Source organism: Euprymna scolopes, chromosome 18, assembly GCF_053919585.1.
Source record: "Euprymna scolopes isolate OS-2025 chromosome 18, ASM5391958v1, whole genome shotgun sequence".
NCBI lineage: Eukaryota > Metazoa > Mollusca > Cephalopoda > Sepiida > Sepiolidae > Euprymna > Euprymna scolopes.
The window spans coordinates 29,785,840-29,930,018 of NC_136499.1; the positions used below are offsets into that span (position 1 = coordinate 29,785,840).

At 33.5% G+C, this 144,179-nt stretch overlaps 2 protein-coding genes across 6 annotated transcripts; one reads left to right on the plus strand and one right to left on the minus strand.

The window, feature by feature from the left end:
* Positions 1-5,435: 5,435 nt before the first annotated feature.
* On the plus strand, positions 5,436-61,885 carry LOC145297551 (putative ATP-dependent RNA helicase Pl10). 4 transcript variants are annotated; one of them, XM_080143519.1, is made up of 17 exons: positions 5,436-6,067; positions 14,786-14,882; positions 18,839-18,976; positions 21,123-21,209; positions 30,456-30,588; positions 32,529-32,810; positions 38,246-38,345; positions 38,510-38,645; positions 38,772-38,854; positions 39,373-39,468; positions 39,660-39,820; positions 41,893-42,037; positions 42,344-42,488; positions 42,622-42,803; positions 52,926-53,043; positions 56,877-57,030; positions 60,409-61,885. In XM_080143519.1, the coding sequence occupies exons 1-17, from the start codon at positions 6,023-6,025 to the stop codon at positions 60,602-60,604; spliced, it is 2,298 nt and encodes a 765-aa protein (XP_079999645.1). In that variant the 5' UTR covers positions 5,436-6,022; the 3' UTR covers positions 60,605-61,885. The 4 variants fall into 4 exon arrangements, with proteins under 4 accessions (XP_079999645.1, XP_079999646.1, XP_079999647.1 ...); XM_080143520.1 differs by lacking the exon at positions 21,123-21,209; XM_080143521.1 differs by lacking the exon at positions 18,839-18,976 and having other exon boundaries at positions 5,470-6,067.
* A 25,778-nt stretch (positions 61,886-87,663) lies between these two features.
* On the minus strand, positions 87,664-121,591 carry LOC145297552 (alpha-ketoglutarate dehydrogenase component 4-like). 2 transcript variants are annotated; one of them, XM_080143523.1, is made up of 5 exons: positions 121,492-121,591; positions 105,453-105,504; positions 95,131-95,309; positions 90,618-90,800; positions 87,664-87,719 (listed from the first exon to the last, which is right to left on the minus strand). In XM_080143523.1, the coding sequence occupies exons 1-5, from the start codon at positions 121,519-121,521 to the stop codon at positions 87,702-87,704; spliced, it is 462 nt and encodes a 153-aa protein (XP_079999649.1). In that variant the 5' UTR covers positions 121,522-121,591; the 3' UTR covers positions 87,664-87,701. The 2 variants fall into 2 exon arrangements, with proteins under 2 accessions (XP_079999649.1, XP_079999650.1); XM_080143524.1 differs by lacking the exon at positions 90,618-90,800.
* Positions 121,592-144,179: the final 22,588 nt, after the last annotated feature.

The window sequence follows — 144,179 nt, forward strand, 5'->3', positions numbered from 1 at the left end:
TACCTAAACTATATTTTAGGGGGAAAAAAACAAAAATTATATTTTAGATGGCAATTAATTTATTATGATTATTAAATAAATAAAAGAATTAAATAATGAGGTAGAGAGAGTATGCCAAAGTAAGACACAGAGTCGATTTTATGAAGTGTAAATGAAGATTGTGGGGACATGATGAGAATTGGCAGCCAACCGGATGTTAACGCATCCACCATGAGAGACAAAATAAAAAATCGTCGTTTGCACATGGCTCCACGCATCGCTTCCACTTAGGAATAAAAAAAAATAAGATAACCACAAAATAATTATCAACCAATGGCAGAGCTCCACGCCTAAAAATTAACACCTCAAATATCACAGTCACTGGGAGCCAGTTTGCCACTATAAAAACGAGGTATTTGAGGGAACCGAAAGGAGGGAACAGGAGATTTTCACCCAGCTGCGTCAGTGAACACACGGACATTCTCCCACCCGACCTAAAGAATTGAAGAAGAAAAAGAAATAAGGCACCAGTGAACTGAAGCCGACTACGCTCTCATGTTATGGGCCAAACGCCTTCAACTCTAAACAATGCCTAATTTACACAAACCAAAGAAGAGAGAGGAGGAGAAAGATGACGAAGACGCCGGGCTGCTAGCGCTGATGAAAGAAGTCACTCGCTTTCCAGTTACAAGCTAGGACACGCATCACCGACAGCGGGATGACTGGCAGACCCTAACCCTCTCCATCGTCCAATAGATACGTTACATTTTACGAACATTCACTCCTTGTCAATTCATACATACCTACAAAATAGTTTACGAACATTCATTCCTTGTCAATTCATACATACCTACAAACATTTTACGAACATTCATCTCCTTTGTTAAATCCCTTTTTCATAAAAAATCGACGCCATAAATGGTGAACCCGCCGACCACGATGAAATCGCACATTCCAAAAATAAATAAATAATAATAATAAAAGGACAGACGTATTATTGCTGAAATTAAGAGAACCCATTTTTTTTTTTTTTTGCTCAAATAATTTACGTGACTAAAATAAGAATTGGCGAACAATTATACAAACACCAACCTACCTCAGTTGATTGAAACGAGGAAAGAACAGATACTGAATTTTTAATTATTCATTCAAAAATAAAATTAAAATTCTTTTTGCCATGATAGATACTGCACTTGAAATTATTTATTAACACATAAAACATATTTTATTTACAAATATTTTTTTAATGATTTCTTGAAAATTTCAAACTCAAAGAAATGGAGTTTCTTTATTTTTCACATATATCGTTATAGTTTGGTTCATCAAATTAGAATTTATTTTTTTAACTGAAAATAATTTAAAAATAGAAAAAGAAATTTTGGTTATAATCCTTTCATCACATCTCATTTTATCCAAAATCAGTTTGGAAATACCACAAAACATGTTTCATGTATGGATTTTTATGCGTACCATTTTATGATCAAATATAATTCTTTCAATCATTTTCACAGAAGTCAAACTCTCTTCCATCAGTTTGCAGTTGATAGGTTTGCAAAAGTTGAAGCAAAAAAACTTTTATATATGAAAACTCATTAAAACAAGCTAAGGATAGATACCTACATACATCTCAAAGGTCATATAAATAACTATATAGCTCAGATATGCATATTACCTTCTAGCTTCACAGGTAGTTCACAATATATGCATGAAAGGAACCAAGATGCAATAAGATGTAAGAAATTATTCCATGTTTTGACAAGCTTCTGGGTTTGACCTTTACTCCTGATCTGAAATGGAACACGTACATCAAATCTGTTGCCAGGGACGTTGGGAAAATGGTGGCATCCTTCTACCGCTCCAGAATATATCTCACTACTGATGCAATTCTTAATCTGTATAAAAGCCAAGTACATCCAAGGATGGAGTACTGCTGCCACATCTGGGCAAGAGCTGTTAAAAACAGCCTATCCTGCCTTGACAGAGTACAAAATAGACTTTGTGGTTTGGTGGGGGATGCCCTTTTCTCTTCCCTGCAACCTCTCTCCCACAGAAGAGACGTTGCGAGCCTGTCTTTGTTTTATCGTTATTTCCATGGCAAGTGCTCGTCTGAGCTGCAATCTCTCATCCCCCCTCGCCAATCTTTCATGAGAAACACCCGTCTGGCTAAAACTACTGTCAATAGTTTTCCCCACTCTTTATCTGTGCCTAAATCCAAACGTAGATTCCATGAGCAGAGCTTCTTTCTCAGAAGTGCATGACTGTGGAACTCTCTTCCATTTGCCTGTTTCCCACCTGACTACAACTTGGATGTCTTCAAATCCAACATAAACAAATTCCTGATAAACCGCCACCTTAAGTAAGACACTCTATCAAATCTCCAATACTAATGATTACTACAATACTATCTCATTGATTACCGTACACGCAATAACCCTTATCCCTGAGTGGCCTCCAGGCCTTGATAAGTGGTGACCCCCATGTAAAAAAAAAAAAAAAAAAAAAAAAAAAAATTATGGAAGACTAGACCTGTTTATCATAATTACTTCAAATCCAAAGTGGAAGGAAATTCAAGATGAAGTTTTCCCTGGACAAACATACATTAATGTACAAGATCTATTGGCCAGAGTGTTTCACCTGAAGATAATCAAAGTGATGAATCTGATAAACAAATCAGAAATCTTTGGCCTACTATGATGCTACATGTACACAATTCAGTGGCAAAAAAGAGGCTTGCCTCACGCGCATATATTATTGTGGCTTACCAGAAAAATCAACTCCAATTAAATTGATTACATTATATCAGCTGATATACAAACTGATCCAACCTTATTTGATATAGTAAAGAGTCACATAATGAATGGACCTTGTGGTAATATCTATAGAAATTCACCTTGCATAGTTGATGGCTTATGTACAAAAAGATATCCTAAAAACTATCCACTTGAAACTCAGTTTAGTGAGGATTGTTATCCATCTTATAAGAGAAGATCGCCTGAAGATGGTGGCTTTAAAACTATGGTTGGCAATAGGTGGAGTGTACCTTACTCTTCCTTACTTTCAAAGACATGCAATGCTCACATAGATGTTGAAATTTTGTGATTCTGTGAAATATATCAAATATGTTTGCAAATACATAAATAAGGGATCTGGTGCAGCCATGTTTTCCTTACAAAAAAATGTTAGTGATGAACTTGGTAGATATATCGGTACTAATGAAGCATTTTAGCGCATTGTAAGGTTTCCTATTCATGAAAGGCATTCTCCAATCCAACAACTTGCAGTTCATCTTGAAAAGTGTCAGAGGGTTTATTTCACAAACAAAAATGCTTGCCAAGTTGCCCTAAGCCCAAAAGATACAACTCTTACTGCATTTTTAAATTGTGTGAATAAGACAATATTACACATGGAGTAACAATATTACACATGGAGTAACAACACATGCAAGGAAGAAAACGAGGAGCTAATGCTGAGGGTTATCAAGGTGTAAAATTTGACACTACAATTGGAAGAGTTTACTCTTGTTATATCGCATATCCTCCATATTTACATGAATAAACAGAAACCAGCAGGAGCAGCGACAGTGATAATAATGGCGACGCTAAGACAAAGCCTGTTCGTTGATACAACGCAAATAAACACACTAAACACATACAACAAAGTAGACACTTTAAATATCCACACTAACGTCTGTACTTACAATAACCCTTATCCCTGAGTGGCTTCATGGCCTTGATAAGTGGTGACCTTGTGAAAAAAAACAAAAAAAACCCAACTTCAAATCCCATTTTTGTTATGTACACACATCAATAGAATTACTTGCACCTCACTTCAACAAAGAAAACCGCCAGAGGAAGCCACACATCAAAAGAAAATTCAAAATACAAAACACAAACATCACAGCAGATGCATCTCCGGCAACATATAAACACAAATAATTATTTCAAGAAACACTGCAGCAGTACAACACCTACTAGAATACATTCACAACTTTCTTAGCTTTAAATCGATATAACACATGTATACAAAGAGCAAACAGATGACTCCCTACAATACATTAAAACACAAAAAACAAACACAAATAAAAAGCGAAACGATGACCAGCGATAAAAGCCGCCTTTTGCCTACTACTACGTCTGCATCACAAGTATAAAAATGTCAGCTTTTTCGACAAGCAACTAGATCGGCCCACATCGGCCCCTATGTGGCAAGCTGTGAATCTCGCTCCGTCAGCAGCCGTTAACCCCTCACCAGCGACACTAGCTACTGAAATTACTGCGCCACAGCCGCACTGCCGCCATCTCACTCGTGATACTGGACAACAAGCCTTGAAGACTACTTCTCTTCTGCCACCGGCACCGCCACATCACCACAGCTCACCAGCTAACAGCTGTTAACCCCTTGCCAGCGACACCAACTATTGAGGATCGCTGCACCCGTATCCCAGACACCAGAACTCTAAGCCACGTTTCTGCATTCGCACCCCCCCACACCTCAGCCTGACGATAACTTAGGTCATCGCCAAGTTTATATCAACACCTGACCAGCAGTCTTACCGACGCCCCACTGCCATCATCATCAAATTATCCTGACACACCAGACAGTTCGTTTCATGACCGTTTAAACTTTAAATACAACGTTTAAACTCAACCCTTTCGTTTGTTATTTTCTTGCTTTCCATACGCTCAGTTTTGTAATATAACACTCTGTGCACCCACGTCACCATGAGTGTTTCTTTTTTGAGACTCCTTTGTCGTGAAATAAGAGGACGACTTCATTTTCATTTCTAAGAACTATTGATGGACAAAGTGCTGGCAAATACTATACTGTTTTATATGGTTTTACATTCTCTTTGCAATTGAGAAATTGAAATAGGTCAATGTGTGCAGGTAATAGATTTTCTGTTTTATTCTGCTTTTCCAAAATCATGTATTTTGTTGCTCACTCTTAGCTACGACGAACAACAAAGTTGATATAAAAATATATATTTCTGCAAAATTTTACTTTTCTTTTCATCATATTTTGCTTTGGTTTTGATACCCCAAAATTTGAAATTATTTTTTCACACGCACACCCTCTTTTCATAACCTTTCATACTATCATACATCAGGGTCCATTTTTTTAAGGCTCTTTCTGAACCCAGTCAACTGTTCGCAGTTTTTGAACCCAGGGTACTTCTACTCTATGAAAAAGGACGACATCACAAAATAAGCCTTATTTTTTGGAAAGTTGCAAAAAAACTATGATTCATCCTTTATGACGTCATTCATTTCAAATAAACACACACACACACACACACACACAGAAAACGAATAAAGAAAAGTGATTAACTTTTATACTTTTCGTATTCTTTTTATATACATCATATATATATATATATATATATATATATATATATATATATATATATATATTCTATTTTTTATTCGCTCTTCCATCCTGCTCTCGTACCCCCTCCCGCTTGTGTCTTAATCATTGAACTCGTTCGTCTCTGTCCACTCCTTCGTCCTTTATCACTGGCTTTCTGTGACATCATCCAGTGTGTACGGTGACAAAATAACATAACCAGCTACATAACAAACAAGCTCCATAGAGTGTTAGCACAATTAATATCCAGTTAGTCTGAAGATAAAAAGTCACTTCCAAAAGAGTACAACTAAGTCTCCCTATCTCTGGTATAAGTTTGCGAATTGGAAAATAAGATTGAAGACTATGAGAGGTAGAGGATAAGTGGTGGAGGGGTGACTAAGTGGAGAACGGAAGTTGCCACAGCTAATCACGTGATCGAGAGGAGCGGGGCAAGGCGTGTCACGTGACCCACATCTATAAATACCAGTCGTCTTTTTGTTGCTTTTGCCTAAACCGATAGTGTCTGACGGGGGCGGTAAGTCAGCATTTAAGTAATAGAACAAAAAAAAAACTAAAAAAACAAACCAAAAAAAATAAAAACAACAAAAAGCAAACCGAACCTAAAAATAAAAACACTACTTTTTTTTCTCTTGTTTCGAGGTGGCACTTCTTATTTCCCCAAAACACGTAGAGTAATATGCCTAATGTTTCCAACCAAAATGGAAAGGGTCTAGAACAGCAGGTAAGTGTGTTTTTAAACAAAAAAAAAAAAAAAAAACAAAAGAAAAAAAGTTATTTTATTAATTCTGTGTTCATAAATAATTGTGTATATAGATATGTATGTAATCTTTCATAATTAATTTCAGTCCAATTTATTCAATTTTAAAATCTGTGTTGTAATGTAACCATTTCCCTTTTAATTAAATATCGTATTTTCTAATCAAATGTGGTTTAAATATATATTTTTGTTTACTTAAATTTGTCTAAATTTGATAAAATTTCCTCCCTCCTCGACTTGAAATATTTATTTGCCGTCTACGGTTCTCAACCACTCTACAAAAGAGCACTTCTGCCATGCTTTTTTTTCGAAAGTCCCTTCTCAGCCTAAAAAAAAATTTAAAATATGAACTACATAAACAGCTTGGATGTTAAAGTTTAACAAAATAGAAACTTGGGTAAATATACTAACAATGAAAGTAATTGTTCGTGTTTCACACACACACATATATATATATATATATATATATATATATATATATATATATTATATGACAAGCGAAAAGTGTATGACGTACAATAAAGAAAAATGGGGGACAAAGATGCAATTTTTTTTTTTTTTTATAGCTTGAATATTAATACTGTAAATATCCTAAATTAAATCTTGTGTAAATATCTACTCAACTTCTATATCTATATAAAAAGTATATACAGTAGAGAAGTTTAAAAACAAACCAAAACGGTAGAACTCTCGAGTCCTATAACGAACTCTTATCTTTCAACTCTTTTTTTTTTTTCTTTTTTTGTTATATAATTTTTAATCTAGCATTTTTATAAGTTAAATATTATGTTTTTGTTTGTTTTTATTCTGTTTATCTGAACTTTTTTTTTTTATCTGTGTTGTATAGCCATTTTCCTCCTTGCAGGTTATGACTTGCTTTCCGAAGATGGCGATCCTCTCATTTTCTACACGATGGCTTTCTTGCTTAAAAAAAAAAAAAAAAAAATCCTACCGATATAAACCTCGAACGGCGATAATTTTACCTTTTATTTTACTTACTTGACCTGATTTTTAATCTAAATACCTCTCCGTTTTAACTAGATGTAAAATTATAAAAGTAAAATATACTTTTAAAAATCCCCCCCCCTCATTTACTTTTTTTTTTTTTTTAAGAACCCTTTCATGCACGTGTTCAGAATAGAGCAAAGAATTATTTAAATTTAAAAAAAAATGGAGTGATTTCTTTTTTAGATTATGGAAATATTTAAAATTGAATTTCTCAAAGGAGAAAAATAAAGTTTAATTGTCAAGGTCGTTTATTTCCTTGTCTGATTTTAAATGCACGAAAAATGCATGATTATAATTTTTTTTATTTCGCGATTTTTAAATATAAAAATGCTGACACAATTAAAAAAAAAACATTGGTTTTTAATTTCAAACGTTTTTGAATATAAACTTCATTTTTATGAATGAATCTTACTAGAGAGTAAACGTAAATATTTAAGAATTTTCGTGAGAATTATATTTTTCTATTAAATGTTTTTCCAGTTTACCAGATTTTTAACAATTTAAGATGTAACTTTTTGCAGCAAGTATTTATTGAAAAATAAAGAAATGTAAATTTAACTTTTAATCTAATTTTAAGTGACCGGATTTTAATTTTACGGCTCTGAATTTTTACATACTTTTAAAAGTAATAACTTTTAAATTCAACTTTACTCGTTTAGCGACTCCATTATTTCTCTTTCCGTAAATGTCAAAATATTAAATTTTTCTACGTTCACTTAGAATATATTAAAATATTTACTGAGAACATATTAAATATTTCGTATTTGAAATCTAATGTATAAAAAACTTCAAATGCAGATTTCCAATTAAAAATTGGGGTGCAAGTTCAAATTGGCACTTATGCCGATAAATAAAAAATGAAAACTTATCGTGTACACGGTACACCTCTTACAGAACTCATATTCAAAAAATTACGTAAATTAAGTATTAATAAAAATCAAAATTAGTGTATAGTATTTTAAAGTTCAATTAAATTTTTACGATACCTTTTAAATTGTTAGGTGAAAGTACAGAATAGTTACGGAACACCTCATTTAAAGAATGGCTTTCTAAATAACTTTATTTCAGCATGATTCAATAAGTACACATAAATCTCAAAATTTAAGGTTTGTAGCGATTTTATTACTAAACCGCATTTAATTGAACCTGAGGCTTATTGTTCACCCTCGACATTTCAATTTGAGTTGTCTCCCTTAATTTATTTAATCGGATTCAGTACTGGACCACGAAAACACGACTCGTTTAAGCACCGATCTGAACTTACGTCGAAGCTAATGCATAAACAGAAATTACCGTGTTTTTTAAATATTTTCAAGCTTTACGGTATCTTAAATTGTTAGGTGAAAGTACAGATTAGTTAGAAAAAACTCTCCCCCTTCCCATTTAAGAATGGTGTTCTAAATGTTATTGCAGCAGTGCAGCACGGTCTCTGCACAAGTACCAAAAATGTAATGACAACATATTAGCAAATTAAACAGTTTTTAACTAATCTCTGAATCTATTTAAAGTAAAAATGAATATACATTTTGGTGCTAATGCACTTTCTGATCAACGCTATTTTTTAAATCGTATTTCCAAGTTTAAAGTTTTGATGTGTTTTTTTTTTTTTTTTGTATTCAATTGTAAGGTTAAAGTACAGAATAGGTACAAAACACCCTCCCCTCCCATGTTAAGAATGGCTTTTTAAATAACATTATTTCAGCACGGATCAATAAGTGCATGAGTTCCACGTTAACAAATGTAAAATGCGACGATATTCGAATTAAAACATTCGAGTAGTTGTCAGAATTTTTAATTTCAGTAAAATAGTTACTCAGAACAATGAGTTAAGTTTCCGAATTGCCCATTTATGATTAAAATCTAAAAATAAAGAATTTTTAATACTTTCTACGAAAATTAGAATATTTTCTATACGATTTTCTCATTTCCTTACTGGTTATTTTCTACTTTAAAATCCACTTATCTCTTAGGACTTGACTTGTTGCTACGTACTGGTATAGTTACTTTGGGTATTTCCTCACTTAAGTATTAAAAAAAACGGTAAATTTATACAAACACCGTGACAGCGAATTAACCCTAACCCTAACGCTGTCACGGTGTTTGTATAATACCAAAAAAACGGTACTACTGCAGAGAGTGATCCGGACGTAAATAATAACGTTATTTAAAAAGCCATTAACATGGGGAGGGTGAGGGTGTTTTGTACCTATTCTATACTTCAACCTTACAATTGAATAAAAAATATATCAAAACTTTAATTAAACTTGAAGATACGATTTAAAAAATAGCGCGGATCACTCTCTGCACTAGCACCAAAAATACTGCTAATTATAAGTCCAGAACATTTACGCAATGGCATCAGACGAAAATTTAAACGTATTTTTCAAAAATTGAGTCACGATATTCGTTTCAATTTTATGGCGTCCCTTTGTTTTTATTTTTTTATTAGGATTTTATTTTAGAGATGAAAAAGTATTTGACTTTTAAAATGTGAATTACATTATGTAATTCACTTTAAAAATGCCGACTTAAACTAGAATATTTTTCCTTTTCATTGTCGTGTCGCTTTCGTCTCGAATTTCAACAAAGGGACTTAATCCATGTTTGTTTCCTAATGTATGGTCGCTTATTTCTACAGAAGTTTCATTATCCCCAAAACCACTTGAAAAAAAAAAATGGTTTACTTAAAACTAATATTTATGTATATTATTACATGCTAAAATTAATTTATAACTGGTTTAATCCGCTTCGTAAACAAAACGAGTTGACCAAGAAAAACGAGACCAATATATGAATTAACTTTCAGTCGTTTTATTGCATTTTCTTGACTTGACATGCCATGCCATCCTTTCGAAATCAAATCAGTTATTTGGCAATTCGGAAGCTTGTTCTAAGCGAACTGTTTTACTATACAGATTCGAAAAAGTTGTCACATATATAATAAAAAGAGGTTATCAGCGGCAAGATAGGTTACTTTTTTTTTTTTTTTACCTAACTGGATAAGTTAGTATTTTTAATGCAAAATGTCTATTCGGTTCGAAAAACGAGTTTGTTGAACGCTGCCGAAGAACAAGAAAAGATGGCCGCGATGTCTTTGAAGACTTGATAATCACTTCAAAATAAGAAATAGACAAAATGGTGGTAAAAACCCACCCAATGTCACAGTAACATTTATTGGGTGGTTTTCTACCACCATTTGGTTTCATATATTTTTAAATGATTATCAAGTTTTAACAAACATTGCGGCCATCTTTTTTTCTTCGGCAGCGTTTCAACATTACTCGTTTTTCGAACCGAATGAACATTTTTACATTAAATAAAATACTAAACTTTACCAGTTGGGTAGAAAAGTAACGGTCAATTTATATGCCCCAGCGTATTATAAACACCCCCAACCTCATGTTAAGAACGGTTTTCGGAATAAGCGCCCCCCCTCATGGTAAGAACGGCTTTCGAGGTTGGGTGTTTATTCTGAAAACCGTTCTTAACATGGGGAGGTTTGGTGCTTATAAATACGCTGACACGTCGTAAATATTGACTAAACTTGTCATTGAGAACATTAGGCACGGGCAAAAATGGAGTAAAGATAAGGTGGACAGTTTTGAAAGCCGAATTATTTTTTTCTGTAAGTTTTCGTCTACTTTTTATTGGGTGCTTCTGCACTTCATTGCAGAAATTAGAGACGCCATTTTATTTCACGCACTTGCAGTCCAAATCCAGGGGAGACATATCAAACTATGACCGAAGCAAAGCATGAAATAAATAACCCAAAAATTAAACTTCCGGGAAGAACTATGAAAAAAGTAAATAAGTGAAAGAACATATATCCGTAATTGTTTAATTTGAAATGTTTCGATTTAATTAATGAGAATCGGAAATTTTTTCATGGGACATTTTTTTTATTAAAAACAGAAAATGACATGTTCACGATTGTTAAAACTGGGTGAGCGCCATTTGAAAACCGAAACATTTATTGTATAAAAATTTATCAAAATATAATCGGAAAAACATTTATTGAAAAGTTTGCGTAAAAAATAATTTTAAAACAATTTTGTAATGAAAGCAACATTGGATTTTTATAATCCAGTTCTATTTATTTTTTTGGTACTAGTGCAGTGGAGTGCACTAGTAGTGCACTGTGCAGAGAATGATCCGGACGTAGGTAATGTTATTTAAAAACCCATTCTTAACATGGGGAGGGGAGGGTGTTTTGTACCTATTCTATACTTCAACCTTACAATTGAATAAAAAAAAATATAAAACTTAAACTTGAAAACACGATTTAAAAAATAGCGCTGATCACTTTGCACTAGCACCTTTTTTTTTTTTTTAACAAATAATTTTAAACGTTTTTTTAATTAAAGCAACTTTGAAAGATCAACCAAATTAATTTAAATTGTTTTTTCTTTAACGGAAGTGGGTTGGTTTTATTTTTCCCTTTGCGGAAGCAATACAATGATGTCTCCCCTGGATTTGAACAGCAAGTGCGTGAAATAAAATGGCGTCTCCAATTTCGACAATAAAGTGTAGAAGCACCTTTTATTGTATTTAAAAAATTAAAGACAAGTGGATTTTCAGAAGAAAAAATGGTGCTTGTGCACTTTTGCTACCGTGCTGAAATGTTATTTTGAAAGTCATTGTTAACATGGAGAGGGTGTTTTATAACTATTGTGCTTCCTAACAATTTAAAATATCGTGAAACTTGAATTTAACCTGAAAAAAAAAAAACTATTTGAAAATAGCGCGGTGGCAAGTGCACAAGCACGAAAAATTTGTACACGTGAAAACAAGTTATGAAAAATGTTTTCACGGCGAGTCAATTCAACTACGTTCTTAAATTCAATAAATTCATCGTAAAAATCCTTTGAAAGATAAATATTAGTTTTTTTTATCTATTTCAAAGATGATTAGTAAAGTCCGAAAATATTGAATTAAAAAAGGCACTAGGTGTATCAGAATTTTTGTAGGAATTTTTAACACCCCCTAACACGAAACTGCGAACAAAATATAAAAAAACTCGTAATTTCTCTTGTAAAGGTGGGTTGTTGTTTTTTTTATGGATTATACTTCCAAATTAAACTATTAAAGTTCTATAAAACGTAATAGAAATATTTTTATTTTTTAAAACAGTAATGAAATTAATTGAATTTTACAAGCTCAGTATTTTTCAATTTTTAAACGTTAAAAATCTATCAATTTTTCTCTTGATTCAATTTTTACGATATTTTCAGGGTCAATGTGAAATTTTATGCTCTTTCCAATAAACTGAATATAATATTTTAGAAAAACGTTTTTAAATTCACGCCCCCTCATTTTCAAATGTCTATTGAAAAGTAAATTTACTTACCAAAGTTTTATATCATAAATTGAAAAGATCAAATATATTCAAATTTAAAGCAAAAAAAGTTTTTTAGAAATTTACCTGTAAAGTCCGAAGTTTAAAACCTTTTTTAAACCACGTTTAAAAGAGAAAAAAAATTTTTTTTAATGAAACCTTGGTCCTTTTAACTGAAAATTAGGGCTTGAATTACATTTTTCGAGTAGTTATAAGCTTGGAAAGACAGGTGGTCGAATTAATTCACGCCTCCCATTTTAAAATGTGTTAAAAAGTAAATTAATTTACTCAGGAAAGTGTTATATATGACAAATTGAAAATAAAAGATCAATAAATCTAATTTAAAACAAAAGTAATGTTTTTTTTTAGAAATTTACCTGTAAAGTCCGAAGTTTAAAACCTTTTTTTAAAAGAAAACTTTCTTTTTTTTGTTTTTTTTATGAAACCTTGGTCCTTGCTCCTTTTAATTGAAAAAAAATTAGGGCTTGAATTACATTTTTCGAGAAGTTATAAGCTTAGAAAGACGGGTGGAATTCAATATTTTTCACAAAATTTCTGACACGCCTAAAAAGGCCCCTTGTTTGTACAAAAAATAGCTTAATTCTCTCCCAGAAGCCAGATTCTTGTTTTGCAGAATACCAACTGAAGTCTCTAAAGATTGATTATACAGAATCACAAAATCTGACAGCCGAAAGGCTCTGAAAATGACTTCAGGTAGTTAAAGGAAGATAGAAGTGAGTTTTTTCTAGCCGTGCATCCGTACATTCCTATCACAAGCGTTTGTATGATTTTTACCATTTTAAATTTATTTTTCTGTTACTGCTTTTAATTTTTTTTCATAGCTATAAAAAACTTTACGGCAAGTTTTACATTCATGCAAGTAAGGTTTTTGACCCCTCCCTTTGCTTAAAAATTAACCAAAAATCAGGAAATTAACCAATTTTAATGAAATTTTCACTATTTATCAAAATGATCATGGAATCTAATAAACTAATTTTTATTTAAATCTTAGTGGAAATGTATTTTGTTTAAACAAAAAAATATTATGTTATGGTTTCAGTAGTAAATAAAAACGTAAGAATTTATTGCTTTTTTTATAAATAAAGCATCGTAATTTGTAACAAATTTTCACAGGAACATTAGGAAAAAAGGCTCAAAAGTCTGTATTAATGAATTAGATATAACTAGAAGAAAAAATTTCTCAACTACCGATATTACCATTGGATTAAGCATTGTTTAATATTTTTACACAAAAAAAATAATAGCAAAAATATTTCTATTTTTTTTTAAATTACAGATTTCGCATAACTTTTATACGCAAGATTTTAATTTCCTTGCTCGCAAGAATGTAAAACTTTCAGCGTAACATAATTTTTATATAATCTCGAACAATAATTTAAAAAAAAATTTAAAAACAGGAACATAAAAAATAATTAAATTAAATAAAAATTGATACGAACATTCAGAATTGGAATGTATGGATGCACATGGGGGGGGGGGAGAAATGACACCCCTACCTCTTTACTATCATGACTTCATTTTAAAATGGCGTTTCGATTGGTTGAAATTTTGGGCCTCCTTATAATCGTGTTTACAAATCTTTTTGTTGCATTTTTAGCAAACGGTAAATTATTTGCTTTTTAATGGCTAATGAAGTTATTTTTGTGCAAACAAGGTTTTTTGTTTTTTTTATTTTTTATTCAATTCAATATCTTAGGACTTTACTAATTATCTTTGAAAACTAAAAAACAAAACTAATATTTATCTTTTAAGGGATTTTTACAATATATTTAACTTCAAAATTTAGCTGAATTGGGTAGCTTGCCGTGAAAACATTTTTCATAACTTTTTTTTTCACATGTACAAATATTTTTTTCCTTTAGGAAATTAACTTTAGTCTCTAATCTTCCAAATACAATCAAAAAGTAGTTGGAAACCTACAAAAAAATTATAAATCGGTTTTCAAAAATAGGCCCCCCCCCCCTATTTTATTTACATACTTGACCCTTACTTTGGGGTCAATTAATAGTAATTTTCAAATATGTACTTAAAAATAAACTTTCAAAAATTCAATCTTTCAATTTGATAGTGAATATAAAGATATTTTTAAATACGCCAGTTCTATACACCAGCTACTTGATTTTGATAAATGAATGATATAAGGCCAGTTTGAATTCACTTTTTGAAAGCATTTCTCTAGAAGTGCATTTTATCTTATGTTTTAATTATATATGTGGAAAAGTTATAAAAATAACACTTGTTTATCAATCTATTTTATTGAAATTTTCTTGATTACTTGATTAAATATTAATCTTTGAGATTTGTATTATACTTTCCAGCTTGCTGGGCTAGACTTGAACAGTACTTCACCCCCAAGACCTGCTAGAGGTGGCAAGAGTGATTACTTCCCCAGTCAATCAAGACCGATTTCCAATAGTGAGTCTATCTTTTTATTTTATGACATTGTTGACTTGGTTATGTTTTGGTATTTGTGCATTATTTTGGGCAATTCTTTTGGTTTCAACTAAAAGTTTAGGAAGAACTTTGATACTTCTGGATAGTGTTTTATTGAATGCTTCCCCTTTCAATAATTAAAATGAAAGCAAAATAATTGTCCAAAATAACACTAATGCGCAAGTGCTCACGTTTATGAGGGGAAAGTATGGTTTTATATGTAAATCAACTCTGATAATTTTAAAGTGTTTGATTTGGTACTAGTGCATCCTTTGAACTAGACGTAAATCAGCATTTGCTCAGCTTTCCCTGGAACATGACATCAACAGTTCTGGTTTAGCTGCTGTCTGATGTAACATGGCGATTAGCCAATCACAACGCTGCTCGGTTAGTTTCAACACAACGCGCGTGCGCACAAGTGCTACTCCCAAGCAACAGACAAGAAATTGGATAAATATTGGAAGAGGGGAAAAAGGCACCATTTCTTACATGAGTCTGGAAGGGAAGAGCAAAACATGAATTTGACTCTTGGCTCAATAGCTAGACACCGGATGCTGTAATTGACTTGTCAACTGCGAAAACGACTGACAAAAACAATACAATGTGCAACATGCAGCCACAGGTGCAGCCTAGCAAAAAAGGGAGCATTACCGACTGCTATGGCTGGAGACGTTTTCTTGGAATTAGAAAAATCTTTCAGCTACTCCCAGTCAATTGGCAAAAAAAAAAAAACCCTAATCCATCCTCTTAACTTTAACAAAAAAATACTTGAAAAAGATCATACCTCAAATAAATGCTTCTAAAAAGTGGAACTTTAAAAAACGTTTGTTCCAATTTTCCTTCATAAATAATAAAAAAAATTACTTGAAAGAAAAGTTCTTTTCCAATTTTTTTTTTTTTTTTTCAATTTTCCTTAATCACTTTTAAACAAACTTGCTCCAAAAGATTTTTTAACCTTTTCTTGTAAACATTTGCTTGAAATTATCTGATAAATGTTGAAAAAATTCATTGGAAAATTACCTCTTTACTATTTGCTTTTGATATAACCTTTGCTTCACAGTTACTAAAATTACGGTAGGTTTTTCTGTTTTTTTGTTTTTTTTCTACATTTAACATTTTGCTATTTTCTTTTATGTAGCGTTGATTTCATCGGTGACACTCGGCATAATCTGGCTGATGCTTTCTAGGGAAAGTCGAGCAAACGCTGAGTTATGTCTGGTTCAAAGGCTGCACTATTGTTTCATTTGTAAATCGACTCATAATTTTAAAGTGTTATATTAGATTGAATTGGATGCTTTTATCAATTCTTTAAGTTAAACCGATTTTTAATCTTTAATTTCAATAAAAAATGATTGTAACTTATTTTGAATTTAGTATAATTAGATTGAAAAATGTGAATACATTTAAAGATATTTCTTTGCTATGAAAACATCTGATCTGTCTTGTTTGTACATTCAAAGATTTTGTTTGAATTAAGCCATATTAAGTATAAACTACTTGGTCATAGTTTTGTGCTTAGGTTAGGCAGCTTTTGTGGGAAATTCAAATTTGACATTTTATGCTTCTCAGCCCCTTTGCTTAATGTTTATCTGCATCCCAGGAAATTAAGTAAATTTTGCTTAAAGCAATTTACTCTAAATATTGTTTTTGCAGATAAATTTCTTTACTGCTTTGAAATAAATTTTGAACCTATTGCAATAATTTTCTGCTTTAGAAAATATTTATAATATCCCTATTTTCTGTATGTATTAAAGGAAATCATGACCGTCAGATTTTGAAGAAATTTGATTCAAGAAAAATGATTCTGAACTCTTCAGGTTACAAAAGTTCCATTTTTAGAAAATGACATCCTGCATTATGTGAAAAGCATACAATTTTATTAAAGCTTTAGTAGTTTTATTTCTGATTTTCCGAGTTGATAAATATGCTTAGTATATTTCAATTCATACAGATTTTGTATCTATTACAGTCAATTCTCTATTGAATACTGTTTTGTGCCTAATATATAGTAGTGATTTCAAAAAAATCCTTGGTTGCCATCAGTTAGAATTGAAACTAAAACATTTAGCGCTCATTAGGTAAGAAAGATCAATTAATAAAATTTGGGCATCAATAGAAAGTAAATTTCGGCAAATTGAAATGGTTTATTTTTACTTGCTGCTATGTCTGTATGCATTATTCATTCATCCAAACAATGATTTTACTTGTTATAAACCATTCTTGATATATGGTTAGTATTTCCTGTTAATTTCAGTCAGTTATGACCAGTAGTTGAGTTTATCGGTTAAATATTTTCACATGCACACATCTACTTATGTATATAGAATACTTATAAATGTATTTACTTTATGCTTTGGAATATTTAGAAATGTGTAGTGATCAGATTTTATCCGAAACAGTCCTTTCTTTTAGAAAGTACTAGCAAGGCTACCCTGCATTGCCTGAGTGTTTGGAGATGTGTTGAGCACGAAAAATGTTTGTAGGCAGACAGGCTTGACCTGTAACCATGTTGCTCGGGTATTTCAAAAGTGTTAGTAGGCAGGCAGACAGGCTCAAACCAGTGACGTGAAGGCGAATAAGTGAAAGAAAATGTGAAAGCTTATCGCTACGCTACGAGGTCATAGGATTTGAAAAGCATTCAAATTTAACGATGTCAATCAAAAAGCTGACTTGCTAAGTGAATACGCAGGTGCAGAAATGAAGGTTGGCTGAAGGCCAGTTCAACTTTCTGCTGTTTCATTTGTTCCCCCCACGATGTTGAGGAAACCAAGCTCCCACGAAAAAGGGGGAGCTCTCAAAATGAATAGCAATTGTCTGGTATGAAGGGTATTCCCCACATTGATCCAAGCTGATTGCCTTCAAGATGTGCCACGAAGGGCAGCGAGCTGATTGTATTGGATTCAGTTTCGCTTTATTTATTTATACGAGAAAAAAACACTGTAAGCCAGTTTTTTTTAAAAAATTTTTTTAAACTCGCTCCAAATAAATGTAAACAACAATCCTTCGTAAATCGTAGATATTACAATCTAGGGAGTATATAAAAAGTTCTCAAATATAGTGAACCCCCGCGAAAAAAACCTTCGCTGGACATACAAAAATGCGCATGACCATCTTTGTCTTATATATGTATATATATGGATCATTTCCCTTTATTCTCTCAAAAGTAGGTGCTTAGAATTACACTATATTATAAAAAATACAGAAAAATCTGATGTACTTGTCATGGAATGGAGATGTATTACAAAAGTTACGTAAATTGATAAAATATTTTTAAGAAAATCCAAAATTATTTTTAGCAATTAATTTTGTCAGCCCATGAATCTCGATAATTGAATTGTCCCCCCTTGAAAAAGAGGAAGTTTCCAGCTCTTTGGTCTAATCATAAAAATTGATTCTCATATTTAAAAAAATAAAATCAATTTGTGATTTTTTTTTTTTCTTTGACAAGTACATGCATCAAAGATTTTTTTTTTTTTTTTTTTTTTTAGTCTAATTCAAAAAAAAAAAAAAAGGACCAGGAGGTTTTTTTTTTTTTTTTAAATCTTGCATCACCTTAATTTTTCAATTTATAATTTACCATCTGCTCTTTATTTTGGCTAGTTTATATTTGGTATGGCTTAATGATTACAATTTTTTAAACTTTAATGAAAAAGATGTTTAAATATTAATTGGTTTTCATATTAATGACCAGAAAAATAGATGACTTTTGCTTTAGCTTAATTATAAAGACTTTGGGGTTTTATCAATTTGATTTAATAAAATCCTGTTGATAATACTTGGTTGATGACACGTTCTGTTCAGTTAATCATAATTGTAAACACTTTGATGTCCTTCAATCAAAGGAATTAAAAGTAAATTTGTGATATAATTTTGAAACATCACTTAAAGACTTTTTTCCTTCATCCAAAATTTCTCAAAGTCTTCCTTTATTTATATAGGTCCTCCTCCTCCTCCTGCCAAACAGCCTGAGCGCTATGTGCCACCACACATGCGTGGCGATGGGAGCAGTCAAATCTCCCGTGGCAATAGTCTTGGAAGAGATTTTGGTGGCCCAGAAGATGACAGGCGACCTAGAGGTGGGTGGTGAATTTTTTAGTTACATTTTCAATTAGAATTAACTAATATATATATATATATATATATATATATATATAAAATGTTTGTACAAACTAGACGTTTTCATTTTGTATCGCTTCTAGCAATATCTTTTTTCAAAACATCAATTGTTTAATGCATTAATGTTACTTCAGTTCAGGTTTTCCACGAAGGTGATGTATAATTTTTTTATTATTCAATGACCATTGTTTTAAATCATTTATTCATTCAAATTTGAAATACTGGGAAAACATTCAGCTCAAATTATTTTGATTGTTCAAATGCAAATTTTTTTCATAAACTTTAATCTGCAGTTTAAAATTAAAAACTGTGCACCATCTCCATTTTAAATAGCTTTTGGTTGCTAATATCTTCATATATACAAAATTTCCTTTCTCTATTTCCCTATTATACATCTCTCTTGAGTTTGCCTGCAATGGTGCTGCTTTAAAAATTTCAAACCTTTCTAAAATTGCTTTGAATCTAAAAAAGCTATATTTTGGTATTTTCATATTTTCCTGTTGTGGTGCCAAATTTGCTTAGAAACTTGAAATGTTGCTGCTTTTTTAAGATAACATTTTTCTTTCAATGGCTTGGCTTAGTTCACTTAATGATAAATTTCTAAATATTCTGGAATTTTTGCACTTTTTGTCATGCCGCCACATTCATATTAAAGATCCCAGTTTAAAGCAAATCTTTAATACATACACCTCGACTCTTTTAACTAAAGTTATGTAACATTTATTGCTATTTAATTTAAAATAGCCTCAAATATATTTGTCCATCCACTGACATCTACTTTTAGAGCCAGCTTTTAATATTAAAGTCTAAACATGTGAAAATCAGTAAAACCTGAATATTGATTTTCAAGAAAATAACCATCTTGGATGAAAAAGACCAATTTCAAAACTCTATTAGATTAGAAATAGCTTTTCAGAAAATCCTTAAAGAGCTTATAGTATTCAGATTGCAATCCTACTTTTAATCACTGTTCACAGCAAACACTGATTGTGGTGACATTCATTTCATTAAAAATGAGACCTATTTAGAAAAGATCCATGTAGACAAACCTCATACCCACATGAAATTTTTTTCTAAAATTGATAACAAATTTGAACTATTCTCATCTGGAGTGTTTTAAAATGCTCAAGTTAAGAACAATAATCTCAGTCAGAAACATAAATTGTTAACATTAATTTACCTCAATACTTTGTACATTTAAGACATGAAATTAGTCCTCAGATGACCCACGTTGTGTCCATAAACACAAAAATATTAAGTTATTTAATGATTTGACTTTGTTTGCAAGAGTTTAGTTACCAACTATTATAAAGTGTTTGTTTGGGCTATAAATATAGCTAAGCAGTTATTTAAAATTTCTAGGATTGATGCTTTTTGAGTGAAGCAGTATTGAAATTGTCTTTCTATTTTTAAGTTGATTAGGTTAGTATAATTAGTCTGTAATTTTCTAGAACAACTTACCAAAACCATGTTTCGTTTGATTTCAAATTTCTATAACAAGTTATGAAAATATTCTTTGGTATTAGCTAATTTTTAATTTTTGAATGTCATTTTTCTCTTGGTTTCTTTTTATATCTTATAAAGTATCTAAAATGTTTCTACAAGGATTATTTAATGTTCTTGAATTAAAATATTTACTTTCATGTTCTTACATGCTTCTCAAAGTAGACTATCTTGGTTTAGTTTTGTCATAAAAAATCAAATACCTATGTGTGAAAGGTAAAAGTTTAGGAAATAGTTTCTTGTTTTTTACAGTTAAAATTTTTTAAAATTTGCATTTGAGCTGTAGCTTTTTTTTTTTTTTTTTTTTTTTTTTTATGTAAACATTTTGACTTCAAATGAATTCCCATGTGCATAAAATTATTTGGACATTTGCTTGGTTGTGAAATTCCAACTTGAGGCTTTGCAATGTTTATTTGTAATAATGAAAAATTTTATAAAGCACATGGTTTGCTCATATTGAGCCGTCTCAAATCTATTCCATATTTCCATGAATGAATGACTTGTTGCCTTTCTGTATTTAACTTGAATTGCAGAGAGGCTGTTTCAATGAGGATGCTACTGAAATGGAAAAAAAATAATGTATTATTGTTTCCCCCGCTTTAGATAACTTCATGGTACCGTATGCCTCTGTTCAGCGAGGTGCTTACATTGGGGTTGGGGCCTTGCCACCCCAAGGACTTGCCCAACCAAGTACGTTATTTAAGTATGCAACCTGGGTATGCTTCAGCTGATCTCTTTCTCTTTAGTATCATTTTTAGTAATGCATGCTGTTTCCTTTTAAATATCTTCTACTCGTATTTAACTGAGCTCATCACCTGTGGGTTTTCCTCTGCACTTGTAATGCCATTTATGGCTTTCTGTGGGTATTATTGGCCATCCTCCATGGTAGCCCCCCCCCCTCTCTCCTCTATTATACTACTATTGCTGCTGCTGTATTCTGCACTTTCTCAATGACTACAGAAGAAACTTTCTTCTGTCCTCTTCTTGGTTGATGGGTTCTCCAAACAAATGTCTTTTCATGTAAACTTTCCACGCTATCTTGTCATTATCTTCCTACTTTTTATTTTTGTCTTTTCCATAATTTTTGTGCAAATTGTTTTCGGCCTTTGCTTAGTGAATCTAGAATTCACTTGATTTTCCAAAGTAAAGCAGGAATACAAAGTTTTCAAAGGGACATGTTAAAATTTTATATGCAGTTATGTCATAAGAGTTAAATGAAAATATTTTAAATCTCCAAAATGTTCCTGAAGCTATTTTCGCGTGAATTTCGAAGAAATATTGACTTGAATACTCATCTTCAATAGGGCAGGTTGATTTGCAGCTTTTTTTTTTTTTTCTTCAGAAAATCAACATGGCACTGGTGATAATAGCTGGGATTTGATAAGAATACCAAAAATTAGATTCCTATCTTGAACAGAAAATTGAGCATTTTTAAAAATCGTGTAGAAAAATGCTGAGAAATCCTCCATTTTCATAGCATTTTACACAACACTGACTTTGAAATTTCACTTTTTATAAAAAATCCAATTAAAATTGATATATTTATATGAAATACATTGAAAGAAAAATAAATACATGAATTATAATTTTAATTATGAATCACAACTAGCAAAATATCTTAACTTTTATTGCATTCATTAAACAAATTGTAAAAAAAAAAAACAAAAGCTAATTAACAACTAAGTCTTTTAAACTCCACAACTAAAAGATATGTTGATGTATTACACAATGACAACTTTTATTTTAATTTTTTTTATTAAATGCAATAATATAAACTGTTATAATAGAACTAAATTGTTCTGTATAATTTCCTTTTGAGGAAAATGATCTAATTTGCTAGCACGATGGCTTTGTAATAATGTATCTATCTTGCTTCCTGTCCATATACAACTTTTTGAGAAAAATCAAATTTGATGAATGTGTAGCTGCAAAATTGATAGCAATCTTTTTCAGTCTTTTATTTTAAGTTTCTCACTATTTCTGGAAAAAAAAACAATTTGAAAACACCTTTTTTTTATATTTTGGATTTAATATGAATAAAACTGACTGTTTGGGTAAATTGAGAAAACTAAAATTTAATGGATCTCGCTTGAATTCCCTCATCTCTCACATCCAATTCATCTGAGTTTATTACGGATATTATATTTTCCGGAAGTAGTACAAAAGCATTATTTTTTTACTGTTTAAAACAGTAATTTGGATTTCGGTTAACTTTTGTTCTCTGAATAATTAAAATATACTATTGTTGGTTAAAAAAAAATTGTCTGTTTGGATCTCAAACCATCTGCACTCTTGGATGGTAAATTTGACCAGAATGTTTAATTTATCATAGTGTTTGAGAATAAACACCTCCATAGACACACCATAAACACATTAACCTTGTGGCTTATGTTAGCCATCTTGCTTGATTCAAGGGCCAAATTTTCTAAGCTTCATATCTTAGGTTAACTTCTCGAAATGTCAACAGCATACTCAAAAAGTAACCTCTGGTCTTCACACTTAAATTGTTTCTTCTGCTGTCAGATAATGATCGGGAGAGACTAATTTTTTTAGAATTCTATTTGAGGCAAATCTTGATAATTATTGATACAGTTTCCCCCAAAGGACCAGTAAATGTTGTTAGGCTTTTTGTTGTTCCATCAATTAATTTAAAAATTGCTGTAAATGGCAGTTCTTCTAGTGGAACCTGACAATTGCAAAATTTGCATATTTAATAATAGAGCCAGATTACATAATAAATACCAATATATTTTATTTTCCACAAAAAAGAACATAATTGCAGTTGAATCTATAGAATTAATTTTACCTCCTTGTTAGGACAAGTGCAGACTGCCTTTTTGACAATTTTCTGTCTTGCACTTTACTGCAAAGTCATCACATCTCAAGACAGGAAATTTACAGCTACAAGAAAATATATCAAACAATCTGTCTAGCAGTTCCTTCATTCTTTTCACTTTGAATGCTGCAAGAGATTTCCTGTCAATCTGTTTGGCCCTATTATAGCCTTAACAAGGGAAATTGTGGATTAACTACTTGCCAAATACTAATTCCTTAGCAATTAACTTAGAAATCTCACTATTTTTTAAGTAGGGATAACTGTTTTCAAGGAAATAACTAAACTGGATGACTTATGAAGTGAGGGTGCTGATCATCCAAACGACAAAGTGGACCAGCAAATTTTGTGAACCACTTGTTAAAACTGAACGTTTTTTTCTTAATATAAAACTGGAGTATTACCATATTTTAATAAAAATTTTAAATGGAATGGATGTGAAATATTAGGTTGGTGCAAAAATGTTTTTGACGTTCATTTGAACGTCAAAAAATGGCATTATTTTTGCACCAACCTAATAGAAAAACAAATTAAAAAAGATAAAACCTGTTTAAATTCACTGCAGACACTTGAAATATATATTTTAAACAAGTCTTTTTTGTTTTTCTTTCGAAATAAGCCTAAATCGTAATGTTTTCAAATTAAATAATAAACAAATGTTAATTTTCAATATCAATAATGAGCGTGTTTTGCAACTGAAATCTAAAATGTTTCCGCCCAAAAAAAGTTCCTGAAATGAAAAAGCGAACTTTGTTCGTTATTATTTAAAAAAAACATAATTTTGCCTTTACACTTAATATTTATTTTAATTCATTATCCTCACTCGTTTTATTCAAAAATGTAGTTTAAAACATTCTAAATAATTCCATTTTAACATTACGGTTTGTTTTGATGACTGGACGTTCTTGACAATTCACCGAAAAACTTCTAATAGCTTTAATTTTTCAACTTTTAAAGTCATTTCCTCAAGCAAAGAATGATTTTGAAAAAAATATTTCGTGTAGGCCTCTTCTATGTCAAACCCCAACTATCACCATTGCCTCACCGGGATTCCAAAATCAACCTGCCCTAATGTTCAATTCCTCTGCACATTATCAGCATATGCATTTTATGAAAAGATGGAGAAATCGCCTCTTCACCTAATTTGTATCTAATCTACATTAGAAAGTTTTGTTCACATTTGGTTAAAATAAAAACGCAAAATAGAACTATTTGGTAAAGCTATTCTGGTTACACAAGCTTTAAACTGTTTAATTTTTCCTACTTTTTAAATTTACTTTTTTGAGAAATATATTTCTAATTTATAAAAATGTTTCAACTCTAATGTATCCTCATAAAGGCTTTTTAAAATCTAGAATTTAATTCTAAATACTTTATATCTATAATTCCTTTTTGCATTTTAATTATTGGTTTTAATCTTCAATATTGCTCTTTACTATATCAATCATAAAATTTTTTTTTTTTACCCTCCCCTTTGCCACTTAAGTTTTAATAGAAAATCAACCAAACAAATCTTTGTCTCGGCACTTACAGCGTGTTTCACAAAATTGTACATTTCATCCCCATCTCAAAATGACAATATTAACAAAAATGCCTCAAATACATATTCTCACAAAAATGGTAGTGAACACTTTCACTCTTCATCCATTAAATCCTCTCACTCTCCCCACATCACTTGGTGGGTATAATAATTTCTACGATTTTTTTAAGCATATAAAAACAATAACTGCAGAGCTTCAGGGAGAAGGGGCCTACATTCATTGAAGATTCCTTTCATTTCCCTTTTAAAACAATTGCCTTACATTTAATTTACAGTTCAATATCAATTGCAACTGCCGTAATAAAAAGTACATTTAAGTTGTATTTATCTTATGGGACCAAAATTGAATCTCTTTACATTATGTTCAACATAATTTTATAAGTAATATTGCAGAAAGCTTCTTGCTCTCACCTGGGTTAGTTTTTAGCATCCCAAATTTTATCTGAAACAAATTCATGAGCCGGAAGATTTCCAGTTTTGGTTAGAAGTAAATCAAATACGTGTTAAAATCAGGAAAAGTTTATATTTTATATAATTTATTTTGCGTATTCACTCGGGTTGATTGATTTTAAGATTAGCCATGAAATCTCTTGACTTAATCTTTCCTAAGCAAGACTACCACATGAGCAGTTAGTGTATTATAATTTGATATTTGCTGTGCATTTGTTCTAGTAATTCTTTAAAATATTTTCTCTAAAGACTAACTGAAGTTGATCAATTTAGAGCAAATTTGCATATGGGTTTATTAGACCAAACTTGAAAGCTTTTGATTCTTAATTTTCAATCTTGATGTAAAAGATTTGTAGAAAGTTTTAAGATGGCATTTGCTTTTAGAGGGCAAATATGAATGTAGGAATTAAATAACTCTATGCATTATGAGAACCAACTTGGTGTTTAAATTTTTTTTTTCATTTAAACAAAACCTTTATAAATGGCAGAAGATGCTCTCACCGAATCCATATTTTAATGTCACAGGACTAAAATCTTTAATTTAGCAACTCCAGATCAATTAATTTGCAGCAACACATATCCGGAGCTATTGCAACAATCAACTCCTCAATTTTCATTAAACTTGACTAGCTTTTGCTTTAGTGAAGAAAACTAAAACATAACTAAGAAAAAATTTTCTAGAAATGCAAGAACCCATTCTTAATTACAAGGAAAACATCCATATATATTCCTTAATGATACGTCATGGGAGCTATTTAGACGCTAGTGTTGCATGTGATATTTGTCCAGGCTATATTTAAAAAAAAATTCATTTACTTATGACTAAAAGTTTAGTTGTCCACAGCAGGCAAAAAATATGAATTTGATAAATAAAATGGCTCTACAGAAAAAAAAATAATTCTGGAATTTACACTAGACAAACTAGTAATTTCCGAGTCAAAGAAAATGTAATTTAAATCTCTGAAACCTTCCTGGTATTTAGTTTGAAAAGCTTGTCAATGTTTACTAATTTTTCTTGCTTTTGATACCAAAACTTTTTTTTTTTTTTTTTTTTTTTTTTTTTTTGCATGATTAGTATTTAGTTCTGTTGTAATATTTTGGAACCAATCCATTCTAAAGTGATTTGTGTCTAATCCTATGCATGTTTGTCTTTTGTAGTGACATTGTGTGAAATAACTGTTTTTATACAATTTGTATTTTGAACTGGTTTTCAGATTTATTTAGAAAATTCCATGATTCTGTGATCTGCATTTTAAAAACGAGCAAAAAAAAAAAAAAAAAATACTATTAATATACATGAGCGAGCTGTGATTATGAAGTCTTTGAATGAGAACCAGTGATGCAGATATTTTTACTTGGTTAGTTTAGTTTTTTTGTTTTTTGCATGACTGATTTTGTTGAACAAAATCAGTCATGCCAAAAACAAATTAAAATGCTAAAAAGTATTAAAAATAAGGTATCACATAGTAAAACAGAATATACAGGTCACACTTAAGATATTACTATGGATGTACTTGTGCCATACACTAATCTTTGATAACTTATATAAATTTGCAAGAGCAAAGTAATTAATTTAACAAATCACCTTCAGAAAAACAATCTAACCTACCAAAAGAACACATTGCCCTCGCCATACACAATTCTCTGACTGTAGTAATGACTATGCTTTCATTTGGACTCTGAGTTGCACGAGCACAAGAATCCTGACTAACGCGAGAGTAAGCAAAGGTACATCATGGTCAATTTCCAAACCCCAGAACTAACATTGTTTACATTTACACAACTGAATTACAAGACACCACTGTTGTAATTGTGTGCTTGTTTTGTATTATGAAATTCAGGTTAACAGAAAATCAACACCACTTTTCCTTGAAGCACTTGGATTTGGAATTCCCTTCCTGTTTCTCCAATCTTACTGAAATGCACAGATTTAAATCATGTGAACATCTTGGTAACCAGCTCTTCACCCAGATTGCCCTGTTGCCCTTAAATCTGGCACCTATCCTTTTTTTTTTTTTTTTTTTTCCTCATTAATCATATGCTTTTGGGTGAAATAAGAGGTGCTAAAAATGATCACACAATGGAAAATGCAGAAGTTTTGCAGATTCATCTAATTGAGAGTAAACTTGCACAGTGAAATATTGGAATGGTGTTGCTCACTAGCAGTTGTGGCCGACATTTGTGAAAGAAGCAAATAAACTGGCAGTACAAAAAATAAGACTATACAATAACTGAAAATAACATTGGGGAAACAATGTTCCCAAATAACATAAATGCTACCCAATCAGATGAGATAGTATTAAGCAGTTTAAATTGGGCATAAACATCTAATGGACTCAAAGTTGCACTTGTGCCTCTTCAGTAATCAATTAAAAATTTTCTCAGAATATAGAAAAACATAGCAAGCAATATTATGTAAAATCTTATCATGCTGTTCAGAAACTTTCAAATCATATACTATCTAAAAAAATATAGTTTCCATCTAATACAAATGAATGACTTCAGGATTTAAATTTTATAGAGTAGAATTATGGATTATATACATGTATAGTATATATTGTTTTTAATGCTAATATGTAGTTAAAGCAAAAATTGTTTAGGACTTAAAATTTTTAATACTGTTGATGTTTACTCATTTATGCTTATGCTTAAATTTATCCTTTGAAACCTGACTCCTATCATAAACTTGACATCAAAGCTATAATTGTTTTAAGATAATACCTTCAGTTTTATACATAATAAAGTTAAAATAGGTCAGTTGGTAGAACGTCAGGCTGAAAAAATTTTTTTTTTGTCATTGCATCTGCTCTATTTGTTGGGAATTATTTGACTATTAATACAATATTTTCCATTTCTAAAATTAGATAAGATCTCTATTTAAAAACGAGAAATTTCATAATGTATTAAAAAAAAGTTTATAAACACTCCTTATATAATATAGTGTATGGCACAAAATGACTGGATTGGTGTGCTCTGAAATAAAATTTCTATAAACAAATAAATTTTGAAGTAACTTTATATCAAAATTGCACTCAACCAGTTAAGAAAATTGATGCACGCACGCACATAGTTTATTGCCTTCTTTTAAAATCCCCCCCCCCCACCTCTCTGAGATCAACAGAATTAATAAAATTCACAATCAAATATTTCAATCTATGCCTTGTCCTCAGCTTCAATTTTGAATTGTGAAACATTGTTTTAGTCATTTAATAAGCATTATTCAAAATGTGCAAAATTGTCAACTCTTGGCACTTTTTTTTTTTTTTTTTTTTTTTTTTTTTTTTTTTGTGATGCTCTGCTTTAGTTCAAAAATAGTTTAAAGGTGGTTTTGGTAGATATCTTTTAAAATCACTTCAGATAAGTCTGGGGGCTTAATATTCAGTGCATGTGAGACCAATTTAGTCTCACATGCACTGAATAGATCAACATATCCCTGACAATAACTGGCAATAAAATACTTTTTTTTTTTTACTAGGGAAAAACTGAAGATTTGTGACATCCTGTTAAAAATTTTCTAGTTCCAGAACTTCGGTTTTCTAAGGAATTACTTAGAAAATTTAATGTTAATGCTTTTAATTTTATATTATGAAACTTGGAAGATATGTTTTTTTTTTAACGAAATGTTTATTTCACTAAAATGCCTGGCGTGCATGGTTGTAAATAAAATTTGAAAACGCTTTTCCATATAAACCCATTCAAAATTGAGGTGAAAGTGCAGGGGGGGGAGCACCTGAAGATTTACCTTTTAAGAAGTGGATTTCTTTTTTTTATATATTCAACTGTTTACAGGTGTAATCGGGTCTGCTGCAAACAAATATCAGTTTCGTCACTGACAAGAATTATTTACAAACATAACACATTCACTAGTCCGTGGTTACTGGTATAGTTATGTCTGGCCACCATTTTTTTTTAAAAAACTTTCATGTATGATGAAGTGGGTATTCATTCGCAGAAGACTGCAGTTATTGTAGCAGCCCCCCCACCACCACTAACCTCCCCATGTTAAGAATGGCTTCTGGAACACCACTCCCCAACCTCCCCATGTTAAGAACGGCAAGTTTTTCCAAAAGAAATCCTTTTTTTCCTTGTTAAAAAAAAGATGGCAGCCATTGCACAAACGCTATCATAGAAAGTATTGGATTTTTACGGTGTTACTAATGTACGTTATTCTTGTCAGAGAATTTAAACTGATATCAACTTAAGGATAAATCTTCGGGTGGTCCCCCAGTGCACTTTCATCTTAATTGAAGTTTATATACTAAATGATACATGCTAAAATTTTAATACATATTTTACTTAAAAAAAAATAAATAAAAAATCAAAAAATAATCACAATTAGTGTTTGGGATAATAAAAGTTAATTGTATACAAAAATGACATGTTTGAAAATAGTACTGATTTTAATTTTTAACTGATTTGTGGAAGATCTTGTGTATTGGGGTTTCTCATGAAATATTGACCAGTTGGTAAGATTCCTGAATGTCAGAAATTACAATTGGATAGTTTAGGGTTTTTTTTGTTTTTTTTTGTCAATGGAAGGTTTGGAGTTAACTTAACAAAACACAAGATGTTTGGATTTTGTCAACATATTTGATCAAAATCAACTCATTTAAATGCATGTAAATTTTTGACATTCAATCAAAACTAATAGGAAAATTAAAAATAATCAACAGGTTTCTTAATGACTCTCAAAGGTCTTAGGACCAACAGAACTATTAAAGATGTCTGCTTTGTGTAAAATATTTAGTCCATACCATCAAGTAATTTTCAATGTTAGACCTTTAAAATCAATGGAATGGGCTGAAGAAAGTGATATTGTTCTGGTTATCTTTGCTCAAACCTCTTGCATCTCTGCAACCTATTTGATGTCTTCGAACAAATTGTCAAAAAGACATTACAGAATAAATTCTTAACATGTAGAATAACTTGACAAACACGTGATTAAATATATGAACCATAATTTGATAGTTCTCCAGTTTTTAGATCAATTTAAAATTAGTTTTCTGCAGCATTGGATGTTAAATAGTTGATTTTATATTTTGTACTTTTATTTTTTTTTTAAATTTCATATTGTGATTTTATTTTAAAACCAAATTATACCATTTCATTTTAGATTATGACAGAGGCTACCAATCTTCTGGTCGCCCCCTTTACAACAACAGCTATAACTCTGGATCAAGAGGAGGCAGTAGCTATAACAGCTATGATAGACGTGGGGGATCTACTTATCAGCGTTACAATGGCCGGTAAGTTATGTTTGTGAAGGGAATGTTATGAAACCTAAAATCTTCAAATTTCTGTAGATCTTAAATTTTTGTAGTTAATTTTAAGTCTTATAGTTTGTTTTTCAGCTACTTTTTAAACAAGTTAGTACGGAAGCTAGACCTTGAATGTTTGAGACTTAGTGTACATTTTTTCATGTTAAACTAGGAAAAATTCATTTTATAGTAAAATTATTTCTCCTTTACACTATAACCAACATTTCAATTTTTCTTCTAATGCTAAAATTTGGCCTTTTAATACCTTTAGATTACAAAATTAGTTTTTTCTGAAATTTTGCCACAAATTGTATTTCATTAAATAGATGTGCACAGTAAAAAAATTTTTTTTGCAAAAATTTCCATTATGTCCCCAGGGGCTCAAGAGGTCAAAAATGGCAAAAAATGACACATTTGCCCCATAACTTTTGATCCACCCATTAGATTTTTCTGAAATTTGGCCAAAGTGTGGAGCCCATTGTTAATATAAATCCAGTATGGGTGACCCTGATAAAATTCTGGTTCGTGCTCCCAGGGACTTTTAGTGCTAAAAAATGCCCCTTTCTGTGGCACTTTTTTTCATGTCTCAACAAAAACTTTGTCTGACCATGTAGTGGTTTTACACGGTGGTCAACTCAAATATGTTTTAAGGCCTGAAACTGCATCATTATCCACTTACACTAGGATTCGGCATCCCCAGAGGCTCAAGAGGTCAAGGACACATTTTGCCCCATAGCGTTTAATCTATCCATTAGATTTTCCTGAAACTTGGCCAAAATGTGGAGGCCATTGTTCTTAATATAAATTCAGTATGTGTGACCCTGGCAAAATTCTGATTTGCATCCCTTTGGGACTTTTAGGGCTTTAAAATAAATGCCTTTTTGAGCTTTTTTTAAGTTACTCAAAAACTTGATATGCATGTCTATATAGTGATTTTCCATGGTACTGAATTCAAATATACGTCTTAAAGTGTGAAACTGCACTGTTTGTCCATTTTTACTTGGATTTGGCATTCCGAGGAGCTCAAAAGGGGTCACAAGAAAAGTTTACATCACAGAATTGAAGAAACGGGTGTTTCCAATGTTGATGATTCTTGCAAGGGAAAGTGTGTTGCTTGGGACGATTGAATTGCAATCATGCAAAGTGGTTGAAGTACCCAAAAGCATTGTAATTTCTTGGACGCTCAGGCACCATGATTGTGCCAAAAAAGAGCGAAAAAATGTGATAAGTTCAAATCAAATTACTCAATTTTTAACTGACAGAAGTAATTTGTTTTTTGGATTAACTTGACCTTCACATTAATCTTTTTTTTTTTTTTTTTACGTAAAAGTATATTTTATTTCGTAAAACATACCTCAATATCTCAAAAGTATCCAGATTTATGCATTGTTAGCACTATAGCTACTTAGTTTTATTTAAACAGGACTAACCAAAATATATAGAATGTCAAACGAGTATGAAAACCCATTTAGATCAATTGTGGTGACCTTGGTGTCACCAAGTAATCTTTAACAAAATAAACATGGAAGATAAATTTATAAAGCTTGTACACATCCCCATCCTACCCAATTGAAATTATGCTCAAAATGTTGGATCTATACATAACTACAAATTCTCTTGTATCAGATCATTCACAATGGTTTAACTGTATACATTAAATGACTGATAAGTAGGGCTAGGACAACAGCATATTTTCATTGTTTTGACTCAAGTTTATATCCGTTGCCATCTTATATGCTTTTATATAGCGATGTGGTTCTTGGTTGATTAACTGTCGGATATATACTGGAGTCAAAACAATGAAAAGAATATACTGTTATAGCCCTACTGATGAGTCATTAAACCAAAAGATTAGAATTTAATTCAAGCAAATATTTTTGTTTAAATGCTATTTTTTTTAGTATATTTTGAAAATTTCTTTTATTCAGTGTTGGCAGTAATCAACCTAGTGATGGCCGTTGGAACAGGCCAGAGAGACAGAGCAGCTTGCCACCTCAACAGAGACCGTTTCCCAGTCGGTGGGACAACTTAGATGATGATAGAACAGCACCCCCACAGAGTGGTGGTGGTGGTGGTGGTAGTGGTGGTTCAACATGGGGCTCTAACAATCGCTGGGATAATAATCGCCAAGACTCGCGGTGGCGAAATGAAGATTATAATAAAAGAGAGGATTGGTCGGTACCTCTGCAAAGAAATGAAAGAATGGAGGTGTAAGTGTCTTTTTTTTTTCTTCCCCCCCCCCATCTTCACTTTCGGCTTATGGAGTTAGCTCCCTATAAATCTATCAAGATGAAAAGTGTTGGGATTCTTCCAGGCAGTAGAAAATGTCCATGGACAAATCAGTCTTGTAGAAGGAAGGATACTGTTTTGGAAGGAATAGCTCATTATGCCACATTAACTCTAATAAAAGTTCATTTCAAATTATAAGAATCACATTACATCAATTAATAGCTCAACGAATAAGGGTTGAAATTAATTTTGATTTGCATTTTTTTTTTTTGTCTGCACATTAAACTTGTACAAAAATAAAATTTTATTTGGAAGTGTTAGGACTGTATAACCACGGCCACTTGAAATATAGAAGGCCTGTTAACTGAAAAATGCCTACAAGTGATGTAGGTAAGATTTGTCAAACAATCACTGTCGATACTATATGAGGCCATTTTTAAAGATTTAAAACGTGTTAAAGAAAATAAAAGGAACCCAATTCGATTAATAATGAAACTGAACTTTATTCAATATAAAATATAAATATTATCTATGTGAAATTACGTAATTTTAAAGCAATATAAAATCTAATAAAACTGAATTATCAATTTAGGGAACAAACATATTAAACACAAGCATTTCTTGGCCCGAAGGCCAAGATCAAAGTGTAGTATCTGTTCCGGCAGATACTGCAATCAAAGACCATATGTGGGGTTGCTCCCACATATAAGACCTTGGTCAATGTAGGGGCAACCCTTCATACCAATTGTCACTAGCCAGCTCTCCTTTCCCACCCATCAGGAGCTGGTCCCCTTTTCCCTCCCCCCTCCCTCTCTACATTTAAAAAATGGCCTTGTGCCTAATTTGCTCAGTGGGGAAGCAAATAGTCTGTTCTGATGCTACACTTGACCTTTTCTGTCCTCAGTCAGTGAAGAAATCTTTCATAACTGAGATTATTTTTGTTCCTATCCAGAGTGCCCTTTATTGGGAAGCTGGATTTTGCCCACAAGATTATGCTGGAATATTTAAGTAGCTATTACTTTAAATACAAAAATTATATTAAAAATTTTGGTTTTCTGTTCTATATCCATTTCTCTCTCCCCCGCCCCCTGTTTTTTATCAATGTGTAGCGTATTTTCATCAGTTACATGGTTAGGAATCCTGTACTCCGCTATAGTCTTCATTTTCATATCCATGCAGAATACTTGAATAGGAAAATGAAGTTAACATAACTACTAAAAGACAATCATAATGTGAACATTGGTTAAAAACTAAGAAAATATATTAAACATCTACGTTATTAGATCAGGGTGATAATGAATTTGGGAAGGGACATTATTTCACTCAATGAGAGTTGTCTCACAGGCCATCATCAGTGAATGAATGCTCACTGGCAGTAACCTGTGGTGTTCCCTGGAAACCAAGTGACAAGTCTCCCCAGATTTCCAGTGTTCTCCACCTCTTCACTTGTGCAGATGATTGAATGTTATAGCAACAGCCGGTGTCATTGATTTCTTGTTGGCATCAGCCATTGGTGTTTCCTGGGGTTTTGGGCGACAAAATGCCTCCCCAAGGTACCAGATTTAAACTGCACACTTCCAGTGGAGATCTGGTTAGTACTCTCCCACCTTGGTCTTTCCATCCTCTCTAACCCTTCATGACTAGTTGGTGTGGCACCATTCGATGTCATCTATACCAGTTTTTCTTTGTTTGTTTTTTTTATAAGGGTGCTTGTGTAGTGTATGCACATGTATTTTAAATAGTATTTCCAAGTTAAATTCAGTTTTTATGCTATCTTTTTTAGGTTTGTTTTACTATACACTCAAAAAAGTTGTCAAAAAACAAATATTTAACAAATGTGATCAAAGGCAAGATAAATGACTTTTCTACGTAACCGAATAAGTTTTTAGTGTTTTTATTTGATGTAAAATGTTTATCGATATATTTGAAAAGGACAAATGGCGGCGAGCTCGCTGTTGAATCCTTTAATTTTGGGGAAATGAGTTCAAACTTAAACTATACAAAATGGTAGGCTGACATATATTGAGTATTTTTCTATGTCATGGTAATCTACATTGAGTGAGTTTCTAACAGTATTTTGTGTAGTTTTTTAGTTGGAACTTATTTTCCCAAACTTAACATATTCAACAACTAGCTTGCTGCCATTTGTCTTTAAATATATCGATAAACACTGATTTTCGAACCTAATAAACCGTTTATATTAAATAAAAATGCTAAAAACATTCAGTTAGATAGAAAAGTAATTTATCTTGCCTTTGATAACATTTTTTCTTTTTTTTTTTTTTTTTTCCATTAAATTGTTAAGTGAAAGTGCAGAATAGTTACAAAAAGTTAGTATATTATGTTGGATTCAAATTATCCCCATTTTCAGTTATAATAATTATCCAAATGGAGAATTTTTCTTTCTAAGAAAATACATGGACGTTTACCACAGCCATATTTTTTATGCCTATTAGCATGACCACTTGGTTGAACACAGGAAACTTTAGGTACCCTTTACCTGCACGTCAATTTGGTAATGACGTCACACTGTCATGTTCACTGGCCTCCTCCCTCAGTAGCCATGATATAACCACGGCCACCGAGAGTAAGAAGGCCTGTTAACTGAAAAATGTCTGCAGGCAATGTAGGTAAGATTTGTCAGACTGTCAGTACTATATGAGGGCCATTTGAAAAAGAGCAATAAAACATTTTTTAAAAGAAAAAGGAACACAGTTCGATTAATACTTAAACTGAACTTTATTCAATATAAAATATAAATATTATCTATGTAAAATTGAGTAATTTTAAAGCAATATACAATTTAATACTGATAAAACTGAATTATGAATTTAGGGAACAAACAATTAAAGAAACATTAAACAAATATTTTTTGGCCTTCGGAACAAGATCAGTGTATCTGTTTTGATGCTACACTTTACCTTTTCTGTCTTTGGTCGGTGGAGAAATCTTTCATGACTGAGATTATTTTTGTTCCTATCCAGAGTGCCCCTTATTGGGAAGCTGGATTTTCTCCAAGATTATATCTTGAAATATTTAAATACAGAAACTAAAAGTTTTGGTTTTCTCTTCTGTCCATTTTTTCCCCACGTTTTTCATCAAAATGTGTAGCGTATTAGTTGTCTCACAAACCATCAGTGATTGCTCACTGGCAGTAACCTGTGGTGTTCCCTGGAGACCAAGTGACAACAAGTCTCCTCAGATTTCCAGTGTTCTCCACCTTTTGACCACTTGTGCAGATGATTGAATGTTATCGCAACAACCGTTGTCACTGATTTCTCGTTGGCATCGGCCATTTGGGTCACAAAATGCCTCCCCAAGGTACCAGATTTGAACTGCACACTTCCAGTGGAGATTTGGTCAGTACTCTCTCACCTCGGTCTTTCCATCCTCCCTGACCCTTCACAACTAGTTGGTGTGGTGTGGCGCCAGTCGATGTCATCTACAGCAGTTTTTTTTTTATTATTATTACTATTATGATAATAATAAGGGTGCTTGTGCAGTGTATGCACATATTTTAAATATTTTCAAGTTAAATTAAATTTTAGGTTTGTATTGCTGTATACATAGATTCGAAAAAGTTGTCAAAACAAATCACAAATGTTATCAAAGGCAAGATAAGTTATTCTTCTACCTATCTGGGAAGGTTTTTAGTGGTTTTACTCACTTTAAAACGTGTAATCGCTTCGAAAATCATACAATGTTTATCGATATATTTTTTAAAAAAATGTCGGCATGTTTGTAACTTATTTTGCCTTTGATAACATTTATTTGTTATATATATATTTTTTTTTTTGACAACTTTTTCGAATCTGTGTACAGTAAAACAAACTCGTTATGTAAATTATTTACAGTTAAAATGTTATAAAAAACAAAAGTTTTAAATGTTTCAAAGAAATGAATTACGCCCCGTGGTAAAATATTGATAATTCACCAATCGTTAAAAAAAAAAAAAAAAAAAAAAAAAAACTGAAAAATGCTTACTTTAAAATATTTGTAAATACTCAGTGAAAAGTTAAAAGAACGGACTGAAAAATATACAAATTGGGGTTTATAGATTCGAAAAAGTTGTCAAAAAACAAATATATAACAAATAAATGTTATCAAAGGCAAGATAAGTTACTTTTCTACCTAACTGGATATGTTTTCAGGGTTTTTATTTAATGTAACATGTTTATTCAGCTCGAAAAACATACTGTGTTTACCGATGTATTGGAAAATTATAAATGGCGCCCAACTCTCTTTAACACGGTAAGTTTGGAAAAAGGTGCTATAAATATAAAATTAGACAAAATACTGTTAGAAACTTGCTCAATATATATTACAGTGACATAGGTTGACATATTCTGTGTTTTTTTTTTTAATAGTATTTTGTCTAGTTTATTATTTATAACACCTTTTCCCAAACTTACCGCGTTAAAGAGTCGGGCGCCATTTTGAATTTTCCAATACATCGGTAAACAATGTATGTTTTTCGAGCTGAATAAACGTGTTACATTGAATAAAAACAAAAAATATATCCAGTTTGGTAGGAAAGTAACTTATCTTGCCTTTGATAACATTTATTTGTTATATATTTGTTTTTTGACAACTTTTTCGAATCTGTGTACAGTAATACAAACCCAAAAATTGCTTGTTTTGCAGTGAAAAAAAAAATAAATAAATAAAATGAAATATTCGACTTTCTCCAATAAAAAGTTCAAACACGAATTCACTTACGATATTTTGATTAAAATTATCCCAAATGTGCAATTATAATTATTTTCCGAATGGAGAATTGTTCTGTCTTTAGAACATACATGGACCATCGGTAACACATATTGGTAGCCATATTTTTTTATGCCTGTTAGCATGACCACATGGTTGAATACCGGAAGCTGTCTATACCTACAACTTAATTAGGAAATGACGTTACGCTGTCATATGCATCGGCCTTTCTCGGTAGCCACGGTATAACGCTATCAAAGGGAACTAACTCCTTTTCTGTAAAAGGCAGTTACACCACACACACCCACTTTAACTTGGGCATGGTAATTCTCGTGCGGCATTTTTTTTATAGCGCCCACAGACTGGATAAAATTGGACCACATGAAAACCTATAGAACTAAAGTTGGATTATAAACAATAGGTTTGGAAGAATCACTTTTCAGTTTTAGAATTGAAAAGGACATTCATAACAGTACCATAGACAACTATTATATTCAATCTAAAATTTCAATTTTTAGAGCCAGACTCATAGTATGAAGTTTAAAAATTGCTATTCAGTTTGATTTGTTAGCTTAAATGTTACATAAGTTTTTGAAATTATAATTTTGTATGTTCGATAATTCTTTATAGAAAAGGTTGGATTTTCAATGATGACTTTTCTTAAATTTGAGCTATTTAAAAACAATTCTTAAATCGTGGTTTCTTTCAGAGAGTTATTTGGTAGCTGCAATACAGGAATTAACTTTGACAAGTATGAAGACATTCCTGTGGAAGCAACTGGGGAAGATTTACCTAAATGCTCTGAATCTGTAAGTTGAAGTTTGTAATTTAAACTTGGAAATAAAACTAATTCCTCAAATTTGTTTCCTCTTTCAAATTAAGTTTTTTCATTTTTGTCTATAATTGAACATAGTATACAATCTTTTTTAGCAATATATTTTTTTAAATAAATAGAACATTTTTCAATTTTCAGTTTAATGATGCTAATCTGGGAGAAATTTTAAGGAACAATTTGATACTATGCAATTATACGAAACCGACTCCTGTTCAGAAGTGGGCTATTCCTATTGTGATGAACAACCGAGACTTGATGGCTTGTGCACAAACAGGTAAGAACTTTATATTTAGGTTCCTATAACTTTTTATATTTGTTCAAAACCATATTCAATTTTCAATTGAATGTACTTGATCATTCTATTGGAATATTTGTATAATTTTGGCTATTTTCTCTGTAGGGTCTGGAAAAACAGCTGCTTTTTTGGTTCCAATTCTGAATGCTCTCTATGAAAATGGTCCATTTGAAACACCTCTTCCACCAGTAAGTTGCTTAACTTTTTTTTTTTTTTTTTTTTTTGAATGCTTTTCTTTTGGGTATGTGGATTTATTTACAGTGCCAGAACTTAAGTGAAAGGTTTCTTATTGATGTAATATGGCATACTTCTAAACAGCAAATTACATTTTTCTTCAAATAAAATAGTTCATTACATTATGTATTTAGTAAATATTTAAATTTACTAATCCTGAATGGCCTTTTATCTATACTTAAGACAATTTTGAAAAATATTTTCTATTATGACCTGTGCATATATATATATATATATATATATATATATATAATTTTTTTTATTATTACTAGTGCATTAATTTTGTTACAATAACTTGAATGTTCCAGTGTGTCCCTTTTCAATATGGAAATATTTTGGTATATCAGGATTAGGAGTTATAACAGCGCAAAAACTATCCCTACACACAGTGTATTTGTTTTTTGTATTATCTTTAACCTTTGCAATTAAACTTATTCCTATTATAATAAATCTATAATTTCCCTTTTTCTAGGGACGAGCCTATGGCAGACGGAAGCAATATCCGCTTGCTTTGGTTTTAGCGCCAACTCGTGAATTGGCCTCCCAAATCTATGATGAAGCAAGAAAAGTAAGTTGAATTTGTAATTTTTCAGTCCAATTATTAAACCAGTTAATTTCTTGAATGTGGAATTTAATCTGAATAGACTTGGTAAGAAGTACTTGTTTTAATATATAAATTTCAGTCATTAGAAATTTAATGTTTAACTTTGACTAAATTGTATCTTTATTGTTACTGATTATGTATTTTTCTTTCCCTAGTTCTCTTATCGTTCACATGTGCGTCCATGTGTTGTGTATGGAGGTGCTGACATCAGTAATCAAATAAGAGATCTTGACAGAGGCTGTCATTTATTGGTTGCAACTCCTGGTCGATTAGTGGACATGATGGAAAGAGGGCGGATTGGCTTAGATTATTGCACGTAAGTACATTACTCAAATTCTGCATTTTGTTTCCTCGTCTGGCAAAATTCACATTCGTCAAACCAGCCCATTTAGTATAATGGTAAGTTTTCACTAATCAGCAGAAATCAGGATTGTATACATCTTGTATGTTTAAAAAAAATTTACTTGGGCATAAAAATTAGTTGAGGGGGGGGGGTATTAAAAAATATAATTTGTACCTATCAAATAAAATTACTTCTATTGTAGTTACAGTACCAACAAAATCTGGAAAACAAACAAAACCATTTCTTCAGCATTAAATAACTTAAAAGGGTTGATATGCTGGTAAAATAAGCCAAATGAAATAAACCTTAGTTTAACCTTATTGACTTGAGGGTTTTAAGAAACGAGTTTATAAATTTAAATGGGGTATTGAATTCACAAATGGTAACTGACCTGAACAAGACGAGGGACGTCAAATGAATATAATAGAAATAGCAAACAAGTATACATTACTAAAATTATACCAAACACTAGTACGCTCCAAACTGGACTATGGGGCCTTCATTTATGGATCAGTCTGACTGATACTGGGAGTTTTCCAAAAGTTATATATATATATATATATAGATTTAAGCACAAGAATATAAGTGTTACAGCTGAACATGAGAACCAAATTATCCAACATCTCCCTAAAGAAACCTCTGGTGCAGAATCATGCCATAGATGTAGTACTCAATATAATTTTGAAAAGTAAAAATAAATTGTTTTTCTTAGACTCCTTATCAGTAGTAACATTGGAAAATAGAAAATTTGAATAACCCAATTATTTTAGATTTAGTGAAAATCTGAGGAAATAGTCTACCTAGCAGCCAAAACTGTAAAAGCTTTTCAACAACAGATTTAAGATGCATGTAAGAGAAGCAGTCATTTCATTAGAGAAATAACACCCATAATGTTACTGACAATACATTCCGGTCTGGGTGGAGCTTGGAACTTTTTATATACTCCCTAGATTATAATATCTCCGATTTACAAACAGGTAGTCCCTATCTTTTATTTGAGTGACTTTTATACACTGTTTTCACACTATTTCTTACTCTCGCCTGTTTGTTTCACTTTTCTGTATACGAGTGAAACTGAAAGCGAAGTGTGTTCTCGGCACGTTCAGAAGCAATGAGCTTTGATCAATGCGGGGGGGGGGGCATTCATATCAGACAATTGCTACTCATTTGGACATTTCCTTTTGTGGGGAGCTGGTTTTCCCAAACATCTTGGGGAAACAAATACACAGAAAACGTAAAGCTTAACTGGCTCTGCATGATTTAATTTCTTTATGGCATGATGTTTGACTTACAAAAGCAGATGTTTTTTAAGCATTTAATTTCAACGATTCTCGCTTCCTCTGCCCTCTTAGCGTAGTGGTAATGTGGCAGGCATTTTTTTTTTTTTTTTTTTTTTTCCTGACTTCACCTCAAGGCTTCGGGTTTGAGCTTACCAAAACTTTTTTCCTACACACACACACACCGACAAACACACGGGCAATGCCAAGCACCCCCTGCTAGTCTAATATATAAAAGGCAAAATGTGTATGTTTGTCAAAAACTTTTGACACCACGAACACTGATAAAATTGGTATTGTTAGAAATATGTAAAAATTGGCCAAAAAGATTGTGCTGGTCAACTGAGTTGCTTTTTGCAAAGAGGGCTCAGTTTTTGTGTCAATATTTTTACATGTCTTTCCACCTAGCGATCTCAACATACGTTTAAAACACCTTATTACAAAAGCAGTATAACATCACAAGTGTGCCATGGGAGACGACTAACGCGCTTGCTTTTTTCACCTCCTTTACCTTTTTTGCGTTGCATGTTTAAGCCATTTTTTTGCGCTCGCACAGGTACTTGCTATTTTGATTGAAGAAAAGTTGGAGGGGGGGGGGCTAACACCTCCACACCTGGGCAACATCAGGTGCTCATGCTAGTTTGAAATTATCTGAATAGTAAAATTAAAGTTTTAAATGTTTCTCAATCTTTGTTAGTTTCCTTAATGCAATAAAATGTTTGATATAAAAAAAAAAATTATGAAATTGATTTTTATATTTTCTTCCAGATTCTTGGTATTAGATGAAGCCGATCGTATGTTGGACATGGGTTTTGAACCCCAAATCAGAAGAATTGTCCAAAAAGATACCATGCCTCCAGCTGGAAAACGTGAGACTCTTATGTTTAGTGCAACATTTCCTAGGGAAATTCAGGTTAGAAACTTTTTTAATTTTAAAAAATTAAAATTTTGAATAGGAGCTTGGTCACATCTAAAGCATTTTGTAAGGTTAATCTGAAAATTTTAGAAAACCAAATGTTTTATGCCATGAATAAAAAACATTTTAGTTGGAAATGAATATCTTAACTGAAAAATCTCATTTTTTTTTTCTTTAAATTTAAGTTTCAGAAAAACATTTATTTTTGAATATTTTACAGCTAAAATTTTTCATTTTTATATTACTAACTTGAATAAAATTCTATTTAATGTCAAAAAAAAAAAAACATGTTTAAAATTTCAGATACTGGCTAAGGATTTCCTCCACAATTACATCTTTCTTGCTGTCGGTCGTGTTGGCAGCACCAGTGAGAATATCACACAGAAAGTTGTTTGGGTAGAAGAATGTGAGAAGAGATCTTATCTTTTGGATCTTATTAATGCAACTGGTAAACTGCTTTCAATTTTAATGGACATTCCAATTTTGTTTCCGTAAATGCGATACAATTTTTCATTTTTTAAATTTAATCAGTTTTCAAATATTGATAAGCAGATAAACATAACCTAATTTTTGTTCCGCAGGTCCAGATTCCTTAACCCTTGTCTTTGTAGAGACAAAAAAGGGGGCTGATGCATTAGAAGAGTTCCTAGTTGTGGAAGGTTTTCCTGCTACCAGCATCCATGGTGATAAGTCTCAGAGAGAGCGTGAAGACGCTCTTAGAGCTTTTCGCAATGGAGATAAGCCCATTCTGGTGGCCACTGCTGTAAGTTTTGCTTTTATTACAAGACTACCAAATACTAAAGAAAATGTTGTAAACTGCTACTTTATAAAAATAAAGTGTACAAATTTCAAATATTTTTACATTAATTTTTAATTTGAAACAGAATATACTTGTCTTATTGGATCAGAATTTTTAAAACATCAATTTAATAACTTTTATTTTAATAGTTATTAAGGTCAAGATTATTGTGAAGATGTATATAAAAGATCTTTAAAATAACTTATTTCCTGACATGTTAAAATCAATCTTAATATGCTAACATGTCCAATAAATACCAAACTCCTCAGATTAGATATTAAACAAAACTTGTTCAAAATATATTGAAAGTGTGTTTCAATATTAATGTACAGGGTGTCCAAAAAGTCACTCAAGGGTTTTGAACTTAGATTCTTTTTGATATATTTCTGTGATTATAACACAATCTGACTAAGACACTGGGAAATTTAAAAAAAAAAAAAAAAAAAAAAAAAAAAAAATGCAAAATTCAATCTTTATTTATGAAAAATGTCTTAAATGTTGTCCATTTTCAGCTTCACATATTTGTGCTCTTTTCAAAACATTCACGACAGAATGCAGAATCTCTGGATTGCGACTTAACTCCCTTAGTAAATTGAAGGAAAACATCTGGAATGAATTCCTGATGTTTTCCTTCAATTCTTGCAAGGTTTTGGGTTTAATGCTTTCTTTAACATATCCCCACAAAAAGTTGGGGCTAGTCAAGTCTGGAGAATGTGGGGGCCATTTGATATTGCCATAGCAAGAAATAATGTTGTTGCCAAAGCATCGCCCGAGAAGCTCCATGGTGTCTCTCGGCAGATGTGCCCTTGCTCTATCTTGTTCAATGCTATACTTATCCATTATATTATCTGTAAAATATCTGAATAGAAAAAAATCATTAATGGTAAAATGACATTTTCAACACTTCAGTGACTTTTGGACACTGTATTTGTCCAGAAATGTTATAAAATATTTTATTATAATGGAGACAATCTTTTTGGTTCCTGCCCCCAACAAAGGAGGGATTTGACCTAGTAATTCACTCCCGTTTAGTTTGCACTTTTCTCAAAAACCATGCCCTTAGATTTTTGGAATTTTGCATAAGCATTAATCACTGGAAGTAAATTTTTTGCCAGAATGGATTTTCCAAGATAACTTATACCCCCCCCCCCCCCCCCTGCCTGCAGAGGGGCATTATAGAGGTAAAATTGCTCCCATATCATTTATTTGCACTTTTCTCAACCATGCCTTGGATTTTTTTAGTTTTGCAAACCTCATGAAATTAAATTTTTCACTCGTGACGAGACTTAGCATGCTCAACTTGTCTTATATAAGTTGCAAAATTAAACATTTACTTTTTCTTTAATAGAAACTAGCGGGACCTGTGGAAATTCCACAGTATTACATTTCATATGTAATATATATATTCATACTAGCATTCTGTGAATATTCATTGTAAATGGAAACGCCCAGATATTATTGTAGCTCTTTTGTTAAAACTGCAAAAGTATTTATCTAAACTAGCAGGGATGCCCGGTTGTAAAATATGCTTAAATATCTTATTTATGCAGATTTCGTAAATATTATGCAGTTAATTTTCTATTTATTTTTATTAAAAAGTTGTGATTTCTAAAAATCTAAAAATATATTCATATAGGTTGGGTGCATCAGCTTGAACTGAAATCAAAACTTATAAAGAATATGTATAAATGTAACTTGAGTTCCTTCAGCTATAATCGAAACCAAAATTATTTATTACAAGGAATGGAGTCATAACAATTAAACGACAGTTAGTTACTAAGAAGAAAAAAATATGTAAGCGTGACAAAAGAATGCACGCTATCATATTAATATATAGATAGTGAAAATGGACAAAGATAAATTGTCATGGAAATTTAATCCAACAGTGCACAAAGATTGCATTAAATAACTTCATTCTTATAGGAGAAACCAGATATATGAAATAACTTGACACTTATCAAAGGACTATTTTCTAAGTATATTCAACATTAGAATTTTTATCTTTTGTCAATCTTTTTATGTCATTTCTAAAAGTAAAAGAATTCAATGCTACCTCTTTCAATATAGAGGTTGGTTTGAAAGTTTTGTTCCTCAAATCTTATTACTTCACAGGGTTAACAATTAAAAAATAAAGCTGTACAAAACGGTTCTGGATTCAGTTTACTTTTAGAACAACGGAATGAGTATAGAACAATACAGCAATAGTCTCTTAACGGGGTCCAAAAGTCTCCCATCTATTGGGGGGACCCAACTGTCCACTAAGCGTTAACCCCTTTCCCATCGCAGTACTGGTGCCACCAGATCAGGCTGTCTTTTGGCTTCCTGAGACAAAATGCACCTACATTAAGTTTCCGTTTTTGTTTTCTATCCTCTTTTGTAAAACTTAAATATGTTCTACAAAAAACCCCTCCCTTCCCCCCACATTCTTTTATTTTTCTCATTCCACCCCTACTTCCCTACTGATTCCCTAACTTAAAAATACCAACCAAAATAATAAAAACAAACTAAATAAATATTTAAAAAAACAAATGGAAAAAAAACAAATGGAAATAAAAAATTTTTCAAATTGATCAAGATTCCACTAGACCCTGTCGGCAGGGCATCAGAATATGCTGACTGCCCCCCTGCAGAGAATAGAAGTCCCTCAATGGGGCTACCTGTTAGCTGTGGGTAGCGACCCGTAATGCCATTAGGACGGGATCCTGGTGGTTGAGACTTGGACGTCAGATTTTAGTACCCCCACTTCCCAACACACCACTTTGGCCCTTACTGGGCTAGACGGGCGGTCGGATGGGCCCGATCCGATCAATCGGCTGGTCACGTCTAGCACACCACTTATACACATAACCTACACAAAACCTAAATACTACACGACATTCTCCCATCAACACAGATCCATAAATAAGTGAAAGCGGTGGCTAAGGGTCAATTGTATATAATGAATAAAAACTAAACATGGCTTTTTTCCTCTAATATTTCTGATTTTCTACTTGGATGAGAAAAATTAAGAAACACAAATGCTCGAAGTCTACATTATATGCAAGTATACCATTCCTGTAACCCTGTTGTAGCCAGGGCAAATGATTTTCCCCCCTGTACGCATCCCAAATAGGGCTCCGGGGTGGGTGGGGAGCAGGAATGATGAACCCACAAACAATCCTAATGAGTTACAAAACACCAAATAAAAAAAGACTGCTAGACACTTCGGATAGCGACTCGACTGAGGAACAAGATATATATCCAAATTTTATAATAATGGAATCCACTGAAGAAACACCATTAACCAAACTTTCCCCCTTTAAGATAGAGAAAATATTATCTAAAAACATAAAACCCAAAATGGTTAAAAAATTAAGAAATGGCACTCTGCTAATAGAAATCCTCACAAAACAGCAAGCGGATGAACTCCTAAAATGGAAACATTTCGATACTATAAAAATAAAAACATACCCCCACAAAACACTAAACACATGCAAAGGAGTGGTAAAAAGCTATGAACTTTCACTTTGTCCCATTGACGAAATACGTTCATATCTGAAAGAACAGAACGTAACGGACATTAGACGAATTCAAATAAAAAAAAAATGGAGAAATGATAGACACACACACATACATACTAACCTTTTACCAACAAAAAATCCCACCAGCTATAAAAATAGCCTATGAGAAACTGAAAGTCGAAACTTACATCCCCAACCCACTGCGTTGCTTCAAATGTCAAAAATTTGGCCACCATCAGAATCAATGCACACGCCACCCAGTGTGTGGAAGGTGCGGAGAAAATGACAACCACACCAACTGTAAAGAAAATCAGTGCCTACTCCAAAAATTGTGAAATTTGGAAAGAAAAAGAAATTACCAGAATCAAACACACGCTAAACATCACCTACCCAGAAGCAAGGAAAAAAGTTGAAACAATCAAATATTCAGAAATAACAAAAAAGAATATTCCTATTATTAATAAGCATGACAATTATCACACAACAAACTTAGACATTAAAGACCAAATCAAAATATTAATAACCACAATTGAAGAAATGAAAGAAATAAATATAAACAAAACCTCACTGGAACCAAAAACCCAAACATCACACTCAATAGAAACAACCCCTTTAGCCGAAAAAGCAAACACCAAAAAACATACCAGAGGAAAAAAGAAACAAAATAGCAGGAAAAAAAAAATTCAACGGACAGGTCACGTTCACTCTCCAGGCCAAAAGACACTTCCCTGAGTGTTCAGAAAGAGGTAGACATGCCAAAGGATCCCCCAGAAAGAAGGGGCTGGCGGAACAGCAAAACAACCTCTGCGGCGCATGAACCTAAACTCCCCAACACGCCACAACCACACTCCCAATCCAAAAATAGAGATAAACAAAAAAAAAAAACACTATGCCTCTAGGACTCGAAAACCAAGAAGTCATGGAGACTGAGGAATCAAAAGATATCCCTCTTACCCCATGAACCTATAAATAAGGAAAAATAAAAACAATACCCATGCAAAACCTTACAAATCATAAAACATTCCTACAATGGAACTGCAGAGGACTAAAACCTAATCACAAAGAAATACTAGAAATCATCAAACATAATCCAGCAGCAATATGTCTACAAGAAACACTACTCACAGAAAACCACAACTACAAATTCAAAGAATATAACATGTACGACAACTCATATCAACAACAAATAGAGCAATCGGAGGAGTGTCCATATTAATCAATAACACTATACATCACACAATCCTCCAATTAACACTGAACTACAAGCAATAGCACTAACGACTAACCTACACCGCAAAATCACAATCTGCTCCATATACATTCCACCAAATCAGCCAATAAAAAAAAAAGAAATAGACATGCTAATTAACCAACTCCTACCCCCCATTTATAATGGAGATTTTAATGCGCACAGCAACCATTGGGGAAGTAATCAAAACAACAAAGGCAATATAATAAATGAAATCCTAAATACAATAAACCTATGTATACTAAACAATGGTAAAAATACCTACATACACCCAGCCAATGGATCCATGTCTGCAATAGACTTAACAATATGGACTTCCATTGGGATGTACTAGATCAACACGGAAGTGATCACTATCCCATCATACTTAAAAGTAATCTAAAAATATCGGAAGAAAAAGTCCCAAAATGGAAATTACATAAAGCCAACTGGGAAACATTTACCAATCTATGCAGAACAGAATTAGACACGAACATTCTAAATAAAGAAGAACCACTAAAACATTTCACACAAACCTTAAACAATATTGCCACCAAAACAATACCCAAAACTTCAACAGACCCCACAAAAAAATCAAACCTTGGTTTAATAAAACCTGCAAAAAAGCTGTCAAAGAAAGAAAAAAACACTTAAATTCAAACAAAACCCTACAAAAATTAATTTACAAAAATATAGATGCGTGCCAAAGCACGATACACCATAAAACAAAGCAAAAAAAAAAAACATCCTCGAAAAACTGTATTTCACAGCTAAACAACCGAACACCAACTAAAGAAACATGGAATATAATAAAGAAAATAGCTGGAAAAGAAACACAAAATACCATAAATCATTTAATTAAAACTGATGGAACAAAATGCATAAACAAAAAAGAAATAACTAATTTACTAGCTGAAGAATTCTACAAAAATTCATCAAACAAACAGTACTCAACAGCATTCCAAATTCATAAAGAAACAGCAGAAAGAAAAACTTTTACAACTAATAACAAAGAAACATACAACATACCATTCAACATAAAAGAACTAAAAAGAGCAATAAATAAAAGCAGAAATACGACTCCAGGTCCAGACGATATACATTATCAATTCCTAAAACAACTACCAGAGTCATCTTTGAAACTGTTGCTTAACATATATAACAAAATATAGAACACAGGAGAAATACCAAAATCCTGGTTTGAATCGACCATCATACCAATTGCCAAACCAAATAAAAATGCAAGTAACCAAACCATAGCCCTAACCAGCTGCCTCTCCAAAACTATGGAAAGGATGATAAATAAATACTTAATGTGGTACCTGGAAAAAAACCTTATCAAAATATCAGAGTGGATATAGACAAAAACAAAGCACAAACGACCGAATAGTATGACTAGAATCATTTATTAGACAGTTTCATACGCGGACGCCACGTGGTGGCAGTCTTTTTCGACATCCAAAAAGCCTACGATACAACCTGGAAATATGGAATTCAAAGAGACATACACAATATGGGAATAAGAGGAAATATGGCAATATTTATACAAAACTTCCTGTCTCAAAGATACTACAAAGTACGACAAGGAAACACACTATCAGATCAATACGAGCAAGAAGGGGGAGTGCCACAAGGTAGCATATTATCCACCTTATTCTTAATTAAAATGAATGAAATCACACAAATTGTCGACGCATAATTTGAAATATCATTATTTGTAGATAACTTTTCAATTGCATATTCTGCATTAAATATAACAATTGAAAGAAAGATGCAGCAATGCTTAAACAAAATAGAAAACTGGATCGGTAAAAATGGATTCAAGTTGGCACAAAACAAAACTATCTGTATTCATTTTTGCAGAAAACAAATATCATCTGGACTCACAAATACAAGGAAACTCAATCCCAATAGCACAACACATGAAATTTCTAGGTATCACACTGGACAATAAACTTAATTTCAATATGCAGATCACTAACTTAAATCAAAAATGCCAAAAAGCAATGAAAATTTTAAAAGTAATATCAAAAACAGACTGGGGAGCTGACCAAGACACAATGTTAAAAATATACCAGGCACACATAAGATCAAAATTAGATTACGGATACATCACATAGCTCCACCCGTAAATCCTATCTCCAAAAATTATTAACCATACAAAACCAAGGATTAAGACTTAGTCTGGGAGCATATCAAACATCACCCATGGAAAGCCTATACATAGAAGCCAATGAACCCCCTCTACATTTAAGATGGCAGAAATTAATAACACAATATGCAATAAAACTACAAAGTGATCCAAACAACCCAACACACAAAAAAAGCCTTCAACCTACAATATACAAACTTTTATACCAGCAAACCCAAAAACATACCTTCTTTCGAATATCGCATCAAAGAAATATTAACTCAAATTAACGAAAACCCTAATAACATAGTCACACACACACAGTAAGCAACAAACCACCATGAACTTTGAAAGATCCAAGCACTGATCTGACTCTTACTAAATACCAAAAAAACAATACCAATAACTTAATAAATAAAAGCCACTTCGGCGAACTCAGAGAAAAGAACCTACAACACAAAGAAATATACACTGATGGAGCCAAAACAAAAAAACAGAACCATCTCCAAATAAGACTTCCCATCGACGCATCAATATACACAGCAGAACTACAAGCAATCAAAATGGCACTTGAATTAAGAACGACAATAAGAAAAAATTCATTATATATACCGATTCTTTGTCATGCATCTTAGCTCTAAGATGAGAAGAACTAGAGCATCCTTATATATTAGATATAATGAACAAATACAATGAAATTATTAAAAAAAGGAATAATCTTAGCCTGGATACCAAGTCATGTTGGTATTCCAAGCAATGAAGAAGTTGACAAATTAGCCAAAGAAGCCATTAGCAAAAATATACCAAACATCAAAATACCATACACATATTTCAGCAGAAAAATAAGGGAATATAACAAAAATAAATGGCAAACAGAATGGGACACATATACCCAAACCAAACTACATGAGCACCAACCCATAATAAAACACAAAAACAAAACAAAAGGACGAAGAGAAAATATCGTTCTAATGAGAATCAGACACACCAAATTAACACAATCGTATCTAATCGAAGCAACAGAAAAACCAAAATGCACTTTCTGCGACAGATTACAATAAAACCTATATTAACAGAATACAGTAAATGAAATCAAAGAATTGTTTCACAAGGTAACACCACACCAAATCATCAAATACAAAAAAAAAAAAAATACAACTCTTCAAATCACTTTAAACCGTAAAAATTCGAAAAATTTTAAAATATATAACTCTGAAAAACAAAAAAAACAAAAACTATCTCAACTAAATACATAGCTTGGCATTAAATGACCAACAGTGGTTAATATGCCGTGAAGCCCCAATAAACCAACCAACCAACCATCGCAGTAATGCATCTTTTCAAATATTTTAATGAAATGTGTTCTGAACTCCTCGCGTTTGTACCTCCTGAACATTACCTCACCCCGACCCGACCAACCTATTTAGCAACAAAATCTCACCCTTTAGCTGTAAAGATCCATAGGTGCCAGAAAGTCTTCTACTCTAACAGCATCTTCCCTCAGATTACTAAATTTGGGAATTCCTTCTGTTACCTGCTTTACTGACATGCAGACGTTTAAATATAATGTAAACCGACGTCTTGCTCATCTCCTTACATGTTCTATGAACATGGCCCTCTTACATCTAAATGGCAATATGCCTTGTTTGGATTAAAAATGTAATTTATCCACTTTCATTGATGTCATACATTGAGGTTTGTACAATCATTTCTTCCTACAATTACTTTTTAGTATGCATGACAAGATTTTTATACAACCTTGTAGAATATCACATACAAAATATGAAATTATTTTCAATAATTTACTAGGGTATGGTTTCAGAATTAAGACTTTTGGAAACTATAAGCTAAAATTTAGTTGCACTGATATCAAAGTTTACTCTTAGTTATAAAGTTTGGAGCAAGAATTTTTATTAACTTATAAAATGAAAATCAAGCAGTGTTCACCATAATACTATCAAACCTATTTATAGTATTTCCTAAGTATTTACTGATAGGAAGGGTTGATATTGCAATAAAGATATGGAATTGCAACTAAATTATCTAGTTTTAAAAACTAGCAGGGAGGCTTGATGTTGCTCGTGATTGAATGATCAACGAATATTTGACACCCTTATATTTTTGTCATTGAAATCCGTGTAATCGCTCGGGAAGAAGCTTTACATGCCTCCATGCAGTAGCAGTCTAAAATGTTATTCTACATTTCACTCAAGAGCACTTACTGTTTCTTCTATAAAATTATTTTATAAACTTCTTTCCAGTTAACAAAAAATATTAGGAAATTTATGTGTGGGGTTTGAATACAGACCACGTCATGCAAAAAAAAAAAAACACGCCATCAACTTACCCATAGAATGTTCACAGCCTGTTGCTAAGCGACATGGGAAAAAAATGGCTTTACCGATGAAAGATAAACGAAAATAACGGTTTCGATTGTTGGTAATTATCAGGGATATTCTGAGACAAAATTGAAAAGATCACTCCCAGACACTAAAGTTTTTTAAATTTTAAAGAAAATCTGTTCAGCCGTTTCAGAGTCTAAGGAACAAACTCGCGCGCATGCACACACACAGTTGCATTTATATAATTGAAATTTGACTTAAAAATACAGAAATGGACAAATCTTTATGTAGGTATCCATTATGGACAAAGATGTTATTCCAAAAATTAATTGATCAAGGTAGTTTTGTAAAGAAAATAAATTGGGAGGAATAACCAGGAACTGCCATATTTTGTATTAAAATTCACGAAACTCAATTTGACTACCAAGATTGTTTGCATTAAAAAATTGTATATTTTGATTTTTCATAGTTAGTTAAAAATTCTCAGAATTTTTTAAATCTCTTCATTCTATCAAAGATTTTGTTAACCCCCACCCCCAAACCAGGTTAAATCAACTTAATATTTCAGTGGATCTAAGAATCAACTTAATCTTAAATTTCATTAAAATATAAACTCGGATCAGTCATTTTGAAGTTGAATGCATTTTTTCTTTTTGTAGTTTTTAGTAAATTGTTTTGAAATTCTTTTTTGTGACATTGTTGCCAAGATGAATTCCCGAGACTAATGTAAACCAATAGCAATTAAAAAAAACTTGCATGAAAGGTTTTTGTATCTTCAGTTTTAAAAGATGAAAATGAAAACCTGTCTCATACTTGTTACATATGTGATTGTTTCAAATAATAAAAAAGTAGTTAACAAAATCTTAAATGTGTTTTCTTTTTCAGGTTGCTGCTCGAGGTCTTGATATACCTAATGTACGTCATGTGATTAACTTTGATTTACCCAGTGATATTGAAGAATATGTGCACCGTATTGGGCGTACAGGCCGTGTAGGCAATTTAGGTAAGCATCTACTGGCAAGATTTATAAGCAAATTTTGTTGTCCTAAATGATACTAATATTAATTATATTGGAAAATGGAGATAAGTTAACTTGCTCTTTTGCCTGCTAGTGAAAATTTATTGAAGAGACCTGCATCGTTTAAACCATATCAAATAACAGGCATGACGCGCTATTAACATGTAGACTTTTACCACTGCATTGAATTTGAGACAAATAGATGTAAGCATATGGAAAATTTCCCTCCTTTCTCATCCTATCGAATTACCATTTTTACTATAAATCAAAGAAAATTATTACTTCACCTTTTGGTTTTTATGTTGAAAAATTGTACAGTAAATTACAACAATGTGCGAACCAAAAATAAATTTTCTTCAGTCATACTCTTGTTCCTCATTTTCAGACTCTTGTTACCATTACATATGTATTATTTTTCTGGTTTAGATAATGTATATTTTGAGAAATTGATAATTAGATATCATAATTTAAATACACAAGAAATTGACTAAATATTAGCCTTCAACCATTGTGGCAACCAGTTTCTGCTGGAAGTATTTTGATGTCAATCCCAATACAATAAGAATACAGCTGCTTATAAGTTATGTCAAACCATCACATCAAAGGGTGGCAAATCAGCCAAAACTTTCACAAAGGTAGAAAGCTTCATTCAAAAGCAAAAGTTGCAAATAAAAGCCAGCACAATGAATATTCAGGGACATTCTCGGAACAAGTGGCAGCAACTATGAGCCTCCAGTGAAACACCAAAACCATATTTTGTAACATCTGACATTGGATTTAATAGGCTTGTTGCAAAACTTTGTTCAAATTACAGCATTCTATCAAAAACGTACTTAACTGCGAAATAATTTTCGCTATATTTACAAAAGTAAAACAAATTCAACTGTTTCTTGCTGAAATTAGCATTTCATGAACTACAGACATTTGGACAGCTACAACAGATAATGTTCCCTTTGAGTTTGACAGGTCATTTGTTTTCAAATAACTTTAACCAGTGCAGAGTTGTGCTTAGTGGGTCCATTTTCTAGTGCACACAGGTGCAATAAGTGAAGAACTGCACAATGTTCTGGATGAGTATAAAATCTTCAATAAAATTTTCTTTGTCTTGCAGGATTGAGAAACAAATATATAGATGTCAGAATGTGATTTAGAACTATTATACATTGTAATTCGAGCTGAAAAGACAACCATTACAGCTAACAGGAATGTAGTTTCTCACTTTAGTTGCTTTCTATTAGCAATTAGTAAATTAACTCAAATACAGGATCAGCTTAATTTGGAAAAAAACAAACTCAAGATGTGATCACATGGTGGAATTCAACATATACTGAAAATAAAGAACAACGAAAAGCTCTTGCATTATGTGTTAACATTCCTACCATAACAGCTTACCAATGGAATGTTTGAAAAAATATCCACTTCCTGAGTCCAGTTACTGAATATTAGCCATTTCAATAAGATCTTCAAATTTCGCTTTACGGTTATTTCTGTCAAAAGCTATCCAATCTAATTCTAGTATTTCTGGCTTTAGTGGAATCCTTACCATTGTTGCACAATTAAGGTTATCAATCAAAACAAGATTTTCATCCTATCTAAATCTAACTTGCGTATGCCTACTTTCCTGGACCCATCTTTCAAATATTTTGAAAGATTGACGTAGAAAACATTTAGAATTGGATACTATATCTACTTTTCACTGATCGGCAGTATACACTACCCTGCTGATAGTGAAGAATCACGAACATGTGTAAATGACAACATGGCCACTTTGAAACCAACTGACAAAGTAAAAATGTCACAAGATACTTTCATCACACCTAATATAAGACAGTTGGAAGTAAAACTACAATTATAATTCAATTTTGGCGTTCAATTTTGAGGTGTAAGATGTAAACATTGCATCATTTATAATAGCAAACTTCCACTAATGGACAATTTTCAACGTATCAAATAAAACAAATGGCAATTAATATGAACATTCAATATAATTCTAGACATAATGATTGTCTATTTTTCAAACAATTCCAGCTGCAACTTCATTATAAAGATTTGGAATTTTGCAGCTCTTTACACCATGTACTTAAAATTATTTTCTTGAGGGTACTATTTGTGGTATTTTTCACTTTGTTTATGGCGATGTAATTAAGTAAGCGTACATGTTGAACATAAATTTCATTTTAATAAAAGAACTGCGTGTTTATCAATGATAGTTCTTTACAAAATTGGTATGTCTTTGCGATTTTGAATTCTTCACTTGACACTGATCACATTCTATCCATTTGAGGTGGTTTCCTCAACCCCTTCCTCAGTCACACATGTAGAAAAAACTTCAGTTGTCCTTCACTGCTTGTCGCACAAATCACTTGTTTTGCATTAAATTGTTAGGTGAAAGTAGACTTGTTAGAAAAACACCCTTTCCTTCACTTTAAGATATGTGTTTCCAAAATGTTCTCTGCATAAGTACTATTTTAATATTATTTTTTTTTTTTTTTGTATTGGCTTTGTTCAAGTTAATGCTGTGATTTATTTTCGGTTTGTGTGGATCATTCTGCCTTGTGTTGAAAGTCCAGAAAAGGTCCCTTCTGATTAATGTTTACCAGTTTTAAAATAAGGAAACAAACTTGGCTGTTTTTCAGATTGACGGAATATTTTTTTATCTGGTAAACATTAATCAGAAAGGACTTTATTTGTGAAGCACAGACCAGAATTTTTTTTCATGAGAATTTGAGACGCTATAAAATTCCTACCGTAACTTGCTATTGGGATTTGTTAAAAAAAATTGTCTAGTTACTGAATCCATTTGAAGAAATCACCAAAACAGTCAGAAAACTTAAGCTATATCGATAATACCTACATTAGCTTTGAGGTTTTCTTTCAAAAGATGTCTGATCTAATTCTGACATTTCTGACTTAACCACTGAACAATTCAATGAATCAATGGAAACAAGATTTTCATCCGATCTAAATGATAAAAACTTGTTTACTTTCCTAGATTCAAGGTCTATATTTAAATTTCAAAAGAATGACATGGAAAACACTAAGAATTGGATTCTACATATTTCTACTGATCATAATGAAGCAGAATCGTCAGGATTACATTTCAAACTCTGCGAGTCAAGATCACAGTAAAAGTAAAACTGTATCTTTCAAACCTGTTAGATGAATTAGCTTCAAATAAACCTACAGTAACAAATGAAAAGTTAAAGCAAGTAGAAGTTGAGTTAAATCTGGAAACTGCAACAGAAATACAAGAATCACAATCTAAACTTAATCATAAGCGATTTACTCCTTTTAAATGCTCTAAAAAAAACTTCACCATTACGTAGCTTTACAACTACTTGCAAGAGGTGAGGATTCATTTCAGTGGTGGAAGTAGACGCAGGAGACTTTATCACTGCTGAGTAAACTGGCTTCAAGTGATTATAAAGAGTTGAAAGTGGACCTTTTTAGCACCCTTGTAACTCTCGTTTCCCTTATTTGATTCTTTAATCATCACATTCCATGAGTGATATTTCTAACGATGGGAAGGGTTTTCTGGGTTGGAATTTAACATTGTCATTTTTTTTTTAACCTTAAAATTATTTTCACAAAAAACTATCATTTTAGTTGTCAAAACCTAACAAATCGCAGGGTGCCATGCTGAATTCGAAACTCAAAACACTGTTTCCATTAATCTGAGTTAAAATATTTCGGCTTTAAGCATTTTAGAGATGCTTGAGCAAAATCTAAAACTAAACATTTGATAGGCACTTAACCCATCTGCCCATCGTGTTTTTCTTTTTCGCACTTAATGAAAAATATTTTTTCTTTCCAAACAGGTCTTGCCACCAGCTTTTTTAATGAGAAAAATAAAAATGTTATCCGTGATCTTTTGGATCTTCTTGTGGAATCAAAACAGGAGGTGCCAACTTGGTTGGAATCCATGGCTTATGATTCAAGACCACCAGGTGGTATTAGGCGTGGAGCTAGGCGGTAAGTAACAAACTCGTAAATTCTTATGTTCTGTGATTCTTAGGATAGTTCGTCCTACATCGTTTGGTTTGGAATGTCAAAATAGGAACTCTAAGGTTTCTTGTTTGTAACTTTTTTTTTTTTACAGTGATCACCACTTATCAAGGCCCGGAAGCCACTCAGGGATAAGGGTTATTGCAAGTACATTACGTTAGTGTGGAGATTTGATGAAGTGTTTACTTAAGGGGGCGGTTCATTAGGAATTTGTTAACATTGGACTTGAAGACATCCAAGTTGTAGTCCGGTGGGAAGCAGGCAGACGGAACAGTTCCACAGGCGTGCAGTTCTAAGAAAGCTTTGTTCATGAAATCCGCGTTTTGATTTAGGCACAGATATAGAGTGGGGGAAATTTTTCACAGTGGATTCAGCTAGACTGGTGTTTTTCGTGAAAGATTGGCGAGGGGGGGGGGATCTGAGATTGGAGCTCAGACAAGCACCTGCCATGGAAATAACGATAAAACAAGGATAGGCTCGCAACGTCTCTTCTGTGGGAGAGAGGTTGCAGGGTAGAGAAAAGGGCATCCCCCACGAAGTCTATTTTGGACTCTGTCAAGGCAGGATAGGCTGTTTTTAACAGCTCCTGCCCAGATATGGCAACAGTATTCCATCCTTGGGCGTACTTGGCTTTTATATAGATAGAGAATTGCATCAGTAGTGAGATCTTCTGGAGCGGTAGAAGGATCCCACCATCTTTCCAGCGACCTTGGCAACAGGCTTGATGTAAGTGTTCCATTTCAGATCAGGAGTAAAGGTCAAACCCAGAAGCTTGTCAAAACACGGGGCCTCACCCAGATGAGAGCCATCCATCACAATTGATGCCAGATGGGGATCAGAGCGTTGATGATGTAAGGATAGGAGTTTGGTTTTGGATGCATTAAAGGTAACCAGCCACATCTTCCCCCACTGAACCACGCGCTTGAGATCAGAGGAGAGAGAATCAGAGAGAACTTTGTCATTTACAGCCTTTGATGTGTTGCCGTAGATGGTCATCATCAGCATAGATGTCAACGAATGATCAATGCTCCTACATTGGCAGCTGAATTGATGGCTGTTGCTATATATCCAGAACTTAGCCCACCCATGGGTCCAATTCCCTTAATGGCAGGCATGCAGAAGGTGTGTGCATTACTTGACTACTGTGAATTGAACGATTTTGTGGATGCTTTCATTGCTAATACAGGCATGTGAATGTAGAAATCGGGTGGCGGTGACAAGGAGTCAATGTGTCACTTCTGGATCTGTGAAAGGCATATCTTCAAATCTGTCGACAAGGCACTATGGTCGTTTCAAACAGTAATTTCTAGGTGTCAGCGCTTTTGTCCTACATAGTTGGAATTTGGACTGAATGTGGCACCACTTAATAAGTTTTATAGACCCTATCATATCTGAAGACCATACGATCAAAGGTGCCATATCGGCATATGTTGATGACATTCTTGTTGATAAAAGCATAGTTTCTGCATTGCATGCAACATTTTTTAGACTCTGGGTTGGTTTCCAAGGATCCAGTTTGACTGAGGCAGAGTTTTTGGTTTATAGATCTGTGATAAGGATGGCATTTGTTGATGGAAATGAAGTCCAATTCCCAAAAATCCCTGCTGGATTAACCTATTGGCATCTATTTACTCTCTAGCAAACTTGCGGATGGCTCAGGGTGGCAATTGGATTTATCAAATGCCTGGCAACTGCTATAACAAATGGTTGGGATGATAGGATGGAAAACCCTTCTCTCTGTCACATATTAGCAGAGTACAAGAAGCAGATTCTATTGAAGAAAACGGGTGTATGGACAGTAAAGAAATTATAATCTGGCTGGATGCAAGCTGCATAGGTATGGAAGTGGTATTGGAAGAAAATAGGACACTCATTGCGGATGTATGTTGGCTATGTCCAACTAATGATGCTTAACACATAGATCTAGTCGAGTTCAGCGCGGCACTCATAGCAGTTAATTTGGCCCTTTAGTGCGAGGCAGTAGCGTTACTTGGTCATTGATTCGGAATGTGTGCACAGGTCGATTTCCAACAATTTAACTGTAAAGGCACATGTGAATAAGAGTGCAGCAAGCAAGATGCTAGTAAGGCGATGGTTAGGAACCTTGCGATCGCTGGCGGAAGGAAATGGATTGGCTATGGGGGTGAAGCTAAGTGCTATCAGAACCATGCAGATGGTCTCTCCAGAGTGCCATGCAGATGTATGGTTCTGCTCAAAGAAAAAGAACTGGTGCTCAAGTTGTGCAATGGGAGGAATGTTTAAAATGCAAAGATCAAGTATCATGGTTCAATTGTGCTCTGAAACATTTATTTCAAACACTTCCCAGTCATATCAAAGAACATAGTGTTGATTTTTATATGCTGGACCAATCTGCTCGTTTGGTAATAAAACTTCTCAAATGCACTTGTGATGTTAGGCTGTATAAGGTGTTAACTTGAGTCCAAATCGCCTGTTCCTCTTTTCATAGAACTTTTTTTGATTATTAGTACTTATAAAAGTCAATCTGATACAAAATCTAAGAACACTGCCAGATACATGAAGTATATTTGTGTAAAATTTCATAAAAATTCTACCCAGCCATTGTGGCATCTGTAGGGAACAAACTAACACATACACTAAGTTTTTTATATATATATATATATATATATATATATATATATATATATATATATATATATGCATGCAGAAGTTAATGTGGAGGGCACTAAAAAGGATAAAGTACTTTCAGCTATCAGTATCATGAAAAAAAAAGATGAACTTTGTTTAAAATACAATATAATTTCTATCAGTTGGTAGAACACTAGTTGCCAGCTGCTTGGGTTCTGGTTTCAAATCTCTAAACCTAGTCAGTCATAGATGAAATGTCTGGATAAATATTTTATTTATATACACATCAAAAAAACTTTGCTTGTCACTTTACATGCTTCACCTGTACATGAATGTTGTAGATAAGAGGAAAGGTGAATTTAAAGAATTGGGGATAGGAATGAATTGATGCAAATAATTAAGAGGGAGAAAATGTTTATCGAATCGCCATGTATTTGAACTGTGAAATCCCTCGACTTTGACATAGTAATCCTTGCCAAAACATCACAAACTGAAGTTAAATATTTTAGTACTGATTGAATAGTTATTTGTGGTTTACTAATCATTAATAGATGAATTAAGTTAATATTCCAAATGAGGTATTAATGTCTTGTTTTTTTTTTTTTTTTTAAGCTACGGAATTGCATAATTATGCACTACCTAAGGAATTGTAGAACACTAATGTAAAGCTTATTAGATAAATTAATCTTTGATTTTCATTGAAGATAAATTAATCTTGTCATTTTCTTATTTTTGCAGATACACTACAGCTTTTGGTGGACGTGATTACCGTACACCAACCAACAATAACCAAACTAAACCCAAGCCACCTGGCACCGTCAACAATTACACAACCCCGGCATTCAATCCCTACAATTGCATGCAGTTTAATGGCTATGGTGGTTCCTACGGTGGGACCTATGCTCAACCAGTTCAAGATTGGTGGGGCAGCTAAGCCAGCAACATATTAAAGCAACCGAGCAATCAACCACATTAAGTAGCGTGATTTCATTACAGGGTAACACCAATGTAGAACCAGTGACTGGACTATTCAGCAGAAGGAAGAACATGTTACCAACGTATAAGATTGTTACAAGGGGGGGAGGGAAGAAAAAAAAAAAAGCAGTTTTCAAGTTTAAAAACAAACCAAAACCAAAAAGATGAAAATTTATTTAACAAAAACCCCAAAAAAATTGAAAATCAATCGAAAATAACCCTTCAAAAAAAAAAAAAAAAAAAAAAAGGCCACTTCTGAGCTTTTGTGTTTGTAGATATTTTAGAATTTTGTGTTGACATTGTTTTCTGAAGATGGTACTGTGACGACAAGCAGTCATTTCCTCAACCCTATTCGGTTGAGTTATTGCAATTGTGGTTAGCCATGAGAGAAAAAGAAAACGGAAGGTTAACAGTATTTTCTCCTCCACTCCCACCCTTTGCCTTTCACATCTTGCTCTCCTTTTTTCACCTATTGGTAGATAAGATCTTTGCTTCAGGAACCCAGTCTCCTGCTGGCGTCACTAAAAAAAAAAAAAATGACGTTGCCTCCTTCTCTTCTGTCCATGTAATAACACCTTGCTTCATAATATAGCTATACACGCTCTCCCTTTAGCACACACTCCCTTCCCTTCTATCTTATATGAACAGATACTGCACATGTGTCTGTATCATTCCTTATGTATTTGTAATTTGTGTATTCAGCACACCTTTATCCCCCCCACATATCTCCTTTCTGCTCTCTTCCGTCTGCTGCATTAATGTGATAATTCATTCTATTCTGACTTTTCTATTCATTTCTATTCTGCCTTGTGGCACAACTTGTTTATTCGTTGTATTTTATTCCATTTTTTTTTTTATTTTATTTTAATTTTTTTTTTTTTTTAAGTCTTGTCAGTTGGACAAAGCTTTCTACAAAATATGGTATAAAAAAAAAATGCAAAGGAAAAAAGAATCTAAAAAAAAAATTTTTTTTCTTTAGAATTTGTAGATAAAATAATAGTTGCTGCTGGTTCTACACCTTGTTCCCCCAGAGAGGTTAGCCAGACTACAATGGTTTACAAAAAAAAAAAAAAAAATGAAATTAAGTAAATGAAACTAAAAAAATTAATAAAAAAAATTAAAAAAAAAAACAAAAACAAAGGTATATATGCCGTCCTGTCATACTGCAAATCACGTTCTGTTGAAGTGCGGTTTTAACAAGAACTAATTCTTGAGTTTCCGCTAAGAAAAAAAAACAAAACAAACACGCAAACATTTCTTCTATCAAGGCTTTTCCCCTTTTATTTTATTTATTTTTTTAAAATCCTTCATTTAATGATGTTAAATGGAGAGCATGGATTGTTGAGATGTTGGTGTGTCAGTGTAGCATTGTTACAGGTAGCTAGCTCATTTCTTGGACGTCCTGAGATAATATAAAGTTTTATTAAAATATAGCAGCCAGCCCCTCTCTACCTGGCTGCCATCTTCAAAAGATTCTTTATAATATGCTGAATTTGTATGCTTGTTGGAAACAGGCAATATAAGAATTCTTACAACACTTCAAAAATGTGATTAATTCCTGCCCCCCCCCCTTTTTTTTTTCCTAATTTTCTGCCCTTCCCATTGTCAAGTTTTTTACACGCTGCCAATTTACTGTATCGAACAGCATGTGCCTCTTGAAGACCTGTTGGGAGACTTCTTTCCAACTGGCGTTACAGATCTCTGGTCCAACTCTGCACGGTTGGCCCTATTAAGATTTAAAAAAAAAAAAAAATTTAATTTAACCCTTCCCCAATTGCATTTATTAAAAAAAATAGTTAATTTCTTAAAAAGGGTTTTGGAAGAAACTGCTTCTCGAACCTATTTGGTTGATTTATTTGATTATGTCCCCTTCCTTTCTGCAATAAAATTTGGGAGCTTTAATCTGCCACTTCCCCCCTCATCCCACCACTGACTGATAGACATCGACTAAAAACAAAGCATATCATTAATTTTTTTAATTTTTATTTTACTCCCTCTGTTAATGGCGCTGTTTGCCGTGAAGAAGAAACATTGTAGGATATTGTCATAGCTGTTGGATGACAAGCTACGAGGACATCAGCTAGTTTGTGTTGATATCAATGTGTACCGCCACCACCGCCCCCTCTTCAGCCTGTCACCAGTTATTTTACTGCTGCTGTTGTCATGGCAGTAGTGTCACAAGCTGGCCATTATTGTAAGCGTGCTAACACCCAGATGGCCCAACGGATGTTGCTTCCCCCATCCCTCTTTTGCATCACTCCGTCCACCTATTTGGTCTGTTGGCACGCACGGCTGCTTCTAATACCACCATCGCTATTACTACTACTACTACTGTTTGTTACATGGAACTGGTGTGAACTAACAAAGAAAAAAAAAAAGATAACTGTTTTGTGTCCCATTTGTGATGCTGCAGAGAGGCCCTAATATGAGTTGTGGAGCTGTCTGAATGCACCTAAGGTGATTATAACTTAATGAAAAAAAAAAATGACAGTTAATTGAATTTTCTAAAACAAAAAAAAAACAAATTTAAAAAAAATACATTCCATTATTTTTCCTCTTTTTTTTTTTTTTATATAAATTTTTTTTTTATATAAATTTTTTTATCCCCTTTCCCTCAAAATTTTCTTTCTCCTTTACTTATTGACCAGTCATTGTAAGTATCTTTACATGCATACCATCCTGGCGCATACATGTATGTAAACTGCGTAGACCTCCGTTTTTCCCTTAAAACTACTAGTTGCTGTTCTCTCCCTACCTGTCCCTTTCATTAAAGAACAAATTTACATATATCCATGAAAGTTATTAAAAAAAAAAGTGTCAATATATCAGGTTTAATTTGAAAAAAAAAATTATGGTAATTGATCATGGTCCACTTGTGTTTGTGGTGTGTCTGTGAGTGAGGAAGAAAGTTGTCTAAGATTTGAGTGTGTGTTAAGCTAATGTTTTCATGAATATTTATATAATTTTATATATATACATGTATATGTATATATAATTAAAAAAAATAAATAAAATAACTACATTAAAATACTGTGTCTTTCATTTAGTTGTGGGATTTATTATGGAGTGAAAGATTGAAACAATTCATTGACTTCCAAATCCATAAATGCTTGAGGCATTTTTCATTATTTCATGTATCATCTGAGACCAGAGAGATTACTGATTTGGTAGCTACTGCTGTTACCGGCCTCTGGTTTTATGTAAATATGAATGAAGAAAATTTTATATGTAAAGTACTGAAAAAATATAAAAAATAAAATAAGAAATACACTCTAAAATACAATGTCAGTTAAATTCAAATAATTGTTTATTTAACAAGAAAAAGAAAAACAAACCAAAAATACTCTGAAAGTTGCTCAGAGGAACTTAGTAATTTTTGAAAGTGCATCTCGCACAAGTGGGCCCGCAGTTAACTGGTGAGCAAAATAATACTAGCCAATTTGAATGCTCTTGCTACTACCCACAATGGGTAACAATCTAATAAAACGTGTATATAAGAATGTATATATAATTAACCATAAGTATATGTATATATATATATACATATCCACACTTCCTCTTTCCAAATCAGATTTTTTAAAGATATTTTCTCCCTTGTATTTTTATGCCCTTAAAGACCAAGCATTTTTCTTTTTCCTCCCAAATAGCCCACTAAAATTAAGGACAAACTAGTCATACTATCCCTATTTCGGGGATAACCGTTATTTCTTGCAGTCCAGATCTCGAGAATCAGGGATTCTCTGCACTAAAGGAATGGGATTCATTCACTCATTTATTTATTTCCATTGTTGCAATACTGTATTTTTTTGTTCATGTGATATTTTACAAATAGTTAATTTTCAAACTATCACATAATTGGAAGTTTTTCAGTTTTTTTTTGTTTTTTTTTTTTATGTAAAGAGCAACCATGATTTTTACTAATTTTTTTTTCATTTTAATTTTTTTTTATATTTGTATTTTTTTTTTTTTTTAATATGAAAATTAGATAATTATTTTTAATTTTTTAATATAGGACGGCATGTAAATTTTGAATATCATTGAGAATACTATCAGCAAAGTCTGGCTGCAATTAACATACTGTGATGTAGTAAGCTGGTTAGTTGGGATCGTTATTACTGCGGGTTCCCAACTACCAACATTATGACGTCATAGTTCATTTTATGAGAGACAATGAACATGTGGTTGTACTGAATAAACAAAAACGAAATATAAAAATATTATTTTGCTTTACTTATTTTTGTTAAAGAAATGCAGCATGTTTGATCTTATATCTTGACTTTTTTTTTTTGCAAATACATACTACTTGAAAATATGTAATCAAATTTGTATTAACAGCCAACATTTTATTTTTTACTATATGTACCTCCAAGGTATATTTTTCATGTGGAAATCGTTTAAACATTACAAGTGTTAGTGCCTGTACTTCATAAATAACTTATGATCATTTGACATAATCCTTGAGCTGGGGATATTAATACTACTAACCTCTTGGTTAAGACATTTTTGATTAATGTAACCGAACCCTTAAAATTTTAGGTTCATTTTTTAATTTTGTGATTCTCAACAGGATAAAGTATTAATTCAAGTTTCAGAAAGCTGTACTTTTAAGGTTTCCAACCAAGAGATCTTAACATCCTAACCGTCCCTTTCAGTGCAATTGTTTGAATCTCTTGCATTTGATTCACTTGGTATATTTGCCAGGTAGTTTTTGAAATTCCTTTACACGAGTCAAATCTTATAATTACTGGAATGGAGATCTTCCTAAGATTCTAGTTACTTTTTGATGTTGTGCATATAGGACCTTGGTACTTTATCTTTACCTCGCCTCTGTTTAACCCAGTATTAGGGACACTAAATTCTAAGGTTTCTTTCTCCATATCCCATCAATACAGCATGATCATTGATACACCAGTTCTCATTAGGTCATTGAAGTTAAGCAATGTTGAACATGGTCAGTACCAAATTTATGAACAATTTGGGAATACCAAGCTCTGTATGTATGGGTACATAGACACCTCTTTGCAAGAGTTGCAAAAACCTAACATCATTACGGGGATATACATACAACTGGAGATTGAATTTCATATTCGCATGGAACTTTCTCCTTTTGAAGGAAGTTGGCTAACATTACCTTAGGGTTAGTGCCAGTTTCAGTTCATTATTTATTTTCATATTCCTGTTAGGTTTAATAGTTCTGTTAAGTTTTGTGACAGTCTAAAACAATACCCTGTTATACTTTTTCTATCCTCAGTTACCCCAATCTGAAAATCCTAAATTTAGAGGATATGTAGACTATTTAAGTATTAAAGATTGTTTCTCGGTTCCTTTTAAGTAACGAAGGAATTGTTTTGCACAATTAAGGTCCTTAATTGTCGGTTTCGATAAGTTTTGAGATAGCTTTGTTACAGTGTAACATGTCAGGCCTTGTTGCGGTCCTCAAGTAGATGAGGCTCCGTACCATTTTCCTATATATTCAATTATCTATGGATTTTGTTTCGGTCCCTATATTTTTATTTATGTCCATTTCGACAGGAGTTGAACGCAGTTTGCAATCTTGCATTCCGAACTTGAGCAGAATTTTTTCAATGTATCGTGATTGGTTCGTAGTTAGTTTCATTTTCACAGGTAAATTTTATACCAAGGAACCACGAGTCATCCATTTAAAAATTTTTCTTTAATTTATTAACATCTTTTAAAGTGTTGTCAGTTTGAGGCAAGTAATATATCGTCAACCCAAACCCAAATCAATTTATTATCTATATTTTTGGTATACAGGAATGCGTCTACAGGACATTGCTTGAATTCCTGTTCTATTAAATAATTATGGAGTTAAATTCCAATTGTGTGCACTTTTAGTCCATATAACGATTTATGCAATTTCCATACGCAATTTTTATTTTTCATTTTAAATCCCTCTGTAGGGTTAATATAGATCAGTCAATCGGAGCATTTAAATAAGCATTTTTTTTACATCCATTTGATGTATTTTTAAACTGTATTGAGCGGCAAGTTGCAATAAAATTCTAATTGTCGTTAAATTTGTCGTTGGTGAAAATGTTGCACAATATTCAACTCCAGAAATTTGTGAAAAACCTTTTGCAACAAATCTTGCTTTAAAAGTTTCACTGCCAAAAGCTGATTTTTTTATTTTTTTTATTTTATTTATTTGTTTTTTTTTTTTTAAATAACTCAGTGTGAAATTATATTTTTTATCTGTTGGTTGTGCCACTATTTCGTACGTTTTTTTCAGATAAAGCTTTCAATTCGGATATCATAGCTTGTTCCCATTCTTGGTGATTTTCTGAATTAATCACCTCATAACTTTCCGGTGCACTGTTCAACAAGTAATAGTAATCCACTGTGTAATCTTGTATCTTTTCAATTTGTAAGAAGTCTGGCCTTTTTCGTTCCCTTATTGGGTATCGACGTGTTTAGTTTATATTTTCATCAGAAGTTTTACTTTAATTGTCGTTATTAATATTTTCATTGTGATCGATTAAGATACTAGGTAATATTACATTTTTCATCCACTGGATCGCCATTTTTTTTTAATTTATTGTATCATTGAATTTTACACAACCCTTTTTGTGGCATTCTGAGTTGGAAAGTAGATTAAATATGATGGACTGTTTTTATCATACGAAAATACCTTTTTCGCTTTTAGTATTTAGTTTACTGGTATTTTCTATAAATGCAAAACAATCAGAACCAAATAGAGGCATTCTGTTCATTTTAGGTTTTACACCGCAAAACGTTTCGTACAGCGTTTTGCCTCGTCTTTTATTGAACGATCTATTTCAGAGATATGCTGCTGCCATTAAAGCGTACGTCAATAAACTATGCGCTAATTTCGATTCGATAAGTAGGCATCTTGTCATCTCAAAAAGGGTTCGCCATGCCCTTTCAGCTGTGCCATTTTGGAAGGGGGAGTACGGCGCCGGTTTCTCGTGTCTAATACGGTGGTTAATAGAAGTTCAGTCTTTACTAGTAAACTCGGTCCCATTGTCTGAGCGAATACATTTTACTGAACCGTACGGGGCGATATCAGCTAAATATTTCTTTGTGGCGAGGATAGTGTCAGATTTGTTTTTTAGAAAATAAACTATAATTAAACCGGAAAAATCATCAATAAAGTTCAAAACATACCTTAGATTATTTCTCCTCATCAGGCTGATCGGACCTGCTAAGTCACAATGCACAAGTGAGAGAATTTTCGTGGCCTTTCTGTCTGGCGTTCTGCTTATATATTTTGTCATTTTCCCCTATGCACACACATCACAATTTGGGAGATCGTCTGAAGGTATTATTTTCATGCCTTCGACTACATTTGGTAACTTTTTAATATCAGCTGTATTGCAGTGTCCTAGAATTTTATGCCAGGTTTCCAAGTCGTGACAGGCAGTTTTTGAGGGAACCGTAATTTTTAAATAGTCGACCATTTTCTTCAATGTCAAATACAGTTCCATTGGGGTATATCAATTTTTACTTGTTTTGGCCAAATTGTATATTCGCGCCTTGTTTAATTGCAGCCTGCACGGAAAATATCTTGCTTAAATGTAGGTATGAACAGAGCATTTTTTGTTTTCTTTTTTTACAATAGTTAGATTTCGCCTTTATTTTTTAGGGATATTTTAGCATCGCCTTTTTTCAAGACTATATCATTTGACTACCGTCGGCAAGTTCGACAAAATGACTTTGAATTAAAGTTTGAATCAAAATTAATAAAATCAGATTCCTTGGTGATAACGTGTGCTGTAGCACCACAGTCTACAAGGAGATTTTTACCGTTTGTGGTATTGTCAAAGTTACATGTTAATAGAAACGTATGTTCAAAGTTCTCAATGTTTTTTATGGAGTCCATTTTAGAGCGTTTATATCGACATTGGAAACTTTTGTGGTTGGGTCGTCCACAATTATAGCAGATAATTTTATTTTTCTTGGGAAATTACTTTTGGGGAACACGTTGCAGTGAGGTGCGTAATTTGGTAGTCTGTTTTCGAGAAGCATTTTTGAACTTCATAATATTGCTGGAGTTATTGTCCACGATCATCCGATAACTACACAATGCCACTTTAAATTCACTGAAATTTATGGGTTTGTCTTTTTGCATTATAACAGTTGAAAATGGTTTAAAATTAGCTGGAAGTAGGGTCATTGATATCAACAAGCTATCACATTATTTCACCTGAGAGTTTTAAGGCATTGGCGGTTGTTTCTGCCCTTATAACGTCGGTAATAGTTTCATCCACGTTACGTTTCAGACGTTAGTTCTGTGTATAGTGATGTAATTTTCGGTTTCCCTTTTGATAATGTTCTCTTAATATGTTCAAGTCATCTAATGCATCTCTTATCAGACACTTCTATCGTTTAAGCATTGAATCACTTCTGCGAAAAGTCGCATTCTTTTCGAGAAATTCAGGGTCATTAGGATTCTCTGTTGGAGATTGTATCACTTTGTGTAGTTTTCGAATCCTTAGATATCCCAGAAATTTTACCTGCCACAATTCGAATTTAGATTCCGATCCGTCAAAGAAAAGACGATGGCTGGGTACATAAGTGGTAGCAAAACTTAACAGGTTAAGTTTTCTAGGTATGTAGCTGTAAGGAATTGCATAGTTATAGTGGATGATGTACGACTGCTCTTTCTGGTATGTTCCCAAGAGTTGTTGCTGCATTCAATATTCAACCTTTTACATATGGTCTAGATCTCGCATTGTCTAGTAGTCCCCCCCCCCGCACACACACACACACACACACACACGCACCTGACATCCAGCAGGTTCTCTTTTATGAGAACCTGCTGGATGTCAGGTGGCTCACATTTTCTGCTTTATTCGTGATTTTCAGCTGATATTAAAATCTTAATTGGGTAGGAGGAAAATTAGTTTTACTGTTGTCCATACTTGAAGCTGATAAAATAAAATTAGATTCTTGTCAGGGCAGCTTCATCTAATATATATATATACATATATATATATAAAGCGAAAATGTATGTATGTCCGCAAAAGGATTTTTTTCGGCGGCTTCTCGACGCTATCGCTCATTTTTAAAACTTGTAGATCACGTGGAAATCATATTTACGAGTTACGAACGGGGCTCGCCTGTCTGATTAATTTGCCCAACTTTGAAACGTTAAATATTCGACATTTTGGGATCGCCACATATTTCTTTCGTTTTATAAAAAAGCGAAACTCGATTCGAATCCCTGGCCAGTGGTCTCTAGAAAGCAATGTAACATTTGGTCAATGTCGGCTTACCGTCGTCATATCAGACAGTTGCTTTGCGAGACGAGACACTCCCCTAATAAATGGGAGCTGGTTTTCCCCAAAGTTATGTAAAAACAAACTGGGTTATTGACCTCATTAAAAACTGTCTCGCAGAAAATGTGAACTGCTGAATAGCTATTGCTTACGTCGTAACGTTCACACAAAATGTTAACTCTACGACTTCCACTTGACGTCATTAAGTGGGGGAACAAAACCAGTCGAAGTTGAGTAAACCAACCGAAAAAAAAAAAAACCTGCCCCCACAGTAAATTTTAACTCCGTTACTTCTATTTGACCTCATTAATGAGGTCAAATAGAAGTAACGGAGTTAAAATTATTGCGGGCACCTGTCAATTCAAACATCTGTTACTATTTCTTGGTCGGTGAATGGTTAACGTCGCACGTTTTTTTTTTTTTTTTTTTTTTTTTTCACTTTATTATTTTCCAACTGCGCCTCAAGGCTTCAACTTAGATTCTTCCTATTTACCTACCAAAACTTTGTTTTTAAAAAAAAAAAAAAAAAAAAAAAAAAAAAAACCCCAGACAACGATTTTTATTTTGTTTTGATTTACCCAAAACCACACACCTCCAAACACCCAGGCAATGCCGGGTACCCCCCCGCTAGTCTATAAATATAAAAGCGAAAATGTATGTATGTGTGTTCGCTTTTTCTGTGCCTACAAAAGGCTTCTTTCAGAGAAGTGGTCGCTCTGTTCACAACTTTTTAAAACTTTATATCACATACAAATCGTAATATCTCACACTTAACAACGAAGCTCGCCTGTCTATTTAATTTGCTTGATTTCGGGAAGATAAATATTAACTATTTGTCGCTCGCCGCATGTGGGTTAGTCTTTCCTATAACATCTTCGGGGGGAAAAAAAGCGTTCAGCAGTAAATGAATACTATCCAGCAGTCAAAACTTGACCTCATTAACTCATTAAAACTGGCACCTGCTAAATCCAACTAATTAAATAAATTTAAACGTGTTTCCGTTAGCATCTCGCGGTGGGGCAATGGTTAACATCACACTTTTTTTTTTTTTTTTTTTTTTTTTTCACACTTTAATTTACAACTTTGCCTCAAGGGTTCGGGTTCGATCCTCATACGTACTTTTTTTTTTTTTTTTTTTTTTTTTTAACCCCTTCCCCCAAACACCCAGGCAACGCCGGGTACCCCTCGCTAGTCTTCTATAAATATAAAAGCGAAAATGTATGTGTGTTCGCTTTTTCTGTGTGTCTACAAAAGACTTCTTTCAGAGAAGCAGTCGGTTGGTTCACAACTTTTTGAAACTTTTTATATCACATACAAATCGTAATATCTCAGTTAACAACGAAGCTCGCCTGTTTATTTAATTTGCTCGATTTCGGGAAGATAAATATTCAATATTTATCGCTCGACGCATGTGGGTTAGTCTTTTTCCTATAACATCTTGGGGACGAGGAATAAAGCGTTCAGCAGTAAATGAAATCCCGCAGTCAAACTGACCTAATTAACTCATTAAAACGAGCACCTAGCAAGTAATTAAATTCAAACATATTTCTGTAAGCATGTTGCAGTGGGGCTATGGTTAACGTCGCACTTTTTTTTTTATTTATTTATTTATTTTTTTTTCACAACTTTGCCTCAACGGTTCGAGTTCGATCGTCATACTTACTTTTTTTTTTTTTTTTTTTTTTTTTTTTTAATCCCTCAAATACTCGGGCAACGCCGGGTACCCCTCGCTAGTCTATATATATAAAAGCGAAAATGTATGTATGTATGTATGTATGTACGCTTTTCCTCGATGTCCACAAAAGGCTTCTTTCAAAGAAGCGCTTGCTCGGTTCACAACTTAAAACTTTTTATATCATCTATAAATTGTAATATCTCAGTTATCCACGGAGCTTGCCTGTCTATTTAATTTTATTGACTTTCAAACGTTAATTATTCGACATTTCCCTGCATCGGCACTCATTACATTCGGTTTTCGGTATAAAAAAAAAAGCGAAACTCGACTCTAATCACAGGCCGAAAGCCAGTTGTCTCAAGAGAGCTAACTAACGTTTGTTTAATGTTGACTTCGTTATATCAGACTGTAGCTTTCATTTCGCTCCTCCTAATAAACAGGGAGCGGGTTTTTAAAAACAAACAAACCGATTTATTCACCCCCATTCAAAACTGTCCCGCACAAAATTGTAACTGCTGAATACCTATCGCCGTCACGTCAATCAAAAACGCGCACCTGTTTTTTTTAACACTTTACTATTTTCCAACTGCGCGTCGTGAAGGCTTCGGGTTTTTGTTTTTTTTTCACATTTTCGGGGTTTTTTCACATACCCCGAAAAACACCCGGGCAACGCCGGGTACCCCTCACTAGTCATCTATATATATATATATATATATATATAAGGCAAAATGTGTGTGACCATTTCGTGTATGTCTTCAAAAGGCTTTTCTCGCACACGGTTCCGATGTCGTTACGATCGCTTACAACTGTTTATATGGGTCCTAAATAATAATATGTACGATTTGGGAAAGTGCGTCACATCTAAATTTATTTACGTCAACTTTTACAAAATTATTGCTATTTTGGCTTCTCGCGTGTTGATGACGCTTTTTCGTATAAAAAGCGAAACTAATTCAAAGTTAACGAACAACATTCTCGGCATTGCGCCGGGAAATGTCCAGAAGCAATCAACTTTGATCAATGTTGTACATCAGACAATTGTTATTCAATCTGGACAATTGGGAGCTGGTTCCCCTCCCCCCAACATTTGTTAGGGGGAAAAAAACAAAAACAGTCAAACTTGGGTAAACAACTGCGTGACTTCTATTTGACCTTCTTAATTAGGTCAAATGGAAGCAGCAGAGTTAACTTTTATTGCGCACGCCTGTTTTTATAGTTTAATAAATAAATTTAAACCTGAGTATGTTGTATGTCGCGGTGGACTACTGGGTAACGTCTCCCTTTTTTTTTTTTTTTTTTTTTTTTTTTTTCTTCACACATTAATTTCCAACTCAAGGGTACGGGTTCGATTCTCATACTTACTTACCAAAACATTTTTTTTAACCCCCCCCCCCCTCCGGAGTTTTGATTTACCTCAAGACACCCGGGCATCGCCGGGTTCCCCCCTCTAGTATATATATATAAAAGGCAAAATGTGTGCATGTATGTATGTATGTATGTCTGCAAAAGGCTTTTTTCCAGAGGCTGCTCGCTCGGCTCCCTCACTCATAAAACTTTTTATAACCCGTCTAAATCATATTTATTAGTTAACGGGGGTCGCCTGTCTATTTAATTTGCCTGACTTTGAAAAGCCAAATATTCCAGATTTTTGGATCGCTGCATGTTGCTTTCATTTTCCGGTATAAAAAAGCGAAACTTTATTTGAATAGCCACCTCCCTGGCCCACAGCCAGTGGTCTCCAGAAAGCGATGTAAATGTTTGGTCAATGTTGGCTTTTCACCGTCATCAGACAGTTGCTTTCATTTCGAGACACTCCCTTAATAAACGGGGGAGCTGCTTTTCCTTCCCCAAAGTTCAGTAAAAACTGTCCCGCACAAAATCTTAACCGAACAGCCATTGCTTACGTCATGTTTCAAGGTCAAACGCGATTTAACTTCCTTGCACCTGTCAATTTCACTTTATAAACGTTAACTTAAACATGCTTATCAATTCCATCCGCTAGTGTGTGTGTGTGTGTATATATATATATATATATATATATACACACACACACAAGGCAAAATGCGTGTGACCATTTCGTGTAGGTCTTCAAAAGGCTTTTCTCGCACACGGTTCCGGGGTCGTTACGATCACTTACAACTGTTTATATGGGTCCTAAATAATAGGTACGATTTGGGAAAGCGCGTTGCATCTAGATTTATTTACGTCGACTTTTACAAAATTATTGCTATTTTGGCTTCTCGCGTGTTGATGACGCTTTTTCATATAAAAAGCGAAACTAATTCAAAGTTAACAACATTCTCGGCATTGCGCCGGGAAATGTCCAGAAGCAATGAGCTTTGATCAGTGTTGTACATCAGACAATTGCTATTCAATCTGGACAATTGGGAGCTGTTCTCTTTCCCCAACATCTGTTGGGGAAAAAACAGTCAAATTTGGGTAAACAACTGAGTGACTTCTATTTGACCTTCTTAATTAGGTCAAATGGAAGCAGCAGAGTTAACTTTTATTGCGCACGCCAGTTTTTATAGTTAAATAAATTCAAACCTGTCTACGTTGTATGTCGCAGTAGCCCAATGGTTAACGTTGCACTTTTTTTTTTTTTTTTTTTTTTTTTCACACATTAATTTCTCACCTACCAAAACATTTTTTTTTTATTATTTAACACCCCCCCCCCCGCCCCGGGAGTTTTGATTTACCTCAAGACACCCAGGCATCGCCGGGTACCCCCCCCCCCGCTAGTGTGTGTATGTATGTGTATATATATATATATATATATATATATATATAAAAGCGAAAATGTGTGTATGTTCGCTTTTTGTGTATGTCTGCGAAAGGCTTTTTTCTGGCGGGTTCTTGAGGCCGTCGCTCATTCTTGAAAGTTTTTATATCACGTCAATCAAAATCATAATATCTATAAGGGGGTCGGCTGTCTATTTAATTTACCCGCTAAATATTCTACATTTTCAGATCGCGTGTGAATTCGGCTTTTTCATATAATAAAAGTGAAACTAATTTGCAGCTGGCGTCATTGTTCGATCGCCGGGAATGTCCAAAAGCAATCAGCTTTGATCAATGCAGAGTTTCTCCTTATATCAGACAATTGCTATTCATTTTGGACAAGACAATCTCCTTTAAATGGGGAGCTGATTTCCACCCCCACCATCATCTTGGGGAAGCCAAAACTGCCCTGCATTGAAACAAAGTAAACAAACCCCAAAAAGCTGCCCCACAGTAAATTAAAAAAAAAAAAATGCGATGTCATCTTAACGCTCCTGCGATGACCTCATTAAGTGGCCACCTGTCAATCAAACCTCTTTGACTTGACTCCCTTTTTAACCCTTAACTCTCACCTCATGGCCGAGATGGTTAGGTGGCTGGCCTTTTTTCCTTTTTGTTTGTTTGTTTTTTTTTAACACACACCTAACACTCGGGCAACGCCAGGTACCCCTCACTGTGTGTGTGTGTGTATATATATATATATATATATATATATATATATATATATATATAAATGATAATGTGTGTGCATTTTTCTGTATGTTTGCAAAAGGATTTTTTTCGCTGGGATTCTCGGTCGGCTCCCTCCTTTATATGCTGTCTAAATTATAATATCTACGACTTAAGAACAGTGGTTGCAGCTATCTTTATTTTACCTGAATTTTACAAGCTATTTTCGAGATTTTTCAATCTACGCGTCTTCAAAAAGTGAATGATGGGATGGGGGAAACAGAAACTAGCTTGCAGTGCAAAACTAGGTCATACATCACGCAACTTAACTTTCTCGCACCTGTCAATTTTGCTTTATAAATGTTAACTTAAGACACATCACTTTCTCTCCCCTCATGGCCGAGATTGTTAGGTCACAGATTTTTTCCATTTCGTTTCCACCTTTGTGTCAAGGCTTCAGGGATTCAAGCTTACCTTCCTACTAAATTTTTTTTTTCTTTTACACCTCCAAACACCGGACCAAATTTTTTTTTTTTTTTAAACAGGGTTGTTTTGATCTACTAGGCTTTTTTCCGGCTGCTTCTCGGCTGGCTCGGTCATTCTTATAACTTTTTATATGCTACCTAGATTATAATATGTACGATTTACGAAAGGTGGTGTGTGTTTTATTTGGGCGGCTTTTACACACTATTTTAGCAATATTTTTTTACTCCACATATTTCTTTGGCTTTGTCGTATATAAGCAAAACTGAACTGTAGCAAAATTAGCCTCCCTGACACTCGTGCTCAGGACGTCCAGAAAGCAACAAAGTTTGAAGTGCAGCCAAAATTTGTCATATCAGACAATTGCTATTCATTACGACACCCCCTTTGAATGAGGAGCTAGTTTTCCCAAACATCGTGGAGGAAGCAAACAATTAATTGTTTGACTTCGTAATCGTTTCATTTCACACAATTTCAGTTCTCTCGTAACGTAGCGTGGCGATAAGGGTTTGGGTTCAAGCTTACCTATCTTCCAAAACTTTTTTTTTTCTTTTACACCTCCGAACACTCAGGCAAGGCCGGGTACCCTCGCTAGTATATATATATATAAAATGTGTTTGTAGGTTTCGCAAAAACTTCCGATAGGCGATGTTACTTAACCAAACTGGTATCATTTTAAACCTCGACCCTTCGGACAACAAATCTTCACCCTCAACTGGCCGGTGTTCTACAGGGAGAGGTCGTTTTTTTGTTTTCTTGTTGCGTCGCTATTTTTGCAAATCATATCGTCGTATCAGTTTGATTGACTTAATTTTACAAATTGAAAGTGTTCCCAACGTCCACATACCCTCTCTAGACATATTCAGAGAGGAGTTTGGTAGTCATGGTATCAGTTTGATTGACCTAATTTCAACGTTGCAAACTTCTGGTCGGACGATGGAGCATTGGTAACACGTCAGATTTTCTTTCACTTTCTTTTCCACCTTTGTGTCACGGGTTCGAGCCAGCTTACCTACTAATTTTTTTTTTTTTTTTTTTTTTACGCCTCTAGACACTCAGGCTAGTCATTTTTAAGAATGATACTTGGCCTAATAGTATAAAAGTATTTACTTGGTTAACGATTTACTATACGATAATTAAAATTCACATTCTGGTTCTTATTTAGAATTTCTAACTTAATTAAAAAAAAAAAAAATTTTAAAAAATACAGCAAAATCTTTATGCACCCATCATGGAACAATGTCATATTCCAAAAATCATAAATTGACCAAGTACTGAATGAGAATCTGAAAAGTAACTGATGGCATTCCATATAAGAAAAAGGTGCTTCTATATTATAACAAAAATATCTTGAATTTGAAGTGATTCAAATTATACCTACATAATTTTCAAGTCTTAAAGAGTAATACGCCCAAAAATTATGAAAAACTATATGGTAGAAAATAATTAACGAAAAATTTGAAGAGATAAGTTCACTGGTCAGCTGTTGCTTACGTCATGTGATGAGCGTAATTCAAAATGGCAGATAAATTTTATTCCTCATTTAAACTTTATCAAAATCTTCATTAATAATTATTTTTCAACCTTGCCGTTTTCCTTAGTTTTTGGATTTTAATATTTGCTACATGACAATTATATAGGTTCAATATTTTTCTTGTTATAATATAGAAGCACTGAAAAATGTCATAAATAGAAGGTAACATGGGAATTCATAACTACCAGTTTGACAAATTCCTATTAATCACTTAAAAATAAATTTTTGATCAATTTGCATGATTTTTGGAATACATTTCCATTCTGTGACACTTATGTGCATCAGATTTTTTTCTTGAATTCTAAATAAGAATGACTTTCTCAATCTTAGTATGCATCTTTGGTACTTGTTTAATTTAAAGAAGACATTAAAAAAAATGGAAATATTGAAAAATATATACTCTGTGTACCAGTTATAGAATTAAGTTTCCATTTTAAAAGAAAAAAAAAAAAGAAAATTTTAATTTGATCAAGGAACTTTTTTTTTTCCCTTTTTTACAAAGGAAAATAAAATTAAAAAATTTTTTTTAATGAGATTGATCATATCTCACCATCCTGCCTATTTTGCAGATGAGGGACCGGGGGCAAGGGAGATAACTCCATCGTCTAAAGTTTGTCAAAATTTGAAGAGAATTTTGAAACATGGGCAGAAAAAAATACCTATTAGTTGTTTTCACTTATTTTAGAGTTTTTGTCCTTTGCCCTAGTGACGGCTAATCGATTGAAAACTGCTTTTTCTAAAGCTTATGAAAATCTGTTATTTCTGAACAACTTTTGGTTTTCTCAGCAAGATAAAACCCTGAAGTTTGTTAAAGGCAGAATAATATAATGCTTTTCTTCAATTTTCAAAAGAATTCTAAGTTTGAAATTTTTCAAAAAAAAAAAAAAACCCAGTCTTCACATGATGTAAATAAAACAAATATTTTTAAGTTTCTGAATCAATGAAAATAACATTTTTGTCTAAATAAAATTTACTATGATTGGCTATAAGAATATGCAAAAATATTAGAATATAATTACCTTATATTTTAATAAATTCAAATAATTCCATTTTTTTTATCATGAATTTGCACATTTTACCTACTGCCATCTTGGATTTTAGGTATGGGAACCCAGTTGTGTCTAAAGTCATTTTCATGACATTTAATGTAACTAGACAGGCAAATACATTTTTTAAATAATTGAATTAAATTATAATTATAAATGCCATTTATGGTAAAATGTTATTTTTAGCTTTATAATTTTTTTTCTTTCATAATTGATCTATCAAGCTTTAAATTTTTTTCTAATACTTGTGAAAAGTAAAGAAAGACGGCGTTTTTTATATTTTTTTACATCAAATTTTTTGGCATTATATTTCTGTTTTAATATCATATTTAGTCAGTTTTTAATTTCATGATTAAAATCATTTTCCCTTATTTTCAAATAACCAATGAGCCACACTTTTTTTTCCATAAACTAGATCATACTGTATTTTCCCCAATTCTTGCATAAATCAAGTTGACAAATTCTTTCATTAGAATTTGGTGGCCCTTAAAAGGGCCGTTTTTGGTAACCCTATTGGGGGATGCAACTTGTTGGGACGTCAGAACCATCATCTACAGAAATCTGTCTTCGTAGATATAGTTAATTTTCAAAACGGGAGATAACTTTTTATATTCCGTAACCATATCTTGAAAAAAATCTCACGTAAAACGACACTTGCAGATATAATTAATACTTAGAATTTTCACACTTTTTTTTGTATCGATTCTCCAAAGCATTCATCTACTGGTACATGGAAATTTACATTCTAAAATTGCATACTTTTAAATCTTTAAAAAATAATTCAGATTTTAGTGTTTTTCTTAAAAAAATTTTTTTATCCTCATCTGAGAAATAATTATTGATAATATATCCAATGAATTTTTTACTTCAAAAGATAAAAAAAATTAAACACATTCAGATTTCCATATTGAAGGCACCCTGTGAAATTTTTTTTCGTTTAAAGGCACCCTCTCCTCGTCCGCGAAATAAGCAAGATGGTCGCGACAAGATTGAAATTACAGAGGCAGCTTATGAAAAGGAAATACTAATTAAAAACTATCCTTTTAAAACTGAAAAATAAATTTGAATACTATACATGAATTAATTTATTTCACAATTTATTAGTCGATTCAATACTCTGCATATAAAAGGCAAAAGCAATGCACACATTTTTGTATGTCCAGCAAAGGCTTTTTTTTGGGGGGGGGGCAGGAGGTTACTATTTCTTAGAACTGTTTATATACCTCCTAGATCATAATATCTACGATTTGCGAAGGGACGTTGTGTCTAGATTTGTTTTGATCGACTTTTATAAAATTTGCACTATTCCATTGTGTCGCGTGTTTGTTTTGCTTTTTAGGATAAAGTGAAACTAATTGAAACAAGGTCAGTTCCTCAGCTTTCGCACCAGGGATGTCCAGAAAGCAATAAGCGTTTGATCAATGCAGTTAAAACCATCATATCAGACAATTGCTATTCATTTGGACACTTCCCTTTTCTATGGGGAGCTAGTTTTCCCCCAACAGCTTTGGGGAAACAAAACACTGCCTCGCAGCCAAAGTTAAGTGCGCGATTTCATTTCTCCTATGGCGTGATGTTTGACCTCATTAAATTCACGTAATTTTTTAATTTAATTTCATCCACTCTCATTTCAATGGCTTTATGGCATAGAGGTAAGTTATCACGCTTTTTTTTTTTTTTTTTTTTTTCACTTTCGCCTCAACGATTCGGATTAAAGCCTACCTACCTACCAAAACTTTTTTCTTTTACACCTACAAACACCCGGGCACCCCCGCTAGTCTATAATTTAATCTCACCTGTCTGTTTAAATGTATGCATGTCTGCCTAAAACTTTCAACAGAAGTGATGGATTTTTCACAAGATTGGTATCATTTTAAAGCTTGACCCTTCAGACAACAAATATCGAAAAATTGGCCAAAAACAGTAATTCCTTCACCCTCAACTGGTCAGTTTCCCCGGGGAAGGTCGATTTTTTGCAATTCATTCAATCCTCACATTTACAGCGTCACTTAAAAGGCGTTATTTCGACCACCCGTGATGTCACGTGGTAGGCACATCAATAAGACTTCTTGCTCAATCAACAGCCTTACACATACCTCCACTTTCTTTTCCACCTTCACGTCATAGGTTCGAGCCTACACACCTCCAAACACCCGGGCATCCAAGCTAGTAAATCAATAAGTTTCGGCAGTTATTTAAAAAATATATATATATATATATATATAGCCGCCCCTCCCTCGTGATTTTTTGCTCTTATAAACTGCTTCAGTATTTTTCACTTTCAGTTCCGGTAGCATGCTCTTGTGGAGACTAGGTGTTTATTTTTTTTGTTTGTTTGTTTTTTTTAAATTTACTTGAAATTGTTTCATTGTTTGTTTTACTGTCTCAAATTATCTCTTGCAAAAAAAAAAGTGCTTAGTTGAAGCTAGTTATCTTTTATATGATTGTCTCAGACTCCTTAAGTGCCACTGAATCTTACCAGATCCATCTGCTGCTAAGTATTTTCATTCAATTTATATGGAACTTGGTAAGACGTTACTAATATTATGAAAGCAATATTTACAAAGGATTTGTAACAAATTAAACAAACGCTTGTTTCTAATCTTCCCAAATCTTAGGATGGTTATTGCGTCTTTTCAATATTCTTTGAACTCTGCTGGGTCATTGTTTGGATTCTTAGGACTACAGTTGTCATCTTGAGTGTTATTTGCACAATGTTCAGGTCTACACACACGAAGGCACCCTGTGAAATTTTTTTTTCATTTGGAGAATCTGCAGAGAATTTTAAATGGAACCCTTTATTTAATACACAAGGATATTGTTCTATTAACCATGGCAGTAGAAATCCTAAGTAATTCACAATTGTATTTTGAGTGTCATCCTTGCTGAGAAGTGAACCTTCAACCTCCAGAAATAATTTTTACAACTGCATTTTATGAAGTATTCTATCCATTGAGGATTGTGAATTACTTGGTCATGACTGGGTAGCAGTTCAGACGGAATGAGAGCATACTACTCTCATGGATTAAATGAAGAGCTCCAGTCTATTCAAAATTCTGTGTAAATTTAGAGTTGGACAAGATTGACGTTATCAAGGTTGGAGGTTATAATGACTGAAATGTGCAAATAACACTCAAGATGAAAACGGTAGTCCAAAGACTATGAATAATCAATCCTGATCTAAAAAAAGAAAAAAAAAGTCGGCTGGGTCAGTTAACTGTTGCACCATTTACTCTTTACTGTTTTTTCTTTCCATTTGTGAATTGCTTACAACTTTCTCAAGTGTTTCATGAACTTTTAAAAGATCCTCTCTCACCAAATTTTAAGATTACGTATCTTATTACAGTAAAATAAAAGGCAGTATTCGAATCCAATAATACAAACTCTTTTTGGTCGTCCCAACAAAGGAGGGATTGGACCTAATAATTCACTCCGGTTCGTCTGTTTGCACTTTTCTCAAGAACCACTCCTTGGATTTTTTCGCACAAACATTAGTCATAGTGAAAATAAATTTTTACTTAGTGGAGGGCGACCCTGCATGCTTGGCTTGTTAAAACTGAATTCCAGCTTCTAGTGTAATGGTAGCAAGTGAAAAAGTACAACTAATGAAAAATGATTTGTGTCCCGCTCATATAGTTGATCTGCTCTTGCATCTAAACAAAGTGGATTTCTTTTTTCTTTTTTTTTTCCTCGTTCTGGCATTGATATTTTTAAAAGCCTACTTTTTCTACTTGAAAATTTAAAACTAACTTAATATGCTGTCATGGATATGCAAGCAACTTCTTGAAGATTAACTAATTTGCATATTCCTTTAAAAAGTGAGCATTCATTAATCTATTTTATGGTTTATTAGATTATTTCATTTAACTGTTATACTTAATTCTTATGCAATTTCTACATCGTATAGAATTTTAGGATGAAAAGTCGGCACATGGACATGTTATATATATATATATATATATATATATATATTGTGACCTTATCTGTGTGCAAAGCTCCTCGCTGAATATGTCTACAGATTTGAAACACAGTATGTGGACCTTGGAAACACTTTCAATTTGGTTTTTAGCCTGTAAAATAGCTAAGGATTCAAATTTGAAAGAAAAAACAGTTGACCTTGCAGTAGTAAGTCAACTATCTTCTAAGCATATGTACATATACATTTTTAGCTTGAAGGCACTTAATTTATAGCTTTTTTTTTTTTTTTTTTTTTTTTTTTTAACGTTATCCATCTGCCGACAAAGACTGGAGTACTGAATGTTTTGGTTTTGATTCCAGCTGATGGCATCTAAATCATTTTCTTTTTAGCTTCTGAAATCATGTTTGGTACAATATAGACAAATATTGCAGTATTAAGAATTTTAATTCAATTTAACATTATATAATCAATTCTTAATGCTGCAATATTTTAAGTTAAAAATTTATTTTTACTAGAATATCTTGTCCTTTCCTTTTTCAGTTTTAACAACTAGTCCTTTACTTTTCGATGTTTAAGCTTTTTTTCTTTCTATATCATTGAATTTTAATATCCTCTTTCCCATGGTTGCCAAAATCTCTCTCTCTCTCTATATATATATATATATATATATATATATATATATATATATATAAAACTTTGTCTATCTGTCTAAGGAATGGTCTCTGCCAAACTACTGTCAATTTTTGATCTATAGACCTGAAATTTGATATCATGTTGACTAGAAAGTTTTTGCAATTTTTAACTTTTAAAGTCAGATGAACATAATTTATTTATTGAAATTAGCACCAGCAGAATTAACACTTTTGCCAATGCAAAGCAAGTGTATTTATGCAAATAATGTAAAAATCTTGCGTTCTGGTGACGAAGTCACTGAAAGCGTTTTTGATATCGCTTAGATTTTTCCAGCATTTCCCATGCAAAAAGTTATCAAGTGAGAGGTCTGGAGAGTATCGCGGATGAGGCACTGTTTCATAGTGTTTCATTTAACTTCTGCAAGGTCAGGCATTATTGTGAACAAGAATTAGGCCTTTTCTGTTGACTAATGCTGAGTGTTGTTGTTGAAGTTTTTTTTTTTTTTTTTATGCATTTCATCCATCGCTTGACAGTACTTTTCTGCCGTAATAGTTTCGCCTGCATTCAAAAAAAAAAAATGAATGAATGAAACCAGTCGCAGACCACCAAACAGTCAACATGACCTTCTTTTGGTGCAACTCTGACTTCGGGAAGTGTAGTAGAGCTTCATCAGTGTCTAAGCCACTGAGCTGAACATTGCCAGTTATCGTAAAGAACCTACTTTTCATTGCAAGTCACAACTCAGGTTATTCTTATTGCATAAACAAAGGAAAAATTACCTTTCATAACAGCGTTTCTTTTGGTTGTCATTCAATTTGAAGTACATAATTTTTTTTGTCTTTTCAATCTCTCAAGTGGTTCGAAATCATTAAGTCTAATTCAGAAGCAAGTTCTTGAATAGTTGTGCATAGATTGGTTTCGATTAAGGCTCTTAATTGATCATTGTCAATACAGTGGCCGACCACTACACTCATCTTCAAGACGCGTCACTAATACAGAATTTTTTAAACCACCATTGTGTACTGTGCGTTCAGTAGTGGTTCTTGGGCCAAACGCTTCGTTGATATCGCAAGCTGTTTCAGCAGTTTTTCAGCCTAGCTTGAATTGAAATAAGAAAATTGTGTGAATTTGTCCTCCCCCCCATATTGTATTCAACATTCTGAAAAGAAGACATAATTTGTTGTAAAACAATTGCAATTTAAACGATTAGAGCAAAAAACCTTCTTTAAAATGATATATAAAGTAAACGTATTATAATGAAATCTTATTTGAAAATGTATCATTTGAAATCAAAACTTAGAAATTTCGCAAGAACTTTCTTCTCAACTTTGGACCTGTAGAACAAATTCAATTTTGTCTTTAACAGGTAAAAATAGCTGCTAAGTGTTCAAAAGTGAAAAAAATATTGGCACTTGGACGGCTTAAGTTGACTTCAAGTGCTCTTCTATGCATGCACAAATATACATTAATAGGTTAAACAGTTTGCGTATAGATTTAGGTTAGATGGTAATGGATAAGACTAGAGGCTATATGTTTTGGTTTCGATTCTAGCTGATGACACCTAAGTCATATATTTTGGAGTTTGGAATCACTACTATGTATTAGATACAGTATAATAGAGAATTGACTCTATAATAATAGATACAAAATCTGCATAAATCGACATATCATATTTAAGCATATTTTATAACCAAGCAATGCTGTGTGGCCTGCTAGTTAAATACAATATTCAAAAATTCATATTAAAAAAAACTTATAAAATTCCAAATAAAAAATCTTTGAGAAATTCATGAAAATTAAACAAATTCCCAAAGTATTTAGAAAGATAGCGATTTCAATGAAACCCAAAACCAGTCAGAGGCTTAGTTGGCCAAAAATGTGGTGAGACAACAACAACTATGGAAGGCAGTAATTGCTGAGGGTGCAGTTAGAAGATTCGGAGTTCCAATCCCATCGCGGTTAACCACCTGACAAAGGCTAGAGGAATAGTTGGCCGAAACATCATGAAACAACAACTAGAAGATGAAGATAAAAGTCTGCAAATATTTAAACGGATAAACTAATTAACAGAGGTTTATTGGGGAGGGGGGAGCTTACAAATGCTATTCAATTTCTGAACAACAGACTTGCTTTTGCCCGATCAAAATAAAGTCTAAATCAAATGAACAGCCCTAAAGGCTCATCTTCCTTGGAGAGGCACACAGATCCAACTGATCATTAGAGGCCAAGGGAACCAAAACTACCTGTGTCAAACCCAGAGATCAGCTCTAACTGCTCTCCCCTTTTACTCCAGAATATATGCACCTTTCACCAAAAATCCTAGACATGAGTTCTTGATCTCAGTTATCTCCATTCGGACACCCAGAAGGAACACTTCAGTGTCCACTAGAGATAATGAATAGACAATATTCACTTTTTTTTTTTTTTTTTTTTTTTTTTTTTTACATAGGCATCACCACTTATCAAGGCCCAGAGGCCACTCGCGGATAAGGGTTAAAGAGTGTACAGTAGTCAATTGGACAATATAGTAATCGTTAATAATGGAAATTCAGTAAATTTGTTAACAAGTAAAACGGCTTATCAAGAACGTTGGATTTGAAGACGACCATATTGTAGTCAGCTGGAAAGCAGGCAAACGGAAGACAGTTCCACGGGCATGCAGTTCTAAGAAAGAAACTTTGTTCATGGAATCTGTTTAAGTTTAGGCACAGATAAAGAGTGGGGGAAATTATTGATAGTGTTTCCAGCTAGACGAGTGTTTCTACTCAAAAGGGTTTATCTGCAGACCACTTAGGATCATTATTTTTCTTGCTTTTACTCTCAGCATGAACTCCCATTTAATGAGGCATTTATTTTATTTCAAACAAAACAAAAACAAACAAACTATCTGGCTGGCCTAACTCACAATCAAATACTTTTTTTTTTTTTTTTTTTAATTATCTCAAACAAGGCATAGTACCACTTGGACATAAGGAGCTACTATTTGAAACTATGCCTACTGCGGCACTATGTAGGAAATTGAGTAATGAGATGCGTTTTTACATTACATTTAAATTTCTGCACGTTCGTACAGTCAGGGAAGCATGAGATAGGAAATTCCGAAGTCTAACAGCTCAAGGGAAGAAGCTATTAGAGTAGAAAGTTTTCTGGCATCTAAGGGCCTCTACAGTGTAGGGGTGGAATTTTGCTGCTTGTTAGGTTAGTCGGGAGGTATTTATGTCGAAGGGGCACAAGTGCTATGAATTCATTAGAGCACATTTCATGAAAGTACTTGTAAAAGAGGCACAGAGATATAAATTTGCAACGATAGAACAGGTGTTTGAGCTTGGTTCATAGTGTGCGACCTATTAGATTGGAAACTCTTTTTTGGATCCTAAGATGGAGAGACTAGTAATAGATGCACCAACCCATACATGGGTAAATGTATGGATACAGGATACTGGCAGGTGAGAGTAGTTGTTTTAGTACAATAGAGAAAGCCCAGCTTCTTTGCAGCAGCCTTGGCGGCATCTTTACTGTATTTGTTCCAGTTCATGTTGCCTGTGAATGCAAAGTTAAGTCTGAATGCTAAAATATGAGGTAACAGCACTGGGGTCAGCAATCGTTGAGTAGAATGACATAATCCAATTTTTTTATTTTCTTTTTCTTTTATTTTCAATGATATTTGTTCTTAGAATTAAACAGTAAAAGATATAGTATCATATCTTTTTTTTTTATGTATTTAATCCGTGTGGTGTAAAAGCAGAATTAGGAAGAAAGTGACGGACACGTGCACGGCTGCATCAAGTGAATTAGGAACCGAATGTTCTTGTTTTGAAAGCATTCTTTGTATATAGGAAATTTGACTTATTAAAACTAATAAGCCATTAAAAAGACGTACAATGCATATTTTAAAATTCTTTAAAGAGTGTGTAAGTAAATGAAATTAAAAGACTCAGGCAATACCGAGTAGTGACAGTCAGTATTTTATAAATCTAGTTTATAACAATTTTACTTCAGCAGAACTGCAGGTAAATTCTATGGTTAAATTTTTAAAGTTTATTTTTATTTTATAGTAAAAAGTAAAATATTAATGTTATATAATAAAAGTGAATGTATGTGTTTCCAGCTTGCTTAGTTGTATGAATAATCATGTATATGAATTTCATTTTATGGAGGTTGATCTTAATAATAACTGATAATAAAAAAGGGAAGAATAATCATTTATACAAATTTAATTTTTATGAGCAAAGATTAGTTTTGTTTCTATTTCTCATCAATTAGTTTTATCTTTTTTCTTATTGATTAATTTTATCATTTTTCAATTGATTTTGTTTCAACAATTTCAAGTAGTGAACAGGAATTAGATTTCTAAGTGACTAAAAATGATTTTTAACTATTAATAAAAAATATTCTGCCAAATTTTACTATTTTAAGACATTTTTATTTACAAATCTTGCTTCATAACAAAGCGTGGAAGTAGTCAATGTAAATTTTATGTAATTTGGAAAAAATCAGTTGTCATCTGCTTCTTGTTTACAAATCTAAATTAAGCTGTAATATTACTATTGCATAGAATTTGGGTGAATTCCATCCCTTTGAGTAAGCAGGTGCGTACTGAACAGTATTACGGTAAAAAAGTTAAGAGAGGGACAGGCAGAAATAAATTAATCTTCGAAATTCTTGCAGAAGAAATATTTGCATCAATCGTTTTCAATGAGGACACGAGTGCATATTTTATTTTCATAATAAATATTTATTCTAGCATTTTATTTGCCATGGAAGCCATTTTGGCTTGTTATAGAAATCATTTTCTTCAAGTTTTTGTCAAAGAAAATTCTGTATAAATTGTTCAGTGAAATGTTACAGTTGTTTCTTTCAGATGTTGACACATCAATAAAACAGTGGATGAGGTTTCAAGTCAGGGTTGGTCTGCCATCGTATGTTGTGATAGCACAACAAATATTGAACTAAACATTCAAACACAGATTACACAATTCTTTTATAAAAATCTTTTTTCTTTTTTTTTTCTTTATAAATTTTTGTTTTAATTTTTAGATACTAAAGTCCTTTGGCATCAAGCTGGTCCACCTCTCTGTAATGAAAAAAGAAAAAAAATTAAAATAGAAAATTGTAACTAAATAAATTAAAATACAAGGTATAATGCTATAGAATCATGTCTAAAATTCTTATTGCAATTTTGAAAATAAATCCAATACTTTATTTTGATTGTAGAAAATGTATAAAATTTAAGGTAAATGGGTCTTAAAAAGAAATGTTAAATTTTAAGGAATTTTGCTTAATTCATATCTAATGAATATGAATCAAATTTCATGCAAATCTTAAATATTTGAATTTTCAAATGGGAGATTGGGCCCATATTATGCTCTTTTGATATTTGAATTTTTATGAAGGACTTTTGACCTTTCTTTGCTTAAAATAACAGTAAAAATTATCTAACCTAATTTGTTGCAGAAATCAAACTTCTGGTTGTTCAAAGAACAGGGTGTTCAAGATAAATTTAGATTTTGGAAAGAAAATAGTTCTATCTTTATTAATAATCAATGTATTTTCCAACTTCAAAGTGCATTTCCTAGAGGATCGTTTACCAACTACAGCTCACTTAAAGCCTCTACAGTGTCCTTCAACAGCCTGAAAAACAAAACAGTTTGGTCCTAGTAATCAGCTTGTCCTTGGTATTGCAAGTAGTATGGTTGATGTTTATCAACTGTTCTCCATGCATAAGATTCATTGGGGTTGCAATCAGGTGAGTTGATGAGCCAAATATTGTGGAAGATATTTACATCCAATAATTTTATAGAGATTCAAATGATATTACTGCAATAAAACTATAGTAATTTAATGGTTAAACAATACTAATAATACTGATAATTAAATTTAACTTTCAAATCTTACTTCAAAATTCATACTTTAATAATAAAACGTCACAAGTAAAGAAAAAAAAAAAACAGCATAACTTAAACGCAAAACAAAAAGTACCAAGACTCCCAGGCAGCACCGGGTAAATACAGTTAGTTTTATGCAAGACCATCAAATGTGTTTTTTGTTACTGACATTTTGACTAATTATTTGTGAATGTGGTTCTTTCACATTTATGATAGATTAATGATTTTTTTAAATGAAAACTCAAAAGAGTGTAGCATCATCAATCACTTAAACATCTTTAAAATAGCACCAAATAAAGATTAAACCTGGGTGCTATAGAGAGATGTGTGTAGAACAGGAAACTTTGTTGGTTTGGCCACATTGAAAAAACATGTGAGAATTCTTTGGTTAGTAGATGTTAAACAGTTAAGGTAGTAAAGTCAGTTGGCAAGAGATTGTGAAGAAACACAGGAGAGAAAGTGACAATGATGAATTCATGATTAGGAGGGATAAATAAAGAACTGCCCAGAGATAGGTTAGTTTTGAAGTCAATTTTTAAAAGCCGTTCAACACATGCTAAAGTGAATATGATAAGTAAATTATTATTATTAGACTGAAATAGTGTTCAGGAGAGATGGTGATAAATAAGTTATTTGGTTCACCAAGTACTGACAGAAGTATTTGGGAACAAAGATATACACAACGCCAGAAGGAAAATACCAGGTAAGTGACACAGTGGCTGTGATGCTACTTCTTGCAATCTATACTGGAACCCCCCTTCCTTGTCTATTTCTTTTCATACATTCCCTTCTCTTCAATATAGATATAAAAAATCTTTCAATGAATAACAACTCATGGTGATCGCACAACTAACCTCATTTGCACATCTGGCTGCAACAGACACATCTAGACAACCATGACAGATAATCAAACAATGATCTTCCAGCAAGCATCTTACAAAACCAGACATCTGTGATTTTTGTGAAGTAGAGCATCACTTCAACAATAATGGATGGGAGAATTATAGTGCTCACAGAGGGAAAGCGTCGTGCAGTTTGCTTTCAGACCATCAAAGTGTGGTTGGCAAGGATTCTGTATATTGATCTGGCATGAATACAGCAATATGCAACTTAAGAGCCAATTGCTTAGTATGCTTGAAAATTGAAAGATCAATTTCATAACCATCCTATCCTCTTATACAACGGGAAAATAATATTTGAAAACTACATGCTCAAGGTTCATAAAAAGGGTGTGTTTACTTGCAACAATAGTCCTGAACATCTCTCTAAAATTGGATTAGTTTTGTTTGGTTGGTTGTTTTAGGGCATATCAAGCATCAACCCTTTTTGGGTTATTTAATGCTGAAATATGAACTGGTTGAACTAATTTGTTCAGTCGTAAATAAATGAATATAATGGTATAAATATAGTGGGAACTGATTCAAACATGCCTTGTATGTATTAGTTCAGTATCTGGATAGATGCCAAATACCTCGATATTGCAACTTTCCATTGCTTACATTCAGTATGCCATCGTCTAAAATTACCAATAAATATTTTTTTAATCATCTACATCATAATTCAGGTCATAAAAGGTTAATGCCAAATCTGATCATTTTGGAAAACGTTTTTATGATTCAAGTTCAAATATTTATTCCTGATGTTTGGTTCTGCTGTTTTGTAGAAGAAAATTGTTTTTTTAACTAAACAGAACATGATTGAGTTTTGCATAAGGAAAGAAAAAAGAACAATAACATCAATATTCGGTGCATTTTAGGTCAGGAAGCCAGTATCTTCAGACAGCCTGATCTGGTATAATTAGGTAAAATTGGATTGAATTGACACAAGTGTTTTGAAGTTATTTTAAAAAATAGAATTTGTTTTAGTCTGTCACACTTTAATTTGAAATTTAGATACAGCAACATGTCTTTATAAGTGGTTCTGTCTCTCGATTAATCTGTCACTAATTTTTGAATAGCATTTACATCGACTGAACGTGAAGAATACCTGCATATGTTAAAAATTTTAATCTCGAAACATTTTAATAGTTCACACAAGAAAGGATTAATGATTAAATTCACTCTCAAACAAACGTAACACGTATTTACCTCAATAAACTCAATTTCTTCAGTTGAAAGTTGTTTTCTGTGATATTTTGATGGCATTTGAGACCATTCTATGCCAGAACCCTGTGGCATTCTTTGGACCCTGGAGGAGGAGGAAGAGCTGTTGCTCATCATGGGGGCAGAAGATGGTGTCACATGAGACAGACCTGCAGCTCCAAGTGGACACTGGAACACCCAAGGCAACAGTCAAGCAACAATACTTATAAGCATTTAAATCATATGTATGCAATCTTTATGCGTAAATTTTTTTTTTTTTTTGATATGATAGCCTATGAAAAATAAGTACATATATTGTGAACATTATATATATATATATATATATCTCTTAGTATGGGCCAAAACAATTGCTTGCTCTAATGGATAATAAAGGCGGATTTTTTGATGAATTCATTAACAAGTTTTGTTCCTTGTATTCAAAGTGGTTAACATAATGAAAACATGTATTTATAGCTCTAATCATATTGCATTATTGAGCTATTAATTGAACTTTGTTGTTTTAAAAAAATATATATATTTGAAATAAAAATTTGTTTGATTTATATATAAATTATGTCAATCGCTTTATTGCAGATTAGTAAAATATCAATATTTCCCTAAATATATGTCACAAAAAGTGAAAATTGTACCATCAAAAGGTTGCTTTAGGTTTAATTATTTCCCAAAATGTCATAACTTCATGAATATCGCATGAATTTGAATAAATTATTTTTGGAAATAACTAACCATAAAGGAATCATTTGATGATATAATTTTCATTTTCTCGTGACGTATATTAAATGAAATATTTATATTTTACTAATCTGCAATAAAGTGATTGACATAGTATATATATATAAGATTTATTGTTGGTGCTTTTTAGCGATATTAACAACTCAGAAATGCTGTAATTTTTTTTTAGCTACTTTAGCGGTTTTTTAAGAGCTATAACCTCTTTTTGTTATTCATATATAGGTATGAATAGATCGCCCTTTTTGTTTTTTTTATATGTATACTTTTATGTACATAAAATAATATTATATATATATACACACATTTATAAATAAATCTAATAGAGATATAATCTTTAACAAAGCAAACCTATCGCAATAGTAAAGCTCTATACAATTAAGAGGAGCAATTCAGACATCCATTGTAAGTAGAGGAGAAAATTGAACTCCGCCAAATTCTTGGCCCCTATGGATACCTCACCACTGTCTTCTCTTTCATCTTAATACTCTATACTTCCTTTCCTTCCTTTTTCATGTATCTTCACTATTTTCTATTCCTTTTGCATTTCTTTATTTTCACCTTTTGCTAATTTATTTTCTGCTTCTTTTTAAAACTTTGCTATCTTGAATTCTAATATATTCCTATAGACTGTTGTAGCCGTTCCTTTGTTCTATCTGACACAGCTATTACACAATTTTTATAATCTTATTTATCTATTTCTTATCTCTATCCTAAATATATAATCACTACTTGCATTATATATTTCTATATATACTTTGTATTTTTTCCTTCATTGTTTCCCTATCAGATATTGTTTTTTTGTATAAGTATGAGTGTATATATATATATATATATATATATATATATATATATATATATATATATATATATATATATATTTATTTGTGTATGTCTATTTACATATCCGCATTCTTATTCATGTATGAGCATCCTTTTTTTTTTATTTTTTATTATTTATTTATCTTTACTTTTGTTCTTAAATCTTTTTATCCTTTTCTTTTTTCTTATGTCAACATTAAATATAATTTCAATAGATTTTTGTTCATGATGAAATGACCAAACAATTCTCTACCCTTTTTTTTATCTGCTTGTTCTGTTTTGACATATTAGGTGTGTTTGCGTAGTTGTGCTGGCTTTTCTCCTCTTTTGATGAGAAGCATTTAACTTTGAAATACTATGGCCTAAAGAGGTTTTCCTTTGTTTTTCTCCTCTTCTTACTTCTGTGTTGATCTGATGTATGTATGTTTATTCATATAACTTTTATTTAATATATATTCATTCCATATTAAAGGTATTCAAGGAGATGAAACCCATGAATTAAAAACGAGGTTATTAAGAGTGCTCAATAAAAAAGAGCAAAATATAATATTTTTATTTATATAGACAAATATTACATAGTCGCTACACTGAACATACTACTATTTTGGATCAATTGGTTTATTTAAAAGATTTAAGAACCAGATCCTTTAAATAGCGGATAAACTTTGTCGCCTGACGAGGGACTTTTGGGTTTTTAATAAACCAATTGCTCCGAAAATTAGCATGTTCAGTGTAGCGACTATGCAATATTTGTCTATATCAATAGAAATAAAAAAAAAAAATATTTTTTAAGGTGTAAATGAAAATATTAATAATTTGTATCTTGTTAGAGAATAAAATTCTTAGTTATTCATGGAGAGTACTGTTTAGGTGATCATGTGTGGTTTTACGATCTTGTCAGTCGCACTTATGGTAAGTAGCTTTTGCTTTTTTGATTTTTCAATGAATTCATGAGTTTTGTTTCCTGTATTCTAAGTGATAAACATAATAACAAAAAGTATTATAGCTGTAGTCCTGACTATTAATATATTAACAGAACTTTGCGTTTTTAAATCATCACCATCTTTGAACGCCCATTTCCATGCTAGCATTGGTTGGACAGTTTGTCCAATAGCTCTGTTTTTAGTGGTACAAAATGTTAAATTTAAAGAAAGGCAACATTTTCGGATGATAAACATTTATTTTTCACAACATATATATATTTTTTTTTAAGTTGTCAGGTGAAAATAGCTATAGAGAAAATATTTTATTTAAAACTAAAAACATTTTCATTTAACTCGTGATGTTTTCGCATCTAAATTTTTCACCTCAACATTCTTACTCTAAGGTCAGATCTTAGAGTGTTTAGGCAGGTGTTCACCTCAGCATTGTGTCATTTCTGGCAGAAAAGGAGCAATGCAGGGTCGATGCTGTTCTTTCTACACAGAGGAGATGTGATATAGCAAAACCATTAGATGATCTCCTTCACTTGATGACAACAGTAAAAAAAATATTGCACTTGGTCATGCATTCATTCCATCTTAATGGACTCAGTAAGAATTAATCCTTCAGTGCTTATCTACACTTTAAAAAAAAAAAAAAAAAAAAAGCACAGAAAAATTTTTATGATGTACCTGTTACAGAACAAAGATGTAATATTCCAAAAATTACATATTGGTCCATAACTCTCAGTAGTCAAATTAAGTTGTCTGAATTTTAACACATTAAAAGAACATGGTGTCTCCCGACTGTATTGTCTCACCTGTATCTATATATCAATATGATAACGTGTGTTATTTTCTGTGTCACGCTTACATCCGGGTTGTTTAATTGTTATGTACTTCCATTTCTTGTAATAAATAATTTTACCAAGAATTCTTCATAAGTTTTGGTTTCAGTTTCGATTATAGCTGATGGCATTCAAATCATTTAATTTTTTTTTTATAAATAATTTTACTAAGAATTCTTCACAATTTTGGTTTTGATTATAGCTGATGGGACTTAAGTCATCGATTTTTTTATAAATAATTTTACCAAGAATTCCTCATAAGTTTTGGTTTCAATCATAGCTAATGGCACTCACATAATCTATTTTTAAAAAATAATTTTATCAAAAATTCTTCATAAGTCTTGGTTTCAGTTTCGATTTTAGCTGATGGCACCTTAGAAATCTACTTTTTTTATAAATAATTTTATCAAGAATTCTTCATAAGTTTTGGTTTCGGTTATAGCTGAAGGAACTAAAGTTTATATATATAAGTTTGGGATCTGGTTTCGATTCAAGCTGATAAACCCAAGTCATATAGATATATTTTTGAAATCGCAACTTTATAATGTATAAAAATCGATAGGACATTAACTCTATAATAATAGATACGAAATCTGCAAGAATTAAAATCATATTTATGTGTACTTTATGCCCAAGCTATGCCGGGTGTCTTTGCTACTTTAGATATATACTTTTGCAGTTTTAACAAAAGAACTACAATAATATCAAAGCATCTCCATTTACAATGAACATCTACAGAATGCCAACATCAATAAATTACATATGAATGAGTCCCCTGTGGAAATTCCACAGGTCCTGCTAGTAAAATTTGATTTTAAAAAATGAAATACTTGATCAATTTACATAATTTTTGGAATATGACATCCTTCTTCCGTGATGGATATGTATATCATAAACATTTGTCTGCATTTAAAAAAATTTTTTTTTTATTAAGTCGAATTCTGAATAAGAACTAATCCTTTCTTTTTAAAATTCTAAATAATTTACAACCTATATAATTCTGCTAATTAGTTATGGCCATATTAAAAGCCTACAATTTAATTCAGATTTAAGCCAACACTTATAAAGTCCCAATATATTTTGGAGTATCTTTATATATTTTTTTTTCAAAATAATAAATAAATGAATATTATAAAATATTTTTTTAAATAGAAAAATATAAGCAAAAAAGTTTCTTACTTCAATAAATTCAATTTCTTCTTGAGAGATTGGTTTTCTGTGATATTTAGCTGGAAGTTGAGTCCATTCTATACCAGAGCCTCGGGTCATTTTCCCTACAGGTTTAGATGTGACTTCTGGTGTTGGTGCTGACATTTGTTCGGACTGTGCCACAGATGCGTTGACCATTTTTGATGGTTCTGCAGATTCCAAAATAAATAATGCTAAAATTAAAAACGATTTTGAAGTCTTTTTTTTTTTTTTTTTTTTTAAATGTTAGATACAAAGCAAAGGAGAGGACATTTGAACATGTTTAGAAATTCAATTCACAGAGGTGAGGCATTTGAATGGATTTAGAAATTAAGTATAAACATTGGAAAAATAAAGTGTATAAGGATATCGGCCGAAAATGTTTACAAATTGAGTTTACAAGTAGAGTAAATCTTAATGTATAGAACAAAGTGACATTTTCTTTCAGTTAAAAATATAACTATGAATGTTTTCTTTTTATTTTTTTACAAGGGAGTCACCACTTATTAAGGACCAAAGGCCACTCGAGGATAAGTGTTAATGAGTGTATGGTGGTTACCAGGATAACAGCATGATCATAGTTAGTGGTGGAAATGAAGTAGAAATATATTATTGGGGAGGAGGGCAGCTCAACAAGAACTTCTTTACATTGGACTTGAAGATGACCATATCATAGTCAGCTGGAAAGCAAGCCAGTGGACCAGAGTTCCAGGTGGGCAGTTATAGGAAAGAAGCTTTGTTCATGGAATCTGCATTTAGATTTAGGCACAGATAGAGAGTGTTAGCAGTAATTACAAATGGGTGATCAAAGTTTTGACTTCTGAATAGCTTCTATACAGAAAATGTGCAAGGGTTTTATTATTTATTATATTATTGAATGTATGAGACTTATTGTGGACATGATTAAAAGTATTATCTACATCCATTAAGTTCTTTTGTTGATCAACATGTTTGTTTTTCATATTCACATTTGTGCCAGCTTGCATAAAGCACAAGGGAGTTCACTTTAATTTGATTGAAGGTGATAGGTTGTCGTATAGATACAGAATGATTAAAAGACCATAACCCCCAAATCTTTGGAGATCACCGAGACAACAAAGAGAAATAGATCAAGACGAACAGTGGTTTTAACAATTTTTGGTCTTGGGAAGAAATTTGAGATCTGATCGCATAGGGTTGTGTTTGATACAAAGTTCTTGGCAAAGAGTTTAGCTTTGTCAGATGCTGATGAAATCATCTCAGGCCCATTGATCATGGTCGTGATAGAGGAAGTGCATCTATTCAGGGCATTGTTTGTTATTCACCAAAACTCATGGGAATCAAGTCTCTGTTCTTCTATGTTAGACTTGAGAGACTGAACATACAACTTCCTTGCATTTTCTATCGTTTTGCAGTGATTGCTGGCAGTTCTAAAGGTAATTTCAGTTTCAAAACATTTATCACATTTAAAGCAATTGAAGTAATGGTGGTAACACATTCAGGGGTATACCATGGCTAGCTGTTTGGTTTCTGTTGAAATTTAATCCATGCTGGGCATTTTTTTTTCAATTTACTTCAATTAGTTTCAAGAGACCAAAGGGCTCCGTTCTGAAGCTAACACTTGATTTCATTAGGGTTTAAATTCATATCCGAGGTCTCTTTTAAGAATGTTGTTCCTTTTTATGGCTGCCACATGTATTTTTCTACAGCTTGATCTTCCAGGAATTGTTTCCAAGTATTTAGAATTTTTTTGCATTAAGCCAGTTGTTCCTATCACAACCGGTATAATCTTAAATTTCTTTCATGTCCTTTTTAAATCATTCGTGAGGTCCTGATATTTTGTTACCTTTTCCTCATTCAGATCTATTAAGACCATAGTCATTTGGAATAGTGGCATCAATAAGGAGTGCAGTTCTGTTCGGCTTGTTCCACGTTACAATGTTTGGCTTGATGGCCTTGTCTTTTATGTATCTGCCCGCCTGTATGTCATAAATCACTGTCCCCTTTCCGTTAAATGTTATTGATGATGGTTGATGTTCCTAGATGTTTGACGATCTGTCAAGTTGCATCTCTCTACATATCTTCCAATAGAGGTATTTACATACTTTGTTGTGCCGGACAGAGGAAGGCTATCTGCCAACAGGATTTACCATTTAGACATTAGGTGGCTTGTGTATGTGTATATATGGGGGATGTTCCAAAAGTAATGTTTCCTATTTTTTATTCCACCTGAATGGATCAGATGGGATTGCAAATTACAGTGTTATGATATCTGAACTTATGCAATTATGACCTGAAAGTTACATCGGGCGGTATGAGACTGAGAAGTCATAAACATGTGTCAGAAGCAGAGATGCATCATTGAATTCCTCTATGCAGAAAAAATTTAACCAATCAACATTCACGGCACCTGTTGAATGTTTATGAAACTGATGCAGTTGATGTCAGTACAATTAAGAGATGGATTCGTTGATTTCAGAGTGGCAAAGTGCACTCTGGACATTTATGGCTGAGGCATCAAAAGAAGCTGGCAAAAGTGCGTTGAGAATAGCAGTGATAATGTAGAAAAATAAATTCTGAAGCAGGAAGGGTTGCTCGTTTTAATGGTACCACTCCCATCTTTGTAGCTCTTCAACGTTTTAGTTTTTAAGTTAAACAAAAAATAAGAGGCCTTACTTTTGGAATGACCCTCATATAGGCTATTTCATGTTCATGTTTTAAGTATCTCACATGACTTTATATCTGTGCATAATGAATAATGCCACAAAACTTTTGAAGACAGTCATTTGTTGACATTTTGGAGAAGAGTAAGATGTCCCCCAGGCAAAGTTCCTCTGGCAGATGTAGGCTGTCAGAATGTTCAGCTTCATCAGAATCTCTGCTATGTCCTCCTTTTTAAGTTTCAGGAGATGGATTTCCTTCAAGTCAGAAGTGACAAGTAGCAGACTCTCTCTTCAGTCGACTCCTAGGAACAAGGCACAGGCTGCAGTATATTCCCTAAATATACCGTCTTAAGTACAGTTCTTTATAGTCCTTTTCATTGCTCTCATTGACAGTCAGGAATTACCTCCTTTTTCTAAGGAAGTAGGAGAATCCTATTTCCTTCTTTATTGTATTATCTTTTATTGAGGGTGGGTAGTATAGTGTCCATTCTATTGTCATAAAGCTGTCTTACCAAAAATTATCTTCTTTTTTTCGAATGTGGAGAAAATCCACTCAGGTATTTTTTTTTTTTTTTTTTTTTTTTTTCTCGTCCATAAATGTTTATCTACCAAGTTGATCTTAAATATTGTATAATCAATCCATTATATTATCATTTTCAGTCCCCCACCCCTAATTTCTGGCTCCCATCTTATCTCGCAATTACTTATAATCGTCACCAACTAACTTCGGAAGAACCCCCCCCCCCATCCGATTTTGTTTTATATCATAAGTTGCTTAAAACGTGATTAGTTAAAGTTCAGAATAAAATCACGCTTTCTCTTAACGGTTAATTTAAAAAAAAAAATCTTCTGAACGCTATTAAAAGTTAAATTCTTCACTAGTTTGGAGACGGAATGCGTTGTTGTGATAAGTGATTTTCTCTATTAATTCGCACTTTTTATTTTAAGATTACAATTATTAATAACTACATTTTATTTCAGTATTTAATTTATGTATTTCTGTTGTATTAAATGCTAGCTTTAATTTTTTTTTTTTTTTTTTTTTTTTTTTTTTTTTTTTTTTTTTTTCTCGTCCATAAATGTTTATCTACCAAGTTGATCTTAAATATTGTATAATCAATCCATTATATTATCATTTTCAGTCCCCCACCCCTAATTTCTGGCTCCCATCTTATCTCGCAATTACTTATAATCGTCACCAACTAACTTCGGAAGAAACCCCCCCCCATCCGATTTTGTTTTATATCATAAGTTGCTTAAAACGTGATTAGTTAGAGTTCAGAATAAAATCACGCTTTCTCTTAACGGTTAATTTAAAAAAAAAATCTTCTGAACGCTATTAAAAGTTAAATTCTTCACTAGTTTGGAGACGGAATGCGTTGTTGTGATAAGTGATTTTCTCTATTAATTCGCACTTTTTATTTTAAGATTCAAATATTAATAACTACATTTTATTTCAGTATTTAATTTATGTATTTCTGTTGTATTAAATGCTAGCTTTAATTTTTTTTTTTTTTTTTTTTTTTTTCTCGTCCATAAATGTTTATCTACCAAGTTGATCTTAAATATTGTATAATCAATCCATTATATTATCATTTTCAGTCCCCCACCCCTAATTTCTGGCTCCCATCTTATCTCGCAATTACTTATAATCGTCACCAACTAACTTCGGAAGAAACCCCCCCCCCCCATCCGATTTTGTTTTATATCATAAGTTGCTTAAAACGTGATTAGTTAAAGTTCAGAATAAAATCACGCTTTCTCTTAACGGTTAATTTAAAAAAAAAAATCTTCTGAACGCTATTAAAAGTTAAATTCTTCACTAGTTTGGAGACGGAATGCGTTGTTGTGATAAGTGATTTTCTCTATTAATTCGCACTTTTTATTTTAAGATTCAAATATTAATAACTACATTTTATTTCAGTATTTAATTTATGTATTTCTGTTGTATTAAATGCTAGCTTTAATTTTTTTTTTTTTTTTTTTTTTTTTTCTCGTCCATAAATGTTTATCTACCAAGTTGATCTTAAATATTGTATAATCAATCCATTATATTATCATTTTCAGTCCCCCACCCCTAATTTCTGGCTCCCATCTTATCTCGCAATTACTTATAATCGTCACCAACTAACTTCGGAAGAAACCCCCCCCCCCATCCGATTTTGTTTTATATCATAAGTTGCTTAAAACGTGATTAGTTAAAGTTCAGAATAAAATCACGCTTTCTCTTAACGGTTAATTTAAAAAAAAAATCTTCTGAACGCTATTAAAAGTTAAATTCTTCACTAGTTTGGAGACGGAATGCGTTGTTGTGATAAGTGATTTTCTCTATTAATTCGCACTTTTTATTTTAAGATTCAAATATTAATAACTACATTTTATTTCAGTATTTAATTTATGTATTTCTGTTGTATTAAATGCTAGCTTTAATTTTTTTTTTTTTTTTTTTTTTTTTTTCTCGTCCATAAATGTTTATCTACCAAGTTGATCTTAAATATTGTATAATCAATCCATTATATTATCATTTTCAGTCCCCCACCCCTAATTTCTGGCTCCCATCTTATCTCGCAATTACTTATAATCGTCACCAACTAACTTCGGAAGAAACCCCCCCCCCCATCCGATTTTGTTTTATATCATAAGTTGCTTAAAACGTGATTAGTTAAAGTTCAGAATAAAATCACGCTTTCTCTTAACGGTTAATTTAAAAAAAAAATCTTCTGAACGCTATTAAAAGTTAAATTCTTCACTAGTTTGGAGACGGAATGCGTTGTTGTGATAAGTGATTTTCTCTATTAATTCGCACTTTTTATTTTAAGATTCAAATATTAATAACTACATTTTATTTCAGTATTTAATTTATGTATTTCTGTTGTATTAAATGCTAGCTTTAATTTTTTTTTTTTTTTTTTCTCGTCCATAAATGTTTATTTATCTACCGAGTTGATTGCAAAAATAGATTACCTAATTGTACTCATTTTTAGTTCGTGGGAGGGGAATCTATCACCATACTTTCCCTTAAACAGGTCCGTTGGACTTTTATTAAGTACAATACTTAATAGTTATTTTTTTATTTTATTTTATTTTTTTATTTATTTATTTATTTATTTTTTTTTTTTTTAATGGAGAGTAGAAAACGCATTGTGGATGCGTTATCGGCAGCTCCTGTTACTCTCGCTTCTTCTTATTTGTCCCTCAGTCCTCATTTTTAAATCAGTGATTTTTCTGACAAAGGGAGAAGAAAAAGCTGTTTTCTAGGTTGGCAGTATTTTTGCGCGAACAGTTGGCAGAGTTGGTGGAAATTTTCTGTTTCTATGTCTATCCTTGTAGCCATGTCACTAGTAAGGGTGCTGGAGGTAAACGTTTTGTCTGGGCTGACGTTATCCGCCTGATAGTCAGGGACCCGAACCTTGGATTAACCACTAAGGAGGCTGTCCTATCAGCAGGTGCAAAGTACTGGGGCTGCTGTATTGCCATTTGGTGAATGGAATCTGGACCATGCAGTAGCTTCTGGTGGGGCCTCTCGATGCCATACTAGTGGGTAATTGTTACGGCTTTACCTTATCATGTGGTACAAAAAAAAAAAAAAAAATTCTTCGTTTCTTTTTCTCTCTTAGTTTCCCCTCTCTGTCCTGCTCTAAGTAAATCTGTCGACCTAGTCCACAAATTCCAAAATTTCATCATGACAAGTTTCAAGAAAAAATACACGATTAAACCCGGTTCTCCAACTTCCAACGTAGACCCCTACTACCATGTCTCCTTCTCCAACATCAGGGGTCTACGTTCTAACCTTCCAGAGGTTGAAACCCAATTACAGGAGACTAAACCAGACCTTTTATTTTTAAGTGAAACTGGCATTGGACAGGCTATTTCCCTTGATGAGTTTGCAATTACAGGATACTCTAACTTAACTTCTAAATCTGACCCCCAAGATCGCCATGGGCATGGAATATGTGCCTATATTAAAGATAGCTTTCCATGTGGGAGGGACATCTCCAGGGAAGATCCTAACTTACCTTATATGTGCTTCCGGGTTGCTTTAGCTCACACTACTGCATTTATATTTACTCTCTATCGCCCCCACAACAGCGGAGTTACTATCTTTCAAAGCATATCTGAGAAAATTGACCAAGTCCTTTCTACTTATCCTTCAGCTAACATTCACGTATGTGGAGACTTCAATGTTCACAACGTCGAATGGTTGACCCACTCAAACAAGACCGATGATGAGGGGAGGTTCTGTCATGATTTCTCCATTGCCTATGACCTCACTCAGATTGTTCAGGAACCTACCCGTGTGCCCGATAATGACGGCCAGTATGCGAGCCTACTAGACCTTTTTCTCACAACTTGCCCTGAACTATGTTCAGTTTCTGTTCTGTCGCCTCTTGGATCTTCCGACCACTCTGTTGTATCAATTAAGATAAAAATGAAATGTAATAAGTCCCCAGACGTACCTCTTCATCGTACAGTATATCGATACACTAAGGCTGACTGGGATAGCTTCCATACATTTATATCTGATCTACCTCTGCATTCCATGTTTAAAAAGGATGTGTCCTCTATAGTATTAGACCTAACTGAATGGTTAATTGTAGGTATTGACCATTTCATACCCTCTAAAAAGTTTCAGCAAAAACCTAACAGCCAGCCATGGTTCTCTCCAGAATGTGCTGCTGCCATTGCGCACAGAAATCACTTTTTCCACTGCTTCAAACGTAATAGATGTATGGAAACTAAAGCCGTTTTCAGGACTGCCAGCAACCATTGTAAGAAAGTAATAAGGAACGCAAGAAAGTTGTATGCTCAATCTGTTAAGTCCAAAGTAGCTGAGCAGCGGCTTGGTTCCCACCAGTTTTGGCAAATAGCAAACAGAATCCTGAACAGAAGCGTGTGCTCCATCCCAACTATTATCAATGGATCTGAGGTAATCTCGTCAGCATCAGACAAAGCCAAACTCTTTGTCAAGAACTTTGCAGCTAATTCTACCCTTTGCGACCAAGACCGCCAACCCCCAATATTTCCTCTTGTATCAGAAAACACGCTATGTGATATACGTATATCTGTACGTGATGTTGCCAAACTAATCAAAAACCTTGATTCCAGTAAAGCAACTGGCCCTGATGGTATTCCAATCATAGTACTCAAAAAACTTCAACCTGAACTAGCGCCCATACTTACAAAACTGTTTAAACGTTGTCTTAAGGAGAATAGTTTCCCATCTCCCTGGAAAATCTCATCAGTATGCCCTGTATTTAAGAATTCAGGTGATCGCTCATCCCCCTCTCAGTACAGGCCAATAAGTCTCCTGTGCGTCATGAGTAAGTTGCTAGAATCTGTATTAAATACAGAAGTAATCAAACATCTCAACAAAAATAACCTTCTTAGTGACACTCAATATGGTTTCCGTTCTGCTAGATCTACAGCAGATGTCCTTACAGTTATATCGCATAGGATTAGCAAATCTCTCGACGGTGGCAATCTTTCTAGGGCAATTGCTCTTGACATATCTAAAGCCTTTGATAGGGTATGGCATAAAGGTTTACTTCATAAGATCGCTAGCTATGGTATAGCTGGAAAAGTCTTCTCAATTATTAAATCATTTCTTTCTGATAGATTCATAAGAGTAGTAGTTGAGGGGCAAAAATCAGAAGCTCACAATATTAATGCCGGTGTCCCTCAGGGATCCATCCTGGGCCCAACTCTTTTCCTGATCTACATTAATGATCTTCCAAATCATATCCTTACATCATTTGTAGACATTTATGCTGACGACACTACCATTTATGGTACCACATCTAAGACAGTAAACGAGCAAGTTCTCTCCAATTCTCTCTCCTCTGATCTTGAGCACGTAGTACAATGGGGAAAGGAGTGGCTGGTTACTTTTAATGCATCTAAAACCAAGCTTCTCTCTTTACATCATCAACATTCTAATCCACATTTGTCATCAATTGAAATGAATGGCTCTCGTCTTCAGGAGGCCTCAAGTTTTGACAAGCTTCTGGGCTTGACCATTACTCCTGATCTTAAATGGAACACGTATATCAAATCTGTTGCCAAGGCCGCTGGAAAAATGGTGGGATCTTTCTATCGATCCAGTAGATATCTCACTGCTGATGCTATTCTCTATCTATATAAGAGCCAGGTACGTCCAAGGATGGAATACTGTTGCCACATCTGGGCAGGAGCTGCTAGAAAGAACTTGTCCTGCCTTGATAGAGTTCAAAATAGACTTCGTAGCCTCGTAGGAGATGTCCTTTTCTCCTCCTTGCAACCTCTATCTCACAGAAGAGATGTTGCGAGTTTGTCTCTGATGTATCGTTATTTTCATGGAAAGTGTTCAACTGAGCTTCAATCTATGGTCCCCCCTCGCCAAACTTTCACAAGAAACACTCGTCTAGCTGTAAACACTATCAATAATTTCCCCCACTCTTTATCTGTGCCTAAACCTAAACGTAGATTCCATGAACAAAGCTTCTTTCTTAGAACTGCACGCCTGTGGAATTGTCTTCCGTTTTCCTGCTTTCCGGCTGACTACAATATGGTTTTGTTCAAGTCTAAAGTAAATAAGTTCTTGATGAGCCGTTCCATATAAGTTATTAAATTTACCAAATTTTCATTACTAATGATTACTATATTGACCAACTTCTACTGTACACTCTTTAACCCTTATCCTTGAGTGGCCTCTGGGCCTTGATAATGTGGTGATGCCTTTGTAAAAAAAAAAAAAAACAAAAAAAAAAAAAAAAAAAACATCCTCACCTTCAGAGGAGGTAATATAATCTGTTCATGAGACCATATTCCCAGGGACTACCTTCTCCTTTTTTGAGGAGAGGAGGATAGTGAAGAATCTGTTCTGTTGCCATGATATCATCCTTTCAGTAATTCCATTCTCCTTTCGAGTTCAATGTTCACTCATGATAATATAATCCTTCCAGTCAAGCAAAAAATTTTTAACATTTCCTTTTTATTATTCAGACTACTGTTCTCATCTTAAGCGTTATTTTCATGTTATTGATTTGACCGATATAACTTCCAACCTACTTCAGGTGTACCTTGTCAAACTTTGAAATCTTCTTGTTAAACTTGAAGATCTACACAGAATTTTGAATGAAACCCTTTATTTAATCACTGGAAGTAGCATGCTCTCGTTCTATCAGCCACTGCAGGGTAGCAGTCTTAAGTAATTCACAATTTGTATTCTTAGTATCGTCTGCACTGAGAATTGAACCCTTAACCTCCAGAAGAGTGTCACTTCAAACTGAAGGTTACCTAGTAGTTTATCTGTTTTCTTTTTTATATTGACAGCCTCATTTATTCAAGAAATACAAGTGTTTTCTTTTTTAGTTAAAAAAAAACAAAAAAAAAACTACAATGAAAGTGAAGTGCTAGCAGCTAAAAAGATATCTGCTGACTGGCTGGAAATTTTGCCCCTAGTGAGCCCCCCCCCCCCCATTCCCAATCTCACAGCCTGTTATAGGAATGGCTTTGATGTTTCCATATGTTTAAGATTTCAATTATTGATGAAAAAACAAAAACATGTCAAAAGAGGCAAAATTAGATAAGTAAATAAATGCCTGTTATTTATCTGGATAATTCTGTGCTAGCAGATAAAACACTCACGTTACAAACTTTTTTGATGATTATGTTTTTGTCATACCTGCTTACCTTTAACCAATCTGTTAGGAAACTTTATCAAAGGCACATGTGGCTTCACGACCTGCAAAATAGAATTTATTTACTTATTACAAATTTGGAAAGAAAAATGAATAAATAAATAAATATAGACAAACTTTTCATTCCATTCATCATTTTTAATCCTCTTATATGATATTTATATGAGGCGTCTGTGTTTGAAAAGCCATGTTTTCTTTTTTTTTGTTGTTTTTTTGTAGATGGGAATAATCATGTCTATTTTATTATATATAGAAATAGAAATGTAATTGAAAATATAATATATGACTAGTATTAAAAGCCAATGTTTTTCTGTTGGACATTAGCAAAATTTCACACATAATAAGTCATATTTTTCTTATTTGTATGCAAATTTTTTAAAACGTAGATGGAAAAAGAATAAAATCAGCATTCCAACGATGTTAATTTCATGTGCGTTAAATATTTTTGTTTCAGAATATTTGAGATGTGGATTGATAAGTTGGATTATTTTGACTACTGTTCTCATCTTTAGTTTTATTCACACAATGTTTCAGCCAATGTAACCTCTGACCTCATTCAGGTGTATCTTGTCCAACTCTGGAATTTTTCTGTCAAATTCAGGAATCTGTATGGAATTCAAAAAGATTCACCTGAAGAAGGTCAGGGTTTACATTGGCCAAAACGTTGTGCGAATAATACTCCAGAAAACAGTAGTTTGAGTAATCCAAATCAAATATTTTTGGTACACTTACTGAACTTATTGAACCAAGTTGAAATAATAACGGTATTATTTAGAAAGCCATTCTTAACATGGGAAGAGGAGAGTGTTTTGCAACTATTCTGTACTTTAACCTAACAATTTAATAAAAAAATACCAAAACTTTAATTTAACTTGAAAATACTATTAAAAAATAGTGCGGTTCGATAAGTGCATAAACACCATATTTTAATACTTCAAATTGAAAATGAAATTGGAAAAACGCTCCAAACTAACAAACCAGAACGAGAAACTTTTCATTTTCATATATCTTAAAAACAACAACAAAAAAAAAAGTTGTCTTCTTTTATATGCTGAATGAAAGCAAAATATAGACAAATATATATACATATATATACTCATGTGAAGAGTAAACTAACATCGAACTCCAATTGAAATTTGACAGGGTTAGATTTGATTGGATATTCTTGAGATTTTAAATGTTATTTAAACCCATATGACCAGTTTTAGTATTTTGTTATTTGAGTTTTTATGACCAATAGCAACTGAAGGTATGACCAATTAAAGTTAATTGAAAATATTTTGAAATTGATAAGTAGGGCTAGGACAATAGAATGTTCTTCTCATTGTTTTAACTCTCCAGTATATATCTGACACAGTTAATCAAGCGAGAACCACATCACTCTATATAAGACCATATAAGATCTCAATGGATATATAATCGAGTCAAAATAATGAAAAGAATATTCTGTTGTCCTAACCCTATTGATAAGGTAAGTCAACATATATCATTAAGTTTTATATTGATAATAGTTTCAGAATTATTTGTGTGCATATGTAAATATTTGATAATTATTAATAGTGCAGAAATTTCTTTAAAACTTTGTTTTGTTGAATTCAACAAGTCGCTAGTGGAATAACTAAGGTTAACTTGATTTCACTGTAGCCACATTGTGAGTTTGCATTCTCTGCTAAAAAAATAGAAAATTCTTTCATATTTTTTCTGTGTATGTTCTCATTCTTTTAAACAACTCTTTTAGTCTGAGTTCGATAATTTAAAAAATAATCTTTGGTTCAAGTTTTTTAAAGCTTATTAATAGACAGACCGTTTGTTTGCAATCCTTCTAGACTAAGGCAAATTAAATTTGTGTCCCAACCAAAGGAGTTCCTTTTTAGGAAGCTGGTTTTCTCCAACATTAAAAACTACTTTGTGTAATTCTGTCCTGTGGGGAGGCAAGTAAATAGGAATTCTATTGTTTTTTTTTTTAGACACTTTCTACACATACATGTTAAAATGCATGATAAAAATGGCAAAAATGAATAACTAGGAAAAATACCACAAAGCAAGAACATAGAAAAGAAACAAACATAATAAATATCCATCTTGTGTAGAAGATGAATTTGTTCAGTTGTCAGTGGTTTTACTGTCAGTCGTTCAGAAATATATTATTGGCTATATAAGAGACAAGCATAATCTTGTATAGAAAATGATCACCTACATTCCGACCAGATAGCATTTGAATGACAGGTAACTATTTTAGATGTTAAATGTAACCATATTCTTTATTTCCTTTGGGAAGGAGGGCTGTTGCTACACAAACACAGAGTTTGGACAGTGGTGCTTAGAATTACAGATTTTATCCAACTTTTTTCCCGTATACTATGGAAGAAATATATATATATATATATATATAGGACCTTATGAAATACTTTACAATCTGTATTATACAATATTTTAGTTTTAAAAACCTTGAAATTTATATATTTAATTCATAATTCATGTTTTAAGATAAAAAGATACACAAAATCTGACTGAATAATCAGAAAGAGCACATAATTTTATACAAGAGTACCAAGTTTCATAAGAATAAGTTAAAAAATGTTGGCGAAATTATTGAATTTCTTCAAATGATGAGGTCCATATTTTGACCCACTTTTTTAAAGAATTATTAAAGAAAAATGTCAAATGGAAAACACAAATTTTGGCACTAAATTCTTGTAACTTTTGAATCACTGTTGGCATTTGCACAATTCCCAAGATTTTGAGCCTTTCTTATACAGTTTTTTTTTCAAATTCATAAAATAACAATTAGCTAAAAAGAAAAAAAAAATCAATTTGTTAATACTAACCTAGCATAAATGAAAAAAATATTTTCTGTTCAGATTAATTACATTTTAAGGGAGGTAATTCAAATTGAATTACTCTTTCTTTTATATTACAACTCTGTATTTAAGAGCTATTTTGTGAATTCCAGGCACCCCAAAATAAAGCAAATTGGAACAAAAAATGCCTCAGTTTAGAAGGATTTTTTCTTTACTGACTGAGAGACAAGTAAATAGGACACAATCTCTGCAACGTTTTTTAAATATACACCCACTCTTAAATACGAAAAAACAAACAGAACATTTTTAATTTTATAAAAATGGAAAAGTGTAAAATTTTGTTCCTGATATTTTTCATAAATAAAATTATGTATTTGTTAAATGTTATTTTGTTTGTTTATAAATTTTTCTTACTGAAAAAAATATCTGCAATGTTTTTCCTTTTTTTATTTAATAAATACAAGAATAGTTTTAATTAAAATGTTTTTACTATTATCCTTCTGCTTACAAATCTAATCTACACATGTCAGTAAACGGAAATAAAAGCAATCGGTGTCACCCTGTCATTTCCGTATGTACTTTGTTTTGGTGTACCTGAAATCCATCCAATCCATTTTATGAAAAAGAAATAAAAATGTTTAAGAATTTATATTAACAAAAAAATTTTTTTTTTTAAAATGCATCAATTTTTTTTTTTTTTTCAAAGGAATCACTACTTATCAAGGCCCAAAGGTCACTCGAGGATAACAGTTAATGAGTGTATAGTAGTCAATGGGACAATATTGTGGTAATTGTTAGTAGTGGAAATTTGGTAAATTGGATTACTTAAGTGGATGGCTCATCGAGAACTTGTTTACATTGGACTTGAAGACAAGACAAGTGTTTTTTGTGAAAGTTTGTGAACCATAGATTGGAACTCAGACTTGCCATGAAAATAACGATAAAGCAGAGACAGGCTGGCAACGCCTCTTCTGTGGGAAAAAGGTTGCGGGAAAGAGAAAAGGGCATCCCCTACTAGGCTACAATGTCTAAAGAAGCAATTTAAATAATAAATAATAAATGACATAACAAAAAAAAAAAACTCATTTCATTTCAGTTAGGTATCCACATTTTAATTATAACGACCGTATTTATTCCAAAAAGAATATAAATTACATATTTTTAAAATATATTAACGGCTATATAACGTTAAAAAAAAATATTAATCTCTTCACAACGCTATAATTTATTTTAATTTCCTATAACTTCTTTTCGTTCTGAAATAGAACAATGTCATCCTTTTCACAACAAGTTTAAGAAACAATGAATATTAAATTGTCAGAAAACTAGGCATGGATGGCAGAATGATTAACTTGTATTTGTGTCTGGTATCCATTTCCTCTCATCTTTTCAACTTGTGAAGAAGACAATTTTTTCCTTCATTTTCTAGTTTAAACTGGTTACACATGATCTATGAGTATTTGCCATTTGTGCATTACTGTTATTTTGAACAACTTTTTTTGTTTTGTTTTCATTTTTAAGAACTCCTTTCAGGGGGAGACAATTCAAGAAAACCCTAAACTTTATATCATTTTTTTTTAAACTTGGGACCAGAAAAAAATATTGACTTTTTTTTACAGTCTCAAAGACTTATCTTCCTCCAAAATGTATTCATTTCCTTATAAAAAAAAAAAAAAATTTTTTTTTTTAAGTCACTCATTCCAATAATAATTTTTCAACACTATAAGTTATACATTTTTATATAACGACAACTTTCATCCATTTCAGAATTTTCTTAATTTCATTTTAATTCAATAAATGTTCAGATAATTAATGTTTTATTTTGTGTTATTGTATTACTTCAGTGTATTTGTTTTGTTAAAAGCTATGTAAAACTTTGACATTTTCGAGTCGGGTCTTCTTGAATTGTTTCCCCCCTAAAAGGAGTTCTTAAAAAAATGAAAACAAAACATTTTTCCAAAATAACATGAATGCATAAGCACCAAATATTTTTATAAAATAATTCCTGTTTCCAAAACAGTAAGGGTTAGGGTCATATGATGTGACAATTAAACCACTTAATGATTTATGGGGCTTTTTGCAAAATGTTCATGCGAGTTTATTATAATAATCTAACCTATGTTTAGTAAATATTAAATTTCTCTCAAGGTTTAAACATGTGATTTGATAATTTCTTGGCAAAGATTTTCACAACAAACATAATCTGACCATATTTTTTGGTAGGAATGGTTAGAATCTAAACAAGCGTGATCTGAAAACCTGAAAGAAATTCAGTGTTCTTGTAAAACATGATTTTATCATTAATTAGCTGGGTGACTGTGTATCATAAATGGATATAAAAAAAAATATACATTTTAAGTAAAAACACTCTTACATACTGACGTGGTATGCTGAAATTGATAAAAATTCCAGAAATTATTAAAAATAATTGAGTTTAAGTTAGAACTATTTTTTACTAAACAATATCATTATTATCGTATGTTCTCGATCGACCATTTGCTGATCTATGTATCTATAAAAGTGAAAATGTCTGTGTGTGTGTGTGTACATTTACCTATCAAATAACTGTCAATTTTCAGTCTACAGACTCGAGATTTGACATAAGAGATATTAAGATTTGGGACAATTTTTTTTAATCAGTTTTCAGCCAGAAATTTGGTTGTCAAGGGGTCAAAGTTCAACGATTTGATCTTTGAAAACTCTACCAAACTCCTCTGGCAATTTTGGGTCTAAACACTTGACATTTTAAATGTAGGTTACTTAGACATAGATCAAACTTTTTAATTAGATTTGAATCCAAAAAAATAAATGTTAAGGGATCAAAATTGGGGTCAAAGTTAAAAAAAATTGACCTCTGTGGTCTCTACTAAATTACTCAGACAATTTCTGGTCTAAACATTTGAAATTTTACATAAAGGGTATTCAGAGATAGGGCAAGCTTTTTAATCGGTTTGGAACAAAAATTTGAGCTGCCAAGGGGTCAAAGTTCAAAAGATTTGACTTTTGCAGTGTCTAGCAAACTACTCAGCCAATTTTGGGTCTAAACATTTGAAATTTATACATAAAGGGTATTCAGACATGCGGCAAGCATTTTCATCAGTTTTGGGGCAAAAATGTAGCTGCCAAAAGGTCAAAGTTGAAAGAGTTGACCTTTGCAGATTCTACCAAATTTCTCTGCCAATTTTGGGTCTAAGCACTTGAAATTTTAGATGTAGGTAACTTGGATATGGGTAAAACATTTTCTTTTGAAATAATAAATGTTAAGTCAAAATTGGGGTCAAAGTTTAAAAAGATTGACCTCTGTAGTCTCTACGAAATTATGCAGACAATTTTTGGTCTAAACATTTGAAATCTTACATAAAGTGTATTCACACGTAGGGCAAGTTATGAACAGTACATAGGGCCCGAGTAGAGCTAGTTTGAAATAAAAATTAAGTGAAAACAAATGGTATTGTTCGATTAATTTTTTTCTTCTAATTATTTTTCTACTCGATAAGTTTTTGTAATTTTTATTAATTTCAATATGACGCATATCACCTAATAGTGTATTTACTTAAAACATTTTTTATATTCAATTATAATATGCAAACACTATTAGCTGCACTTACCTTTCATCACATTTCTTTCTTTGAAACTATCAAATTATTTTTTTAAAGAATTTGAAAAGTAAATTTAAAATATAATGATATCTTTTGGTCATTAACTGAAAAAAAAAAAAAATGTTATAAAATCATAACTAATTTTCTCAAGTTAATGTTTTAATTTCTATAAAATTATTGGATGTAAACAGCTTTGAAAACTCGTAATCATTTAATACAGGATTAAGGATTTGATAAAAATTTTAAAGCCAGTTTAAATGCTTCAAAATTTTTAAACGTTACAAAATAAGTAATTCTTTATTTTTCTTTTTAAACATCAAAATGGCCAACGTGCTTGCAAAGAAACTGAAATACATTCTGTTGGATTTAATTTTATTAGCATTACCAGTTGATTTTTTCTTTTTAGATAATTGTAATTTTATCAACTTGCCCGAAAAGAGCTATGTAAAAGATGCTTAAAACCGTTTGAATTATGCAAATATCATCAGTAGTTCAAAAGTTATGGGAATTTTAAGTGCCAAAATTTAGGCTTTTCTGTGGACATTTTTCTTTAGAAAAAGTGTGCTAAATTACGGACCTCAACATTTCAAGAAATTTGGTAATTTCACCACCATTTATTTATTTTTAAAGCTATTCTCATGAAACTTGGCACTCTTATGTAAAATTGTGTGCTCTTTCTGATTATGCACTCAACTCTGATGTATCTCTTTGCTTCTGATGTGATCTCGAACGTTCTTTCCATCTCAAACATAATCATTTTTTAAAGTCTTTATTTTTCCCTACCAGTGATGTCATTTCGCATACATTTGCATATACACATTCATGCTATGTTACAGTTTTACGACAGCTTTACAACATTAGGGAGTGTTGAAGGCTTTTGTGGCAATCGGTTTTACGATCATTGGAGCTGTAACAATTTACAATAGTCAGTGTCGACACGACTTCTGAGTTAGATTCAGTTGAAGGCAGATCGTGGCTCAAAGGAAATCGGGAAATGAATTGATCATGAACACAAGTCTCGACAGAAGGTAGAGGTGGACCTTAACATTTACAGGGTCGATGGTGTCACACATGCACTGAGAGTGCAACTAAAATTTACAGAGACTGTTGGAGTTTGTGTTTTCCTTTGGAATTGTGTTTTGTATTTTTTATATAGTTGTGAACCCATGCACTTCCTCAGCAGTTGCCAATGTATAAGAGATAACATGGCCATCTACGGGATCTACAAAATTAAGGCTGTGGTGGTGGTTCACTGTTAAATGGTGATACCCCTCTCCTCCCACTTTGCTGTAAGACCTCCAACAGTCTGATACGACCGTGGTCCCCGGCAGAATGCATTTTCTTATTAGTGGAAGGAGGGTTTCGGCATTCCTATTTGGTACATTAACCAAAACACCCTCCTTTTCGGCGGGGTTGGCTTATCCACCAAAGACCCACACTGGTGTTAGACATCTGCCAACATTGTGTTTCCGGCGGTTGAAGAAGACAGACTCGTCGATTTCGACCGTATGGCCTGGATCTTCTATCTGCTGAGGATTCCTGAGAAAGTAATCCCGGCACATATCAAAATTCTCGTCTGCTGCTCGATGTGCACGCACACGCGTCGAGTTGAAACTAAGCGCACAGCGTTTTGATTGGCTGATGACCATGTTTCGTCAGACAGCAGCAAAATCCGAGCTGTTGACGTCATGTGCCGGACAACGCCAAGCAAATGCTGAGTTATGTCTGGTTTATTAAATGCACAAGTACACATTATTTTTCTTTTATAATTGAAATTTCCACAAACTCATTTGTTTACGATTTATGCACAACAAATCTATGTCAAGATTACAACAAAATTGTTGGCTGCAAATCCAACGCTATATTAAATGGTTAATGTATTTTGATATCAGTTCCGACTCTAAACTAGGATTCACCTAACATTAAAGAGTCATTTACATTATTCCAATGTTTGGCACTATTTTTCACAATTAATGGAACAAAGAACAAAAAGAAAAAAAAGAAAAAATACCTATTACATATTACTGAAAAAGAAGGAACAGAGATGATTAACAGCTGACTTGTATCAAGAGAGAAGCATAAAAATGCTAAAAAATGTCTCAATGCTTTCATTGGAGGAGCTAGAACCGGCAACAAACCACCAGATATGTAAGCTTCAGCTTCAGTTCAGTAATACAAACAAAAGCTGATCGAGACAACACATTCTTATACAGAAGCCGTTAACTAGTGAAGAAATGCAATATCAAAACCTACAAATTGAATGGTAGAATTACTTATTGCCAAAACGGTTATACCAGATTTACAGAAAGAACTTTTGAATAAACCAAAAGGCTGCAAAATTAACATGCACACATGAAGCTTCAACCATTACACAGCCCATCATCTTCACAGGAAGACAACATAAATGGTGGTAATATGACAGCCCTAAAAAATATTTCCTCTACTGCATCTCTAGGTGTATCAGAAGCCGCCATTAAAAATGCCACATATGAACTTTAATAATTCAACTTAGTATTTTTCAAAGCTTATAACTACTTGAAAAATGTAATTCAAACCCTAATTTTTTTTCAATTAAAGGAGCAAAGACCAAATTTTAAAAAAACAGGTTTAATAGCAAATTATGCAATATTTATTTTTTTAAATTGGTTTTCTTTAAAAAAAGATTTAAAGAAAATCAACAAAATTTTACTTTGATTATAAAAAATATATATAAATTCCAAAAAATCACTTACCTATAAAAAGTACTATTCAATGGGTACTTTCATTGTTAAGAATTTATCCATATTTATACTTATATTCCATGCCCTTTTTAAATAAAATACTTTTTAAAACAAGGATTAAAAAAAAAAAAAAAAAAATGTGAACTCGGATTTTTTAAACTGTTCAAATAAAGGGAGACAAACGTCATATTTTATTCGCCTTTATCTTCCGGTGGCTTGAAAGGGACATAATTAATATCTCTTTCTATTACGTGCTGTAAACCAAAATTAGTATTTTGGTGCCTCTGTAGTTAAAAAATGAACACATTCACTTATAAGTTTTTGCCTTTATAAAAAAAAAAACACTCGGACGATTTTTTTTTATTCTCTTAAAGAAATATATGAATTTTTTATTTAATATATTTTAATTCTTCTTTATAGAGTGAATTTTTTTTTAATATCTAAAAAAGAAAACATGGAATGAAATAGAAAAAATTGTCGTCAGATCCAATATGTACTTGACAATCTAAGCATAACATATGCTTCCACTTAAAAAAAACCCCCAAAAAACCCAAAGGTTTTACACTTTGGACTTTACAGGTAAATTTCCAAAAAAATACTTCTTTTTTTTGTTTTAAATTAGAATATTTTATTTATTGATCTTTTATCTTCAATTTGTGATATATAAAACTTTGGTGAGTAAATTAATTATTAAAATTTTAATAGGCATTTCAAAATGGGAAGGGGGGGTGAATTTAAAAAAAAAACCGTTTGTCTAAAATATTATATTTGGTTTATTGGAAAGAGCATAAAATTTCACATTGATTCTGACAATATCGTAAAAATTGAACCAATAGAAAAATTTTAATAGATTATTAAAGTTTAAAAATTGAAAAATATTAAACTCATAAAATTCAATTGATTTCATTTGATAAAAAAAAAAAAAAAAAATGGCTGCATGAAGGCGCGCAGGCACTTTGTAAGCACAGGTTTTTAAAAAATAATAGAAATATTATTTTTTAAACAACTTTAATAGTTTATTTTGGAAGTATAGTCCATAAAGAAAATAAACAACCCACAAGAGAAATTACGAGTTTTTTATATTTCATTCACAGTATTAGGGGTGTCAAAAATTCCCCCTAAATTCTGATACCCCTACTGCATCTCCTCCATCTTTGCCGTCGATGGCTGTTCAACAGTTGACTGAAGTAAAAGATTCCTAAGGAAATATCCTCATCTCAAGTTCTTCCTCTGGCAATTAACAACCGAAAAAAAAATTGTTTTTAAATTTCTGTGGACCCCCCCCCCCAAAAAAAAAAAAACTTGACTGAACAAAAAGTCTTGAAAATAAAAAAAACGAAAAAAAAATAAAAATAAAAAATATACTTACAAAAAAGAAAAGAAAAAAAACGTGTACTTACATCTAACAATTATACAGTTAAAAAAATCTTCTCTTGAAGAAAAAAACAAACTTTGATAAATATTTTGATAAATATTTTGAAAAAAAAAAAAATAAATAAATAAATACAAAAATAAAATAAACATTTTCATTTTTCAAGGTAGGTTTTTTGTTATTTTTGATTATTTGTATTTTTTCCCCGTTTTTTCTTGTCTTCGTCTGTTACGACGCTCAGCTGACACCAATGATTGCTGGTCTCAACCGATCCATGCTTGATAGAAATTCACAAGAATTCAGGTCAAATTATGCATCTCCAAGGGAACGCCGGACACCCAGGCTAGTCTATATTATATTTCTCTTTGTCTGTCTGTTCCATTTTTTCCCCCTTGAAAACTACTAGGCTGTCTGAAATTTTGCATAGACTTTTGCTATGAAAAACGCGACTAAGTATTATTCGATGTACAGGGATTAGTCACCACAATACCACATTTATTCTAGAAGTTTGGCATAAAGAAAGCACTTATTCTAAGTGTATCAGAATTTTTTGGGAATTTTTGACACCCCTAACATGAAACTGCGAATAAAATATAAAAAACTCGTAATTTCTCTTTTAAAAGTGGGTTGTTTATTTTCTTTATGGAATATACTTCCAAAATAAACTATTAAAGTTGTTTAAAAAATAATAGAAATATTTTTTATTTTTTAAAAAATAGTGTTTACAAAATGCCAGCGCGCCTTCATGTAGCCATTCTTTTTTTAACGTGATAAAATCAATTGAATTTTACGAGTTAATTTTTTTTTCAATTTTTAAACTGTAAAAATCTATCAAAATTTTTCTATTGGTTAAATTTTTACAATATTTTCAGGGTCAAATGTGAAATTTTATGCGCTTTCCAATAAACCGAATATAATATTTTAGACAAACGTTTTTTTTTTAAATTCACCTCCCCCCATTTTGAAATGTCTATTAAAATTTTAATAATTGATTTACTCACTAAAGTTTTATATATCACAAATTGAAGATAAAAGATCAATAAATAATATATTATAAATTAAAACAAAATAAAGTGTTTTTTGGAAATTTACCTGTAAAGTCCAAAGTGTAAAACCTTTTTTATTTTAAAACCAAGTTGATTTTTTTTTTTTAATTGGAAGCCTATCTCTGCTTATATTGTCCAGTAAATATTGGACGCTGAAAACAATTTTTTCTATTTCATTCAATATTTTCTTTTTTTTAGATATTTAAAAAAAAATTCACTCGATTAAGAATTAAAATATAATAAAAAAATTATGTATTTCTTGGAGAAATAAAAATATAATAAAAATTCCTCTACTGTTTTTTTTTTTTTAAAGGCAAAAACTTATAAGTAAAATTTGACTATTTTCAAACTATGGGAACACATATTTCTTCACGCTCAAGGCTAGACAGCTAACGCGAACGTGTGGTTTTTACTATCTTCTGTCCATCCATAGTTCTAAACAAGAACAAACCGGTACTTCAGTTTTTTCGAAAAGAACATAAAAATGCTTGCGTATTGGTGCCTTTTTCAAATAGTCGTTTAAAAAATTCTTTTATTTAAAAAATAAATGGAATTTAAAATATAAATATGGATAAATTCTGAACAATGAAGAATGGAACTACATATTCAATAGTATTTTTTATAGGTAAGTGATTTTTTGGAAGTTATATATATTTTTTATAATCGAAGTAAGTAAAATTTTGTTGATTTTCTTTAAATCTTTTTTAAAGAAAACCGATTTAAAAAAAACAAATATTGCATGATTTGCTTTTAAACCTGTTATTTTTTTTTTTAATTTGATCTTTGTTCCTTTAATCGAAAAAAAAAAATTAGGGTTTGAATTACATTTTTCAAGTAGTTATAAGCTTGTAAAGATGGGAGGTCGAATTATTCAATTTTTTTTCACGCATTCTTAAGATCGATTTCTGACACTGCTAGTGAAATGGGCTACTTTTCCCCCGTTTTTAACAGGCTAAAATGTCTAATAATCTTAATATTGGTGAAAAGGATGTAACAATGTTATCGTTTTCTTTGTAACTTGTTTTATTTTTATGTATATATGCTCGTCAAAGTTTTTTTTACGTGTCTTATTAGTTCTTCCATTTAATACACATAACACAAACAAGACCTAGTCTTTATCACAGTAGCCGCTTACGCTTCAGTGGCAACAAGACTGATTTGGGTCGAATATAAATAAAGAAATAAAAAGAAAATGTTTCGATGCTTAGCATTTATGTTACCGCGCTATTTTTAAAAATCGTATTTTAAAGTTAAATTCGAGCTTTATGATATCTTTTTTTTTATTTATTAAATTGTTAGGTGAAAGTACAGAATAGTTACAAAACTTCCCTCCTTTCCCCATATTAAGAATGGCTTTCTAAATAATTGTTATTTTAGTAGGGCAACACAAGTGCAATAGTACCAATGTCTCAATCGTACACATGAAACGTTGAACCAAAAAGTCGTATCTTTAGAAAACTAATCGAGAACGAGGCCAGCTCAGGAAGGAGGATAACTCGTTTATAATCCTTCCATTTAACTCGAACTACGAACTTAAATTATCATATTAGCTAGCCTATTTTTGGACGGGTTTATAAAGATGGCGACTAGATATTTTTGGCGTTTCACATGCATGATGAAACTTGCTACCAATGTTTTTATTTTTGTTTTTACAACTAAAGGATGGTTTAAAAAAAAAAAATTGGTGCTAGTGCACTTACTGATCCGTGCTATTTTTTTAATCGTATTTCCAAGTTTAATTAAAGTTTTATGATGCTTTTTTATTCAAGGTATAGAATAGGTACAAAACACAGTAAAATTTTACATTAAGACCCGTCTCACGTTCGTATAAAACGAAATATTGGGTTTGTATTACTGTACACATAGATTCGAAAAAGTTGTCAAAAAACAAATATATAACAAATAAATGTTATCAAAGGCAAGATAAGTTACTTTTCTACCTAACTGGATATATTTTTTGTGTTTTTATTCAATGTAACATGTTTATTCAGCTCGAAAAGCATACAGTGTTTACCGATGTATTGGAAAATTCAAAATGGCGCCCAACACTCTCTTTAACATGGTAAGTTTGGGAAAAGGTGTTATAAATAATAAACTAGACAAAATACTATTAAAAAAAACACCGAATATATGTCAACTTATGTCACGGTAACATATAATGAGCGAATTTCTAACAGTATTTTGTCTAGTTTATTATTTATAACATCTTTTCCTGAACTTACCGTGTTAAAGAGAGTGTCGGCCGCCATTTTGAATTTTCCAATACATCGATAAACACTGTATGCTTTTCGAGCTGAATAAACATATTACATTGAATAAAAACACGAAAAATATATCCAGTTAGGTAGAAATGTAACTTATCTTGCCTTTGATAACATTTATTTGTTATATATTTGTTTTTTGACAACTTTTTCGAATCTATGTGTACAGTAATACAAACCCGAAATATTTTTTTTTGTAGATTTTGGTGTGCTAAAAACGAATCTGAAAACCGTTTCCGTCGCAATGATATGAAGAAATTACTTTTTCGAAAAGTGGGTGATCACTTTTCCATATAAATTTAACTTAAAATGAGTACCCACTTTCTGGCCACCTGAGAGAGGGGCATTTTAATGTTTATTGGCTAAAAGGTTTCGATTTTTTTTTTTCATCTTTCAATAAAGACACGAGGAAATTAAAAAATAAAGAAAAATCGGTATTATTTTACTTTAAAGTTCGTCTCACATTTGTATTAAAAAAAAAGATTTTTTTTGTAGTTTTCGGTGTGGCACTTTAAAAGAATATGATAACCGTTTCCGTCGCAAATTTACCGTTTGTATGGTATTAACCCCTTAGTTCTCGGACTATTTTTCATTTCATAGCCCAGCCTTCGTTTACGCTACGCGCGAGCATAAAAAAGGCTGTTAAATGTGCACTCGCGTACCAAACTGCCTTGTCACAGTGTAGTATTGGCGTAAAATTAAAATTAGACAAAAAACAAGTAGTTTTCCAAATATTAAGCCATGTAATTCTATATTATCACGGGTGGCCATTTTGTACGCGCAAGCGCGCACATGGCCTACGCTCGCCATGTGACAAGTCAGTTTGGTATGCGAGTGCACATTTAACAGCCTTCGTTTATGCTCGCGCGTAGCGTAAACGAAGGATAGGCTGTGAAATGGAAAATAGTCCCAGAGTTCAGGGGTTAATACCATGCAAAAGAAATAAAAAAAAAAACTTTCTCGCCAATAAACACAAAAAATGCTTCCTCTCTCAGGTGGCCAGAAAGTAGGTGCTCATTTTAAGTTAAATTTACATGGAAAAGTGATCACCCACTTTCCGAAAAATAAATTTTTTCATATCATGAAAACTATTTTTTTGCGACGGAAACGGTTTTCAGATTCGTTTTTAGCACACCGAAATCTACAAAAAGATTTTTTTGTTATATACGGACGTGAGACGGGCCTTAAAGTAAAATAAAAACCCAAAACACCCTCCCTTCCCCATGTTAAGAATGGCTTTTAAATAATAACGTTATTATTTCAGCACGGACCAATAAGTGCACTACTACCAAAAAATTATTTGGAAAGCGTACCCAAAACCTATTTCACTCTAAATAGTTTAAGTGATTAAAATAGGAATTAACCTACAGATTCCATGCTTGAAAAAATGGTATCCAAAGGGTTTCAGTACTTAAGGAATCAGTCTAGAGTATCAACGAAGAATCCCAAGTTAGCCGAGGAAATAACCGAAGCAGTTTACGATTTGAAGGCCACTTTTTTTTTTTTTTTTTTTTAAGGGGATAAAATTATTGGTGTTTTTCCAGAATTTGAACCGAATCAAACCAAATTGGCTTGCTTGGGAGTCGTTTAGCGTTAAGCTTAAAAAAAAATAAATAAACAATTTGGTTCAAAAGTACTATATGTGCAATTTTAAAAGCCTAAACGTATTCATCGCATGCTTAATGTCGTCTGCCTTTCATATTCTTTCGTAAACTACTTTAACCATTTCCGAGACTGGCTCGGGATTCTCCGTCGACATTCGGAACTTATTCTGTAAGTACTAAAATCCTCTGAATACACATTCCATAAAAGTACTAATTTATACTTACATTTAATTTTTTTTTTTAAATGACATTTGTTAATTCACTTTTGTGGTTGATAATTTTTTTCATGTTGATTTAAAAGCAAAGAAAAAAAATTTAATTACGAATTATTATTTATAAACCAACTTTTAACTAATTATAGAAAGCGTCATAAAATATTAATTAAAACTTCGGCGTCCGGGAAGGTGACCAGATCGATTTTAAAAGAAAGGTCAAAGGACTTAAGAAACACATGGACAGTTTCTCGTGATATATTCCAACATATATCTTTCTAAAAAATAAATGACAACGTTGATTACGCGCAAACAAGGATCATTTGTAAGACCCTGAAGATGGGAATAGAGAACGACTTCATAAAACCAAGTTTTTATTTTGAATTTATACAAATAAACCAAAATACAGCACATACCCTTATTGTCCTCGCTCCAACAGACGCCATGTTTATAGAGCATCAGGAGAGTTCTGCACTCATGACAAGCAGAGTTACCTCCCTTGCATCGCCTTTAACTCCAAAAGTTTAAGCGCGCCATAGTTCTCTAAGAAAATTTTGAACTTGATCTGTCAGTGCCGGCAGTGACTGGTCAGCACAGATCCGAACGAACGTCTATTATGTTATTCTAATAATAGAAGAAACAGCGCTTGAATAGAATGGTGATCTTTTAAATCAATGCATTTCAGGTGAAAACATTACGTACTTATGTGTCATGTCAAAATTAGTATAACTTCCAAAAATTACGCAAAAATAATCCAATAAAAAAAAGAATTAAAAGTAAAAATAGAATTTATCGAGTTTTATTAACTTAAATTAAGGATTTGCCATTGTGAAACACTTCAAAATCTCAGAACGTATTTGTGGATGAATTTTTGTTTAGCAGGATCATTTTTGCGTAACTTTTGGAATTTATACTAATTTCGACATGGCAAATAAGTTTTTGCCTGAAATGCATTGCTTTAAAAGATCACCAACCTACGGGTGGAATGATAAAAATGTCAAAAGGAAACAACACTACAGCTTATTTTAAAATTTTTATTAAAAAAATTAGTTTGGGTAACTTTATTATGTAGTAGAGATGACATCTATTCACTCACCTCAATCACCGTCTTGATATAGGTCTGGAACTGGAAGCCTATCTTTTCCACAAGCGCCGGCGGAAGCTCAGCGAATACTTGGCGGATGGCAGCAATCAGGCTGGTTTTGATGCTGTGGGAGGTCATGTTGGTGATCTTCTCGACATATGACTTAATGAAGCTGTAACGTGCATCCAGGAGATAAGCGCCCGCGTGTTTGCGTGTTGTGTGGGTACGTGGGAGAGACGGATGAGGGGAAAAAGACTTACCTCGAGACCAGCTCAGCGTTACCGACCAAAAATAGAAAAGAGGACCAAGATGGCGACCGCCGTCTTTTGTAAAGTATGATGTCTCGCAAAGTCACACGAATTCTCGGAATATGCAAATTTAGCCGGCCTAGAACGACGATAAAAGCGGGTGAGGGGAAAGACGTGGGGGAGTGACGATTGAGTTGGCTGGGGAATCGTGTGGCTGTTGCTTCTTGTGCCGTGTTGAGGATATCTTACCGTGTTAAAGAGAGAGTCGGGCGCCATCTTGAATTTTTCCTTACATTTTTTTCCTACAAGCTATTCCGGCCATTTGGCCTCTAGGACTATGACCGAGTCGAAATTTGACTTAAAGCTCATACCCGAGTTTGACGGGTCCACGTCCATCGTCGACTGGGTTGAAAAGGTCGAGCTGACGTGCGACCTTTGTGAGGTGAAAAGGGTACACACTGTAATTCCCCTGAGATTGGCTGGGGGTGCCTTGAGTGTATATCAGCAACTCAGTGCTGCCGAAAAGGGAGATGTCACCGCAATTAAAGCTGCGCTGTACAAGGCATTTGCCATGGATCCTTGTACGGCCTATGAAAAATTTGCTTCCCGAAAACTTCTACCGGAGGAAAGCGTGGACGTTTTCTTCGCTGAGTTAAAGAAACTCGCAGTTCTGTTCGGTGGAGGGGTGTCGGAGCGGACGCTCGCGTACGCGTTTGTGGCGGGCCTTCCCACTCGGGTGAAGCAGCTACTGAGAGCCTCAACCAGCGTTTCAACAACGACCATGGAACACTTGATGGAACGTGCTCGAGCCATCATCAAAGATGAGGAGGACCTGGGGGAACCAGTTGTGATGGCGACACAGACAGGCCAGATTGGCGCTCGGGAGATTCCGAATCAGAACCCTGCAAGCAATGGGAAATGTTTTCGCTGCGGCCGACGCGGACATTTTGCAAGGAATTGCACCAACAGGGGGCGTGTGCGCTGTTTTAAGTGTGGCGGTTTGGGGCATCTAGCCCAAAACTGTGCGGGAAACGTATCAGGGGAGAGGACGTCAGCGCCGCCCTGCTCCCCGAGCAAAATTTGAACAAGGCGCAACCAGTAATAACCGTCTACGTAAACAGGATACCCTGCTCAGCACTTCTCGACTCAGGCTGTTCGCATACTATAGTGAGCACCAGGCTGTGGCCAAGTTTGACTAAGAGGAAGATCAAAGTCACCACGATAGGAGGCGAGACCCAGACATGCTGTGGAGCTGGAACTGTCAAGATCTACACGGACACCGGTGCAGCCACTAAGATCAATGTGCTCGTGACCCAAGGAAATCTCCTGGGGTTTGACCTGTTGCTCGGATACGATGCCATCAAGGCGCTGGGGGGAGTCGCAATTGATCGGGATGGAAAGGTGCGATTCTTAGAGGCTCCAGTGTGTGCAGCGCTCCATATCGATCGGCCGGATTTTACAGTGGACTACGACTCGCGCAAGAGGGCCTGGATTGCATCTTGGAAGTGGACCGAGGGAATGGCACCGACTAAACTCAAGAATGGGGTTGCAGAGTACCCTATACCCAGTGAGGCCCGAGCAGAATACGAAAAGGAACTAAAGGCGTGGATCCAAGATGGCTGGTTAATCCCCTACCCTGAGGACAAGCTTGGGCCTCCGAAGGGTCTAATACCCTTGATGGCAGTAGTCCAGCATAACAAGTCGAAAGTACGGCCCGTGCTAGACTATAGGGAGCTTAACAAGCATATTGAAGCCTACACTGCCGATGCTGACGTATGCGCCAGTAAGTTGAGGGAATGGCGTCAGAAAGGCACTAATGTCTCAATATTGGATTTACGAAAAGCCTATTTACAGGTGCGAGTTGATGAGACGTTGTGGCCGTTCCAGACAGTTTGGTTCCAGGGGCAGAGGTACTGCCTTACACGCCTTGGCTTCGGCCTAAATGTGGCACCACAGATCATGAAGACTATTGTCAACACAGTATTGTCCCAAGAAAAGCCCATGAGGGACTCAACGTCAGCTTACATTGATGACGTATACGTCAATGAAGATGTACAGTCTGCGTCGTGTGTCAAAGAAAAGTTGACTCAGTTTGGTCTGGAATGCAAGAATCCCGAACGTTTAAGGGAAGGAGCACGTGTATTGGGATTGGATGTTTATGAAGAGGATGGCACCCTACAATGGAGGCGTGGCAGTGAAATTCCAAGCATCCCCAACCTCGTTACAAGGCGGACCGTTTTTTCTTGGTGTGGAAAACTTGTTGGTCACTTACCGGTCTGTGGCTGGCTCCGCGCAGCTGTTGGTGTGATTAAACGCAGAGTAAATTTAACAACCACGGGTTGGGATGACATATCCGATGATGTCCTACTAACTCTGATGATTAAAGAGACACTGGAGAGAGTGAACAAGAAGGACCCTGCCTGTGGGCGGTGGTGTGTTAACGGAGACAACGTAGGTGTGTGGGTTGATGCCAGTTCTTTGGCGTTGGGAGTATCGTTGGAGCAAGGAGGAAACGTGTTCGAGGATGCGTGTTGGCTGCGGCCCGTAACAGATTCTCAGCATATCAACCTGGCAGAGCTGGACGCTGTTGTAAAGGGGGTAAATCGGGGCCTGCAGTGGCAGTCTAAGAAGTTGACCTTGAACACAGATTCTCTCTGTGTCTACCACTGGGTGTCTGACACACTTTCAGGACGGACACGAATCCGTACCAAGGCAGCAAGCGAAATGTTAATATGGAGAAGGCTAGACACGCTAAAAAACCTGGTATCTGAGTATGGGCTATCACTGAGCGTCACTCTGGTGGCATCACATTGTAATCGTGCTGACCAACTGACCCGTGTACCTCACAAATGGTATGAAGCCGCGAAGATGGGAATGGAGATTACTGCTCGATCTTGTGCAGTTGCAATCGACCCATGTCAAATACAAAAAATTCATGCACAGAGCGGACATCCGGGTATCAAGAGGACCCTTTATTTTGTGAGGCGTGCATACCCAGCAGTGACCAAGATGGATGTCAGACAGATCGTCAGAAATTGTGAGGCTTGCCAGTCTATTGATCCTGCACCAGAGCGATGGCAGAAGGGTCGCTTGGAAGTTGAGAGTGTGTGGCAGCGGCTGGCCATGGATATTACCCATTACAGTGGCAAGCCCTTTCTAACTCTCATTGATTGCGGGCCTACGAGATTTGCGGTGTGGCGGCAGATGACCAGACAGGATTCAGCAAATGTTGTTCGCCACCTATCATCCATTTTTTTTGAGCGAGGTGCGCCGGAAGAGCTCCTGACTGACAATGATGCAGCGTTTTGTAGCCAGCAAGTCCGGCAGTTGTTAGATGAGTGGGGCGTCCGTCTACGGTTGCGATGTGCGCATGTGCCATCAGGAAATGGCATTGCTGAAAGAAGCCATCGCAGCATCAAGAGAATTGCTGCCAGGAAGCGATGTACTATTGCGGAAGCAACATATTGGTACAACATTACGCCAAAGGACGGGACGTCCTCTTCAACCGCACCTGCGAATGCTATTTACACGTACCGAGTCGGAGTGAAGGGAATCAACACTACGCAGCCAACCGACAAGGGAACATATAACAGATATGAAGTGGGAGATCCAGTGTGGGTGCGGCCTCCAGGAAATCGGTGCACCGACAAGTTTAAGCGAGGACACATATCTGGAGTGATTAGCCAGCAGTCTGTTTTGGTCAATGGAACCCCACGACATGTGCGAGATCTTCGCTCAGCTACCGAGGTGCGTCATACAACTACAGAAGAAAGCAGTGAAGCGTCTAGCGATGAGCTGCCGATGCACGGATTCAGTGAGCCCCTTCCAGAGACTGATAGCGATACTTCATCTGATGAGGCGGAACCAGATCCAGAGCCCGAATCTGAAACAGTGAATGTACCTCTTCGCAGAAGCACACGCACTAAAAGGCCACCCCCCCAGTGCTCTCTATGTGATCATCAGATCAGGGGGGAGTGTAACGTGCATCCAGGAGATAAGCGCCCGCGTGTTTGCGTGTTGTGTGGGTACGTGGGAGAGACGGATGAGGGGAAAAAGACTTACCTCGAGACCAGCTCAGCGTTACCGACCAAAAATAGAAAAGAGGACCAAGATGGCGACCGCCGTCTTTTGTAAAGTATGATGTCTCGCAAAGTCACACGAATTCTCGGAATATGCAAATTTAGCCGGCCTAGAACGACGATAAAAGCGGGTGAGGGGAAAGACGTGGGGGAGTGACGATTGAGTTGGCTGGGGAATCGTGTGGCTGTTGCTTCTTGTGCCGTGTTGAGGATATCTTACCGTGTTAAAGAGAGAGTCGGGCGCCATCTTGAATTTTTCCTTACATTTTATTCTTACAGAAGCAGTCCAGTGGGTTCAGGTCGGTGAAGGAGATGGGCTAGTGAGAGAAGGATACAAAGGCGTAGAACTCCTTCTGAAGCAAAGCCTGGGTCTCTTTGAACTTGTGGGCCGGCACGAGTCTTCTTGCCACACCCAGGGTCTGCCAGTAGCCAGCTGATTACACTAGGGGACCACCATACTCTTCAGCACATCCAGGTACACTTTAGTGTTGACTTTCAAGCCAACTTAGAAGATGTAAGGTGATATGATGTGGCCCTTACTTGAAACCATACCAAAGACCATAACCGTGGCCAGAAACTTTGTTTTCATCACTCTGGGCACTTCCCTGTTATTTGTGGCAATCCAGCAATGCATTTTGAGGGTGCTGGCAATTGGCCTTTTGTCATAACTTGGATTGATAGAGAGCATGAGTTGTACAGCGGCGCATCTCAAATCTCGCTCGTTGAACATTGTGTCACTTTCAGACATGATAGAAGGTTCCTATTGTTCTTGGGATTTTGTAGCAGCCGCTACAAACAAGCAGAGACTACTTCTCACAACTTCGAGATTTGAAATCTATTTCTCCCTGGCATGTCCAATCACAAGCCAGCTCTCAGTCACGTGACCGAGTATATAAAAGGCGAAATCACAAACTTTTAATTCTCTCTCTCTTTCTTGCTGTTCCGCCCAACACCAAACATCGCAAAGCCCCTCCTCCCCATGCCTAACGTGAGTACAAAACAAGCTTCTCTTCAAACTCCTACTTGCTTACCCAAACGGACATTCTTTGTCATGCTAGAGAGACACCAGCCAGCGACCAGAACAGATCTACCTCACAACACTCCTAACACTGCTACTCACTGGCTACTCCCATCCGTCGCTCACCTACCCGACCGTCAGCAGACGACACCCAGCCAGGCAGATTCCTTTGCCCTTTCTTTCTTTTCAGTTCGAGAAACAATTTCGTCTTTCTTCTGCAATAAACCCCTTTTGTTGTTATTTGTTTCAAGGAGGTGTTTTGTTGTTTTTGTGATTATTAATTAAATAATTATTAGGAGAGTAATGCACCCACATTTCTTCCACTAGAAAATGGTGACCCGAAAAAATGCAGACCTGATCACAAAAAATGAATTTAAAAAAAACCGGAAAGGGACCATATCGCAAAGGCGGAAAGACAGTAAGAGACTTTTCTCATGAAAAAAAACGTCAACAAAAACTAAAAAGTTATCCATTTTCTCTTTTTCTCCATATCGCTGATACGAATAGTGCAATCAAAACGGGAGAAATAATATTTACCAATCCAAGGCCTGCTAATTTCGATGATTCTCGCACTCGAAATATGCATGTATGTCTCAACGTATAAGGGTCTGTAAATTTGAACACCCATGCATGAATTTCATTATTGACGGAAATATACGCAATGGAATGGAGCATTGATTCAATATTTGATGCACTATTTCCGCATCCATCAGGATTTTGGATTTCTTCTACCAATGCATCTTTATATTGCCGATGAGGATGACCATTTTGTATGTCCTTCGGAATAACAGTATGGAACAACCAAACATTCTTGATATATCGGATTACTGATTATTCCCCTGGATCACTAGTCCTCCAACCTGGGAGTAATACCCCAGAAAATATTGAATTCATTCTGATAATGGACTGCTCATGTTGTATGAAATTCCTTTTCCTATAACTCTTATTCACCATTCAAATAACATTTTCAATATATGTGCTGAAAAGCAAAATACTTGTTTATTCATAGCTGAATATTTTGCTAACTGCATTTCATTTCCTCTGATGATATAAGCCATTATTGAAAATCCATGGATTAAGGAAATAAACATAATTTCTCTATATATTCCTTGTTTCAAACAATAAATTCTTAACTTAAATATATGTGTTTAATATTTTGATTTGCAGAATTAATCTTTAACCATTAAACATATATATATATATATATATATATATATATATATATATATATATATATATATATATATATATATATAAACTATATACTAATATATAAAGATTTATTCAGCTATTCAATAAGGGTATATATCAATTAGGGGTGTAGGATAAGTGAGGACTCTTTATATCATGGTATTTCGAAGCCTAATGCTTGTTTATTCATAGCTGAATATTTTGCTAACTGCATTTCATTTCCTCTGATGATATAAGCCATTATTGAAAATCCATGGATTAAGGAAATAAACATAATTTCTCTATATATTCCTTGTTTCAAACAATAAATTCTTAACTTAAATATGTGTGTTTAATATTTTGATTTTCAGAATTAAACTTTAACCATTAAACACACACACACATATATATATATATATATATATATATATATATATATATATATATGATTAGTGTTTTTTTGGAAAAAGAATTCCAGCAGAGTGCTCAATTAAAAGGAAAATCCAAATTGTAAGAGCGTATTTATATTTTGTGTACAGAAAGTTGTTAGTTGAGACAGATCATTGGTACCGTCGGTTTCAAGCCTGATAATAAGGCCCTTTTAAGGTATCCTTATCAAGCTCTCTTCAGCCAATATTCGTCTCTAGATGCTAGATAACAGTAGGGATGTGACGTCTAGTGATAGTTACATTAGGAGCAAAACAAAATATTGATGCTGTTTGGATGAACTAATTTGATCTCTGCAATATAGGAGGTGTATGGCTTTTATTAAATAATGCATGTAGGTGTATAGCTTATCTGTCATGGTGGGTTTAATATGTGTGAACAATATGTGTGATTAAACTCTCAGAGAGGATATAGAGTAAATTAATTGAGAGAAGGTGCTTATTTAATCATATATATTGATGGGTTATAATTATGGAAGGAGTTCATATGAAATAGGGGGTTTATGCTATGTCGGTGTATTTTAGAAGAGGTATCTGAAATTATAGCAGTACTTAAAAGAAATATAAATTATTAGGAATAATAGTGAGATAATAAATGTGAGGGGATAAATTATAGGGGATACAATATAAAGACTTTTTTTTTAAGTGAATAAGAGAGAGGATAAACAAATGGTAGAATAATGGGATAAAAATACAAAGGAGTATGCATTCAACAAGAACCTAAAAAACTTTGCAAAAATCTCCACTCCTTGGACTTCAAGAACTCTCTCCTACTGTATATTTTCTCTGTTATCATATTTTCATTTTCTTTCTTTCTTTTTTTTTTCTTTTTTCGTTTGACTCTTTATATCTTTATATTTTTGCACTTACGTTTTTATATCTATTATATTCCCTTATTTTTATTCTCCTATATTTAATAACTTTGTATTTCTTATACCTTTATTATTTACTAGCAGTTCCGCCCGGCTTTGCTCGGGCCCTATATACTGTTCATAACTTCATGTGCAAAAAATTAAAAAGTGTGAATATGTACGGTAATGCCATTCTATATAATAAGCTTCCTTAACTACGATAGAGAAAAGTTGCTAGAGACTGCAGACATCAATTTTTAAAAAACTTTGACTCCAATTTTGACCCCTTAACATTTATTGTTTTGGGCTCAAATCAAGTCATAAAGTTAGATCCAAGTCGAAGTAATCTATATATAAAATTTCAAGTGTTTAGACCCAAAATTGGCGAGGAATTTGGTAGAGTTCTCAAAGGTCAAATCGTTGAACTTTGACCCCTTAACAGCCACATTTCTGTCCGAAAACCGATTAAAAAGATTCTCCCAAATCTCAAAACTCCTTATGTCAAATCTCGAGTTTGTAGACTAAAAATTGACAGAGTTATTTGGTAAGGAAGTGTACACACACACACACACACACACACACACACACACACACACATTTTCACTTTTATATATATACTAGCATTTCGGCCCGGCATTGCCCGGGTGTCTGGATGTGTATGTTGAGCAAAAAAAAAAAAAAAATGGTAGTAGGAAGGCAGGCTCGAACCCATACTGCGAAGGAGAAAAAAAACCTGACGTCTTTGCTGTTACCACCACCGCCAAACCGGAAGTGATGTAGGTTTAAATTAAGGCTAGACACTCGAAAGGATAACTTTAAAAAATATCGGCAATAAAAGCGACCCCTACCTGTAGAAAAGTGCCCAGTTGAAGGTGAAGATATTACTGTTTTTAGCCAATTTTTCAATATTTGTCGTCTGAAAGGTCGAACTTCAAAATGATACTGATCTTGGTAAAGTCCGTCGCCTCTGTCGAAAGTTTTAGGTAGACATGCAAACATACATACATACATACATACATACATACATTTATATATTGGTAACTAAACATTTTCGACCCAAACCGATTAAAAAGCTTGCCCTATCGCTGAATACCCTTTATGTAAAATTTTAAATGTTAAGACCAGAAATTGTCTGAGTAATTTGGTAGAGACCGCAGAGGTCAATTTTTTTTTTAACTTTGACTCCTATTATGACCCCTTAACATTTATTGTTTTGGGCTTAAATCGAGTTATTATGTTAGATCCATGTCCAAGGAACCTATATCTAATATTTCAAGTGTTTACACCCAAAATTGTTGGAGGAGTTTGATAGAGTTTTCAAAGGTCAAATCGTTGAACTTTGGCCCCTTAACAGTCAAATTTCTGGCCGAAAACGGATTACAAAGATTTTCCAAATCTCAGTACTCTGTATATAAAATTTCGAGTCTGTAGACTAAAAATTGACAGAGTTATTGCATAGAGAAATGTACACAGACACATAAACACGTTCACTTTTATAGATATACTAGCATAGGTGCCCAGCGTTGCCCGGGTATTTGTAGGTGTATGTCGACCAAAAATAAAAAAACCGTCAATGTTTTAAACTTTGACACTATTATGACCTCTTAACATTTATTGTTTTGTGCTCAAATCAAGTTATTAAGTTAGGTCCATGTCCAAGGAACCTACATCTAAAATTTCAAGTCTTTCGACCCAAAATTGTCGGAGGAGTTTGGTAGAGTTCTCAAAGATCAAATCGTTGAACTTTGACCCCTTAATCACCAAATTTCTGGCCGAAAACCAATCACATAGATTTTCCCAAATCTCAGTACCCTGTATATCAAATTTCGAGTATGTAGACTTAAAATTGTCAGAGTTATTGCGTAGGGAAATGTACACACACACACACATACACACACGCACACACACACACACACACACACACACACACACTTTCACTTTTATAGATATATAGATAGACTTGCATTTCGGCCCGCCGTTGCCCGGGTGTTTGGAGGTGGATGCTGAGCAAAAAAGGAAAAAAAAATATGGTCAATTTTTTTACTTTTGGCCCCTATTATGACCCTTAAAATTTATTGTTTTGGGTTCAAATCAAGTTATTAAGTTAGATCAATGTCAAGGAACCTATATCTAAAATTTCAAGTATTTACACCCAAAATTGTCGGTAGAGTTTGGTAGAGTTCTTAAAAGTCAAATCGTTGAACGTTGACCCCTTAACAGCCAAATTTCTGGCCGAAAACTGATCGCATAGATTTTCCCAAATCTCAGTACCCTGTATATCAAATTTCGAGTCTGTAGACTAAAAATTTACAGAGTTATTGCGTAGAGAAATGTACACAGACACACAGACACGTTCACTTTTATAGATATACAAGCATTTCAGCACAGCGTTGCCCGGGTGTTTGGAGGTGTATGTTGAGCCAAAAAAAAAAAGCGGTCAAATCTCAATACCCTCAGTATATCAAATTTTGCGTCTGTAGACTAAAAATTGACAGAGTTATTGCGTAGAGAAATGTACACACACACGCACACAAACACACAGACAAGTTCACTTTTATAGATATACTAGCATGGGTGCCTGGCGTTGCCCGGGTGTTTGGAGGTGGATGCTGAGCAAAAAAAAAAAACAAACAAAAACGGTCAATTGTTTTAAACTTTGATCCCTATTATGACCCCATAACATTTATTGTTTTGGGTTCAAATCGAGTTATTAAGTTAGATCCATGTCCAAGGAACCTATATCTAAAATTTCAAGTGTTTAGGCCCAAAATTGTCGGAGGAGTTTGGTAGAGTTCTCAAAGGTCAAATCGTTGAAATCCTTCTCGACTTAAGCATTTTTAATTTTTTCCAAAACAGAATAATATCAGCACCGTTAGTTTCTGTAAGACATTCTACTTGACAGTTTAAATGCTTCAAAGCTATTTACCATGCGATTGATTTCATTTTTTATGTAAATTCCCAGGCTAAATGATTTTTTTCTTTGACAGCCTAAATGTTTTAATGCCACTTCCAACCAATTTACCACCTCACATCCTATGAAAACTCTCAGGCCAAATAGCTTGCTCTTCGGCAGTTTAAACGCCTTAAAATTCCTTTCAAATAATTCACTATTTCACACCCTGTGAAAACTCTCAGACCAAATGATTTTCTATTCAACAGTTTAAATGCCTTAACATCACTTCCAACAATATATTATTCACATTTCATGAAAACTCTCAGGCCAACTGATTTTCTATTCGACAGTTGAAATGCTTCAACATCATTTCCAAACAATTCAGCATTTCATATCACATCTTATGACAATTCTCAGGCCAAATGATCTCCTATTCACAACAGGTGAGAATGCTACACAACAATTACACACGTTATCAGTCCTCATCTAAAAAATCTTTTTTCCAAATAATTAGTACATTTCAATACAAATATTAAAATAGACGAAACAGTTCCCTTTATTTATTTTTTCTTCGATCAAATCACGGTTCTATCAATTTTCATTTGTTCTATCCTTCAAGATTTAAGGTTTAAATTCCATGGTACACATGCTTTAGTTTCTCTCCTGTCTATCCCCATTGGTTTCTATTTCCTAGCACATCTGATAGAGTGGTCCGTGGCACAGCCTGTCAATACCACGTGCGCACAAGGGCCCGACATGCACACGACAGCACCAACAGTTGCAACCAAGTCCATTATCAGATTGCTACCCGGTTAACTACTTCTGGTCTACCTGGTTCATTGCTCTTAGGCCGACAGGAACCTTGATTCCCCCAATCTCAGTTTAGTTTTTTTTTCTTTAATTTTAATAAAATTCTCCAACCAAACGTCCCTTTATTTGATGGTCTAAATGTCTCACAACTAATTTCAGGCAACTCATTACTTCATCTTTAATTTATTCTTATGAGAATTTCTATTCGTTACAAAATCAGAATGGCATTGATACCGCTGGTTTCTATTTCTCTAAGGATCGATATACTTCTCTCAATCCCTGTTTGTTTTCCCTTTTCACAACCATTCTTCAGGTTATCTCGGCATGAGCGTCTCTCTCTCTCTCTCTCTCTCTCTCTCTCTCTCTCTCTCTCACTTATTGACCATTCTATCTCATGGTACATTATTCTCAAGAGTTTTCCCGTTCATCAGTGGGTCACAGTGTCTGTCATGCACTGCGGACCGGGCGGAGAGATCACATATCCATGATATTCGTATTCTCACATGCCTTTTCCATGGCATCTCACACAGACACACCCAGTGTCTTGTTAAATCTACCGTCAAACTCCATGTATTACACACCGTGCATTCAGCACATTTTCACACACACCCTCCGCGGGGTTTGCATAACATTTGGGACAATTCTCTTTGGCTTCCTCGCCGCATTTTCCCATTACGTTTCCTCATGTCTTTTTTCTGGCACCTCACGCAGACATACCCGGTGTTTCGTTAAACCTTTGACCACTCAATTCTTGATGCCTTTACGACTAGTGCACATTGCACATTTCCCAACCTCCACTTTCTAGCTCATACACAGTGCAGTAGTGCACTCTGCACGTTTTCACACACCCTCCGCGGGGTTTGCATAACATTTGGGACAATTCCCTTCAGCTTCTTCGCCGCATTTTCCCATTACGTTTCCTCATGCTTTTTTTTTTTTCTGGCATCTCAATCCGCCACCCGCACGACACCACCGACTATGCGTTCCCCCCATCAACCAGTAACTTCGTGAAATTCCTCATCTATTTCTCACTATCTCTTGATGGTTCATGCCGATAACAATAGACTACGATTTAAAATATACAAACAAAATCACACATTTCGTTTTTTTCTTTTTTTTTTTTTTACCATAAACCAATTCAATTTCAGAAACTACAAAAACGTTCGCATTTTTTTTCTTCTAAAACTGTCACCTGTCGCTCTCTTTTCGTCTTATTTCTTTTCTTTCTTCATCTCTACTTCCTGTTTTCTTTTTACTTTTTTTCTTTTTTCCAAACCTGTTCGCCATATCTATCTATCATATCTATCGCTCTCTTCATTCTGCTTATTACTTTTCTTTATTTATTTCTCTCTTCCCTTTCTGTGTCCCTTCCAATCGCACGACCATTAATTTCTTTTAACGTTAAGCTGATTGATTCACATATATGATGTGTTGTGGTCAACAATAGACTGGTTTTAAAAAATATACAAAAAACGTCACGTTTCGTGTTTACCTTTAAACAATCACACTTTATTTCATTCTGTCTTAAGGCTATTAACTTTCGCTGTCTCTGTTCTTTCTTATCCCTTGTCTTAATTATTTCTAGTTTCTGCTTCTCTTCTTTTTTTTTTTTTAACAATCACAAGGCCGCTAATTCCCCTTAACATTCAGCCTAACTCAAGGGTTGACTTTTCTAACCATTTCTCCCCTCACTGCATTCCTCTTTTCCATGTCTACTAAATCTGTTTACTGCTATGCCTTTTTAAGGGCACTTGCCCTTTTTCTTTTACTCATTTCTCTATCTCTCTGCCCCACTCTCTCTCACTCACTTGTACAATGACAACATATGCGCGTACGTATAGCGACATATCAACCCATTTCCTCTGTCTATATCCCCATATCTATTCCTGTGGATACAACTGTTTTTAGACTCATGATTCAGACAAATACACATTTACACATTTACTTCGAGGGGTGGGGAGGAAAATCAACAATACATTACATATTACAAATATGTCTCAAAACAATACAACAAAACTTAACCTATCCAGGTGACACTGAGACAGACAAAAGAAGAAATGAACCGTCCTTACCTTCCGCCATCCTTCTTCGTCTTCGTTTCATGTTCGATATTTTTGTTGCTATTTTTCTTTTTGAGTTCGTTTCTTTTTCAATCTTTGCTTTGTGTGCGTTTTTTTTTTTTTTTTTTTTCATGATTATGATTATTTCTTTTTGTTCTTTTCATCTTTTCTTTGCAAAGTCTAACATTCTTTGAGTCTAGTTTTCAGCATTTTCTTTTGTTTTTGTTTTGTTTTGTTGAAACAGCCATTATCTTCTCAGGGTTTTATCTGGCTCAACGGCACCATATATATATATGTGTTCATGGCAACTCGCTTGTGGATATCTCATAGAGATGTGATATCCATTTCTAACGAGACCGATACTCCACCAACCACAGATACACACACAGACAGACACTTTCACTTTTATAGATATATAGATAGATAGATTATATTTTATTATGCATTATTACTCTATAATTCTTATCTTTGTATCTCTATTTATTCCATACTCCTTTGAATTTAAGGTAGTATGGGCTATTAGTTGCCGTGCAGGATAAGTAAAACCTCAGCAGGATTTAACCAGCATTGCAAGATCTCGAGAAACAAAAATTATCTTCAGATATAAAATAGGATTTTATAACAACAACATTTTGACCACACTTCTATATCTATGGCATAATTAATTTGACAGTTCTCATTAGATCACCAAAGTTAAGCAATGTTGAGCCTGGTTAGTACCAGACCATTTGGAAATATCAAGTACTGTATGTAGGAGTCTCTTAACACTCCTACATACAATACTTGATAAAAAAACATTGAGACAGTCATGATTTTTGTAGATTTCTCCAAAGCATTCGACTCCATACATAGAGGAAAAATGGCCAGCATATTAAAAGCATATGGCATTCCAAATGAAGTTATTAATGCTATCATGATGCTATATGAGCACACTCGAGCAATGGTTAGGTCCCAGATGGGGACACAGAATTTTTCGACATCCACACTGGGGTTCTACCAGGAGATACTCTTGCCCCTTTTCTTTTCATTGTCTGTCTTGACTTTGTACTTCGAACCTCTGTTGATATACATAACATGCTTGGCTTCACCCTAAATGAATCCAGAAACAGACGTCATCAATCAGCACACATAACTGATGCAGATTACGCAGACGATATTGCTTTGTTCGCGAACAACACTGCTGATGCGCAAAAACTGTTACGTAAGCTAGAAAAGTCTGCAAATGACATTGGTCTCCACATAAATGCGGATAAGACAAAGTTTATGACTTTCAATGTGAAAGGAGAGATCAGGGCTTTGGTTGGATCAACACTGAAAGAAATCGCTGAGTTTACGTATCTGGGCAGCAACATAGTTTCCACAGAGAGAGATATCGGAATTCGCATCTCAAAAGCATGGACCACATTGGATGGGCTATATTCAGTATAGACTTCGAGACTGGCTGACAAACTTAAAAGGCAGTTCTTCAGGGCAGTGGTAGAGTCTGTCCTTGTTTACAGTGCTACAACCTGGACACTCACCAAAAGATTGGAAAGAAAACTAGACGGCACATACATCCGTATGCTAAGAACAATATTAAATATATCTTGGCAAAATCATCCCACGAAGCAGCAACTTTATGGCAATCTACCTGCCATATCTAATACCATCAGAGAAAGACGCCTACGATTTGCTGGTCATTGTCTGAGGAGCAAACATGAATTGGTGAGTGATGTATTGCTATGGACTCCATGACACAGACGCGCAAGCAGAGGATGACCTAGATCCACGTACATCCAACAAATAGCACACGACGCCAACTGTGAACCTAAAGATCTGAGGCAACTGATGGAAGACAGGAAACTCTGGAGAGGAAAAGTCATATTGGTCCAGGCAAGGAGCCCGTCATGATGATGATGATGTATGTAGGAGAATCTCGACATCTCCCTGCAAAGAGCTGCAAAAACGTAACATCGTTATCTCCTCTGATGGAGATATACATGCAACTGGGGACCATTTTTAAATTTCATACTCCCATGAAACTTCCTCCTTTGGAGGAAGTCAGTTCAACCCACTTCAATCAGTCGATTGGACACTGCTATATGGAAGTGAAACTTGGCATCTCAAAATCAGCCAAGAGAAGAAATTAGATGCATTTGATTCCAAGTGTTTTAGAAAGATTCTAGAGAGTAAATGGAGTGATTGAATTACGAACAAAAATCCCAGAAATTGCACCAACCAGCAAGTAGCATTGTCAATAATCTGCAAACGATGTCTGGATCAGACATACTCTAAAATTGGCCTCAGATAGAATTGCCAATCAAATGCTCCAATTGACTCTTGATAGAAAAAGAAGACCAAAAATAAATTGAAAAATAGATCCAATCTAATCTTACATATATCTTTAGACATGTTTGTCATGGATATTGGTAGTGACATATTCTTAGTAACAACATAGAAACAGTTCGATTTGATTTGAAAAAAAAAAGACAGCTGGGAGGATCTCTTTTTAATATCTGAAGGTTTACGTAACTTAATAATAAACTATCAAAAAATAGTGTGATATGGAAGCAGTCAGAAAAGACAAAAAGTGTCTGGGAAAGGAAGATTTTAGTGAAGAAAGCTTCTATAGTCTGGTCGGGGATCATGCATAATCTCCGACCAGGCTGTAGAAGCTATAGTCCTAGTAACAACATAAAGCAGTTCAGGATGATTTGAAAAAAAAAACAAAAAAAAAAAAAAAAACAGCTGAAATAATATTCAATAGAAAATTGTAAGCCAATCATAATAGTGTTCTATGACGAGCTGGGACATTGCAATACATTAAGATTGATAGCTTATTATTGATTCTCTTAGAGGCCTGATCTTTGTTGAAAGAAGGCTTGACTGATTAAGAACTCAAATATTTTGGCGAAGAGAGGAAGGAAGCTAATAAAGTGATAATTTAGTAGGTCAGTCCTCTCGCCAGAATTTTTTAAACTGGTACAACAGAAGCAATTTTCCAGCAGTCAGGAAAGCAATATTCAGTAAAACATTTGTTGGAGAGTTTGGAGGGAATCTGAGCAACCTCAGTGGAGTATTTTTTAATTGTATAGCAGGGATAAGATTGGGCCCACATGACTTCAAATGAATAGGTTTTTTATGGCATCATGACCAAGGGAAGGGATGATTTTCAGATAATCGAGTGTGATTTCAGTTCACAAAGGGAAATTTGGGAGAGGTTGATTAGTTGGGTGCAAACCATTGAGTAAGCAGATTTGCCTTTTTGGTTGTCGTGCAGACAATCTCCAAGTTGCTGGATAGTAGGGGAATTGTTGATTGATCATTATTTATTATGCTGTTATGAATTTTCCAGAAATTGCGAACCCCTAATTTCTGTGACTCAATGCATTTTCTAGTGTCTTCCGCATACCTTCTGTTGGCTGTGGCTACTTCTCTCTTACAATTATTTCTAGCTTCTACAAACTTATGCCTGATACCTTTGAGCAATGGTAGCTGAACAATCAAAAGGGAACAATCGTGAAGAGTGTGGTTTGCTAAAGAACTTTCGTGTGGGAACATGCACTTCAATTGTTGCTTGGAATATTCAGTAGCCTCATTTGCCCATTGTTCTACAGGAAGAGAAAAGATACTACACTATGGAGTCCCTTATGGCTTCCTAGTAAGTTTTCTTGTCGTTTTTGGTAAGGGCTCTTCAACTGGGGGCCAACAGTTTTGGGTGATTTCTGTGATCGGCATTTCTGAATGGGTTATAGACATTTATTACACAATCCTTGGGAACTGTGGTCAAAAATAGATCTAAAAGTGTCAATTAGAGACACCACTCAGGAACATGACTGTCTGTGATAGGGAATGGGATATAGAAAATCTATGCGTGATGCTACCAGCTGCGTCTGTGTAATGAGAGAAACCAAACCAATTACTGTGGTGGACTTAATGTCACCAAACACATGTACTTGGGTACTAGTATCTAGCAAGAGTGCTACATCAATGCTGTCAGAGGTTTGGTTGCTTAAAGTACATTCTTGAGTCTAGGGAGAACAGTAGAGAGAATATAAGTAGCCAACACTATATTGCAGGTTTTGTCTAAAGCACATGAAGGTCTGATTATCTGATTCTAGTTTCGATTTTCTAGTCAAGGGGAGGGTGTTTCAAATATAGACTCCATGTCCATGTATGCATCTGTCTATGTCCTCATGGCAAAGTTGGAGATAACCAGACATGTTAAAATGGTTAGAGGGGATGGAGGAATGTAGGTTAGTTTCATTTAGCACTAAGATATCTGGGGAGTTTGCTAGAAGAAATGATTCTACATCATCTAAGTTCGTTCTAAGTCCGTGTATATAAGTGAATGCAAGCCTCAAGGGAAGAGGCGATTTGGTTTTGTTTGCCAAGATTATAACTAGTGATAAAAATCCAGAAACTAATCCAGTAGGATTATCGAGGTTAGAGTTTGTTCCATCATTCACAGCAACTCACTTCAAACTCCTTGCTTGACATGACCACTGAACTTCACCTAACCCTAACTCTACCGCACATTTCTCTACAACAGTTTCAGTAAAATCAATAAATACAAAACGTGTTTATTTTTAGCCTAATCAAATTGTCTCTGCTTAAATAAAAGTTGTGTCTGTAATCTCTTACTTTATCCATGGGTCTGCAAGTACTTGGTAAAATTCACTTATAAGCTAGACTTGGAGGTTGAAGGTTCGATTCTCAGTGCAGGCAACAATTAAAATACAATTGCGAATTACTTAAGACTTCTACTCTGTGATGGCTGATGGAACGAGAGCATGCTACCTCCATGGATTAAAGGATTCTGTTCAGAATTCCATGCAGAATTCTGAGTTTGACAGACAGATTCCCGAGTTTGACAGAAAGATTCTTCTGTTCAACAAGATACACCTGAAGGTGGTAGGAGGTTACAGCAACCGAAATGTTGTGAAAATAACACTCAAGATGAGAACAGTAGTCTGAATAATAGAAAGTAATACGCATAATCACCCCTCATCTAAAAAATCAGAAGCATAACACCTCATTAATCTTGTAACTAAAGAGAATCGCTCTATCTGTTATGAACTTAAAATTCTTCAGGGGAAAAAATTCAAGTGAATCTAAAAACACTAAATTCTCAATGCTTTTCTTTTTACTTTGATTCACCTCAAACAAAGCACATTGCTACTGGGGCGTGAGGGACTATTGGGCCATCTTAAGTGCACAGTTATGCAGTGAAATATTTGTTCACATTATATTTAACTTTGTGCATGTAGGTACAGTCAGGGAAAATGTAGGCAGAAGAGGAATTTTAAAGAAAAGTATTATGAGGAATAAAGCTATTAGTAGAAAGACTTTCAACATCTGGGGACATTTGCAGTGCAGGGGTGGGATTTTGCTGATTGTTGGATTAGTCGCAGGCATCTATGTCGAATGGGCACTTGGGCTACAAGTTCATTGGAGCACTTTCCATTACAGTAATCATAATAAAACAAAGCATAGGGATGCAACAGTGCGTCAATTGGTCAGGCACTTGGTAAATAGTGCAAAACCTATAAGATTAGAGACTTTTGCATAGATCTTGTCTAAGGAGGAGAGGCTGGTAGTTGATGCACCTCCCTAAGTGTAACAATAATACATCATGCATGCACAAATGGTGACTTTGTAGAGATATTGGATACTGACAGATGTGATAAGTTTTCTAGCCCGGTAGAGGGAGCCCACTTTTATTGTAGCAGACTTAGCATTGTCTTCTATGTATTTGTTCCAATTCATGTTACCTGTGAATGCTAGATTGATGAGTTTAAATGATGGATTTTAAGGTAGAGTGCTATTAGCTATGGTAATTAATGGTTGAACAGCTTTCTTATAGTTGTTAAAGGAAAGGAGCTTTGTCTGAGTAGCATTACATGTTACAATCTATTTATGTCATCGTTCCACTACAGACTGGAGGTAATTTTTAAAGGATTCAACTGTTGCCTTGGATATTTGGGCATTCAATTTGTCCACATGTCGAAAATCGAGTGTGGTCTCATCAACAAATATATGTATGTATTTCAGATACAACTGCACCAGGGAGTTCGTTTATGAAAATCGTAAACAATAATAGTCCAAGGATTGACTCTTGATGCACATTAATGTCATATTGTTTAGAATTACAGCTGTTGAGGACAACCAGGTGTTCATTTTGGTTAAGAAAGATCTGATTATATTAAACTAGCAGGGTTATTGGCATTGTCCAGGCAAAAGTGTAACAAAACTTCTATTCCTTTCTCTTTTCGCCCTTCCTTCTTCCCCACTCCATATTTCGTTTTCACTCAGCCCATTCTTCTCTCTGGAAAAACACACACAAAAAAAACAAAAAACACACACACACACACACACACACACACACACACACACACACACACACACACACACACACACACACACACACACACACACACACACGAGTCAGTGTATGGTGTATGGGAAATAACTGTGAATTAGTTCCCTTTTCACGATATGTGTGTACGTCATGATAAAATCAAATGATATAAATCGTCATTTGATTCTTAAAATAATAAATCTTTCTTTTGGATATTATGCATCTGGGGTTATGTTGATTAAAAAATACTAACATTTTGGGTGTTTGTTGTGTAGTTTTCAAATTTTAGTTGGACATAGAAACAGACATTTGCCCTTTATATAATAATATGGTCCGAATGCATTTTCATGAAAAGACCATATGGATAGGCTTTATGAAAGACTTTGGACATATAAAAAGTTATAGTCCTAACTTCACCTGCATTCATCTACTTATCTCTATAAGCAGTGGGATATCTGCGTAAATCGATTAAAACGAGTCAGCTTAGCAGTAACTTGAAATTAAATAAAACTGTGGTAGTAACACTAAGGCATGTCTAATTGACTTCCTCTAAAGGAGAAAGTTTCATGGGAGTGTGAAATTCACAAGCAGTCCCCAGTCGCATATATATCCCCATTAAGGGAGATGATGATGTTAGGTTTTTGCAACTCTTGCAGGGAGGTATTAACATCTCCCTACATACAGCGCCTGTTATTCCAAAATTGGTCACCCATCTGGTACTGACCAGGCTCAATACTGCTTAATTTTCGTAATCTAACAAAAACCAGTGTGTAAATGTGACTATGCCTAATATATATAGCAGTAACTTGAATATTTATGTTTAGAATAATTAATTTCATTAATTTAGGTCTGGTTTGGTTGTTTTGTTTTACGGCATATCAACCCTTTTCAGATTATTTAATGCCAAATCTGGTCATTTTGGTTAAAGTTTTATGCTTCAAATTATCTTCAAATATTTATTTATGGTGTTTGGTTTGGTTGTTTTATAGAGGAATTTTTTTTTTTGTTTTGTTTTTTGCTTTACAGAACATGGTTGATTTTTGCAAAAAGAAAGAAAGAAAAAAAAAACAATAATATTAATGTTAGGGTTTGTGTTCCTTGATAGAAGTGCTGGTTGAGTTTGAATAAAATAAAATAAATACGTATTAGATACGTTAGAAGCCAAAACAACGCATTATTACAAAATAAACAGATATTTATTTTATTTGAAATATGCATTTATTTTATTCAAACTATCAGGAAACACAAACCCTAACGTGAATTCCGTGTGACCAATGCACCGTTCCGACATTTGAAAAGACTACCGTAAAAACAACAAATGGATTTCTACCGATTCTATGCTCCAACAACAACATGGCAAAAATTAAGAAAAGACATACTGATGATGAAGTGTATCTTCGAAATATATTTATAAATTTCAAACAAAATAAATATCTGTTTATTTTGTAATAATGCGTTGTTTTGGTTTCAAACGTATCTAATACGTATTCAATAACATTGATGTTTGGTGCATTTAAGCCAGGAAGCTGATATCAATGTAGGACTAGTAGTGCATATCGTTTTTTTTTTTATAAGTTGACTATTTATGGTTAGAATAATTAAATGAAAATTTCCATACAACTACGTGACGATTGTACAATCTATGTGCCAATTTTGATCGATTTAGGATGAATTATTTCAGAGATACATTTAGATGGACGTTTAGCGAGACCTGAGCAATTATATACTGTTTTTATAATTTTACTATTTATATCTAGAATAATTAAGCGAAAAATTTAATCAGAAAGACAAGGAGCGTTCCAAAAGTAATGGCTTCTAATTTTTTTTTTTTTTTTTTTTGCAAATTGCATTGTTATGATGACTGAACTTGTGCATTCATGGCCTGAAAGTTTCATTTCTCTGTTGTAGATATTGATCGTGTGAGACTCTAAGAAAGCAACCCCTGTCATGGACATGCATCAGAAGCAGAGATGTGTCATTGAGTTCCTGGCAAAGTACACTGAGAATGGTGGTGACTATGTAGAAAAATAAATTCTGGAGCACACAAGGTTGGTCTTTTTAATGTTACCACTCCTGTCTTCATAGCTCTTCAACCTTTTGAGTTA

What these genes read in the sequence shown, in the direction of transcription:
- LOC145297552 (XM_080143523.1), bottom strand. Translation starts at nt 121,521, where the DNA reads ATGGCGTCTGTTGGAGCGAGGACAATAAGG. An exon ending in TTGGAGCGAGGACAATAAGG is followed by an intron (nt 105,505 to 121,491) that starts GTATGTGCTGTA and finishes TCTATTTTGCAG; the next exon opens with GTCGTGAAGCCACATGTGCC. An exon ending in AAGAAATTGAATTTATTGAA is followed by an intron (nt 90,801 to 95,130) that starts GTAAGAAACTTT and finishes TGGGTGTTCCAG; the next exon opens with TGTCCACTTGGAGCTGCAGG.
- LOC145297551 (XM_080143519.1), top strand. Translation starts at nt 6,023, where the DNA reads ATGCCTAATGTTTCCAACCAAAATGGAAAGGGTCTAGAACAGCAG. An exon ending in AGAAATGAAAGAATGGAGGT is followed by an intron (nt 32,811 to 38,245) that starts GTAAGTGTCTTT and finishes GGTTTCTTTCAG; the next exon opens with AGAGTTATTTGGTAGCTGCA. An exon ending in ATTGGCTTAGATTATTGCAC is followed by an intron (nt 39,821 to 41,892) that starts GTAAGTACATTA and finishes ATTTTCTTCCAG; the next exon opens with ATTCTTGGTATTAGATGAAG.